The 142,658-nt window shown below is 41.3% G+C and overlaps 8 protein-coding genes and 1 long non-coding RNA gene across 19 annotated transcripts; 5 read left to right on the forward strand and 4 right to left on the reverse strand.

Annotated features, from left to right (window-relative positions):
- The first annotated feature begins 260 nt into the window (after positions 1-260).
- Positions 261-57,347, forward strand: LOC139539607 (AT-rich interactive domain-containing protein 3A-like). 3 transcript variants are annotated; one of them, XM_071342697.1, is made up of 11 exons: positions 261-476; positions 22,326-22,434; positions 27,115-27,836; positions 28,697-28,979; positions 31,051-31,308; positions 44,153-44,225; positions 46,161-46,344; positions 46,571-46,821; positions 47,209-47,475; positions 49,585-49,674; positions 51,389-57,347. In XM_071342697.1, the coding sequence occupies exons 3-11, from the start codon at positions 27,496-27,498 to the stop codon at positions 51,481-51,483; spliced, it is 1,842 nt and encodes a 613-aa protein (XP_071198798.1). In that variant the 5' UTR covers positions 261-476; positions 22,326-22,434; positions 27,115-27,495; the 3' UTR covers positions 51,484-57,347. The 3 variants fall into 3 exon arrangements, with proteins under 3 accessions (XP_071198798.1, XP_071198797.1, XP_071198799.1); XM_071342696.1 differs by lacking the exon at positions 22,326-22,434; XM_071342698.1 differs by lacking the exons at positions 22,326-22,434; positions 31,051-31,308 and having other exon boundaries at positions 266-476.
- A 254-nt stretch (positions 57,348-57,601) lies between these two features.
- ctdspl3 (CTD (carboxy-terminal domain, RNA polymerase II, polypeptide A) small phosphatase like 3) lies at positions 57,602-62,764 on the forward strand. Of its 3 annotated transcripts, none has more exons than XM_071342701.1 (11): positions 57,602-57,953; positions 59,128-59,260; positions 59,354-59,488; positions 59,948-60,059; positions 60,423-60,534; positions 60,770-60,856; positions 61,036-61,098; positions 61,239-61,318; positions 61,569-61,695; positions 61,797-61,892; positions 62,309-62,764. In XM_071342701.1, exons 1-11 carry the CDS (start codon positions 57,855-57,857, stop codon positions 62,372-62,374), a joined length of 1,110 nt encoding a protein of 369 aa, XP_071198802.1. In that variant the 5' UTR covers positions 57,602-57,854; the 3' UTR covers positions 62,375-62,764. The 3 variants fall into 3 exon arrangements, with proteins under 3 accessions (XP_071198802.1, XP_071198803.1, XP_071198804.1); XM_071342702.1 differs by having other exon boundaries at positions 57,641-57,953; positions 61,569-61,656; XM_071342703.1 differs by lacking the exon at positions 57,602-57,953 and adding an exon at positions 58,804-58,939.
- A 1,266-nt stretch (positions 62,765-64,030) lies between these two features.
- Positions 64,031-68,208, forward strand: LOC139539609 (transmembrane protein 79-like). Its single transcript, XM_071342700.1, has 5 exons — positions 64,031-64,285; positions 64,981-65,268; positions 65,403-65,948; positions 66,881-67,094; positions 67,483-68,208. Exons 2-5 carry the CDS (start codon positions 65,004-65,006, stop codon positions 67,739-67,741), a joined length of 1,284 nt encoding a protein of 427 aa, XP_071198801.1. The 5' UTR covers positions 64,031-64,285; positions 64,981-65,003; the 3' UTR covers positions 67,742-68,208.
- On the reverse strand, positions 68,124-70,846 carry LOC139539612 (proprotein convertase subtilisin/kexin type 4-like). Of its 2 annotated transcripts, none has more exons than XM_071342705.1 (3): positions 70,596-70,846; positions 70,319-70,438; positions 68,124-68,802 (listed from the first exon to the last, which is right to left on the reverse strand). In XM_071342705.1, the coding sequence occupies exons 1-3, from the start codon at positions 70,732-70,734 to the stop codon at positions 68,285-68,287; spliced, it is 777 nt and encodes a 258-aa protein (XP_071198806.1). In that variant the 5' UTR covers positions 70,735-70,846; the 3' UTR covers positions 68,124-68,284. The 2 variants fall into 2 exon arrangements, with proteins under 2 accessions (XP_071198806.1, XP_071198805.1); XM_071342704.1 differs by having other exon boundaries at positions 70,587-70,825.
- A 3,066-nt stretch (positions 70,847-73,912) lies between these two features.
- LOC139539608 (furin-like) lies at positions 73,913-78,784 on the reverse strand. Its single transcript, XM_071342699.1, has 13 exons — positions 78,365-78,784; positions 78,149-78,253; positions 77,950-78,045; positions 77,663-77,785; positions 77,208-77,284; positions 77,002-77,090; positions 76,718-76,890; positions 76,354-76,566; positions 75,978-76,078; positions 75,766-75,869; positions 75,378-75,495; positions 74,848-75,027; positions 73,913-74,021 (listed from the first exon to the last, which is right to left on the reverse strand). The coding sequence occupies exons 1-13, from the start codon at positions 78,515-78,517 to the stop codon at positions 73,952-73,954; spliced, it is 1,602 nt and encodes a 533-aa protein (XP_071198800.1). The 5' UTR covers positions 78,518-78,784; the 3' UTR covers positions 73,913-73,951.
- A 19,415-nt stretch (positions 78,785-98,199) lies between these two features.
- Positions 98,200-99,625, reverse strand: LOC139539615 (uncharacterized). Its single transcript, XR_011667969.1, has 2 exons — positions 99,284-99,625; positions 98,200-98,607 (listed from the first exon to the last, which is right to left on the reverse strand). It is a non-coding gene; the product is annotated as an uncharacterized lncRNA (long non-coding RNA).
- Positions 99,626-99,893: 268 nt separating this feature from the next.
- Positions 99,894-108,321, forward strand: ndufs7 (NADH:ubiquinone oxidoreductase core subunit S7). Of its 2 annotated transcripts, none has more exons than XM_071342709.1 (8): positions 99,894-100,192; positions 100,930-100,969; positions 101,337-101,405; positions 101,491-101,611; positions 104,032-104,211; positions 104,313-104,359; positions 104,620-104,708; positions 108,083-108,321. In XM_071342709.1, the coding sequence occupies exons 1-8, from the start codon at positions 100,177-100,179 to the stop codon at positions 108,178-108,180; spliced, it is 660 nt and encodes a 219-aa protein (XP_071198810.1). In that variant the 5' UTR covers positions 99,894-100,176; the 3' UTR covers positions 108,181-108,321. The 2 variants fall into 2 exon arrangements, with proteins under 2 accessions (XP_071198810.1, XP_071198811.1); XM_071342710.1 differs by having other exon boundaries at positions 100,933-100,969.
- Positions 108,322-110,568: 2,247 nt separating this feature from the next.
- On the reverse strand, positions 110,569-114,934 carry LOC139539613 (guanidinoacetate N-methyltransferase). Its single transcript, XM_071342708.1, has 6 exons — positions 114,578-114,934; positions 113,063-113,208; positions 112,907-112,970; positions 112,725-112,792; positions 112,070-112,180; positions 110,569-110,844 (listed from the first exon to the last, which is right to left on the reverse strand). Exons 1-6 carry the CDS (start codon positions 114,750-114,752, stop codon positions 110,704-110,706), a joined length of 705 nt encoding a protein of 234 aa, XP_071198809.1. The 5' UTR covers positions 114,753-114,934; the 3' UTR covers positions 110,569-110,703.
- A 6,225-nt stretch (positions 114,935-121,159) lies between these two features.
- On the forward strand, positions 121,160-138,912 carry LOC139539616 (DAZ-associated protein 1-like). Of its 5 annotated transcripts, none has more exons than XR_011667970.1 (14): positions 121,160-121,314; positions 122,589-122,629; positions 123,224-123,390; positions 123,902-123,967; positions 124,425-124,532; positions 124,836-124,884; positions 128,201-128,283; positions 132,347-132,494; positions 132,763-132,792; positions 133,368-133,520; positions 134,108-134,275; positions 136,554-136,646; positions 137,621-137,726; positions 138,067-138,148. XR_011667970.1 is itself a non-coding variant. In XM_071342711.1 (14 exons), exons 1-14 carry the CDS (start codon positions 121,283-121,285, stop codon positions 138,269-138,271), a joined length of 1,410 nt encoding a protein of 469 aa, XP_071198812.1. In that variant the 5' UTR covers positions 121,160-121,282; the 3' UTR covers positions 138,272-138,912. The 5 variants fall into 5 exon arrangements, 4 of the variants coding, with proteins under 4 accessions (XP_071198812.1, XP_071198813.1, XP_071198814.1 ...); XM_071342711.1 differs by having other exon boundaries at positions 137,660-137,726; positions 138,067-138,912; XM_071342712.1 differs by having other exon boundaries at positions 124,428-124,532; positions 137,660-137,726; positions 138,067-138,912.
- Positions 138,913-142,658: the final 3,746 nt, after the last annotated feature.

Consider the following 142,658-nt stretch of genomic DNA (forward strand, 5'->3'; position numbering starts at 1 on the left):
GGAGGAAATAGTTTCCCTCTTCCTCGAGGTATAGAACACACACGTTTCAACATCTCATACATATTTCACCAACATGAAGCTTAGAAGCTATTATAATACAATGCCATTATTTTCCCCCACATTGACTGCACATATATTTACATTTGCCGACATTCCCTTTGCATGTATAGGTTGGCCCCCAATGATTCAGAGGTAATTTGCATCTGATTGCTGTTTGTCAACCAATGATTTGACTCTACGACCGTGAGCACGCCTTAAATTAGTCAAGATACAATGTAACCTGTGAATCAAGCCATACATTGAAATCGGATTAGATGTGTGTAACGGAATAGAAATACCACAATCAATTGATATCAGTTTACTACTATATATGAAATATACAATCGTTAACCACCAGAACGCCTTAGATTCAGGAGGAAATCAGGAATATTTCTTCCGGTTCCCAAGAATGCAAAAATAAAACGGAAGCTGATTTGGTAAGTATTTTTTTTCTCTTATTGCGACTCGCACGCTCGGTCTGGAATTCATTATACAAGCAGGAGTCTTATCCTGCCTAATAATGTTGTATATGTTCCTGGGATAATTAAGATACGATATCATGTCTGATTCAACTTGACTAATCGGATACAGCCCAATGTGTACATGCCCCTTTTGATATTTAAGAATATGTTTATTTATATATCGCTTTTCATTACATGTTGAATCTCAAAGTCGCTTTAAAAACAAAACAAGCAGAAAACAATTTAACAAAACAAAAGTAGGAGGATCTGGCAGTTCTTGGTCGATGGTCTTCCACAGTTTTAGATGATGGGCAGTGCGTAAAGGTAGAATCTTGAGCGGATGGAGCATTGATAGTACAGTACGCAGGGAGTTAGAGACATCTGACAGACAGGCCACGGAGTTCTCCATCCGGCACCTCGTTTTCGATGTTCACAGCTCCTCCTCTGTAGGTAGGCTGGATCGTCCACCTGGGTGATGCTTTGGCGGCTGTAAAAGCGCCAGTAAGAACACCACTCCCAGTAGCAGTCCTAAAAAGCCCACTACCAGGGGAGCCTCTGCAACACCTCACACCGCATATGTGGCGATGTTCCAAGTAATGAAATGATCGTTTAGAATTTGGGTTGATTTTGCATTTGCAAATAGTAAAGTACATCACTCATATACTTTGTAATATATAAAAAGCTATTATATGTTGTATCGTAGCTTAGTGTGCTATGTTAGGCTACTTGTTGCTCACATTGGCTGTAGGAATTGGGAAGTTGCCAAAAGATTCTGGAAACGGTATTTACATTTCCTAAAGTCAAATTAAATAGAACTGTCAAGCGTTCAATTGACCTGCTTTTTGTGTTGATGTTTTCCACCACATTTAAGACAATATAGCCTGTTTGTTTAGTGAGTCATTTAAGTAGGCTACAAAGTAGCCACAACTCGACTGATAAATACATAATTTTAGTTGCTCATTTCTTGAAACGCATATGATGATCATTCTATATGTGGGCATATATTCGTTTCATGAAGTCATCAAGTTATCAAGTTATAAACATAAAAAACGATATACCTATTATATTTATCATGTGAATTACATTAGATGGATTGAATAGAATTAATTGGTCCTTTTCAGAATAGTCTTTGAATTGACTTTTTGTATATATATAAAAGTTGCAAGGGGATAGGAGGAGCGTCACGTAAAAGGCTTTGCATGGTCAATTTGATATCTGCAGTTGCCATACAGCGTTTACTGCGATAGTGGCTCTGCAGAAGTCAGGGCATTTATACTTCTTGGGCTTTGCTGAACAGAGGTGTTGTGTATAAGTTTTCAAGAAGGGGAGTTTGTGTTTATACTGGACCTCCCGCCCCCAACCTGTCGTCAACCAATCATGTCAATGCGGAGCTATATGGAGCCCATTTTACAACATTTGGGCGGCACACGTCGATGCGGTACGTAGCTGATTTGAATAACTGGTTATTAATATGTCTTAATTTCATATTAACCAGACAAATATCAACCCAAAACATGCTTTTCTCTCCCTATCATACCCAGCCTCCAAGGCAGTATCTCTACTTGAAAGTTTTGGACAGCATGGAAAATTATTTTATATTTTAGTGCAATTTTATGACACATTTCATGCAACTACTTATTTTGCCATGGGGCAGAGAGAGAGAAAAAAGTTTTACAGCTTATTTCCTGCAATTCTACCCATTTTGCCATGTTAATGATATCTGCCTGGGGCCATAAGAGACTGATGAAACCATAGTGGATCACTTTGTGCCTGTCCATATTGCAGTGGAGGCTCCTCAGAGGAACAAGGGCAGGACCATCCTCCTCAGTGAATTTAATTTAAAATATACATTTTTAAACATTTAGAAAGTTCTCCTTTTTAGATAAAACTATACTAAATATAATCACATCACCAAATAATTGATTAAAACACTGTTTTGCAATGAAGGTCTACCGTAGCCTCAACCACACTCTGTAGGGTAGCACCATGGTGTAGCCGGAGGACAGCTAGCTTCCGTCCTCCTCTGGGTACATTGACGTCAGTCCAAAACCTAGGAGGCTCATGCCTTCCATAGACTTTCACAGTAATTATGACAACTTCCGGAGGAAGTTGCAGCATGAACTGACATGTTGTCCACCCAATTAAAGGAGTAGAGAACGATCATGTGTACTGAATGCATAAGCTATAGTTAGCTAGCACTGCAGTGCATAAAATGTGGTGAGTAGTTGACTCAAAGAGAAAGACAATAGTTGAACAGTTTTGAACAAATTCATTTCTTCAAAAATGAAGAAGAAGCAATATAAACTGCTTACTGACTATACACTGTAAAGTTACTGCATGATTGTAGTGGGTTTACTAACACGTTAGTTCTGTTGACTATGATGTTACTTTAGCTAATATAGTGACAACAATGTAGGCTGTGTGTAGCGGTTATGATATTGTTCGGCTTGGAAAGGTTTTTTCGCCTGGTCACATTCAGATTCAGAGAATTTTAATGTGCTCAGAGAGGCAATTCATTTTGCAGCAGCTGATGTGTTGTGCATTGCAGTCCACAAACGAAGGGACAAGGTGAGAGGAGGAGAGCGCATAGAAGGAATACAACGTAGCTGCTATGAATGTGAACTGTTTTTACGCCTGATTAGAGGTGTAAGTCATTCTGCCGATTATGTTGAAAAACGTTTATGTTGGACTAATGATCACACCCTTGATCAGCTAGATGCAGGCAAGAGTGTGCAAGGCGGTATTGAATGTGTCACTCTCTGTCCATGTGTCACTGTCTGTCACCTACATTTCTCCTCTTGACCTGTGTGTACCTACATTGGAAAATTGAATTCGTAGACTAGGTTGTAGAAATCACATGATGGGAAAATTCTACTATCATGTAGTAGCCTAAACCTATTTATGTTACATTGAACTGGGTGAATAGAATGGCAGTCATTTAATATGCTGTAATAGAAATAAGGCCATGCTCATGAAAAACACAAAATCGTTCTCCCTCATCTTAAACGGCTCTGACCTCCACTGATTTATAGCCTACTGTAACTCAGCATCCCATACACATCCCTTTTCCAATGGAGGGCCATTTTCCTTATTTGCCTGCAATGAGGCCTCTTTAAGAAAAGGGGGATTTGCTCAGTGATTGGACCTCTGTGGATTATAAAAGTATGGTAGGCGATCAAGTTCAGGTCTTAAAACCCCGATGTCTTTGCATAATGAATGCAGTCTAATGAATAACATGCCTTGTTAAGGCAGAGTTTACGTTACTGCTGGCCACTGTTGTTGTATACAGGAAATGATGTTTGGAATGTGCTCAGAGTCCAAGCTGGGCTCACCAAGGGAGCGCTTTTGTAGTGTAACTGAAATTGTGAGTATGAAACAAGCAGGTACTGATGGTTTTACATGTGCCATTTATTATAAACTCAGCAAAAAAAGAAACGTCCTCACTGTCAACTGCGTTTATTTTCAGCAAACTTAACATGTGTAAATATTTGTATGACCATAACAAGATTCAACAACTGAGACATAAACTGAACAAATTCCACATACATGTGACTAACAGAAATTTAATAATGTGTCCCTGAACGAAGAAGGGGTCAAAATCAAAAGTAACAGTCAGTATCTGGTGTGGCCACCAGCTGCATTAAGTACTGCAGTGCATCTCCTCCTCATGGACTGCACCAGATTTGCCAATTCTTGTTGTGAGATGTTACCCCACTTTTCCACCAAGGCACCTGCAAGTTCCCGGACATTTCTGGGGGGAATGACCCTAGCCCTCACCCTCCGATCCAACAGGTCCCAGATGTGCTCAATGGGATTGAGATCCGGGCTCTTCACTGGCCATGGCAGAACACTGACATTCCTGTCTTGCAGGAAATCACGCACAGAACGAGCAGTATGGCTGGTGGCATTGTCATGCTGTAGGGTCATGTCAGGATGAGCCTGCAGGAAGGGTACCACATGAGGGAGGAGGATGTCTTCCCTGTAACGCACAGCGTTGAGATTGCCTGCAATGACCACAAGCTCAGTCCGATGATGCCGCCCCAGACCATGACGGACCCTCCACCTCCAAAATCGATCCCGCTCCAGAGTACAGGCCTCTGTACGGACATTGCAATTTATTGCCCTGGCCACATCTGCAGTCCCCATGCCTCCTTTCAGCATGCCTAAGGCACATTCACGCAGATGAGCAGGGACCCTGGGCATCTTTCTTTTGGCGTTTTTCAGAGTCCGTTGTAAGGACTCCATTTTCATACCCGTGACCTTAATTGCCTACCGTCTGTAAGCTGTTAGTGTCTTAACGACCGTTCCACAGGTGCATGTTCATTAATTGTTTATGGTTCATTGAACAAGCATGGGAAACCGTGTTTAAACCTTTTACAATGAGGATCTGTGAAGTTATTTGGATTTTTACGAATTATCTTTGAAAGACAGGGTCCTGAAAAAGGGATGTTTCTTTTTTTTCCTGAGTTTATGATTTGTACATAGTGTAGTTTAGAGATAATGGCTTTGTCTAGAAAGCCGAGAAGTCAGCTGATCTTTCCATTGTGGAAAATATTCCTAGCTCCTCCCTTTATTTCTGCACATTGTGTCTTGAATGCTCAATATACAGTTGAAGTCGGAAGTTTACATGCACCTTAGCCAAATACATTTAAACTCAGTTTTTCACAATTCCTTACATTTAATCCAATAAAAAATTCCCAGTCTTAGGTAAGTTAGGATCACCACTTTATTTTAAGAATGTGAAATGTCAGAATAATAGTAGAGAAAATGTATTTATTTCAGCTTGTATTTCACAATCCCAGTGGGTCAGAAGTTTACATACACTCAATTAGTATTTGGTAGCATTGCCTTTAAATTGTTTAACTTGGGTCAAACATTTTGGGTAGCCTTCCACAAGCTTCCCACAATAAGTTGGGTGAATTTTGGCCCATTCCTCCTGACAGAGTTGGTGTAACTGAGTCAGGTTTGCAGGCCTCCTTGCTCGCACACACTTTTTCAGTTCTGCCCACAAATTTTCTATAGGATTGAGGTCAGGGCTTTGTGATGGCCACTCCAATACCTTGACTGTGTTGTCCTTAAGCCATTTTGCCACAACTTTGGAAGTATGCTTGGGGTCATTGTCCATTTGGAAGACCCATTTGTGACCAAGCTTTAATTTCCTGATTGATGTCACGAGATATTTCTTAAATTATGTGGATACATTGTTCCTCCTCATGATGCCATCTATTTTGTGAAGTGCACCAGTCCCTCCCGCAGCAAAGCACCCCCACACATGATGCTGCCACCCCCGTGCTTCACGGTTGGCAAGGTGTTCTTCGCTTGCAAGCCTCCCCCTTTTTCCTCCAAACATAACGATGGTCATTATGGCCAAACAGTTCTATTTTTGTTTCATCAGACCAGAGGACATTTCTCCAAAAAGTACAATCTTTGTCCCCATGTGCAGTTGCAAACCGTAGTCTGTTTTTTTTATGGCGGTTTTTGAGCCGTGGCTTCTTTCTTGCTGAGCAGCCTTTCAGATTATGTCGATATAGGACTCGTTTTACTGTGGATATACAGTGGGGACGTGGTACCTTCAGGCATTTGGAAATTGCTCCCAAGGATGAACCAGATTTGTGGAGGTCTACAATTTTTTTTCTGAGGTCTTGGCTAATTTCTTTTGATTTTCCCATGATGTCAAGCAAAGATGCAGTGAGTTTGAAGGTAGGCCTTGAAAAAGTACTTGTCATGCACAAAGTAGATGTCCTAACCAACTTGCCAAAACTATAGTTTGTTAACAAGAAATTTGTGGAGTGGTTGAAAAACTAGTTTTAATGACTCCAACCTAAGTGTATGTAATCTTCCGACTTCAACTGTACATTTTGTGTTATAACATAATTATTCAGTATTTCCACTTAACACATGACACAAATTCTGGAATTATATATATTATATATTTTTGCTGACAACGTTCCCAGTGTCACGTTCTGACCATAGTTCTTTTGTGTTTTTGTTGTTTTAGTGTTGGTCAGGACGTGAGCTGAGTGGTTATTCTATGTTGTGTGTCTAGTTTTCCTGTTTCTGTGTTTGGCCTGATATGATTCCCAATCAGAGGCAGGTGTTAGTCGTTTGTCTCTGATTGGGAGCCATATTTAGGTAGCCTGTTTTGTGTTGGGTTTTGTGGGTGGTTGTCTTCTGTCTTTGTGTCTATGCACCAGATAGGACTGTTTCGGTTTTTCACATTTGTTGTTTTGTAATTTTGTAGTGTTCACGTTTATCATCTTTATTTAAACATGTTGAACACTAACCGCGCTGCGCTTTGGTCCTCTCCTTCGTCCACAGAAGAAAGCCGTAACACCCAGCATCAATCTGCAGACATTTTATGAAAAAGTTGTAAAACAAGGGCAATTTGTGGAACAGCGAGAACTTCTTCATCCTTGTCATTACATTACAGTATCTAAAACCAGTTTAAACTGGCAACTGATCTATGTCTTTAAGCTATGATTCATCCAATAGTTCTATTCAACGGTCTCTTTCCAGGCACAGTGAAAGTACACTCACCTAACAGCTTACTTGTTTATGAAAACACAGGCAAGATATGGGAAAAAATCAGGGTCTTATATTTGCTGTTGAAATGTTGTGTTTTTATAGACACGTAAATATCTCAATGTGGTTGAGTTTATATCCGTTTTAGCTATTGTGACAACTCTAGAAATGACATGCGTAAAAATATTGTTACTGTCCAATCTCACATTTACATTTGAGTAATTTAGCAGACACTCTTATCCAGGGCAATTTACAGGAATTAGGGTTAAGTACCTTGCTCAAGGGCACATGGACAGATTTGTTTACCTAGTCGGGTTGGGGATTTGAATCCGCGACCTTTCGGTTACTGGCCCACTGCTCTTAAGTGCTAGGCTATCTACCTCTATCTCTACAGTGAAATTACAGTTCTACTTGTGTGAAATAGGACAAATTATAAACACCCACCCCAAAATTATTAAGTTAGGATAGCCTGAACATGTGAAAGTTGGTATGGTGTCTGTTGCTTGTTCAGTAGTTGTGGTCAGTATTTGTGGTATTTAGTGATCAATAGTTGGGGTCAGTAGTTGTGTGGTTATGGTCATAAGTTGTTGTGGTCACTCGATGTGGTCAGAAGTTGTGTGGTTGTGTTCAGAAGTTGTGTGGTTTTGATCATAAGTTGTTGTGGCCACTCTATGTAGTCAGAAGTTGTGTGGTTGTGGTCAGTAGATGTGTTGTTGTGTTCACTCAATGTGGTCAGCAGTTGTGTGGTTGTGGTCAGTAGTTGTGTGGTCAGAAGTTCTGTGGTTGTGGTCAGATGTTGTGGTCAGTTGTTGTGTGGTTGTGGTCACTAGATGTGGTAAGCAGTTGTTTGGTTGTTGTCAGAAGTTCTGTTGTGTTGTCAGTAGTTGTGTAGTTGTGGTCACTAGATCTGGTCAGAGGTTGTGGTCAGAAGTTGTGTGGTTGAAAGTTATGTGGTTGTGGTCACTAGATGTGGTAAGCAGCTGTGTGGTTGTGTACAGAAGCTGTGTGGTTGTGGTCAGAAGTTGTGTGGTTGTGGTCACTAGATGTGGTAAGCAGTTGTGTGGTTGTGGTCAGAAGTTGTGGTTGGTAATTGTGGTCTGTAGTTGTGTGTTTGTGGTCAGCAGGTGTGTGGTTGTGGTCACTAGATGTGGTCTGTAGTTGTGTGGTTGTGGTCAGCAGTTGTGTGGTTGTGGTCAGAAGTAGGGCTGTGGTGGTCACGACATTTCATCAGCCGGTGATTGTCAAGCAAATAACTGTCGGTCTCACGGTAATTGACCGTTAATTAAGCATCTCCTGGCTTCCACACATAAATCCATGTCTAATAAATCCATGTAATATAGCCTACACCATCACAATAAATCCATTATTTATTTTCGACGGGTCTAAAGAACCATGATGTCACGTTCCTGTCCTGTTTTCCCTTGTTTTGTATTTATTTAGTATGGTCAGGGCGTGAGTTGGGTGGGTTGTCTATGTGTTGTTTTCTATGTTGGGGTTTTGTGTGTTCGGCCTGGTATGATTCTCAATCAGAGGCAGCTGTCATTCGTTGTCCCTGATTGAGAATCATACTTAGGCAGCCGGGGTTTCACGTGTGTTTTGTGGGTGTTTGTTCCTTGTTAGTGTTTCGCCACACGGGACTGTCACGGTAGTTTCATTTTGTTATTTTTGTATCGCATATTTGTTTTCGTGTTATTAAATTACCATGGAAACCAACCACTCTGCATATTGGTCCGATCCTTCTCGCCTCTCCTCGTCCGATGAGGAGGACGATATAGACTATCGTTACAGAAACACCCACCACCAAAGGACCAAGCAGAGTGGAAAAGGGCAGCGACAGCAGCAGCAGAAACAGACACAGGACTCCTGGACTTGGGAGGAGATCCTGGACGGCAAGGGACCCTGGGTTCAGCCAGGGGAATATCGCTGTCCCAAGGCGGAGTTGGAGGCAGCGAAGGCAGAGAGGCGCTGGTATGAGGAGGCAGCGCAGCGACGCGGTTGGGAGCCCGAGAGTCAGACCCAAAAATTTATTGGGGGGGGGTACACGCGGAGTGTGGCAAAGCCGGGTAGGAGACCTGAGCCAACTCCCCGTGCTTACCGTGGAGTGAGAGGGCGTCGTACTGGTCAGACACCGTGTTATGCGGTGGAGCGCACGGTGTTCCCAGTACGCGTGCTTAGCCCAGTGCGGGCTATTCCACCTCGCCGAACTGGTAGGGCTAGGTTGGGCATCGAGCCGGGTGTCATGAAGCCGGCCCAACGCATCTGGTCTCCAGTGCGTCTCCTCGGGCCGGCGTACATGGCACCAGCCTTACAAATGGTGTCCCCGGTTCGCCAGCATAGCCCAGTGCGGGCTATTCCACCTCGCCACACTGGCAGGGCTACGGGGACCATTCAACCAGGTAAGGTTGGGCAGGCTCGGTGCTCAAGAGCTCGTGTACTCCTCACGGTACGGTATATCCGGTGCCACCTCCACGTACCAGTCCTCCGGTGGCAGCCCCCCGCACCAGGCTGTCTCTCCGTCTCCTCCCTACAGGTGTGCCTGCCTGCCCAGCGCCGTCTGAGCTGCCTGCCTGCCCAGCGCTGTCTGAGCTGCCTGCCTGCCCAGCGCTGTCTGAGCTGCCTGCCTGCCCAGCGCTGTCTGAGCTGCCTGCCTGCCCAGCGCTGTCTGAGCCGCCTGCCTGCCCAGCGCTGTCTGAGCCGCCTGCCTGCCCAGCGTCATCTGAGCCGCCCGTCTGTCCCGAGCCGCCAGAGCTGCCCGTCTGTCCCGAGCCGTCAGAGCTGCCCGTATGTCCCGAGCCGCTAGAGCCGTCCGCCAGACAGGAGCAGCGAGAGCCGTCCGCCAGACAGGAGCAGCCAGAGCCGTCCGCCAGACAGGACCAGCCAGTGCCGTCCGCCAGCCATGACCAGCCAGAGCCGTCAGCCAGCCATGACCAGCCAGAGTCTGTCAGCCAGGACCTGCCAGAGTCTGTCAGCCAGGACCTGCCAGAGCCAGCCAGCCAGGACCTGCCAGAGCCAGCCAGCCAGGACCTGCCAGAGCCAGCCAGCCAGGAGCTGCCAGAGCCAGCCAGGAGCTGCCAGAGCCAGCCAGCCAGGAGCTGCCAGAGCCAGCCAGCCAGGAGCTGCCAGAGCCCGCCAGCCAGGATCTGCCCCTCAGTCCGGTGCTGCCCCTCAGTCCGGTGCTGCCCCTTGGTCCAGTGGGGTTGATATGGAGGGTGGTTGTTAGGACGCCACGGGGGCGATTAAGGAGGCGGACAAAAATATTGTTAAAGTGGGGTCCACGTCCCGCGCCAGAGCCGCCACCGCGGACAGACGCCCACCCAGACCCTCCCCTAGAGTTTTAGGTGGTGCGCCCGGAGTTCGCACCTTGAGGGGGGGGGGGGTTCTGTCACGTTCCTGACCTGTTTTCCCTTGTTTTGTATTTATTTAGTATGGTCAGGGCGTGAGTTGGGTGGGTTGTCTATGTGTTGTTTTCTATGTTGGGGTTTTGTGTGTTCGGCCTGGTATGATTCTCAATCAGAGGCAGCTGTCATTCGTTGTCCCTGATTGAGAATCATACTTTGGCAGCCAGGGTTTCACGTGTGTTTTGTGGGTGTTTGTTCCTTGTTAGTGTTTCGCCACACGGGACTGTCACGGTAGTTTCATTTTGTTATTTTTGTATCGCATATTTGTTTTCGTGTTATTAAATTACCATGGAAACCAACCACTCTGCATATTGGTCCGATCCTCCTCGCCTCTCCTCGTCCGATGAGGAGGACGATATAGACTATCGTTACACATGATATGAAGAAAATGTAGTCTATTTCAGAAGAAATGAATAGCATACTCTGCGTTGTCCTTATGTTAGGTCCTGATGTGGCTATGCCAAATGGCTGTGGGATACAGTAGTTCATTAAGCAAGTAAGATTTGCTTATAATTCAGTGCCATTATTTTATAGTATAAAGAATACAATTGAACAAAGCTATTCTGTGTTGAGCGATTAACAAAGAAATAGGTACTCGTATATGCTTAATTTCGAGTTCCTAATGAAAAATGCTGATCACAATGGGCGCCTCAGCGAGCGTTTGCGTGGCCAGGCACTAAAATAGAAATAGGTTCTATTTGTGACGCTAAACACTCTGCAAGTCCGGCCTCTCCCATCTCCTCGTTGGTCTTTAGGAGCATATACCCACATGGGTGATTGAAAGGTGAACTGACATCCACACTCCAGTCCTTTGTAGTAATGCACCGTAAATTTGGTTGCCAACCACCATATAAAGGGTTCAAAGAAGTAAAAAAGAAGCCTGAGGAAGGAGGAGAGATGACAAAACGGTAAACCGAATTCCTTTCTCATCTGTGGATTAATTGTCGGAGTAGAGGACCTTGTGCATTTCAGGTAAAATAACAACTCAATGTCTATATCCCAGTACAAATTAGCTAGCAACAGCAAGCTAGCTAGCTAAATTGCCATAATTGTTTAATGCTTTTCAACCTGTCTCCAAATTAACATAATTGGTTCAGAGTTTGTTTTGATATTTCAACCTGCGTGTCCTAATCGTGTCTGGTTTTGGGGTACAAAATCAACATGCCCGCGATGGCGCACACAGGCGCACGCACGTGTCCGGTTTAGTCAGCATGTAACTTTAGTTGTTCTACAAACGTTGGGCTATATGTTTTGATTTTTAATACATTGTAAGGCTGAATGATGAGACTCGAATGATGATTTGAAAAAGGTCGCTTGAAAGGCATGAGCTCTGCTTTGTTTTTTTGCGCAGGCTGTACACACTTCAATAGTCTCTCATTCATAATTTGACAAGCACTTAATATGCCTTGAATTTCACGGCGGTATCGCCTTTCTGGACGTAATGCACCCTAAAAAATGCCATGCCTTTTGCGGGCCTGAGTGCCGCGCATTCCGAAGCGACTCTCACTCACATGGCTCTCTGTCACGTGATTGGGTCTTTCTTGCAGGCTACAAGTGAAGACAGACACATCAGGGACGCAACTGCACGTGTCCTTATCCAATTCTGAGGTGCATATTGAAGGTATTGGAAGAACTGTCCACATTTACTTTTTGTCAGCCAACAAGATGAGTAGGCCTAATGAACAGCAACACCACTAGCCTATGTCAATCTACTATCCCCCAAAGTACAAAAGTCGACCTATTCTGTCCTAGAAATAAATATTCCAAACATAGTCTGTGACAGTTGTGGGATGCGATAGATCCCAAGTGAATACAACCACTAGCATCCCAAAAACGTTTTTATGCAATGTAGCTGATGCAACAGATCAGAACGTTTAGCTTAAAATGTTGATAAACTATTAGGCTATTTCTTCACATTATAAGTGCAGCAATGCACACATGGTAGTAGGCTATAAGCACAAATGTTCCATTAGCGGAAAACACCATTATCAAAAGTGACCGCAAATGCAATTATGCATGTAATGCTTTTATTATAAGGGTGCATTTTTATGGTGAAAATGATCTTCACCAAACTTGAAATTCACACGCTGCTTATATATGCCAGTTAGGCTCTATACCCCTTGTAAAGCGGTTTAATGTGCTTAATTCTAAGAAGTTATTTGGCCACTTTAGTTGTGATACAAACTAATTAAAACATATAGGCATATGGGCAAGGCTACATGAGGTGTGCGATTATGATTAGAAAAAGTCGCTAAAAAAGGCATTGTTTCTTACGCTGGACATAATTCACAAGTGATAATATATAATTCACAAGCACTTAAATAGTGAATGGAAGACGCTTTTCACCATGGTTTATTTTCATGCCAGCCAGGTAGGCTATACTCCTGTTGTAAAGAGAAGCAATGTGCTTAATATTAGGAAAGTTGAGAAATAAATATGGTAGGCCTAGCCTATAGAAAGCTGATGGGATCCTCGTCTTTTTGTCAGCGGCCATCACTCTGTTTTCTCCAGCAGTTGCATAGCCTATAGAAATGTTGCTCAACATGAGCTCATGGGCCCTCATGAAGTGTTTGATTAGATTTTCAAATACATTTGCATTGATGTCAGAGTGGTTAGAGGGACAATAGAGTGCTGCGTAGCAACAGTTATCAAGTTTGGTAGGCTACTAATGACCAGCAGCAGCATCAGAGCTTGGAGAAGCCTAATTAGCGTGACTAAACGGTCATGTGGAATTTGACTGCCTTCATGATTCGTGACCGCCGGTGTGGCTGTAATACGGTCACCGCAACAGCCCTAGTCAGAAGTTGTGTGGTTGTGGTCTGTAGTTGTGTGATTTAGTTGTTGTGTGGTCAATATTTGTGTGGTTGTGGTCAGTAACTGTGGTCACTCTCTTCACCTTCGTCATTTTTATTTATTGGATTTATTTCACCTTTATTTAACCAGGTAGGCCAGTTGAGAACAAGTTCTCATTTACAACTGCGACCTGACCAAGATAAAGCAAAGCAGTGCCACACAACACAGAGTTACACATGGAATAAACAAACATACAGTCAATAACACAATAGAGAAAAAAAGTCTATATACAGTGTGTGCAAATGAGGTAAGATAAGGGAGGTAAAGTCAATAAATAGGCCATAGTGGCGAAATAATTACAATTGAGCAATTAAACACTGGAGTGATAGATGTGCAGAAGATGAATGTGCAAGTAGAGATACTGGGGTGCAAAGGAGCAAAAAAATAAATAACAGTATGGGGATGAGGTAGTTGGATGGGCTATTTACAGATGGGCTATGTACATGTGCAGGTATCTGTGAGCTGCTCTGACAGCTGGAGCTTAAAGTTAGTGAGGGAGGTATGGGTCTCGAGCTTCAGTGATTTTTGCAATTCGTTCCAGTCATTGGCAGCAGAGAACTGGAAGGAATCATTTTTGCCCTCTGTGTCTGAGTATCCATAGCAACGGCTCCGTTTAGGCTGCTCAGTGATGACACAGAGACCGGTTAGTAGACGTCAGCTAGCAACTTTTTGTCACTCTAAACTCCGACAAACAGCTGTAACTTTTTATTGGTTGGAGCTATTCCTAATCTGCTTTATCCAATCGGAGGGGTACAGCCCATTCTTCTCTTTAGAGACAAGCAAACTGTTTTACAGGAGTTTTATTGAATCTGTATTGATGTTCTCGATGGTGGCGTTGTTTGGCAATCTTAATGTTTGCAACAAAATAGTTTGGACAGGGTGGTTAAGGTGGCCAGCAAGATCATCGTTGTGCAACAGGCACAGCACTCAGTGACATTCAGAACGCAGGTGGTGAGGAGAGCTGACAGTATCCTAGACTGTCCTGATCACCCCCTCCTTGACCATTTTGAGCTTCTCCCCTGAGGTCATCGTTTTAGACTTCCCAAACTCAATTGCAACAGATACAATTACTCTTTTATCCCACAGACCATAAACTTTCTGAATCTGCACACGAAATGAAATGTCTATTTATTGCTGCACTTTTGCACGATGATTGCTCCTTTTTATCCATCTCTTTGTTTCATGTTATGTGTATATCAGTTGTATGGTCGTCACTGTTTTTAATGTTTTTTTTTTTTTTTTTACCCTGACTGCAGAACAAATTTCCCAATTGGAACAATAAAGCTAACTTGAACTAGCCAGTTGAGTTATTTAGAGCATGGAGCATGATCCTGGAAAAGGAGGATGAAGCAAGTAAGCATTAGAAATGTTCTCTTTATCGTTCCAGGTTGTCCAGACTGGGAAAGTATTCTTAATCTTAACGCTAGCTTGTTTGTTCTGAAACAGATTGACAAATCATGGGAATTTGAAGAGCTATGAAAGACATTCATTCCAGCAGTCAAGCATTGCTAGGCAACAGTAGCCTTGACAACACTGCTCTCTTTTGGCTTAAGCAAGTGTGAGGAAACATGCTAACATACAGTAAATTTGTGCTTTTATATGAACTAAATACTGCACTCTGACCCACAAAACTAATTTGCTAGATTCATGATAGTGTTGTTAGACAAAGCAAGGAAAGTGAACTTCAAAACGTGATGTACACTACTGTTCAAAAGTTTGAGGTCACTTACAAATTTCCATTATTTATTTTTTTGTCCATTAAAATAACATAAAATTGATCAGAAATACAGTGTAGACATTGTTAATGTTGTAAATGACTATTGTAGCTGGAAACTGGAGATTTTTAAGGGAATATCTACATAGGCGTACAGAGGCCCATTGTCAGCAACCATCACTCCTGTGTTCCAATGGCACGTTGTTAGCTAGTCCAAGTTTGTCATTTTAAAAGGCTAATTGATGATTAGACAAACCTTTTGCAATTATGTTAGCACAGCTGAAAACTGTTGTTCTGATTTAAGAAGCAATTAAACTGGCCTTCTTTAGACTAGTTGTGTATCTGGCGCATCAGCATTTGTGGGTTCGATTACAGCTGTACCGTAAGATCTGTAGTGAATGTTTTGGTTCCGCAAACAGATATGAATAGCAGAGAAGTAGAGGAAGATTTCATACCCTCTAACTTTTTGTCTAAATTGTTGGGGTAGTGGTCAAAACGGCAGTTGTTTGCAAAAAAGTTACAGAAAATGTTGATGCGGTTACTAAAACAGCTGTAACTTTTATCAGAATATAATTTTTGGTATTTTTGGTCTGAAATTCTCCATGTTATTCAGGACAACACAGGTATTATTATTCAACTATTCAACTATTTATGGTACATGTTCAGTATGTGCTCTTGAAAAACATTTATGAAAACAAATATATTTCTTTTGGTTCAAACGGCAGATTTGAGTAGCAGAGAAGTAGACGATGATGTAAACGCTCAAACTTTTTTCCAAGTTGTTGCAAAGTGGTCAAAGTAGCTGATTTGTGTCAAAAGTTGTATTATTGCATTTACAGAGAATGTCAGTTGGAAGTGATGATGTCACAATAGGGAGCTTTAGAATTTTGAGGAAATGCCATAACAAGCGGATGGAGGACAACAACAAAAAATAATAACATAAAAAGTATAAAAGATATCAAAGGTTGTATACAAGCAACTCGAGTGAGACCATTCCGCACATTATAATGTTTGAACGGCGTTTCTAGCTTAAACGGTGTAGGCCGAGTAGCGTGCTAAAAAAGAAGAAGAAGAAGTACCGTATGTCGAAGATTGAAGCTGGGGCTTTTGCTGAGCAAAAGTGTAATTGGTTTCTCATATCACAAAGGTTGACAGTCCTATCTAAATCCACTTAACTTTGCTGAATTACATCCCATGATATTTGCAAAACATTCATAGCAGATAAGTATTTTTTAAATTTAACAGTTAAGAACAAATTCTTATTTACAATGGCGGCCTACCAGGGAACAGTGGGTTAACTGCCTTGTTCAGGGGCAGAACAACAGATTTTTACCTTGTCAGCTCAGGGGATTCGATCCAACAACCTTTCGGTTACTGGCCTAATGCTTTAACCCCCCCCCCGAAGTAACCAATTTGAATAAGCCTGCTCAGAGTTATGTCAAGAGGTAACGGTAACCACAAGGCCAATTAAATAAGTATTTGTTTTAAAAGAAGATTCTGTCAAATACTCTAGGCTTGAACTGAGAGCTTTATTTGTAGTGATCATACTGTCATAATCTTGTTGCTCAGATTTGCTACTATGAACTTTAAATGGACATGCGGGCTCCTGTTGTCTTCTATACGTTTTAATATCGTATGTCATCTTCTATTACTATTGTGTGTGTCTGGTTCCCACCTGCCTGCCTCTAAACTTCACTCCTGTAGTTTCCTTGACATTTTAAGGGGGAAGTGTTGTGAGTTTGCTCGTTTTCAGCTGTTGCTTTGCCAAAACACACATTCCTAAGTGTCTTCCTGGCACGGAAGCATTTTCTGTTTCTCCTGCCAAAAAAATAAGAAAATCACTACATCACTCTTTTAGTCTGAGACATGAGGGAATCCCGGCCGGCTGATAGTGACATACTGTAGGTGGAATGGAGCCTTGGTCAGGATCTTACTGTGGGTCGTCACTAGTTACCACAGCCACAAAGTAATAAACCCCGCCTATTTTTACAATTTCTCTTCTTAATATGATTTTAAACCTAACCTTAACCACACTGCTAACCTTATGACTAATCTTAAATAAAGACTAAAAAGCTCATTTTTGTTTTTATGAATTAGTACAATATAGCCAATTTTAACTGTGGCTGTGGTAACTAGTGGAAACCCTTACTGTGGGAAGAGCCATGTCATTTGTCCACCAATAACATCAAATAAAATAAAATGTATTTATACAGCCCTTCTTAGATCAGCTGATATCTCAAAGTGCTGTACAGGAACCCAGCCTAAAACCCCAAACAGAAAGCAATGCAGGTGTAGAAGCACGGTGGCTAGGAAAAACTCCCTAGAAAGACCAAAACCTAGGAAGAAACCTAGAGAGGAACCAGGCTATGAGGGGTGGCCAGTCCTCTTCTGGCTGTGCCGGGTGGAGATTATAACAGAACATGGTCAAGATGTTCAAATGTTCATAAATGACCAGCATGGTCAAATAATAATAATCACAGTAGTTGTCGAGGGTGCAACAGGTCAGCACCTCAGGAGTAAATGTCAGTTGGCTATTCATAGCCATCATTGAGAGTATCTCTACCGCTCCTGCTGTCTCTAGAGAGTTGAAAACAGCAGGTCTGGGACAGGTAGCACGTCCGGTGAACAGGTCAGGGTTCCATAGCCGCAGGCAGAACAGTTGAAACTGGAGCAGCAGCACGGCCAGGTGGACTGGGGACCGCAAGGAGTCATCATGCCAGGTAGTCCTGAGGCATGGTCCTAGGGCTCAGGTCCTCCGAGTGAGAGAGAGAAAGAAAGAGAAAATTAGAGAGAGTGTACTTAAATTCACACAGGACACCGGATAAGACAGGAGAAATACTCCAGATATAACAGACTGACCCTAGCCCCCAACACATAAACTACTGCAGCATAAATACTGGAGGCTGAGACAGGAAGGGTCAGGAGACACTGTGGCCCCATCCAATGATACCCCCGGACAGGGCCAAACAGGCAGGATATAACCCCACCCACTTTGCCAAAGCACAGCCCCCACACTACGAGAGGGATATCTTCAACCACCAACTTACCATCCTGAGACAAGGCAGAGTATAGCCCACAAAGATCTCCGCCATGGCACAACCCAAGAAGGGGGGCGCCAACCCAGACAGGAAGACCACGTCAGTGACTCAACCCACTCAAGTGATGCCGTCCCTAGGAGGGGTGCATGGAAGAGCACCAGTAAGCCAGTGACTCAGACCCTGTAATAGGGTTAGAGGCAGAGAATCCCAGTGGAAAGAGGGGAACCGGCCAGGCAGAGACAGCAAGGGCGGTTCGTTGCTCCAGTGCCTTTCCGTTCACCTTCACACTCCTGGGCCAGACTACACTCAATCATAGGACCTACTGAAGAGATTAGTCTTCAATATAGACCTAAAGGTTGAGACCGAGTCACATGGGTAGGCAGACCATTCCATAAAAATGGAGCTCTTTAGGAGAAAGCCATGCCTTCAGCTGTTTGCTTAGAAATTCTAGGGACAATTAGGAGGCCTGTGTCTTGTGACCATAATGTACGTGTAGACCAAATCGGAAAGATGGGTAGGAGCAAGCCCATGTAATGCTTTGTAGGTTAGCAGTAAAACCTTGAAATCAGCCCTTGCCTTAACAGGAAGCCAGTGTAGGGAGGCTAGAACTGGAGTAATATGATCACATTTTTTGGTTCTAGTCAGGATTCTAGCAGCCGTATTTAGCACTAACTGAAGTTTATTTTGTGCTTTATTCGGGTAGCCGGAAAGTATAGCATTGCAGTAGTCTAACCTAGAAGTAGCAAAAGCATGGATACATTTTTCAGCATCATTTTTGGACAGAAAATTTCAGATTTTTGCAATGTTACGTAGATGGAAAAAAGCTGTCCTTGAAACAGTCTTGATATGTTCGTCAAAAGAGAGATCAGGGTCCAGAGTAACGCCGAGGTCCTTCACAGTTTTATTTGAGACGACTGTACAACCATCAAGATTAATTGTCAGATTCAACAGAAGATCTCTTTGTTTCTTGGGACCTAAAACAAGCATCTCTGTTTTGTCTGAGTTTAAAAGTAGAAAGTTTGCAGCCATCCACTTCCTTATGTCTGTAACACAGGCTTCCAGCGAGGGCAATTTTGGGGCTTCACCATGTTTCATTGAAATGTACAGCTGTGTGTCATCCGCATTGCAGTGAAAGTTAACATTATGTTTTCGAATGACATCCCCAAGAGGTAAAATATATAGTGAAAACAATAGTGGTCCTAAAACGGATCCTTGAGGAACACCGACATTTACAGTTGATTTGTCAGAGGACAAACCATCCACAGAGATAAACTGATATCTTTCCGACAGATAAGATCTAAACCAGGCCAGAACTTGTCCGTGTAGACCAATTTGGGTTTCCAATCTCTCCAAAAGAATGTGGTGATCGATGATATCAAAAGCAGCACTAAGGTCTAGGAGCACGAGGACAGATGCAGAGCCTCGGTCTGACGCCATTAAAAGGTAATTTAGCACCTTCACAAGTGCAGTCTCAGTGCTATGATGGGGTCAAAAACTAGACTGAAGCATTTCGTATACATTGCTTGTCTTCAGGAAGGCAGTGAGTTGCTGCGCAACAGCTTTTTCTACAAATTATGAGAACATTGACATATATTTTGTGTGGACAACTGCCATTTCAGTTGAATTGCAAGTCAGAGTGCCAGTCATCCAGGCTATCCTTGCATGTCTCTGCCTGGATAACAACACAGCTTCACATGTGTAGGTTTCCATCAAGGAGTTTATTCGCGCTTGTCATAGAGCCCCACAGTGGAGATGTCATAATACCCATAAAATCTAGCAGTCAATGCTAATTGATGAAGACATCATGCAAAACTCAAAACCGTGCCAGTCATCTCCAGTTGCCACCATTGCTAACAGGTATTGCATACATTTAAACTTGCACAAGACAGTTCACAGAATTGTCAATTTAAACAAATGTAGCCAATTTATTCATTACTACATTTATCTAACATTAGATTGTTAATCCAGAGATTCTTACCTTTGCCTCGATTTGGCAGTCTCGTCCAGATCATCGTGTCATTTGTAGTTCTTTATGATAGCCACATTAGCACCTCATTTGCATTTAATTTTTTTGGGGGGGGGTGAATATATTTATAAAAGTCACCTTGTCCTAGAAAGATTTACATGGTTATCAGAACATAACACCACGAAACAGAGCCATTATTTTTAAAATATAACTTGGCGAGTCAGTTAAGAACAAATTCTTATTTACAATGACGTCCTACCCCAGTAGGCCCCAATGAAGGCCTAGGAAGAGTGGGTTAACTGCCTTGTTCGGGGGTAGAATGACAGATTTTTACCTTGTCAGCTCGGGGATTCGATCTAACAACCTTCAGTTACTGGCCCAACGCTCTAACCACTAGGCTACCTGCCACCCCTAAGTATTTCTAAAATCCCTTATGGGGAAAATTAAATGTGGAGAAGTTTAATTTATTTGCCAAATAAACAACAATACAGATAAAAACAAATGCATTTTTTTTAAACAGTGTGGTTGGAAGCGCAATATACAATACATAAATACAAAAGCTTTGTTAAAACAGATAATAAAACCTACTAATTATAAATGTATGATCAGTAATCACGAGGGGAAAAAAGTATTTGTTTTGTTTAAATGTGTGTGTGTGTGAGTGTGTAAGAGTTAAGCTATTTGGAGGAAACACTTAACACAATATATTTACAATATTTCTTACTAGTGAATACAATAAAGTAGGATTTTTTTACATTTAAAGATTATTTGTTTATCTGGAACCATTCAGAAAATGTGGCCATGCCTGAGTTGGCTTCATTAATTAGTGAATCAAAATTCTTGTGTGATAAAATCAAATTGGTATCCTCAGCAAAGAGAATGGGAAGTACGGTAGAAGGCACAGCAGCAAGGTCATTGAAATAGATTAGGAATAACAAAGGTCCAATTATCAAACCCTGTGGCACGCCGCAGGATATCTTGGCCCTGGTAGATGCACACCCGTTTGCATAAACAAATTGTTCTCTATAATAAATTATATGTATAATCATGAAACACGTAATAATGCAATTTAGAAAGTCATATTTCATGATCAACCGTTTCAAACGCTTTGGATACATGTAAAGAGATGCCAAGAGCGTATTGATTGTTAAGGGCTGTAAATATTTTATCCACAAGTTGCAAAAGACCCATATCTGTGGAGTAGTTTTTACGAAAACCATATTGGTGCTCATATAGAATGAAGTGTTGATTTAAATGTTTCAACATTCTCTTATACACCAATTTTTCTTGGATTTTAGAAAAACATGGTAGTACAGATATTGGCCGATAATTTGTAAAAGATCTTGGATCCCCAGTTTTATAGATGGGGATAACTTTGGCAATTTTCAAATCTTTAGGAACAATACCATAGATTTGGTGAAGATATACATTAGAGGCTCAGTAGTCAAGGAAGACACTGATTTCACCAAAGAGGCACCACTCTCATCATGACCTGCTGCTGATATCTTTAAATTACCAATTACCTCCATCACCTCAGGAGGGTCAAACTGAGCATACAAGGGAAATGTCCCTTAATATAATCCAAGGGATTTCCATGAGTATTTTATTTTTGTTTTTATTTTTGTATTTTTTCTCCCCTTTTTCTCCCCAATTTCGTGGTATCCAATTGGTAGTTACAGTCTTGTCTCATCGCTGCAACTCCCGTACGGATTCGAGAGTGGCGAAGGTCAAGAGCTGTGCGTCCTCCGAAACACAACCCAACCAAGCTGCACTGCTTCTTGACACAATGTCCACTTAACCCGGAAGCCAGCCACAGCAATGTGTCGGAGGAAACACAGTACACCTGGTGACCGTGTCAGTGTGCACTGCGCCCGGCCCGCAACAGGAGTCGCTAGTGCGCGATGGGACAAGGACATCTCTGCCGGCCAAACCAATGCTGTGCCGTGCTGTGCCAATTGTGCGACAGAGCCTGGACTCTAACCCAGAACCTCTAGTGGCACAGCTAGCATTGCAATGCAGTGCCTTAGACCACTGCGCCACTCGGGAGGCCCCATTTCCATCAGTTTTGCTAATTTTCTTTGACAGCGAGGATCCCACATTCACAAAAAAGTTATTAAATTCACATGAAATAACATCAGGATCACTATAGGTCTTATTTCCAAAAATAAATTGAGATGGGATAGTAGTAGATGCCTTTTTTTCTTATTCAACTGTTGATTGAGGATTTTCCAAGTACTTTATATTATTTAAGGTTTCTTGGAATTTGTTAGTCAAATATATTTTTGGGGATATCCAAAGTAGGTGAGTAAATTTGTTCTTATACTTTGTTTTCAGATGTAAGTGTGAGGTCCTCTCTTACAAAGAATTGAAAACGTTTATGAACAAAAATAGACACTCATCCTCCCACTCTTGATGTTCTACACTGGTGAACAGCATTATAAAGGTAGGAAATAAGCATTTATTGGAATTAAATCATCTGATATAAAGGTTGTTAAATTTCTTAACATTATATTAATCGCAAGTGATAGACTTATTTCTGGTCAATTTCAGGAAGTTTGAATCAATCATTATATCTATTGTTGGCTTCATTAATATCTAATGGGTTAAAGACCATGTTATCAGGGTTGATATCCTGCCCAACTAAGAGAGATACACAGTCGGAATCATCCAGAGAGTGAAACGGAAACATAGAAGTGCATGCCTCACATGTCCAATACAACCATACATTTGTGTTAGTTTTATCAATAGGGGTGCACTTCCCATGGAATGCACATTGACACAGTCCACATAACACCACTGAAGACTTCAGAGGGTTATGACGTTTTGAGCAATGTGTGTTTTTGGTCATGAGGTTAGGTGAAACACATGAACAAATTATAGTAAATATACAGTGCATTCGGAAAGTATTCAGACCCTCTAAAACAACGATATGCCACACCTGCCAGGTGGATGGATTAGCGTGGCAAATAATATCCTGCCCAACTAAGCAAATAAGAAATGCTCACTAACAATTATGTAAACAAATTTGTGTACAAAATTTGAGAGAAAGAAGCTTTTTGTGCATATGGAACATTTCTGGGATTTTTTATTTCAGCTCATGAAACATGAGACCAACACTTTACATGTTGCGTTTATATTTTTGTTCAGTTTAGATAACCACCGTAATAGCCCTCTTATAGAAAGCTGGTCAATGTCGTTGGCCTTGACTATATGGCATTGACTATATGTGTCACGTTCCTGACCTGTTTTCCTTTGTCTTGTATTTATTTAGTTGGTCAGGGCGTGAGTTGGGTGGGTTTGTCTATGTGTGATTTTCTAGGTTGGGATTTTGTGTTCGGCCTGGTATGATTCTCAATCAGAGGCAGCTGTCAATCGTTGTCCCTGATTGAGAATCATACTAAGGCAGCCGGGGTTTCACGTGTGTTTTGTGGGTGTTTGTCTTCCGTGTTAGTTTTGTACCACACGGGACTCTATCGTTTGTCTAGTCTGTTCCTGTTCGTGCGTTCTTCGTTTATATGTAGTTCTCATGTTCAGGTCGGTCTACGTCGTTTATTGTTTTGTTTTGTAATTTCTCAAGTGTACTTCGTTTTCGTCTGGTCTAAATAAATTCATCATGTCTTCACAACACGCTGCGTTTTGGTCCGATCCCTACTCCTCCTCTTCAGACGAAGAGGAGGAAATCAGCCGTTACAATATGGACTGATTTCTTATATGAACTGTAACAGTAAAACATTTGAAATTGTTATATGTTGCGTTTATATTTTGGTTCAGTACAGTCTGAAAAAGGCCTCCCAAATTTCCAACTGTATTCTGAGCAAAAATGGAAATGATGTCAAGAAGTGGTCCGTAGTCGCAGATATGTTGGAGAGATCGCTACACACTTCCGAACTCAACTAGCTCTTTTCTGTCCATTACCGGCATGCCGGTTAAATATACACTGCACATTTCAAACGTTACCAAAGCACAATTTCAATGCTCTGTACTGGTCTTGTTTATTCTTTAGGAGACTATAGTTGAATATTGGAGCACCCATTATGTGAGGTGGCAGAGACCCTTTATCACTTTGGAATTAGACCCTTAGCGCTTTCCTTATCTCTTTGTCCTGTTTGTTCAGACCTCACTATCTTCCACCCTCACCCCTCCCTCTGTCTCTGTGCCAGTAGGTAAGTAAAGGATTAACCCAATAACATATCATTCGTCCCTTATCCTTCATTTAAACCCTCTGTCCACTAGATTGGCTTCGTGACAGCTCCCCCTCAGCCAGTTTCATCTAGCCTACACCAATAACCCTAAGGTCAGATCACTTATGGGTGTCCATTGCTTTGGTTTGAAGCCAAAAGACATTTGAGAGGAAAGTCATATGAAATGTAAACGGGTTGCAATGATCAAGTGATTGACTTAAGGTTGTGGTTCACATTGTGTGTAGTGTAGTGAAGTTACTCAATTCGCCCTGGCCGTTCACCACCAGTGGGTTGCGTCTACCTGTGATGCAAAGTAGCTTGTTTGCTCTACAATGCTTACCACACTGCACATCAGTATTGCATAACACAGAGAAAATATAGTTCCTATGTGATCAGGCTTGTTTTTTCTGTCCATGGCTAGAAACCTATTTTTCAGCCCGTTAGTCTTGGCGTTAGAAACTGAATTAGTCACGACATCATCAGCAATTATACCATCACATGAATCATAGACATAAACAACATAGTCCCAAAGTTGTTGATATAATGGTGATTCATATGATGCAACGCTTCAATGTTCCCTATTAACATTCAGAATGATGAATGGATGACCTAACACATACAGTCCCAATCAGAATGATGAATCGATGACCTAACACATAGTCCTCATTCCTTGCTGTATCTTGCCATTTCTGTGGGAAATCACAGGTGTTGGACACCAAAAAAGGCATTTGAAGCAGAGGAACCACAAACACCTCCCCCAACTAAATGTATTTTGTTCAGGAACAGGAAACCAGTTTGCTGTTCTGCCATGGTCTGTCTGTCATGGAATATTTCCAAATATAGGGAAGCACATTTTGTGCACCATTGTTGAAAACCACTGTCGTGAAGCTTAATCACTGGCTTATGAAATTTTATTGTGAAACATTGGGTGCAGCAAATTGGCATAAGATAAATAATTATGGTGCAATGCATCCGACTGTTGGATGATTCAACATGTCTGTTTAACTTGATATTATTTTAAATGTAAATCAACATAGCATTTTTGGTCCATAGCCTGTAATCTTACAGACCAGAATATGCTGAAATGTAAATGTCTTGTTTTATGGTTGCAATGAACAGACAATAGTCTTGTTACCATAGTGCAATAAAAGCTGATACAATATGATATGATGTCATATTGCTACTATTTTGGATCCAACAACTGGAGTGACATAGTTGCTCTCTGTGCCAGAAAATCATATTGAGTGAGTCGATATTGAATGACTCACTTCTACTAATAAAACTGCTCATCTTGTGGTTATTTCTTGCACGTCTTCTGAAACACAAGCCCATGGAAGTGACAAGTTTTTCCAGTGCCGTTTTTCTTTTGCCAGTGCCGTTTTTGCCAGTGAGTAGAGAAGCATCATGAACACTATCATGGCTGGAGTCATAGGCCTAGGGTCAAAAGTAGTGCATTATAGTTATAGGCTAGCTAGGGTGTCATTTCAGAGGCAACCTAGTCTGTTCAACACCTGCTTGGAGAAGGTGTCTTCATATCCCTGTCAGTGTGTGCTATTTATTCGAGAACACTGTGTTAAGCTTATCTTTTTTCTGACCTAGATGTGACCCAGGTCTTATTCAATCGAAATGTAGACCTTTCCCCTTATAGCATGTGCTAGGTCTTTCTAGCTTACAGTCATGCCAAGCTTGACATGCCTTCTTATGAATTGCTGTGGTGTGAGTCACTTGAGAATAGTACAAAAAGTCATCCTAGAACATGCTCTGAGCAACATTTTCTACAAATTGCATAGTAGTCATGTAAACCAGGGCTGTTCAGTCATGAGTGCCATAGATTTCCCCCTTATATTTGCATTTCTGACTGAAAAAAAAAGATGTCTGACTTATGGGTCGTTCCACGAATAGGGTGCGTTTTACATTCTTTAGACACGGGTGGCAGCGTAGCCTAGTGGTTAGAGCGTTGGACTACTAAACGAAAGGTTGCAATATCAAATCCCCAAGCTGACAATGTACAAATCTGTCGTTCTGCCCCTGAACAAGGCAGTTCTGTTCCTAGGCCTTCATTGAAAATAAGAATTTGTTCTTACCTTTATTTAACTAGGCAAGTCAGTAAAAAAAATGGATCATATACATCTATGCTCTAACTCAGCCATACTCATTTGGATCCGGAACCAGAACAGGGCCAAGACAGACCCCCCCCCCCCCCCCAATAAAAAACAAAACAAAAACAGAAAACGTTCAGGATTGAACAAACATAAGACATGGAAAATGTGTAGAATTGCAGGAAATTAGCTTAAAAACTTCAACATTTTCCCTTCACTCAATGGAATAATGTATAGAATTGCAGGAAATAAGGTTTGAGTAAAAAAAAAAAGTTAAGGGGTATGAATGCCCTTGTATATATTTTTTTAATGTGATTTAATGATTATTCCCATTTGTCCCTCAAGTTTAAGGTCAACCCTGTAACATTTTAATATGGTAAAACTATTCCTTAAAAAATGTATCTAAATCAGAACAAACATTGAACATCTAATTGTCAAATCATAGTGTGAAAGCAGTTCGCTGGTTCTACTCTTTTTGGCTATTTTCTGGTGTTTTGTTGGGAAAACTGAGTGTGTTGAGCATAATACTTAGTGGGCACACACTTAGCTAATGGGGATCCATAATAAATACAAATAACTTGTCAACCCTGCTACCCATAGATAGATTGGCTAGAAGCCAGGGAAGGGAAATATATAGTGAGGGAAATATAGAAAATAGTTTATCTATGTAACACACTTGTTACTATTTTTACTTTCTCTTTGAATACTTTTTGAATTTGACACATCAACTGAAACCAGCATGTAGACTGTCTGCAACCAACCAACCATATTGGCTAACCAACATGAGAAACAATGTTGAAGCAGTGGCTAGATCTTTTTCTCACGTTCGTCTCTTTCCCACAGGCCCTGGTAAAGCCATTACGGTGTGGTCCACATAGAGATCTCCACCACTTCAGCCGCTAGTGCCTAAGTACGGCGCTCACAGGGACTCTCCACTGGCCTTCCCTTCCCTGCACAGAGAAACAGTACTAGAGACTTCTGGCTGTGGACAGTGTCCGAGTGAATGTTTCATTGCTCTAAGAACCCCTCCCGCTCTTCGAGGACCTAACTAACCTACCCGTCAAGAGAACGCTCCTGCCGCTGAGTTAGCTGGTCAGGCATTTCATCCAGGCCCTCAGCATCAGGACTTAGCGAGGCGGCAGCCCCCACCAGCCCCTGTGACTGGAGCTATTCAGGGGGAGGAGGGGAAGGAGACCCCCGGCCGGTGCAACACTTTCCCTTGAGATGAAGCTTCAAGCCGTGATGGAGAACCTGCACAGGCAGCAGAGGGCCAAGTTGCTGATGGAACTGGAGCAACAGCAGCTGCAGCAGGACGGCGCTCGCGGCCGGACCACCGCTGGCGTTGGGGACCAGCTGATGGGAAGCCCCGCCCCGGAGTCAGAGCACGCCCAGATGGCGGCCCTGGCAGCCATGAGGGCGGTGGCGGCCGGGTTGCAGAGGGCCTCAGACAGCCCCATGTCAGAGCGCAGCAGCGGGGGAGAGGACGAGGAAGAAGAGGATGATGACGAGGAGGAGGAAGGGGAACAGTACAAAGATATGATGGGCTCTGAGGAAGAGGAGATGATGTGAGTAGGACTGCCTCATGCTTATACATGCTTATACCGGGCCAGTATCCGATAGGTCACTAGTTTGAATCCCCAAGCCTTGAGCAAGGCACTTAACCCTAATAAATCACTCTGGATAAGAGTGTCTGCTAAATGACTAACCTTGAATGTCTGACTGGGTGCTTTGCTCTGGTCTAGGGTTTTGTTTGACCTTTGTAAGTTTATTAAAATGTTCCCAATCTTTACCATTTAGCCTAGCCTATATACTGTCACGCAACACCTTTTTAAAGTTTCAATCGTGTGTTAGCTGGCTTTCGATCAAAATAATTATTGCCCTCGTGATTACACGAGTGCTTACACAAGTTTTATTTAAATGTTTTACCTTTTATTTATACAGGTCAGTCAATTAAGAACAAATTCCTATTTACAATGACGACCATGTCCAACACATCAATAAACAACAATTACACAATACATATCTATATACTCATCATTTACACAATACATATCTATATACTCATCAATTACACAATATATATCTATATACTCATCAATTACACAATACATATCTATATACTCATCAATTACACAATACATATCTATATACTCATCAATTACACAATACATATCAATATACTCATCAATTACACACTATATGAAAGCAAACGCAAAACATGAAAATCAAAACACAATAATATGAAACAAACACATTCTTTCGTAAAAAGGCCCTCTAACATATGCCTGAATTGCCCTAGAGGCACCAAATCCTTCAAGGACTTTTGGAGATCATTCCAAGTCACCCAAACACCAGTACATTGGTATATACCAGTATGTGTACGGTGTTGTAACGTGGCTGGCATGGCTCTTTCTCTCGGCTGCAGAAAGCAGAAGTGGGATGAGGAGGACTTTGAGGGGGAGATGGAGGAGGACTATGAGGACGAGCTGGTGGACGAGGGGCTTCCCACGGGCCGGGAGGCGCTGGCCATGCTGCTGCCCCACCGCCAGCTGCACGCCCACTCCCAGCTGCTGAAGCAGGCCCGGCCCCGCACCGGGACCCACCCGGACCAGGAGCCCAGAATGGCCATCCTCCCCCCACACGGATCCCACAGCCAGCTGGGAGGCCAGGACCACGGAGACTGGACTTACGAAGAGCAGTTTAGACAGGTAGGACCCTGGGGGGGTTATAGTGGGTAGGTACATGTAGGTAGGTATACCCACAGCGGGGTTGACTTCCTGCTTCCAGACATCAACGGAAGACAATATTTGCCAAGAATGCCACTATTAGCTCTTCAGTTCGGCTCTCCAATTTGAAACCTCCCTCCCTTGAGGCATGCTCACATTGGAAAGGGTCTTAGGAAATTTGAATGCTGTTGATGTAAGCAGGATGTCGCCTAGCTGTGTATGATGTCATATTGCTGAGTCTACTTTTAACCGTCCTTAGCAGGCTCATATTTACTGTAAACACTGCATTGGTTTTGATATGGTTTGGAGACCCTGTTGAAATTGTTGTATAGATACAGTGGGATTGTTTTTATGTGAAGTATTTCCGTTGTGAGAAGCTGTGTTCGAGCATAGCGATAGGGCTATGTCGAGGTGGACCAGAAAGAAGAGAACATAATACACTGCATACATGTATGTTTCCATTGTAGCTAATGCTAAAGGTTAGGTTAGCTATTGATAAAGGGTAGAAGTGGAAAAAGTATAGGTTAAACATGTGAATTGCATTATTTAAACATAAATTATAATATCTCTTGTGTGAAAACAAAGTAAAATATACCTAGCTGCTATATGCACATTTTACATAAGCCAGCCTCTGTAAAATGCTGCCGCAGGGTATTTTTGAAACATAGGGAAATGCAAGTTAAATGTTTGCTACACATATTGTCATTTTTACACAGACTTCGGAAGTTATGTAATAATGACAATATAATTTCGGTACTTGCGTATTTGGTGAAATAATTTAATACATGAGTCTCTGTGTTAAGAGATCCAAGGCAAAATGTATGGAATTGGGCATGTTCTTGTCACGCCCTGACCTTAGAGATCCTTTTTATGTCTCTATTTTGGTTTGGTCGGGGCGTGAGTTGGGGTGGGTATTCTATGTTCTATGTTTTCTATTTCTTTGTGTTTGGCCGGGTGTGGTTCTCAATCAGAGGCAGCTGTCTGTCGTTGTCTCTGAGAACCATACTTAGGCTCCCCTTTTTCCCACCTGTGTTTGTGGGAAGTTAACTTTGGTTAATGGCACATAGCCTTAAGCTTCACGGTTTGTTTTTGTAGTGTTTATTGTTTTGTTCGGCGTCATTTTTATAAATAAAAGGAAAAATGTACGCTCACCACGCTGCACCTTGGTTCTCTTCTTCTCTTAACGGCCGTGACAGAACTTCCCACCAACAACGGACCAAGCAGCGTGGTAAGGAGGAGCAGCGTGTCCAGGATTCATGGACTTGGGAGGAGATCCTGGACGGTAAGGGACCCTGGAGGCAGGCTGGGGAGTATCGCCGTCCACGGGAGGAACTGGAGGCAGCAAGAGCAGAGCGGCAGCGTTACGAAGGAACACGGCTAGCAAGGAAGCCCGAGAGGCAGCTCCAAAAAAAATTGGGGGGGGGGGGGGCACAATTTTGATCCATGGCACGATCCATGGCACGAAGCCTCCAGTGATGATCCATGGCAAGAAGCCTCCAGTGATGATCCATGGCACGAAGACTCCAGTGATGATCCATGGCAAGAAGCCTCCAGTGGCTGAGTCAGGTTGGAGACCTGAGCCAACTCCCCATGCTTACCGTGGCGAGCGTCGTACTGGTCAGGCACCGTGTTATGCGGTGGAGCGCACGGTGTCTCCAGTGCGCGTGCACAGCCCGGTGCGCTACCTTCCAGCTCCCCGAATCGGCAGGGCTAGAGTGGGCATCCAGCCAGGTCGGAGAGTGCCGGCTCAGCACATCTGGCCGCCAGTACGTCTCTACGGCCCAGGATATCATGCGCCGGCTCTGCGCACTGTGTCTCCGGTGCGTCTGCACAGCCCAGTGCGTCCTGTGCCAGCACCTCGCATCTGCATGGCGAAAATAACCATCCAGCCAGGTCGGGTTGTGCAGGCTCTACGCTCAAGACCTCCAGTGCGCCTCCACGGCCCAGTGTATCCTGTGCCTGTCCCCAGAAGGACAGGGCCTCCTGTATGTCTCTCCAGCCTGGTGAGTCCTGTGCCTGCGCCTAGAACTAATCCTCCTGTATGTCTCCCCAGCCTGGTGAGCTCTGTGACAGCTCAACGTACCAGACTGCCCATACGTCTCCTCCCTCCAGTGATGATCCATGGCAAGAAGCCTCCAGTGAAGAGTCATGGCCTCCATGGCCTCCATGGCCTTCAGGCCTCAAGTCCGGAGCCTCCAGCGACGGCCTCCAGTCCGGAGCCTCCAGCGATGGTCTCCAGTCCGGAGCCCGCTACGAGGGTCCCCAGTCCGGGGTCGACGACGAGGGTCCCCGCACCAGAGGTGCCACCAAGGTGGGGTGAGCCAGTGATGGAGTGGGGTCTGCGTCCCGCATCTGAGCTGCCACCGCGGATAGATGCCCACCCAGACCCTCCCCTATAGGTTTAGGTTTTGTGGTCGGAGTCCACACCTTTGGGGGGGGGGGGGGGGGGTACTGTCCCGCCCTGACCTTAGAGATCCTTTTTATGTCTCTATTTTGGTTTGGTCAGGGCATGAGTTGGGGTGGGTATTCTATGTTCTATGTTTTCTATTTCTTTGTGTTTGGCCGGGTGTGGTTCTGTCTGTCGTTGTCTCTGATTGAGAACCATACTTAGGCTGCCCTTTTTCTCACCTGTGTTTGTGGGAAGGTAACTTTGTTTGATGGCACATAGCCTTAAGCTTCACGGTTTGTTTTTGTAGTGTTTATTTTTTTGTCCGGCGTCATTTTTATAAATAAAAGGAAAAATGTACGTACACCACGCTGCACCTTGGTCCTCTTCTTCTGTTAACGGCCGTGACAGTTCTAGAATGTTCTACCACATGTTATCATGACATGTCAGCGTTGCCGTAACAATCTGAGTTATATCATGGTTACCCCAGAATCTATATTATATTGTTGACAGTTATATAATTAATAACTGGGCAGCAGGTAGCCTAGTGGTTAGAGTGTTGGACTAGTAACTGAAATGTTGCAAGATCAAATCCCTGAGCTGTCAAGGTAAAATTCTGTAATTCTGGCCCTGAACAAGGCAGAACCCACTGTTCCTAGGCTGTCATTGAAAATAAGAATTTGTTCTCAACTGACTTGCCTAGTTAAATAAAGGAAAAATAAATAAAAAATAGTTCCTGTACTAGTACCTTGTCCATTCAGATAATGTTACGCAATCCAATGTTAATGACTCACTGCGGAATTCAGTTTATTTCTCTGCATAATTCCCCCCCACACGGAACTCTGTAAGGAACATGAACTCAAACTTTATGTATTTTCCACCTTCATTTTTATGTTATACAAACACATGTTAAATGTATTTTCTTGTTGATAGTAGCTGAGTAGAAGTGCTGTGATGGTCTGGCGTGTGCTTCTCCATGGGGAGGAAGGGGTTAAGACCGTACCATTTATTTTGGGCAGGTGGGTGGAGGCAGTTGGAATGTGCCTGAGGGAGAGTGCTAATCTGGCCATTCAGGACCCAGACCCTCTCAGACTAGTTGCACGTCTCTATCAGTCTGTCAGTTGGAACCATTCCAAACAGAAATGTTAGCCCTGCATTAAAAACTAGACATTCAGGTAAGTGCTAGATGACAGCCAGTGTATAGTTGCCTTTAGCCAAACCTGGCCATGCAGCCTAGGAGTGTATCATCTTGGCTGTGGAAAGGTCAGACTAAATTAGCCCCCATGTGGTCGGGACGGAGGTCTGATTAAAAATGTGGTCATCAATTAATCAAAATTTTGAGGCGAGGCAGGTTGCCAGTAGCCTCTGATAGAAGATATCTGCCGCCGGCATAAGGAGGCAGCTGAATTACAAAAAGGATTCGTTGGGTGGATATCAAATTATACCAGCAGTGGATACTTTTTTGCCAACGAAACTGATTTGCCCCTGGTAGAGTGCCATTTGAGCTGTGTTATTTTAGTGACACCCATCCCTACCCCCTGGCGCCTGTACATACACCTGCCCCCTGATATTTTGTTATGGCAGCACTTCTTTTATTACTACCCGGACCTCTTTCCATTCACTGTTGTTTACTCCATCAAACACATGAGGGAGGATCTTTTTCTTTTTTCTCTCCCAACCTGTAGGCCTACATGTATCTGTTACAGTTCAACATCTGATAAGGCAGAGGTCATCATACCTGTTCGTTATCACAATAACATGGCACGAGAATCTGGTGCTTTCTGGGCTAGCCTACTTCCACTGTCCAAAATGTCACCCTATTTCCTATTTGTGATGTTTTATTTGTGTGTGTGTGTGTGTGTGTGTGTCTGTGTCTGTGTCTGTGTGTGTGTGTGTGTGTGTGTGTGTGTGTGTGTGTGTGTGTGTGTGTGTGTGTGTGTGTGTGTGTGTGTGTGTGTGTGTGTGTGTGTGTGTGTGTGTGTGTGTGTGTGTGTGTGTGTGTGTGTGTGTATACAGTACATTCGGAAAGTAATTAGACCCCTTGACTTTTTCCACATTTTGTTACGTTAAAGCCTTATTCTAAAATGGATTAAATAGTTTTTTTCCTCAGTAATCTAAACACAATAATATACCCCATAATGTCAAAGCAAAAACAGGTTTTTATACCTTTTTGCAAATGTATGAAAAGGACATTCAGAGACTTGTCCTGAAGCCACTTCTGCGTTATCCTGTTGGAAGGTATATGTTCGCCCCAGTCTGAGGTCCTAAGCGCTCATGAGCAGGTTTTCATCAAGGATCTCTCTGTACTTCGCTCCGTTCATCTTTCCCTCGATCCTGACTAGTCTCCCAGTCCCTGCCACTGAAAAGCATCCCCACAGCATGATGCTGCCACCACCATTCTTCACCGTAGGGATGGTGCCAGGTTTCCTCCAGACGTGACTCTTGGCATTCAGGCCAAAGAGTTCAATCTTGGTTTCATCAAATCAGAGAATCTTGTTTCTTATGGTCTGAGAGTCTTTAGGTGCCTTATGGCAAACTCCAAGTGGGCTGTCATGTGCCTTTTACTGAGGAGTGGCTTCCGTCTGGCCCCTCTACCATAAAGGCCTGATTGGTGGAGTGTTGCAGAGATGGAAGGTTCTCCCATCTCCACAGAGGAAATCTGGAGGTCTGTCAGAGTGACCATCAGGTTCTTGCCTGCAACGTAACAAAATGTGGAAAAAGTCAAGGGGTCTGAATACTTTCTGAATGCACCTTGTTGGTATATTTTTTTTGGGGGGGGTGTTAGTTTAATGTGTATTTTATATTTTGTTATACAGGGCGCATTTGGAAAAGAGACCTAGGTCTCAATATGTCTTCCCTGTCAAAATAAAGGTTAAATAAAAAATATAGTGTACTACTTTTGGCCAGAAAGTAGTGCACTGTGTAGGGAATACGGTGCCATTTCAGAAGCAGCTTGGTGCTCAATCACCAGAGGGTAAACTCTATGTTTTACCTCCCATGTTTAACTTACAGTCTTGTTTGTTGTGTTCAGAACTGGCTTTACCCCCTGCAGCTCATTAACCCTGCAGCTCATTAACCATGCAGCTAGCGTGTAGACTTACATATTCACCTCTTGTATTTTGTTTTAACACCTTGAAACATGTACTAATTATTATCACAGCATGCCGTGCATTCAGACCTCTGTAACAAACATGCCCAACTCCAAAAATGTGAGAAAATAAATTGCAAGCTGTTTTTAAATACAGAGAAATACTCCAGTAAAAAAATTGCATCTTAATTGACAATCCACCAGGCCCCTACTTTTATAGCACAATTCCAGACAAAACCTCAAATTTTGGGCCTTTTAGGATGACAATTACCATGTTCCTCTTTCCTGAAGTTGACTAACCACAACAGTCATTTTGTTGAAGGGGAATCTGTTGCTCATCCACAAATGAGGCAGAGAGTGTTGACCTCCCCACTGTCCATTGCCTACCCCTTCTCCTTTCATTACACATTCATCCTCCGGCTATAAAACTCCAAAAGCAGAAAAGACTTTGATGTACCCTGTCCTGTTTTTTAAATACAAACAGCAGGGCAGATGTAACACAGATGGACAGTAAATAGAGTATATGTTTAAAATGTATTGCACTCATTATTATCAGGGAGTTGGCATTAAATATTGGTTTGCACGCACCAACACACGGAATGGGGGAAGGGCGGTGACTCCAGGAAATGAAGGATGAATTGGAGCCAATGCCACAAAGTGACACTTATTGGGATTGCTCGCCAGCGTGATTCTGCTGATACTACTCCTATATCGATGGCATTCCTTGATGTTCACTCCTGAAATTTGTAACCTATACAGTGGATTCTGAAAGTTTTCAGACCCCTTGACTTTTTCCACATTTTGTTACGTTACAGCCTAATTCTAAAATTGATTAAATCGTTTTTTCCCTCATCAATCTACACATAATAACCTATAATGACAAAGCAAAAACTGTTTTTTTGAGTAAAAGTTCTGAATGCTTTTTTGATTTTTGTTCGATTTAAAATCCCAACTTTTGAAGTATAGAGCCAAAATAATAAAAAATGCTTCACTGTCACAATAATTACGGAGGACACTGTAAATGAATAAAATCCAGACTTAAGCAAAGTCAGTGATGTATTACATCCAGTTCTCACAGCATTTATTTGTGTGACCCAATCATTTGTGTGCAGTGCACGGCAGACCATTAGAGGATATGCTGAAGGCCTGTTGAAAAATTCTGTCGTCAAACTATCGTCCATGAAGTGCCCTGGGGAACCTTTGGGTGTGTGACAGACTTTGTTTTAACACAAAGAAAGAACAGGGTTAATGGAACTAGGCATTCCATAAAAACAACGGCTTAAACAAAACAAACAATGGCATTGGAAGACCTATTAAAGTCTTCCTGTTGAGTCAAGGAGAAACAGAGGGATGTAACTAAAGGGTGTGGGGGGGGGAGCGAGGGAGAGAGCAGTTTGAACAGCAGCCAAGCAGTACAAGTGTAGTGAATACTGGCTTTTGGCTGTGAAGTGGAGTGTTTAAAAGTGTCCAGTATCTAGTTGCTTTGCAGCTGATGTAAGAACTGTGCAGCCAAGGGGATTCTGGAAATTGGCAGGCACTCAATATGGTTTTGAAAGGGGGTAGCTAGTAGCAGGAATGTAAACAATGATTGCATAAAGGTCAGCAGTTCCCATTTCGGCATTTGGCCTTTTTTGTATAGTTTCAAGGCATCTACACAGTGTCTTTAGTTATCTGGGAAAACCTAGCTTTGTATTTATTCAGAAAGTGATTTGATTTAACCGTGACTTGTCAACTAATACATTGTCAGGGAGTGGATTGAGATTATACTACATGCATTTGCTTTATGAGTCCAGCCTCTCAAACCATATATCTTTCTTTGTGGATGACCTGCGTCGTTTGTCGTGTCTAATCTGTACATTTCTATACAAGGCTCAAGCTTCTTACGGTATGAAAGACTAGAATGTAACCTTGTGCCAAAATACTCTGGTAAAAATGCGATTACTATTGAATGGTTACGTTTGAAGTGTCAACAAACAAAGTTATGACGTCTTTGAAATAAGTAATCTATAGAAACATCCATATCCTTACAAAGACCATGTTTGTGCTCTGTCGCCTTGAAATACCTTGAAACAGTGCTCCATCAGCCTTGGGCATTAAAAGGTTGCATTCTTTAAGAAATCAATGGGAAATAGATCAGACACAGATATGTTTCACACTACCTGGTATTTCTGAATCCACCTTATTTGAAATAGATTGGGGAAAATGTCAGTTGGGGAAAATGTAAATGTACAATTCAATAGCCATTATAAGCTTGACCGTCATACAAAGAATGATGTGTGAGATTAACCAGCCACACCTTGTTTTGATCCCATCCACTTCTGAAAGATGGTTAGGATTCAAGTTACAACAGTGGGCATTGTCATGACTCCCCCTGGGGTGTATTCATTACGCTGATTCTGTTGCAAAACATTTACTGCCATTTACTGCAAACTGAAAATGTTTTGCAATGAAAAAATGTGTTTCTATTCGACAAATTCAGGTAGGTCCCACAACATGGCAGCTGACAAGGAGAGGACAGTTTTATTTTATTTAAAAAATATATATATTTAACCATTATTTAACTAGGCAAGTCAGTTAAGAACAAATTCTTATTTACAATGACGGCCTACACCGGCCAAACCCTTACGACGCTGGCTGGACCAATTGTTCGCTCCCTATGATCAAGTGTCAGCAGAGGTTAAACGTTTTACCCATCCAACCTATTGATCTGGATGGCCCGGCCAACACGACCAGGGCAGATGTCACTAGTTACCACAGCCACAAAATGATGGCTAAACCCCACCTATTTTGACAATTATCTTAATTAAAATCTGGTTTTAAACTTAACCTTAACCACACTGCTAACCTTATGCCTAACCATAACATTAAATGAAGACCATTTCATGAATTTATGCGATATAGCCAATTTTGACTTTGTGGCTCTGGTAACTAGTGACAACTGACCAGGACATCTCCTTCCCTAAAGAGCCACATGGAAAGTGCTGCTGAGGGTGGCGTGACCTGGGCTGTCGTTATCCATCACCCTCATAGCCAAGGTCATCAATCATTCTGATTGATACTCTGCTAACAACCAGAGCCTTTCTCGCCAGACATGTCTTCTGTTCCCTTCAGATTGTCTGCCGGTCCTGTTTGGTAACGCAGGCACTGGGACCAGTTTGTTTGGTTAGGTGATGTTGTCTTCTTAGAGTCTGTTCTTGTTCGTGCCAATCAAACATTTCCCCATCCACTCACATTGCTCACATGTGAAACTGCAGCTTGCTCAAAGTTCCGCCCTACCTTCTTTGGCATTTATAAACTTGATACTATTCATTAGACTGTGTAGTTAGGTTAGGCCCTTAATACATCGTCATACAGTTAGCAATCTAGACGCTCTCACAAGCTGCCAACTGTTCCACATTCTTCTTAAAGTCTATACAGGCTGTATGTACTGTAAGAACAGCTGAGGTTAGTGGGAACGGGATACATGTGTCATTGAATAGTGTTCATTCTATTTCCATGTCATGTATCGTCAAGTGGTGTTCACTCTATTTTCACATCAACTGTAAATATATCCAATGAAAGACATGATTATTACTTTGACGTTGGCCCTATGCAGGATTCCTTCATTGACTCCATTAATTGACAGAATTCAAACATATTACACTTGCTATGCTACCCTTTGCATTGTGTATCACCATATTACTCTTAATCCAAGCATAGCAGTTCGTTGTTATTTTTTTTACAATCCTCTCCAATCTCTCTTCAGTTCATAGAAAATGCTGCAATACTCACTGGGAGGAACAGCTTTGTTTTTGCTTCTCTGAGTATTTGCTTGCGTCTAAATCCTTTGATACTGTCCCAACCCACTATCCATTAGGTGAATCTTGGATTATGAAGTCAGGAATTCAGTCAGGATGTGTAACTTTGTGGGCGACCCAACCAAATTCACATAGAAATGTGAGTTATAGATCTGTCATTCTGAAAGCAAGTCTATGAAGCTTCCCATTCTTACGTTAAGTTTTTGATTCTTTTACTTTCGGTTTTGTACACCAGCTGAAAGTACAATATTTTTGGTTGTTGAAAAGATATTTCACAGCTGTTTAGATGGTACAATGATTCTCTACACTATACTTGTTTTGCTTGTTTGTCACATAAACTAAAATTACGTGAAATATTTGAATTTTAGCAACCAGGAAATGGGGGAGCGATTTCTACATAGTGCACCTTTTTTAAATGTGTTGTGCCATGTTCAACAGTGGTTTTGTCTCTAGGTATAGTGCTCAGGTAGCCTAGTGGTTAAGCTGTGTGCCCCTGAGCAAGGCACTTAACCCTAGTTGCTCTGGAAAAGTGTGTCTGCTAAAATGTAAATGTAGAAAGGCTGAATTTGTTTTCATGTTTGTAAACAAGACAAAATGTCTGTGAGGAGGTTTATGTATTCTCATTAAAATGAGGCGTGTTGTGGATTTAAGTGATTGGTGTGTAGAAACAGATAAATCTCAAATAAAAATTCAGAACATTTTCTCCGTTATTTTAAATGTCGAATAGCTAACTGGTTGTGGTGTGACGGTTGGTAATGTGTTACAACAGTATGATGTATGGGGTGAAGAAAGAGGGTAGAGACAGACAGGGAAGACAAAAATATAAAAAAAAATTGTCAGACTAGTTTCAGGCTCATTCAAACAGAGAGTGGAACTGCTCTTGCTATTCATTCATTGACCATCCACAGGTGTGAACCGTGTTCTTTCTTACTGTGCTAATGTCTTCACACTACAAAAGGGAAACAACCATTTACAAAAAAAAGTAGAGGTTGGGGTTTATTTTATTTACATACTACATACTTTAAACTTTACTTTTTTTTAAACTATAGTGTACTTTGCTGGTTCCCTCTTCTTGAGCTTGTTCAGTGTATTATGTAGTCTCCAGTTCCTGTTCCTACAGCTTATTGAAAGTTTAACATTATTTTCCTCTTGAGTGGAAATCTTCTCAAGAAGGCAAGCAGTGAAATTGCTTGCTGCGATAAATCTAGCCAATTCCGATAATGTGGACCTAATTAGCATTATGAGCAATTTCTTCTAATAAAGAAATGTAGGCTGTTGGTTGTGAAACATATATGGTAACCGCGTGGTATAATGCTCGACACAAATCATGGCTTATCTGTTTCTACACACTAATCACAAATGAAAAATTTAATTCAATACAATTTATTATTCAATTTAATTCAATTCAATACATATTTAGTAAGCTAGCAAAGTCAGCCAGCATAGCAGGAGCTAGATACCTCTCCTCACTGCGATGCTTTGCCATTACTGTGGTTTCTTAGGTGGAGCTGTGGTTTTATATCTCTTTGAGTTGGAAATCAAAGTATGAGTGTGATAATGAGTCAAAGGGAGCAGTCTGCGCCACATTTTGTTGTTGAATTGTCCTTGTTCACTTGATAAGCGTGTGAAAATGCAGCAAACTAGCATGGGAGAGACACAGCTAGGAACTATACACTATTTGAATAAGAGAGATCATGTGCCCAGGTTCACAATCCATATACAGCACCCCCTCACACCGGTGAAGTCAAGCTGCATGCTCGCTTCCTCCCATCCCCCTCCTGGCCTCTCTCTCCCCTCCCCCACTGCCCTCCTGTGTGTGTGTGTGTGTGTGTGTGTGTGTGTGTGTGTGTGTGTGTGTGTGTGTGTGTGTGTGTGTGTGTGTGTGTGTGTGTGTGTGTGTGTGTGTGTGTGTGTGTGTGTGTGTGTGTGTGTGTGTGTGTGTGTGTGTGTGTGTGTGTGTGTGTCAGTCAGCCCTGGCAGGTGTGAAAGGATGGGTGTGTTTCATAGGCAACAGCTCGTGTGACACACTAGCTCCATGCGATCCCCTCTCAATGTCCATGTGGGGACAGGGCTCAATAGCTAGGCCCAATTATGTGCTACGTGACACTTGTTGCGAGGTGCCTGGATGACTCGCATGGGACTCTGATAGCTGTTGTTTTTCGCAACCTCTGAGTAACCGTGACTACTTGTGCTGGAATTATTCATGATGTTTGACATAAAACAGATTTTTGTGTGTGTTTCACCCAACAGGAAAACAACAAGCTTGACCTGCATAGTTAAAGCATTCAGAAATGAATACGTTGCTGATCTTGTATCAATGATCCACGAGACACGAAAAAAAACCATGAAGTCATAAACAGCAGCCTGAACAAAGCTTGCTCAAACGTTTTATGCAGCTCACACAGGCAATGCATTGAAGTAGTCTCTTTGACTATCTGTTGGCCTTTTCACATTGTAACATTCTGGGTGGATCTAATGAAATCTGTGCTGGCAGGAAACCTGCTCACACTGAAACTCCCTGCTTCTTAAAGTTCACTCTAAAACGCCTGCCTGCTTTTCTATCACTCAGAACACGTAAAACTCCTCAGTAGTGGCATGTATGTAACGAGGTTTATGCTCACTGCCAACGTTTTGTTCATTGACACAGCTCTTTGTGAGACAGTCGCACACAAGGAGACGGTCGACGCCCTATCAGTGTGTGTACTATAGATTTAAGTTGATGTGAAAACCTGTAGCCCCAAACCCCACCCGTCCCAGATAAACAGATGTGTTCTGCCATAGTGATGTCGGGGGGGGGGGGGTAAAATGAGGGGGTTAGGGGGGGGGGGGGGGCAGGTAGGAGTTAGAATGAGGGGGTTAGAGGGGTGTGTGGGGGGTTAGTGGGGTGTGTAGGTGGGAGTTAGAATGAGGGGGTTAGAGGGGTGTGTGGCGGGGGTCTCTAAGAGGTTCACGTGAAAAGGATGCAGCTGTATCCAGTAATACAAGAGAGAAGGGGCCAACTAAAGGAACTGGTGGTTGATAGGAGAGCGAGGTGGGGAAGGGAACCTGATTGGTGGGTTCCTCTCCTACCTTGTGTCAGGAACGTCAACCATTTATAGCTCTCTGGCTTTACCTAAGTAGATTGATACTGCTTGTCAGGGAGGGTATCACTAATCTTGTTGACCCCTGGTTAAAGGTCTTCCCAAACTATATGTCGGATTCAGTATTTTACGAATATTAACTGACTTGCCTAGTTAAATAAAATATTGAAAAAATCTATTCGGCGAGATACCACAGTGTGCCATCACAGCAGTTAGATGTTTTCCATTTAGTGTTTTAAGTATTTGCACATCGTTACAACACTGTATATAGACATAATATGACATTTGAAATGTCTTTATTCTTTTAGAACTTCTATGAGTGAGAGAGAGTGAGAGAGAGCATTTTGACGATTTATGGCTCGGCACTCCTAGAAATGCATGCATCCTGTAATTAAGACTGGCCTTGCCTCCAGCCCTACATTTATTACCGCCCCTCCCCCGCCTCGTCATCCAGCCCCCCATCCTTCTGATAATAAGATCTAACTGCAGCTTGGCATCACTAATGGGCGCTAAACGCCACAAAGAGAATGGCCTGTTTGTGATTACACAGCAAGAGCCTGCAAAAAGTACTCCCAAGTCCAGAACAAGACTATAGTTCTGCATTGTGTGCTCTGGCTGAACTGTTGCATTGATGAAGCATCTTGTGCACTTAACAAAAATATATACGCATAATGCAACAATTTCAAAGTCTTTACTGAGTTACAATTCATGTAAGGAAATCAGTCAATTGAAATAAATAAATGATGCCCTAATCTATGGATTTCACATGACTGGGAATACAGATATGCATCTGTTGGTCACAGATACTGTACCTTACAAAAAGAAGTAGGGGCGTTGATCAGAAAACCAGTGAGTATCTGGTGTGACCACCATTTGCCTCATGCAGCGCAACAAATCTCCTTCACATAGAGACATAGAGTTGATCAGGCAGTTGATTGTTGCCTGTGGAATGTTGTCCCACTCCTATTCAATGGCTGTGCAAAGTTGCTGGATATTGTCGGGAACTGGAACATGCTGTCGTACACGTTGATCCAGAGCATCCCAAACGTGCTCAATGTGTGACATGTCTGGTGAGTATGCAGGCCATGGAAAAACTGGGACATTTTCAGCTTCCAGGAATTGTGTACAGATCCTTGCAATATCATGCATTATCATGCTGAAACATGAGGTGATGAATGGCACGACAATGGGCCTCAGGATCTCGTCACGGTATCTCTGTGCATTCAAATTGCCATCGATAAAATGCAATTGTGTTCGTTGTCCGTAGCTTATGCCTGCCCATACCATAACCCCACTGCCACCATGGGGCACTCTGTTCACAACGTTGACATCAGCAAACCGCTCGGCCACACAATGCCATACATGCTACGCTGTCTGCCATCTACCCGGGAAAATTGAAACCGGGATTCATCCGTGAAGAGCACACCATCGAATGCTGAGCATTTTCCCACTGAAGTCTGTTACGACGCCGAACTGCAGTCAGGTCAAGACCCTGGAGAGGACGACAAGCATGCAGAGGAGCTTCCCTGAGACGGTTTCTGACAGTTTGTGCAGAAATTATTCGGTTGCGCAAACCCACAGTTTCATCAGCTGTCCGGGTGGCTCGTCTCAGACGATCCCGCAGGTGAAGAAGCCGGATGTGGAGGTCCTTGGCTGGAGTAGGTTACACATGGTCTGTGGTTGTGAGGCCGGTTGGACGTACTGCCAAATTCTCTAAAACAGAGTTGGAGGCGGCTTATGGTAGAGAAATTAAGATTCAATTCTCTGGCAACAGCGCTGGGGGACATTCCTACAGTCAGCATGCCAGTTGCACACTCCCTCAAAACTTGAGACATCTGTGGCATTGTGTTGTGTGACGACAACTGCACTTTTTATTGTCCCCAGCACAAGGTGCACCTGTGTAATGATCATGCTGTTTAATCAGATTTATTAAAATAAAAAAATGATATATATATAATAATTTGAGCTTTATATAACTAGGCAAATCAGTTAAGAACAAATTCTTATTTACAATGACAGCCTACCGGAACTCCCAATCACAGCCAGTTATGATACAGCCTGGATTTGAACCAGGGTGTCCGTAGTGATGCCTCTAGCACTGAGATGCAGTGCCTTAAACCGCTGCGCCACTCGGGAGCCCACGCAGGAGCTTCTTGATATGCCACACCTGTCAGGTGGATGGATTATCCTGGCAAAGGAAAAATGCTCACTAACAGGGATGAAAACAAATTTGTGCACAAAATTTGAGAGAATTAAAGCATTTTGTGTGTATTTCTGGGATCTTTTATTTCAGCTCATGAAACATGGGACCAACACTTTACATGTTGCATTTATATTTTAGTTTGGTATGTGTCATTTCAGAGAGAATTAAAACCCAATGATGAAACAAAATGTATTATTCCGCCTCAGCTATACATTATTGTTTTGATTTGTAAACTACACTTTTGTTTGACACGCTAGTCAGTCAAAAGATACTCTCCACACCAGCGAGTGTGAATCAATCTTTGTTGTGAACAATCTTCATACCGCAATTTAAGTTACCACAATAGCCCACTGTATTCCCATGAGCCATGTGCTTCATTGTTACTGTTCATTTTCACTGAACTTTCCGGAGCTCTCGGCCATAGCAGCTGGGCCACATCAGGTTTTCATCATACTAGACGTCCTCTCTCGACTTAATGGCATTCTAAAGCTGAGGCTCCATCCTCCATTTTGGGGCAATAATAGTTCTCAACCCCCCTTGGTAATCTACTCCCAGCTGTAACCTGTTTTTATCTCTCCCCCTCTTCTCCTCTCCTCTCCAGCTCTACGAACTAGATGGAGACCCAAAGAGAAAAGAGTTTCTGGATGACCTATTCAGCTTCATGCAAAAGAGAGGTGAGCGAGTATTGTAAAAGGAGTGGCGTATATGCAAGACAGTACTGTACCTTTCTGTCCCAGTATCTCATGCAGCAGAGACACATTAATACAAATAAAATACATGACTCGATAGCGATTTCACTGTTTGCCTTGGTGGGTTAGTAGAGAGGCCCTGTTGTGTTCTCTAGCCACCTGCCCCCGCCCCTCCCCCTTCACTGACATAGGAAACACCACTCTCAGCTTTCACCTCCGTGGGTGGATCTTTATTCATTTGCAGATGATTGCTTTATGGTCGGCCAAGCCTTCACTGTTCCCAGCTCGTCTAAAACTAAAGCGTACATGAGACTGCATGTATCAACTTAGGAATGTATTTAGGTATATGTTTAGGCGCCGGAGGTTTTATGTAGCTCCGTTAAGTTATGGTGTTTGTTTGGTTCAGCATTTGCATCTTTTATTAATGATCGTCACTTCGTCAGACTCTATTTGTATTTATTCTGGTTGCCCATTAGAGCTACTCTTCCTGGGGTCATGCAAAATTAAGGCAGATATATACAATTAAAAACATTACATTACATTTCACAACATATTTCACAACACGTTAAGTGTGTGCCCTCAGGCAAACAGCACAGCACATTGTATAATTTTGATTCACAAACTAGTTCTACTTTGGAAATATAAGACCAACATGTTGAAGGTAATAGCAATAAATATTATTATGTTAAGATAGTCAGTGGGAAAATCCAGTATTGGGTGTTTAGGGTATGTTTACACTATACACTGTGCCCTCAAACAAATGTATGGGCTGGTCTGCGTGCCTAGTTGCTCAAAGAATTAGACACTGCCCTCTAGGTACAATATAGGGAACTGAAAAGAGACTGAGAGGAGAACATTTTCAATTTTTTTCCCCCCATAGCTTTCTTTCAGAATTATTTAAAAAATCATGTTTTTTAAAGCACAATAAGACCCAATACCATAACAAGAACAAAACAGACATGGCATTGACAATTGATTATGTATTGAAGTATTGTGTGCTAAGAAAAGGTGTGATACTCTCCGTAGGAAAACAATACCTAGAACCAGGGTTGGGTAGGTTACTTTCTAAATGTAATATGTTACAGTTACTACTTACCTGTCAAATTGTAATCAGTAATGTAACTTTTGGATTACACAAACTCAGTAACATAATTTGATTACTTTCAGTTACTTTATGATTACTTTCCCCTTACTTTATTATTACTCCCGAGTGGTGCAGTGGTCTAAGGCACTGTATCTCAGTGCTAGAGGCGTCACTACAGACCCTGGTTTGATTCCAGGCTGTATCACAACCAGTCGTGATTGGACCAGCATGGTCCGGGTTAGGGTTTGGCCGGGGGTAGGCTGTAATTGTAAATAAGAATTTGTTCTTAACTGGCTTGCCTAGTTAAATAAAGGTTAAATAAAAAAAATAAGAGGCATTAGAAGAAGACAAAAAGGATCCATCAAATGCATTTGGTGTGTCATCATAGTGATCGCTCAGGTGTAACAAGCATAAACTTGCGCCTTTTTGTCAGTGCTGAATTGAATGTCAATGAGAAAACAAGGTGTCATGTATTTTTTTGAGATCAAACATCCTTTCTGAATTTAAAAGTAATCCAAGAAGTAAGCATCTGGTTTTTCAAAAGTATTTTTAATATGATTTTTTTTTATTGCTTGTAATGTAGCTGATTACAGTTCGTTTTTTGGTAATCCGATTACATGTAACTGATTACATTTAATCAGTTACTGTCCAACCCAGAATATAGAACATGACATTTCTGAATATATTTTTGTACTCCTGAAGCATTAAAATGTTTCAGACCACTAGAAAGTTTTCTCAGTTCACAGTCAGTTCCATGGCAACTTATCAAAAGGGAAACCTAGCAAAAGAGTATGGTGTTAGCGACAGGCAGTGAGTTGTCTTTTCCTCGTCTCCAGGAACCCCTGTGAACAGGATCCCCATCATGGCCAAGCAGGTCCTAGACCTGTACATGCTGTACCAGCTGGTGACAGAGAAGGGAGGCCTGGTGGAGGTCATCAACAAGAAGCTGTGGAGAGAGATCACTAAAGGACTCAACCTGCCTACCTCAATTACCAGTGCAGCCTTTACTCTCAGGACACAGTGAGTACACACACACACAAGCGCGAGCACAAACTTACACACACACACACACACACATGCGCGAGCACACACTTATGCACACCGAACACACACACACACACACATTCCCCCATATCATTTGTAAACTTGTTTCAAGGTATACTTATCCATTGTAATACTGTGTTTTTCAAATAGTTTCATATTTCATAAAATTATCCCAATTCCAACTGAAATGTCTTTTTCACAGGTACATGAAGTACCTGTATCCATACGAATGTGACAAGAGGAGCCTCAGCAACCCCAACGAGCTCCAGGCAGCTATCGACTGTAACCGACGGGAGGGCCGCCGGCAGAGCTTCGGCAGCTCACTCTTCACCTACTCCCCCAATGGAACCCCCACCATGCTGTCCTCCCCCAAGCTTTCCATGCAGAACATGGGGATGAACGTGGCCACCAACGGAAGCCACTCTCTCACTCCCATCCAAAAAATCAAGAAAGGTACATAGAAGGAAGGGTTGGGGTTTTGAACTTGGTATGCATTCGTCTAGCCAATGATGAACATCATAGTGTTGATGGATAGAAAGGTGTTTTGCTATACTCAGATATCTTTAAAGGACAATTATTCTGCATTGAGATGAGGAAATGTATTTGTATTTTTTAATAATAAAAAAAAAGGTGGGTTCATTCATATCACAGACATGAATAAAGCCAACGATTGAAGTGAATGTGAACACGAGGGTTGGGAGGGTTCATACTTATCACAGAACGGTTGAAGTGAACAGTAACCCATAACATCAGACAACAGATACTTAATTTGAAAAGCTACCACATCCTGGACCAAAACTACCCTGCTCTAAACTTCTCCGTCTCCCCTCTCCCCTGTAGAAGAGGAGGGTGGCCAGCCTGTGTCCGGCTTGGGCTTCATGTCCAGGCACCCTCTGGTTGGTAATTCGGCGGCGGCGGTGCAGGCAGCAGCGGCCCAGTTAGCGGCTCTAGAGCAGCTGAGGGACAGACTGGAGGCAGGCGAGCCCCCGGAGAAGAAGATTGCCCTACCTGCTGAGAAGCACCAGCGGCTGCTGCAGAGAGCGCTGCAGCACAATCTGCTGGCCAGGACTGCCCAGATGCCCATGAACATCCGCATCAACAACCAAGGTAGAGCCTGTTGCCATTTTTAAATGCACTTTAAATAATGTTAAATTTGATTTGAAAGTACCAAGATTGGTCCACCATTGCTTCCCTGCAGTAAAATAAATGATTTCTTAGTATAGGTAATAAATAAAAAGGTGTGATGGGTTCGCACTCAAAAAGATGTTGCATACAGCTTAATTCATTTTTCTATTTTATTTTATTATTTTCACTTCATCAGGGATTAGCATACACAGACGTTTCAGCTTTTCAGCCTTCTTCAGTGTGTAGGTACAAAGCTTTTTCATTCAAAACAGCATTTGTAGGGAACACAGGTGAGCAACCGATGAGCAGAAGGTGCTTTTAATCAGGTTTGCCACCAATGTTCCCTCTAAACTGCACGCAAGCGTGGGTGCGCAGTAGCCCCGAGCACAGAAGAAATATCAGCCCACTGAGAGAAGCACAATATTGAACTTCATTGTGATCGAATCAACGCAATATTAGCCACATTCAATGCAACATACCGAAAAACAAAACGAATTATGCTAGAGATTTTGTTGTAGGCACAAGGCATCAGAGTATGATTATTTTGCGCACTGACTCTACATACTCTACACAGACCGGTGCATAACCAATCAGAGCTGCAGAAGGCCTATATGCAAATAGACCATTGCCATATATGGATCTGTGTCATTTCATTTTAACTCTACTGTGTTTACAGCTGTGGTAGTGAGTAGATGCGCTTGTTTTGAGATCAAAGCAAGAGGTGCATGTAGTCACATGTGCACATTTTGTTCCTATCCTTTGCTAGTTAGTGAGTTATTAGCCCAGTTATAGATAATTTGTAGTCACCAATAGTGGTGTGATTGCTTACTACAAGAGCACAAAACGTGTTCATTTCTAAACATTTTTGAAAGCGAGTCAGGTACAGAGCTTTTTTATTGTCTTAAAGGGGCAGTGTTGTATTTTGAGACAGGCTTGAATAAACTAAATAGCCAATAGGCAGAGGGTAGCTAGCATAATTTTTCTGATTCTCTGTAATAATGGTATGGGAATAATAATGCATTTTATTTTGTCAAGTGGTTTCTTGCATCAAACAACACAACATGTTCAGTCACGTCCTTGTCTGAAGGACAAGTGGATAAACAGGTTAATGTCAAGCCATGCATGTTTTTTCCCAAAAGTCTCATGGAATGTAGGCCTACATTGTACACCACACATTGGCTGCTACTGTAGGCTGAATGATAGAACAGCTATTTCCATGTTAAAATGTTATGGGATGCATTTTCTCTCATGGTAGTCCACTGGTAGGCCTACATTATGATCAAATAGCCACAGTAGCCGACTTGGCCCCTGTTAAAACTAACTGAAAGCGGTTACAGCCTCAGTGTTCACAGTAAACGTGTGCTGGAAGTTGCACAGAATTTTCACAACGTTTAAGTTAGTTGTCACTCATCTGCCAGTCAGGGATATGGCTTCTCTGGTCTACCTGTATACAAGTTACAGTCATAAAGAAATACAGAATGATAGGGTATGGGAGCGGGCACAAAGGGCAACTGAGGACATCAGGTGGGAACCATTCATGAACCAATTGCTTTAGGTGTCCACTCACTTGGATACGTTGGTAAACTATCTCATGAATTGATATAATGTATCCAAGTGAGCGGGGTGGGTTCCATTTGTTTGTTAGGTTATTCCAGAAGTTAGTTCGTTTATTCAGATATTCCTTATTACAGGTTATTAGATTGTTCAATTCATTTATTTATACGTTTGTTTGTGCAGTTAGTTTAAGATCCTTTAATTCGTCAATTGTACACAAGGTCCGACCGAAATGTGACCAACTCCTCTGAAAGACAAACATACATATACAGGTTGGAGAGGTTAGAGCAGGGGGCTGCCACACTGGTGCAGTTGTTGTGGGGGGTGTTAAGTGACTTGCTTAGACCCAGGATTTGAACTGGCAACCCTCCAGTTGCTGGCTCGCTTCTCGAAACTCTAGGCTACCTGCCGCCCCATATGTTTGTGTAGTGAGGTTGTTCATATTTACACATTTTCCTGAGATGTTGATGCTTATATCTGCTGTTAAACATCACCTATGAGTGTTGTGTACATTACATGCTGTGTATGTTTTCTCAGATAGCCGACAGGACTCAGCTCTCAATCTCACAACTAATGGCATGAGCAGCATCAGTATGTCAGTGGAACTCAATGGAGTCATGTACACCGGTGAGTCACCAGTCACAGAATCAACAACACGGTCTTGTGTTACCATACAGTACCTGTCAAAAGTTTGGACACACCTACTCATTCAAAGGTTTTTCTTTTCTACATTTTCTACATTGTAGAATAATAGTGAAGACATCAAAACGATGAAATAACGCATATGGAATCATGTAGTGACCATAAAAGTGTTAAACAAATGAAAATATATTTTATATTTGAGATTCTTCAAAGTAGCCACCCTTTGCCTTGATGACAGCTTTGCACACTCTTGGCATTCTCTCAACCCGGTAGTCACCTGGAATGCATTTCAATTAAAAGATTGCCTTGTTAAAAGTACATTTGTGGAATTTCTTTCCCTATTATAATGCGTTTGAGCCAATCAGTTGTGTTGTGACAAGGTAGGGGTGGTATACAGAAGATATCCTTATTTGGTAAAAGACCAAGTCCATATTATGGCTAGAACAGCTCAAATAAGCAAAGAGAATTGACAGCCCATCATTACTTTAAGACATGAAGGTCAGTCAATATGGAAAACATCAAGAACTTTGAACATTCCTTCAAATGCAGTCGCAAAAACCATCAAGAGCTATGATGAAACTGGCTCTCATGAGGACCGCCACAGGAAAGGAAGACCCAGAGTTACCTCTGCAGCAGAGGATAAGTTCATTAGAGTTAACTGCACCTCAGATTGCAGCCCAAATAAATGCTTCACAGAGTTCAAGTAACAGACACATCTCAACATCAACTGTTCAGAGGAGACTGCGTGAATCAGGCCTTCATGGTCGAATTGCAAAGAAACTACTACTAAAGGACACCAATAAGAAGAAGAGACTTTCTTGGGCCAAAAAACACAAGCAATGGACATTAGACCGGTGGAAATCTGTCCTTTGGTCTGATGAGTCCATATTTGAGATTTTTGGTTCCAACCACTGTGTCTTTGTGAGATGCAGAGTAGGTGAACGGATGATCTCTGCATGTGTGGTACCCACCGTGAAGCATGAAGGAGGAGGTGTGAGGAGCTTTGCTGGTGACAATGTCTGTGATTTATTTAGAATTCAAGGCACACTTAACCAGCATGGCTACCAAAGCATTCTGCAACAATACACCGTCCCATCTGGTCTGCACTTAGTGGGACTATCATTTGTTTTTCAACAGGACAATGACCGAAAACACACCTCCAGGCTGTGTAAGGGCTATTTGACCAAGGAGAGTGATGGTGCTGCATCAGATGACCTGGCCTCCACAATCACCCGACCTCAACCCAAATGAGATGGTTTGGGATGAGTTGGACCGCAGAGTGAAGGAAAACAGCCAACAAATACTCAGCAGATGTGGGAACTCCTTGGTTTTGAGAATGCCAAGAGTGTGCAAAGCTGTCATCAAGGGTGGCTACTTATATTTTGATTTGTTTAACACTTTTTTGGTTACTACATGATTCCATACTACATGATTCCACTATTTCATAGTTTTGAAGTCTTCACTATTATTCTACAATGTAGAAAATAGTAAAAATAACAAAAACCCCTTGAATGAGTAGGTGTGTCCAAACTTTTGACTGGTACTGTATGTGTTACTACAACTATCATTCCTGAATTCACAACATTGTTTGTCAACATTTGACTTATGTAGGTCAGGTTACTCGGACCAACTTGCTATCTTTTATTTTTGCAATGACAGAAGTCTCACACTGGTGTTTCTGTTTTCTGTTCCCTTGCAGGTGTGCTTTTTGCTCAGGCAGCAGGGTCAGCCTCGTCAGGCCCCTCTGGATCATCAAGTAACAGCAAAGCCCCTGGTGGGCACGGTGGATCCTAGTGGCTCCCCTACACACCTACCTCATCCACCTATCTTTGATGCTAACTAAAGCCAAAAATAAACCTCGTTTTCTACTTAGCCTATGCCAAAAAAATACATATATATGGCAAGACAAACTGAAACTCAGACCACTTGAAGTACACTCTCAGGTCCTCTCATATATTCTTCCCTCTTTTGTTCTTTAGCCTAAATAAGTTTGAATAACCCAACAAGGAGCCAGTATATGATAGATATTTGCACAGCCTATGAATAATTTATTTCTACATAAATGTACAGATTATCTGAGAACAAAAGAAAAAGAATACATTGGAAGGGTAATGCACTGTTTAAACATTTAACACAGCTACTGACTGACAATGAAGCTTCTTCTCAAGAGGAAAAATAAGTTGTTTGTAACATTATCATTCTCCTCATTGTTATTATTATTATCATCATCATCACTAACAATATACTCATTGCAAAAAATATATATTTAGGATTCTATAAAGCAGAACATTTTACATTTCTTGTATTTTAAGTAGAAAAGCTTTAAAGTATGTTATTTCTTCAGGGTATAACAAAGTACCATTGTGACCTCATGTTATAGAATTCCTCTTTTACGTTTGCATGATGCAGTCGGAAACAAATCAATCTTTGCTGAGATTTTCTATTAATTGCTCAGACACAGGTTTTGTCTTGCATTTTTTTCTAGTAGAAGTGAACAGGAATTCTTAATGCTCATTGGGCTTTAGAATATGTGCAGGTTTTTCTCAGGTGTCCGCCAGATTGCTGTGAAACAATAACATTGTATTTAACTGCTATATGTTTCTGTCATAGCCACACATTATACAAATGTATATCCTGGTTTGAGTGTTTGTTTCTCTCATGACACATTTCAACCATATTTTTTTTGATTTTCATGTAGAATTTCGTTTTCTATCAGGTTGTCTCATCAATTATGTAATTACCAACGTTTCGAAAGCTTGACTGTATTATACCCTGATGAAGACAGCTTGGCTGTCGAAACGTTGGTAATTACATTTTTGCATCTGAGCTCCTAGAGTGTGCGGCTCCTTTATTTTCAAGTTTTCTACTCCGCTAGCCAGCACCTCGCCTTAATAGGTGTACGTTTCTTTTTCTTCTAGATTGTCTCATCAATTACCCAGGGTACTCTGTACTTTTATAAGAAGTGGGATCATCTTCACTCTACTTAAAGCTTTTAGTTTAAAGGTTGATCACTCTGAGACGACACAGAGTAGGGGATTGATATGTGCAGGAATTCTTAGCTCTGCCATTGTGCGCATTAAAACTGAGGTTTGGTGCTGGAAGTGACTCTATTTAGAAGCTTGTCATCATAATGTCTCAAGAGTGCCTACACCTTGATATGTGAAATCTTCATAACGACAAAGCATTAATGAATTTAGCTACATGCTTGCATTATATAGTGCTGCTTATATCCAAGTGCTTCTTATATTCACAGCTATACCATTATCTTCAATCTGTTGAGGAGTCAGAGGAGGCCAGTTTAATGACAATAGAAGATGTTACAGAGAATACTGTGGGATTGACAGATATCTGTTTCATCTGCTTTACTTAATTTCAGTTATCAGAAGTACAGTTTTTGTATATAACACAGTTGCATAGTAATCATGCTCCTGTAGCAACACAACAATGGTTGTTCTATTAAACAATTTTCACTGAAACGTATGAAGGAGTCTGTCCTCGCCAGCTAGACCCTGGGGGGAAAAGCTCTCTCAGAGAATGATAAAAGTCATAGCCAATTATTATTCCAATAAATGGCTAAGGATAACATAGAGCTGTGTTATGGTTTAAAGGATGGGTGGAAACACCCAATCAATTCCTGACTGCTCTTCAATTTGATCTTTTTACCACTTTGTCCCCAAGGCAAGCATCCCCATCCGAGCATCTTCTCATTTTATTTTTTTTATCAGATATCCATTGATTTGCAGCTCTCAGAGATATTTGCATTTTAACTGCTAAGGTGCATTCATCTTAAGATAGCTAGGTGGGATAACCACATATCACAGTAAGTACATTTTTCCTAAATAAAGTAGCTATCAGCAAAGTCAGAGCTAGCAAGGGGTAAAAAAGTAAAGTGTTTCAGATGTTTTCAGAAGATGGGCAGGGACTCTGCTGTCCTAGCTTCAGAGAGAAGCTTGTTCCAACATTGGGGTGCCAGGACAGAGAAGAGCTTGGACTGGGCTGAGCGGGAGCTGCCCTTCCGTAGGGGTGGGAGGGCCAAGAGACCAAAGGTGGCAGAATGGCGTGCTCAGGTTGGGGTGTATGGTTTGAACGTAGCCTGAAGGTAGAGAGGGGTAGTTCCTGTTGCTGCTCTGTAGGCAAATACCATTATCTTGTAGTGAACTGCGACTGGAAGCCAATGGAGTGTGCTGAGGAGCGGAGTGACATGGGAGAACTGGCAAAGGTTGAACACCAGGCAGGCTGCAGCATTCTGGATAAGTTGCAGGGGTTTGATGGCACAAGCAGGGAGCCCAGCCAACAGCGAGTTGCAGTATTCCAGATGGGAGATGACAAGTGCCTGGATTAAGACCTGCGCCGCTTCCTGTGTGAGGTAGGGTCATACTCTGTTGTAGAGCATGAACCTGCAGGAACGAGTCACTGCTTTGATGTTTGCAGAGAACGACAGCATGTTGACCAGTGTTGTGCCAAGGTTCTTTGCACTCTGGGAGGGGGACACCATGGAGTTGTCAACTGGGATGGACAGGTCTTGGAGCGGGCAGACCTTCACCAGGAGGAAGAGCAGCTCCATCTTGTTGAGCTTGCGGTGGTGGGCCGAAATCCAAGCTTAGATATCTGCCAAGCAGGCAGAGATGTGTGTTGCCACCTAGGTGTCAGAAGGGGAGAAGGAAATAGTAGTTGAGTGTCATCTGCATAGCAGTGAGGGGAGAGACCATGTGAGGATATGACGGAGCTGAGTGAGAGAGAAGAGGAGAGGGCCTAGAACAGAGCCCTGGGTCATGCCAGTAGTGAGAGTACATGGTGCTGACACAGATCCTCTCCACGTCACCTGGTAAGAGCAGCCTGCCAGGTAGGAAGCAGTCCCAAGAGTTTGAGACGCACAGCCCTGAGAGGGTGGAGAGGAGAATCTGACGGAAGGCTGTTTCTGTATCTTCAAGAAACCGCATAGATTCACACTCAGTACTTTTTGATTTTGACTTTATTGTAGTAACAATAAGGAGATGTTACACACATTGTATACCTCATGGTCTTTTTTCCTGCAGATCCATTTGACCTCAATGTAGGACCTGCCTCAACCTCAAGGCTATGCTTTGCATAAATCTCTTGTAAGACCATTACACAGTACGATATTGAAGTAGTATATTGCTGTTAAACTTAACGTATTATATATTATTCTGAGCTTCATGACATGGGTTTATACTATGCATTGACAGATAAAACAGATGGTAGTCAGATAATTCAGATGTTGGTAAATAATCCAAAATGGTTGGAAGGATAGATTATTGCAGACAATCGTCTAACGCAAGGGGGGCGCAAAGTATACTTCAATCCGGCCCGCCATTTTTTCTCCCCAATTGGTAGTTACAGTCTTGTCCCATCGCTATAACTCTCGTACAGACTCAGGAGAGGCAAAGGTCGAAAGCCGTGCGTCCTCCAAAACACGACCCAGCCAAGCCGCACTGCTTCTTGACACAATGCCCGCTTAACCCGGAAGCCAGCCGCACCAATGTGTCGGAGGAAACACTGTACACCTGGCAACCGTGTCAGCGTACATGCACCCGGCCCACCACAGGAGTCGCTAGAGCGAGATGGTACAAGAAAATCCCGGCCTGACAAACCTTCTCCTAGCCCGGACGACACGTGGCCAATTATGCGCCGCCTCATGGTTCTCCCAGTGACGGCCAGCTGTGACACAGCCTGGGATCGAACCTGGGTCTGTAGTGACGCCTCAAACACTGCGATGCAGTGCCTTAGACCGTTGCGCCACTCGGGAGGCCCCACAAATTGATTTTAACAAACAATTGGTCCCCCCAAAAATGCAGCACGTTGAAATTCAAAATCCCGATGTGGCCCTCGAGCCAAAAAGTTTGCCCACTCCTGGTCTAACGCCTTTAATCATTTCTTTATCATAATTGATGACAATCCCTTTGGATTGTTTTGGCAACATGCAATGGAGACCAGGGAAGCCTCTGTCAGCAATACTGACTTTATGCCTTGGTGATGCTGCCCCCTAGTTGATTTATTTCTTACAGCACACAATCAGATACAGTTTGGGATGCATAGTGTGTTTATAGCTTCTGTGGTAGGCCTAATCTCTGCCTTTCCTCTGTTTTATATTTGATTGCAAGGCCCACAGTTTAGATTTCAACTTGATTTTGAGGAGAATTCTATCATTTCTTAATCTCAACAGAAGTTATGAGACTTACTTATCATGGAAGAGGCTTGCTTATAGATTTCTATTCTATATCCTTTAGATTTTAGAGAGATTCTCATCAGAATCTTTCCATGAATGTTCAGCCTTAAGACATTATAAGACATACCACTTGCTTTAGCTATCTGTTTGGTAGATTGTACATGGCTGGGACAACCAAAACATATGTGAAGATGAAATAAAATACAATGTTATCGTGAATGAAAATATATAGTTCTATTTACAGGTTAATTCATAGAAGAATTGTCACAGCATAAGAAATCTTGTAATTATAGCACCTCTGAAAAGTAATTATACACTTCTGAAAATTCTTTGGATGGCTCTAGATTATATTACTTTGTTTTTACATTGAAGTTTTCTTTAAAAAAATATGATATAGCAACCTAGCACAGACATTACATTTACAGCTGATGACATTTATTATCATGATATTAATAACAATAGTTATTATATTAATGATGATAATATTGTGATTTGGGGAACCGCTAGGTTGACACACTGGCCTTGGTTTTGTTAACTATTTTGTTGTCATGTGCAGTACTTGGAAATTTAGAATATAAATTAGGCTTTTTTCTTCTACTTCTCAGGAATATACTTCTACCTCCAATTTTTATGGATGTATCCCTGCTAGGGCTAAAGTTACAGGTTAGTGTGTGCACATGCTGTTGCGCTTTGTATTTCTCTCTTTCTCTTCATTGGTTTTACAGATTATTTTTCATGTAGCACTTTTGCATTTTGGTCGGTGTTACCACTAGGCAACAAACTGCTATATTGAAACACTATTGCTGCAGCCTACAACTACTTCTTATAGATACAGGCACAAAAGTATTTTCCAGTCCGTTTTGTGCATGTGTGATATTTTTTCTCATTATTTTCTATGATTAACCTTTTTTCCACTGAATGGGATGTTTCCCAAAATACAAGGAAACAAGTGAAGTTGAGGGTGACATTCTGTGCCTCTTCAGTGACCAGTTTTTAGCAAGGTGTAGTGCCCAAACAACAGATCCAACAACACGCTTTTTAGAACATGTGATCTCTTTTTAATGCTTTTTTTCTGAGGGGTGAAGAAACGATTCTTGCCTATTTAATCAATGTGTTCGTGTGAATACATTCATTTTGGATTTTAATAAATATAACATTTTCCTAGAATGTCAGCTGAGGTTTTACACCACAATTGCATTGATAAATACTTCAGCACAAAGAGACAATGAATGTTTCAGAGTTTCTTTAGAACAGATTACATTGAATGTTGGTATCAACTGAATGGCATGGTTAAACTTGGAAAGATTACATTCTATATCTTTAAACACAATTGTAAATTGTTATCCATCAGCCTTTACATTGGAAAAGTTTAAGACATAATGTATCTGATGTAGGCCTATCTGCCTGGATTTTAAATGGGGGGAAAAACATAAGTATACAATCTTAAATAAAATGGGGGTGTTTTATTGTATTTTGTATTGAACCTTGTCTTATTACTGATGTACATTATGTACATTCTTACTCAATTTTTACAAAACATTTTAGGTATACTAATGGTTCGCAAAAATACACCTCGAAAGTTTACACTTCGTTTACACTCCCATTCATCCACAAAACAATAAAACATCGGAAGTTAACTGTAAACAAAAAGCCATACAAATGGAATATGAATAGAATATGACTATTACCCTATCTAGAAATTGTCTGCCACCACTAGGCTACCATCTGCAACGTGACTTGGCTATCACGTTGACTGTTTTTTTTAAAAGCTCCGCCCCTTGATTACAGCTAGCTACAGCAGTAGACCTTCCCGGTAGATTTAAATGAACAGAAACAAAACAGCACAAGAACGAATGGAATAAAGGACGAAAAGCAACCACAAACAGGAACTGATCTCGACTTTTTTAGTAGGTACAAGGATTATTTTCACGGGCTGTATAACGATTATTGTCCGTGTACAACATTTCATTTTGTGAAGATGAGACTTCGGTCTCGAAGTATTGCTGACCCTTCATCAGCACAGTTTAACGGTCGGCGGTCCTCGAAGAGAGCGGCTCAGAGCGTAACTCCGGAAAAGGTAAATCGATGAGCTTGTTTTGACCAAATATCTTGGAATAAGCTGAACTTTGAATGCGTATTACGCATTATCGTTGGCTTAAACAAATTTGCTAGACGACCTCACAATCGCTTGCTAACTAGCTAGCCGATTTGACAACCGTAAACAATGATGTTGTAGTAGTTAGGAAAATGCTCTTAGTCGCTAGGACATTATTTTCACGCCACTTCGATACAGCTACGACCGGAAGTGATTTTCATGGCAGGTTATGCGAACATTTTCGCTAACCCTAACCTTTTTCCTAACCTGACACGTTAATTATCATAACCTGAATATGTTAATTCTCAACATGCTGCATAAATTCTGCTAACCTACTACGAAAAAGTTAATTCCGGTTGTAGATGTGGCGTGAAAAGAGTATCCTCACTCACTGGCAAAATTGGCAAACTACAACGGACAATGTTGCAATGGGTTCTTGTTCACAGTTCAACTGACCAGTTGGCCACCCTGAATGTATTTGTTGTTCTTACCCAAAACTATATATGCAATATTTTATCATCTCATTTATAATAATTGAACATAACCTGTCTGTAATATAAAATGGTGACCCATGTTTTTGTTTAATTTGACAAAGCATCACACTGACTTTATCATCAACTCCTGTTGATACAGGCAGGTAGTCATGTCTTACATTTCGCTTGAAATAGCTCCACGGATGTAGTGTCTGGCAGAGAGGATACAGATTACCCATCACAAGTAGGTCGAGGGGGAGGGACTTGAACTAGTATCTATGTCGCCCGTGCGCTCTGTTTTTACTATCACTGTAGCTAGATGTTGTTAAGTGTCAGTATACACACTGATTGATTGAATTGAATCCTCCATAGGACAAAGACTCATAATAATGTGGTCATTAGTAGGTCAGTTGGTAGATTATGGTGCTTGGAACTCCAGGATAGTGGGTTCTTTTCCCAGGACCGCCTGTACATACAATGTATGTATGCATGACTGTAAGTCGCTTTGGATAAAGCCTTTTTCATCAAGGTTTGGGTCAGCCTGTATGTGAGACAACTTGCACGTTTTTATACTAGTGCCCAATACTTTACTGACATACAGTTGGTGGGGGTAATTCTGATCCTTTTTATGTGAGCTTTTAGCTACTTTTTCAGACTGTCACAATTATATTTTATGTGTGTAGGATGAAGATGTACAACAGCCAGACAACCAGTCACTCTACCCTGATGATGATATCCCCACCGCTACAAAGCGCCCTCTTGTACAAGGGCGTGGGAGGAAAAGGGTGGCAGCCCCTGCCTATGAAGACAGAGAAGGTACCCATTTATTTTGGTGAATGGAATTGCTCTATTGTTGTTTATTTCAAGATGGCAACTAAATACTGACAATCATTCTGTATTAATTTCTAGATCTGGGCTTCAAGACCCCCGTTAATGTGCACCATCACCGGGTGCTGTCGGAGCTAAACCCCTCCTCTCCCCTCAATTCCACTGTGCGAAATATCTACTCCCCCATGGTCCGGTTCCTCACACCTACCAAGGAAAGTAAGTACATCAAAGGTGGATTGGTTGGGCTATGTTTGAAATTGCGTACTTGCACACTATTTAGTAAGCAATCCCGAGTGTGTGTGTTGGCTTTTGTATGTATTTTACAAGTAGGGTAGCCTGCCTGGAAGGCCAGGGGCTAATTCATGGGTGTGCAGTGTTTGTGTTCAGATAGAACTGTATTGTGTAGAACCGAACAGACATTCTTCTGTCTTGGAGAATAGGCCATCATGGTTTGTCACTTTCCTGAGTCCATTGGGTAGGCCTATTTGTTTACAGAGAAACTGTCACTTTCGGTTTCTAATAAACAAACTACTGTATAGGCTAGCAAGGACTTGCATGTGATTATTGAGGCAATAGTAGATGAGGTCAGCACAGTAATGGCTCAATTGGTCCAGGGTGAATGAGTCTTATTCATTTGAATCAAGGCTGTTTTTTGTGTGTTTTTTATCTATTCAGATGCGAGAACCCCCAGCAGTGGTGATGTGATGAGCCCAGAGCAGTGTGTGTTTGGCTATGGTTCCATCAGCCTTCTCGCTGGAGATGAGGACAACGATGACGTTTTCAGCCCGTGGGTTCTTCCGTTTTTTGTTCTTGGTTCTGTGGAATACGATTCTAAGGCTGCATGCCATGACATATTATGAAATACAATGTGTCTACTTGACGATTTAGATCACCTCAGGATCATCTTGGGGCTATGTCATAATGCAGGATCAAAGAGTTACCAGCAAACCGTTCATTGGTGTCAAATAACTCTGATAAGATAATCAACAGCTGGGCATCTAAAGAAGCTGGCCAGCCTGGCCAACATAATTGTTCCTGGTTTGTGATGCACTGAAATAATCCACTGCCCATACTTGCTTTCCTAATGTATGTGGTTCTCAAGGACTCCCTTTTCCTGAAAGTAATTAATCCATTGCATTGTTGTATTTAGCTTTACCTTCATCAAGAACATTCCATCCAAATCCCAGCAATCCAAACCGTGCATACGAGACATCCCACCTAAGACGAGGAGTACGCCCCAAGCCACTCTAGTTTTAGATCTGGTGAGTGTTGGGTTTACCTTTGAGATTAGTGACTAATCAAAGCATTTACTTGTGTAATTCCCATGCAAAGTATAATATATATTTTTAGGCGGGTCTGGTTTACAGTCTGATATTTACTTAGTATATTCATGTATCAGTAGGTTGTATTTCCATGATGATTACCAAGTTATATTATCATTCCATCAAAATTAAACACTATGGGGTACCAATCGCTTGGACATCTTTTGTGTTCTAGGATGAAACGCTCATGTACAGCTCTCTGAACCGGATTGAGGATGCAGAGTACACCTTTCGCACATGCTTCCAGGACAATCAGTACAAAGTTAGTGAATCAATCTGTTTATTTCAGACGTATAAGGCCGCAGGAAGGCAGTGATAAGGGCTTTTATTCTTTGCTTGAATGACCAGTGTTTATTTTTTTATTATTTTTAAACGGATGAATGTCTGTCTAATGATGGTAACATAAAATATTGTAATATTTTTATTCTCTTACCTCAATAGGTCTACATGATTCTACGACCACATGTGAAAGAATTTCTGGAAGCCATGACAAAACATTTTGAGGTATGTTTTCAAGTTGTTATTATGTGTGCAGTAGCCATGTGTTTTTATTTTTGCTACATGTTTAACTTCCCCCATTTATGTATAATATGTTTATTGTTAAGAAGCCAGGTAATTGAATGACTCAAATGTGTTTTTCGCAGATGTTTGTTTATACATCTGCAAAGAAAGAATATGCAGAGAAAATACTGGACATCTTGGACCCGAAAAGAAGGCTGTTTCGGTATGAGAAGTACTTTTTTAAAAACTTTGGTTGCTGTCCTTTTGCCATGCTTGTTTTGCTGTATTGTTTTAGTGATATTGCAGCTGCAGAGTTCTGTGTACCAGAGACAGGCTGACAATCTCATCTACTTTGAATAATTTGAGGAATAGATTTCAGTTGATATTAGGTTGTACTTTAAATGTGTATAACTGATATCTCCTTTTGTAGACACTGTTTATATCATGTATGTAACTGATATCTTCTTTTGTAGACACCGTTTGTATCAACAGGACTGTACCTGTGTTCTTGGGCACTATGTCAAGGATTTGGGCGTACTTGAGAGGGACCTTGCTAAAACGGTGGTTTTGGACAATGCTCCACACACATACCCCTACCATGTGTGTTTACTGTGATGATGTTCACTTAATTATACGATGCATATTTTTTTTCTTTGGAAGCAGAGTGGAGTTTTATTAAACTTCCTGCTTTATTTCTGCAGCTGATGAATATGCTTCCCATCAAGAGCTGGTCTGGGGATAAGGAGGACAAAGAACTTCAGAAGCTCATCCCGTATCTTGAGAGAGTGTCCGGAACAGTACGTTGACAGTGTTTTGGTATCCCACCTCCGGTGGCATACAAAGTATTATTTTTATTAAATTGTAGTGTTTCTTTTTGTTGTTGTTGCAATTTCCATAATTCACAACCTAGTTAGGTGTCTTCTAGGATTAAATCTCGTTTGACAAAACAAACATCACACATGCAACAGAGATCTCATTTGGGAAGTGGGTATACCCCTGGGGTGTGGAAAAAGCAGAAAAACTAACCTTGAGTCAATCTCAAATACTTGGCTAGTATTCTACAAATACCACAAGTTAAAACTGTTATTGTATGTTTGGAAATGTAATTCAGAAAGACTGTGCAACTACTTGTATTCCACAAGAAACAGCACCAGTGTTCTACAAAATAAATAGTGGATGTTTTTACTAACTTGAAGGCACCATTTTTCTGTAGGATGATTGCCGGGGGGTACTGAAGAGGAGGACAGACCACTTTCACAGACTGCTCTCTGAGGATTGAGAAAAGGCTTCTGATCATCCTTCCATAAACGTTTTAATTGCAAACATGAACTAGATCTACTATTCTAGTCCTTCTGTATAATCCCTGAATGACCAATGGGTTTCTGATAGTGTGTCAATTTAAAATGCAGAGATTCTATATCGTTCCCAAACATTTCTCACTCAGCCCAGCAATAAATTGCTAATAGTTGAAAAATTAACTATTTGAATATAATGATGCAACTTAAAATATGTTCTTCATACTTAATAATCCTAATTTATTGACAGAAAATAGCTTTTTAGAAGCTGTTATGTAAATATTCTTTGATTATTTTAGTGACATTATTGGATTTTTCACCCCAACAAAAGCCAGAACAAGTTTATCTGTACATAATAAAACAACTTAAACCATGCTGGTCTTTTTCAGAATCATTTGAGAAGTCTCCGATGAATTTAGTCTTATTTGTCTGGATGACCTCTTGCATTTTCGTGCATATCTCCCTTTACACTTTTCAAACTAGATTCTGACACTACTGCTTACATCTGCACTGGGGTCGGACAGGCTTCCTGTTTAGATTAAGACACTACGGAGCTGCATATCTCCCTTTACACTTGTCAAACTAGATTCTGACACTACTGCTTACATCTGCACTGGGGTCGGACAGGCTTCCTGTTCCAAAGCTATAGTGGAGCCGGAGTGAGATATGGCTCGGAAAACAACTCAATCCAGGGATGAGAAATGCGTTGTTCTCCGAATTGTCCCATTATCCAAACTGTTACACCGAGAATCATTGAACGGCTGCTAGTTTAAGTAAACTGCTATTTGTCCTCATTCTAGCTATCGGTACCCACCGCGGTCATTACGGAATGGCACGTAGCGTTGAACAAAGGAGCTGATTAGTTGACACTGCCATTCCAAAATGGCTGCTTTAGCTTCTGCTACTTAGCATGAGGATGGAAAGGGCCATTTTCTGGAAAAACTAGTGCTCAGTCAATCTCGATCTAACAGTTGGGATAATGGGACAATTCGGAGTACAACGTATTTCTTATCCCTGGACTGAGGTATGTTTTTTGAGCCATATCTCACTCCGGCTCCACGGTGTCTTTATCTAAACAGGAATCCTGTCCGACCCCAGTGCAACTGTAAGCAAGCATAGGGTCAATCTATTCTAGCTACCTTTACAGTGCCTTTAGCACACTAGAAATGTCATGTGTCCTATGACTTCCATGGTTAGCCTATTTGTTTTGTTTTTGTACATGGAATTTTGACAATATATTTTTACCCCAAGAATGAATATTCAGAAACTAAACTTACCCCTCCCATTAAACAGACCTTCCCACCAAAGCTATAGTGAAATCCTATTCTAATGCCAGTTTCCCCCACATGTGGCAGGAACACAAAGACTGCTATTGTCTTACCTTTCTAAAGTTTCAACATGCTTCACAAATCAGTCTCAGGGGTTGGCAACTGATCACCTTTCAGTCGACACTAAGGTCTGAGTGGGTTAATTTCATACTGCTTTTGGAAACCTGTCTAGAGTTTGCAAATCTGAGATGAAATAACTTTGCATGTGATTTGTTTTTAATTCTCTGTGTGTACTATAGCACTTTACGGGAGGCTGATTTATTTGATGATCAACTCCAGGTGACTTCCTGTTTAAGTTTTAAGTAATGTTTTATTTTCTAAATATCTGGACCCAACAGCAGAGCCCCAAACCCCCCGGTGTATCCGCTTTGGATTTATTTGCTCCATATGGTCTGTGTGACATGGTACCCAGAAAGTGTGTGGGCGGGGGCTAAAACGTAGTATTTTGTCCGTCTTGAAATTTGATTCAGAAGTTGAGACTGTATACCAGATTCTAGAAGACAAAAGTTGGGGGAAGGAAAAAAACGAAGAAATTGAAACAACAGTAATTCTGCATCCCTAGAAAAAGTAAGTGTATTAAGCATCTTTTAATCGAATAGAAGTGCGTAGGCTACTTTTTCTGTATGGATTTTGACTGTGTCCATATGACTATGTATAAACTAAGCTATTGAATAGTGGCTTCATCAGACCTAAATGATGAGGCTATCGTTTATATTGCTCCTCTTGTTATTATTAGTAATTTGATATGGGAATATTAGATGTATGTATTATTTATGATCAATAAACTACCACTTCAATCATCAAGTATCCTATTCAAAGAAAAATGGTAATATCCTAATCAATGAATGCAACTGGCAACAATTAATCTGCAACAGAACAGCAAATGAACATTTTCTCTTGCGTGCGCGTTCCGTTTGAGTCAATTGGTAATTTCAATTCGATGCCTCACTTTCCAAAAACTGCACAAAATGTTATGATAGTCTAGTAAATCCGTATTTTGTTTGGAGAATGAACCCCAGTCGTGACGTGTTTGGTTTAGTTGCGTGTCAGTCCTAAAATCAGACGACTAGCCGCCCTCCACGATTGGCGCTGCCCCAAGGGCCGATTCCAAATTCAATCCCCAGATGTTCATAATACAGCCTGGCGCGAATTGCGTGGACCCTTTGAACCTCGCGTGCGGAGATGCAAACAATATCAATACGACCGATATTGTCATGTTATTGTAGGGTTCACATAGTAAATGTGAAATTGTCTATCTGCAGTTAGTTCTGTAGGCTGTGCGACTATGACGGGGCGTCAAGCCACCAACCCAGAAGATGGCAAAGAGATTGACAGTGTGAAGGAGTCCATCAGTGACATCATCAATCAACTGCAGGATATTGACCCTGCCAGGCTGTCATTCTCTCCATTCCTCGACCTGGACACCCAAATCTCTTTAGCACCAGTGTCTGACAGTCCTGAATCTTCAGTGGAGGAGCTCCACTCCTCTTCTCACTCAGTCATTGGCTCTCATCACTCCCTGGAAGCCCTGCCAGCCGATCAACTTGTCCGTAAGTGATAATCGAACAAACACATTTTTTATTTGAGTGCCACTAATTAAACGTGCAGAATGGGTGACATTCATTATTCACAACATTGAACATATGGTGGCAGAAAGATGTTGATTATGCTTTGTTTTGTACAGAGCTTGATTCCTGCCACCAGCAACCCAGCGAGGGCTTCAAAGCAGAGCGAAGACCGCAAGAGGGAGTTCAGGATCGAACTATTTCAAGTCCGATTGCTCCTGTGCACAATTTGGAAGACCCGGTGGAAAACTGCATCAGCACTCCAAATCCAGCCTCTCGCAGAGACATTCCCAATGGCACAGACACACAGAGATGGAGTCCAGAATCCAACAATCTGGAGTCCACCATTGATGAAGGCCAACCGTTGCTCGGCTTGCCACCGGAGAGCATAGAGTTGACTATGTGGAGTTCCCAAGATCAAGAGACTTGTGAGGCTGTCCCAGAGGTGGCAGACAAGAGACTGTGGTGCTGCTGCTGTAGATGTTGCCAAAGTGGCCGCGTTCCTGCTGTGTGCTCAGTCCTGGCCTCCCTTCTGTTTACTGCAGGGCTTCTCTATGCACTTTATTTCTATGTTCCCATAGATTCCCCAGACTGCCCTGACATGGTCAGCCGCCTCACTTTCACACTTTGCTGCTGTGCCGTAGCTGCAGTCCCCATCTTGTTGGGTATGTCTGAATAATTGTTTTCATATGCGACAAACAACACAACTGTCACACTGGGCACAGACATTAGTTCAACATCTAGTTTAGATTTAAATTTGGTTGTCAACAAACGTGAAATCAAAAAAAATGTCACGTCATTAGATTTAGGTAAAAAGTTGGGTGAAAATATGTAATCCTCTTACGTTGATGACTTTTTGCAAATCCAATCATTTTCCCACATTGATTCAGTCATGACATTTTATTTTTTGTTGTTGAAATGACATGGAAACAATGTTGATTCAACCAGTTTTTGCTCAGTGGGGTGCCTTTTATATTGAGCTCTACAAACCTACTTATTTAGTTGGAGCAATCAATCTCCCAAAAAGCTCTTGAATGCAGTATTAAGTGATTTTAGGTTTTCTAGTAGTCCACGTCTCATAATTTGTCTCAGGCTTAGTCTTTGTCAACACATTCAACCTCAAGGCAATGCAAGTCTTACTGAAGCACTGGCAATTTCCTCCCCTTTCTTATAAATAGCTTAACATGGAAACTAGAATAGAAAAGATGAGGGTAACTAGTTCTCCAGTCTCCTGGGCAGTGTCCCAATAGTTTCTCATTACTTTCCTCATCTCCTTTTCTTTCTACTGAAATGACTTGACTGTAGAAAGCAACATGGCTAAAAACAAATCCTTTCACATATTTGGTTTTCGAGTTTTATTAGTCGAATGTTATATGTTCAAGCAGGAAACATCGGTTTTCAAGTATTAGTAGTCGTATGTTCAAGCAGAAAAGGAGGGTATTATCAAAGACTGGACTAAGCATCAGTTCAAAAGCAGTTTTTCTTCAAACTAGGATGCTGAAGACTCATAATGCCAGACAAAATCAAACAGACCATTAGGTGTTTTGTGTTGTGTTTCCAAATTCGAATACTAACATACCTATTACTCCCCCTCTAGCTATGCTGATTGGTGCTATGTGCCAGTTCTGCACTCGGTCTTTAAATCCAGCTGAGGCTCTCCACAGAAGACCGGCCATTCAGCAGCTGTTTGTCTCTGCGTCTATGGAGCAGTTGTTTCTCTACGTTCTCAATCTGTTGGTTCTGGCTACATTCCTGCCTCAAGACCAGCTGCGGGTGGTGCCCATTTTGACTGGAGTTTTCGTTGGTGGGAGGTGAGTGATTTCAAAGTCATTGATTGCTCAGTGAGAGAAAAGAGTGACGTGTCACTATGCTCTAGAATGGACAGCAGGTAGCTTAGCGGTTAGGAGCATTGGGCTAGTAACTGAAAGGTTATTGGTTCAAATCCCCGAGCCAACTAGGTGAAAAATCTGTCTGTGCCCTTTAGCAAGGCACGTAACCCTTATTGCTCCAGGGTGCCCATGAATAATGGCTGATCCCTGGCTCTGACCCCATTCTCCAAGGGTGTCGGGGGAGTGGGATATGCAAAAATCAAATATCTTGCACTTGTACATGTGTGAAATAGGACAAATGTAAGCACCTAATTATTAATTATTATAAAGCTGAACATGTTTTAAGTTTATCCTCATTTTATTCCTATAGGCTTATCTACTGGCTCTGCTTCCACATGTGTAGCCCCTGGAGAGGCTTTGGATCGGGGCTCACTGTTTTCCCACTTCTTGCCATGGTGGCTTTCAATCTGTACTGTCTGTACGACTTGAGCCTCAGACATCTGCTCTTTGGGTCGGAGGACACACTCTATTATCAGACCACCCCTTCATCCTGGCCTCTGGAGGTGTCACAGAGCTCCAGTGGCAAATCAGATAGTGTCATACCCACGGACATCTTGGAAACTCAGTAAGGAGGAGAGCACTGTCCCTTATAACTTAAAGAGAAAGCTTAGAACCCAGAAATAGCCCATTCCTGTGGTCTGAAGTTCAGCAGAGCTTCACAGAATGCCACTAACCTCTAAGTCTGTAAAGGCTTAAGTTGTATTTTGCTCCTCATATACAGGACCTTTTTATGTGGATTCATGCTTATTATCTGAAATGCAAGAGCCGTTCCTCCCTTTAGTTGTGGAGGAAGTCTTTGAACAATGTTCTACTTCTAAATGTGTGTCCTTTTAAGCTATTCCAGTGCCTATATTTAATGTTCTGTGAAGTACTTTGACTTAAAAGTTATAATTGCAAATGGATGGATATTCTACCAATTGATGTGTTCTTATAAAAACCACTGAATGCAACTTGGGTCCAAAATAGACATTTATTTTATCCATCCAAAAGTTTGTAAATGATACTGAAGTAACAATAAAAGCTATTTGGAAAATAATTTCTTCTGTTTCTGTTAGTCGACAGAATTTGATTATTGGCTAATTTAATGTTGACTGAAGCGAGTCAAATTCCTCTTAAAGTGAAGTATTGGGAATGTTGGTGAATGTAGATGTTCTCTCGCTGTTCTCTGCCTGGTCTTCTGTAATACGGAAGACCACCATCTCCACATCCCTAGCCTCCTCACTGCTGCTATGACTGGTGCTGCTGTCCACTTCGTTCCTGGCAGCGACACATGGTAGGAACGCCCTGCTCACCATCCATGTAATCGCCCACATGATGCACAAAATCACCAGCGGCCCTCCCATCAGGATACCAAGAACTGCTGCCGTCCGCTCCATGCCACTGGTCACTTTACCTCTGTGGTCCCAGGGGTAGACAGGGGGGCTACAGGTACCAAGACGAAAATCCAAGATTGAATACGGAGGGCAGTCCAGACAGTTTGTGTCCTGTTTCCCAAAACAAGTGTGGCAGTTGTGATGGCAGGGTAAGCACTTCCGATGGGAGCGGGTGCTGTTTCCATCTGACTCATAGTAGTGAGGTGGACAGGACATCAGGCAGATGCTCTCAAACACGTACAATGGGTAGACACACTCTAAAAAAAAAAAGGAGGATCCTTACTTGGTTAGTAACATTTTCAAACTGTCTTATAGAATGTGACATTACAGTGTGCAACTGTTTCATTGTAAAATATACTGAACAAAAATATAAAAACACAACATGTAAAGTGTTGGTCTGATGTTTCATGAGCTGAAATAAAAGATTCCAGATATTTTCCATATCCACAAAAAGTGTATTTCAAATCAAATTGTATTTGTCACATGCGCCGAATACAAGAGGGGTAGACCTTAGTGAAATGCTTACTTACAAGCCCTTAACTGACAATGCAGTTAAGAACAATAAGTGTTAAGTTTTAAAAAATGGATGAATAAAAAATAACATAATTAAAGAGCAGCAGCAAAATAACAGTAGCGAGGCTATATACAGGGACTACTGGTACAGAGTCAATGTGCAGGGGCACAGGTTAGTTCAGGTAATTGAGGTAATATGTACATGTAGGCAGATTTAAAGTGACTATACATAGATAACAGAGTTACAGAAGTGTAAAAGAGGGGGGGCAATGCAATAGTCTGGGTAACCATTTGATTAGCTGTTCAGGAGTCTTAAGGCTTGGGTGTAGAAGCTGTGAAGAAGGCCTTTGGGACCTAGACTTGGCACTCTGGTACCGCTTGCCGTGCGGTAGCAGAGAACAGTCTATGACTAGGGTGGCTGGAGTCTGATAATTTTTAGGGCCTTCCCAAAATCTAGACTTCCTTAAATTTCGTGCACCAGCTGTTGTTTACAAATATGCACAGACCTCCCCCCCTCGTTTTACCGGAGTGTGCTGTTCTATCCTGCCAGTGCAGCGTGTATCCCGCTAGCTGAATATCCATGTCATCATTCAGCCACGATTCCGTGAAGCATAGGATATTACAGTTTTTGATGTTCCGTTGGTAGGATATTCGTGATCTTACCTCGTCTAGTTTATTGTCTAATGATTGCACGTTGGCGAGTAATATTGACGGTAACGGCAGCTTTCCTAGTTGTCTTCTGCGGGTACGGACGAGGCATCCGGCTCTTCGTCCTCTGCGTCGCTTCCTTTTGCGAATAATTGGGATATCTGCCCTGTGGGGTGTTTGGAGAATATCGTGTGAGTCCTGCTTGCTGCTGTTGTTGTTGTTGAAAAAATCTTTGTCTAATCCGAGGTGAGTGATCGCTGTCCTGATATCCAGAAGCTCTTTTCTTCCGTAAGATACGGTTGCAGAAACATTATGTACAAAATAATTTACAAATATCGCGGGAAAAAAACACATAATAGCACAATTGGTTAGGAGACCGTAAAATAAATAAAGCCCGTTTGTGGGGGGAAACTATTTCTGATTGGCTGGGCCTGTCTCCCCAATGGGTGGGCCTATGCCCACCCATGGCTGCGCCCCTGCCAGTTCAAGTTAAAATCCATAGATTTTTTTGCCTGATTTCCTTAAATGAACTGTAAAATCATTAATTGTCGCACGTTGAGTTTATATTTTTGTTCAGTATAAATTCAGGGTATGGTTGATGTTGCTGCCTACCTTCACAGCTGCCATCAGAGTTCCCCACTGCACACTGCTGTATCATTGCCCTCTCCATGCGACGGCCTGCCATGCGTTCATCTGTCCCATGCAACTCCAGATGAAATTTCAACAGGACGCCTATGGACAAAGAAAAAAAACTAGTTTGTGCTTGAGTACATTGTAGAAAATGTCCATTGTACAATCTAAAGCATACACATCCTGTCCTAAATTGTAACTGTGTGAGAAATTATGGAACAAAAACAAATCATTTTCATGTCATGAGTACATTGTGTACTTTTGATGAGGTGTTCGCTTGAACGGGAAGGACTACAAAAGAAGAAAGCGAGAGCCAAACAGTGCCAGCCTCCGTCACATGAGCGGCTCTCGTTGGTGGTAGAAAGAGTAGACCAAGGCGCAGCGTGGAAAGTGTTCATGATTTTAATTTAAAAAAAACTCTAACAAAATAACAAAAACGTACAGTTCTGTCAAGCAACAGTAGTAACTAAACAGAAAACAAGATCCCACAACATAATGGTGAGAAAAAGGGCTGCCTAAGTATGATCCCCAATCAGAGACAACAATAGACAGCTGCCTCTGATTGGGAACCACACTCGGCCAAAAACAAAGAAACAGAAAACATAGAATGTCCACCCAAATCACACCCTGACCTAACCAAATAGAGAAATAAAAAGGCTCTCTAAGGTATGGGCGTGACAGCAGCACTGAGTGCATTTGATTTCTAATACTAGTTAAAGATGACAAATTTTCTGTTTCTAATTAATATTGTGTACTATTTCTTTCAGTAACTAATTGAATTGAAATACTAGAGATGGGTTTTAAGACATTCGCTGTGTTATTGAAGTTGACACCTCAAATAGAAACATCTTTGTTTTTGTCAGTGTACCTCTGTTGGTTGAATCTCCGTTGTTTTCTATCCGTAGAACCCAATATCCGCAGGGATCCTCATCCCAGCAGTGTGTACTCATGAAGGCCCAGTCTGAGAAACCTGTAGACATTTTATCGTAAGGCCTGTGAAGCAACATTGGATTAGAATATTTTAGTACACTGAAGACAAGATAAGTCACACTTGGACTTCTTGTTGCATATTGAAACCCTGATACTTCACCATTATGCCGTATATATATATATATATATATATATATATATATATATATATATATATATATGAACAGCAAAAAAATAAACATCCTCTCACTGTCAACAGCATTTATTTTCAGCAAACTTAACATGTGTAAATATTTGTATGAACAAAACAAGATTCAACAACTGAGACATACACTGAACAAGTTCCACAGACATGTGACTAACAGAAATGGAATAATGTGTCCCTGAACAAGGGGGGGGGGTCAAAATCAAAAACAGTCAGTATCTGGTGTGGCCACCAGCTGCATTAAGTACTGCAGTGCATCTCCTCCTCATGGACTGCACCAGATTTGCCAGTTCTTGCTGTGAGATGTTACCCTACTCTTCCACCAAGGCACCTGCAAGTTCCTGGACATTTCTGGGGGGAATGGCTCTAGCCCTCACCCTCCGATCCAACAGCTCCCAGACGTGCTCAATGGGATTGAGAACCAGGCTCTTCGCTGGCCATGGCAGAACACTGACATTCCTGTCTTGCAGGAAATCACGCACAGAACGAGCAGTATGGCTGGTGGCATTGTCATGCTGGAGGGTCATGTCAAGATGAGCCTGCAGGAAGGGTACCACATGAGGGAGGAGGATGTCTTCCCTGTAATGCACAGCGTTGAGATTGCCTGCAATGACAACAAGCTCAGTCCGATGATGCTGTAACACACCACCCCAGACCACGACGGACCCTCCACCTCCAAAATCGATCCCGCTCCAGAGTACAGGCCTCGGTGTAACGCTCATTCCTTAGACGATAAACGCAAATCCCGCCATCACTCCTGGTGAGACAAAACCGCGACTCGTCAGTGACGAGCATTTTGTGCCAGTTCTGTCTGGTCCAGCAACGGTTGGGTTTGTGCCCATAGGCGACGTTGTTGCCGGTGATGGCTGGTGAGGACCTGCCTTACAACAGGCATACAAGCCCTCAGTCCAGCCTCTCTCAGCCTATTGCGGACAGTCAGCACTGATGGAGGGATTGTGCGTTCCTGGTGTAAATCGGGCAGTTGTTGTTGCCATCCTGTACCTGTCCCGCAGGTGTGATGTTCGGATGTACTGATCCTGTGCAGGTGTTGTTACACGTGGTCTGCCACTGCGAGAACGATCAGCTGTCCGTCCTGTCTCCCTGTAGCGCTGTCTTAGGCGTCTCACAGTACAGACATTGCAATTTATTGTCCTGGCCACATCTGCAGTCCTCATGCCTCCTTGCAGCATTCCTAAGGCACGTTCACGCAGATGAGCAGGGACCCTGGGCATCTTTCTTTTGGTGTTTTTCAGAGTCAGTAGAAAGGCCTCTTTAGTGTCATAAGTTTTCATAACTGTGACCTTAATTGCCTACCGTCTGTAAGCTGTTAGTGTCTTAACAACCGTTCCATAGGTGCATGTTCATTAATTGTTTATGGTTCATTGAACAAGCATGGGAAACCGTGTTTAAACCCTTTACAATGAATATCTGTGAAGTTATTTGGATTTTTACGAATTATCTTTGAAAGACAGGGTCCTGAAAAGGGGACGTTTCTTTTTTTCTGAGTTTATGATTTGTACATAGTCTAGTTTAGAGATAATGGCTTTTTCTAGAAAGCCAGGGAGTCAGCTGATCTTTCCATTGTGGAAAATATTCCTAGCTCCCCCCTTTATTTCTGCACATTGTGTCTTGAATGCTCAATATACAGTTGAAGTCAGAAGTTTACATACACCTTAGCCAAATACATTTAAACTTAGTTTTTTACAATTCCTGACATTTAATCCTAGTAAAAATTCCCTGTCTTAGGTCAGTTAGGATCACCACTTTATTTTAAGAATGTGAAATGTCAAAATAATAGTAGAGAGAATGATTTATTTCAGCTTTTATTTCACATTCCCAGTGGGTCAGAAGTTTACATACACTCAATTAGTATTTGGTAGCATTGCCTTTAAATTGTTTAACTTGGGTCAAACGTTTCGGATAGCCTTCTACAAGCTTCCCACAATAAGTTGTGTGTGCATATACACACACAGTACTAGTCAAAAGTTTAGACACACCTACTCAATCTTTATTTTTACTCTTTTCTACATTGTAGAAATCAAAACTATGATATAGCACATATGGAATCATATAATAACCAAAAAAGTGTTAAAACAAATACATTTCATATTTGAGATTCTTCAAAGTAGCCACCCTTTGCCTTGATGACAGCTTTGCACACTCTTGGCATTCTCTCAACCAGCTTCATGAGGTAGTCACCTGGAATGCATTTCAATTAACAGGTGTGCCTATTTAAAAGTGAAATCGTGGAATTTATTTCCTTCTTTATGCATTTGAGCCAATCAGTTGTGTTGTGACAAGGTAGGGTTGGTATACAGAAAATAGCCCTATTTGGTAATAGACCAAGTCCATATTATGGCAAGAACAGCTTAAATAAGCAAAGAGAAACGACAGTCCATCATTACTTTAAGACATGAAGGTCAGTCAATGCGGAAAATTAAGAACTTTGAAAGTTTATTCAAGTGCAGTTGCAAAAACCATCAAGCGCTATGTTGAAACTGGCTCTCATAAGGACCGCCACAGGAAAGGATGATCCCAGAGTTACCTCTGCTGCAGAGGATAAGTTCATTAGAGTTACCAGCCTCAAATTGCAGTCCAAATAAATGCTTCACAGAGTTCAAGTAACAGACATATCAACATCAACTGTTCAGAGGAGACTGTGTGAATCAGTCCTTCATGGTCGAATTGCTGCAAAGAAACCACTAAAAAAGGACATCAATAAGAAGGGATTTGCTTGGGCCAAGAAACACAAGCAATGGACATTAGACCGGTGGAAATCTGTCCTTTGGTCTGATGAGTCCAAATTTGACATTTTTGATTCCAACCGCCATGTCTGAGACGCAGAGTAGGTGAACGGATGATCTCTGCATGTGTGGCTCCCACCGTGAAGCATGGAGGAGGAGGTGTTAATGTGTGGGGGTGCTTTGCTGGTGACACTGTCGGTGATTTATTTACAATTCAAGGCACACTTAACCCTACAATCCCTCACCTAATTAGAGTAAAGTAGTAGACGACAACACTTAAGCTGGAAGTAGAAGCCTATACATACTTTATACATTTTACAGACACAGTATGGTTTACAATAGTTATCTTTTGTTAGTTTTTAGTCCCATCCTTCAGCTCCACTAAACCCCTCCCATCTATCTCTGAACACCATCAAGTTTTGATTTCTATTTAACATATATTTTTCCACTGTGCTGTGATGTTTCACAAAAGTTCTGAACCTTTCTATTCTCATAGATTCTACATATTGTAAATTAAAGACCTTTTTTTGCTAAGAGTATTATAATATTATTAATCGATTGACTATGACTTTTTAAATCACTTCTATGTATTGCTTTCAATCATTCTGTCCATTGACTTGGCTGTGCCTTACCTGGTTGTGAGTAAATTGGAGATGGTCTTCTTTGGGCTAATGAGGGTGATGGAGAGATCTCCACGTCTGCTATAGGTCAGTGTAAGACGGGCCTGGATGTGCTCCAGAGACCGAATCCAGTTCCTGGTGCCGTGACAAGCTGTCACATTCCACCTCAATGTCAGTTTCCTGCGGAGTTCACTATCAGGCAGACAGAGCATCAGGTATAACAAATCTAACTGGCCAAGTTGGCATTATGAATTAGTGGAATTACTTTATCAGTGGTGGCTAGGTGGGAGGAGCTAATGGAATGGTATCACACACCACACAATTGGAAACCACATGTTTGACTCCGTTCCAAGCATTGCATCCCAGCCATTACAATGAGCCCGTCCTATAGCTCTTCCCACCAGCCTCCACTTCTGTTTATGCTCAATAAAATCTGAAGATCATGTTCATGTTTACTGTAAACAGCTATAGAACACACTAAGTGGCTGTTTTCCTACTAACTATCCATAAGTGAGATGAAAGGACAAGGGTGTTTTCCTTACATGGCTCTGGTAATGAGGTCAATGGTGCATTTCCTTTTAGGTTTGACTGCTTTCCATTTACTGGCCAACTCCACCAGTCTCCCTGCATCCAGTAGCCCATATCCATAGTAATGGCTGACTACAATAAAGCAAATCAGGTGTATGATGCTATAGCTGTGTTTACACAGGCAGCCCAATTCTTATATTTTTTTCACTAACTGGTCTTTTGACCAATCTGATTGGTCAAAAGACCAATTAGTGAAAAAAATATCAGAATTGGGCTGCCTGTCTAAAAGCAGCCCAGTTCATTCATTTCAACTCAATTTCTGGCCCTACAGTTTAGCAAATCACATCCCAGTTGGGTAATGGTCAACTACCTAACACTAGAAGGTAGTGCTTTATGTCTCACCAGGTCTTCCAACACCATTGGTCCGCCAATCATGCGTTCGAAGATCTACCGGTCTAGATGCTCGTACCACGAGGTGTTGCACATCACGCCAGTTGAGTGTCGGGCTGTGGGAGAAGTTGGGATATTATCATCTTTCTCGATGACTCAAAGCCTCAAACTTACAACAAATAGGTTATTGAGTTACAGGTGCACAGAGACAAGAGACTGGTTACTTTGCCTCCAGAGCCAGTGCAATGATTCCAGCAGCCAGAGGGGCAGAAGCAGAGGTCCCAGTATGGTCTGAGGTGCAGGATTGATGCAGGTCGGTGGTGACCTGGAAGGGAAACAACATCCAGGTATTTTGTTGAGGCTTTGCTTACTGTTGCTGTAGGTGGTAAATGTGAGATAAATATTGATCTTTTTCAGAGTTCCACACATCTTAAGCAAACCTTTGCATTCATGTGACTACTTTGTTAAGCACAATTAAACTAAAGCTAAACTAGTCAAAGATTTAACAGAATGCTTTGTCACTCTAAATGCATCTTTTTAAAGAAATATATGAATGTTAAAAACACTAGCGTGGGATGAGTTGGGGACAAAGAGACGTACAATACTGCGGTGATGAAAGCTGCCACCACTGTAGGTTGTTGTTAGAATGGCAGAGCAGGGTTCACTGTAGAAGGGCAGTGTTCCCCTCTCAGTGGTACTACCAACAGACAACGTGTAAATGCTGTTGGTGTAGCCATCGCAGTTGCAGTTGTCAAAGCTGGCGCCCCCATTGCCTGAAGCCCAGACGTAAATGGAACCCAAGCCACCTCGGCCCTGTAAGGTATTGAATATGTTTTTTAAGACTGATTGTATGATCTTACCGCTTTAGTTGCCATGCCGATTACATTGTTTTATCTTATCTAACAAAATGGACACTACTGATGAAACAGGTAATATAGGATAACCAGTACAAGTTGTATCATACATTGGTAATGCCTCTGATAAAGGCTTCTTGGGCCAATGTGTTTGGCCCCTCCAAATTCGTCCCCAAATCTTCAGGTCCCCAGCTGGAGCTGTAGATGTCAATGTGTTGCTGATTCAAATTTAAGGACATGGCTTCTATCAGGTCAGTCACTTGTCCATCCAACATTCGAACTCCTGGACAAAACAGAACAAGTAACAGGATGCAAATTAAAGCAGGATAATTGCAGTACAGTTCTATATGCTATTAAAAGAGACCGAATGAGTGAATGTATGGGTAATACTTGCCTCCGATCTTGGCCTGATATGCCACTCCAACCCCACACACCCCATTATTTGCCACCGCTGCCACCACCCCAGCACACCGTGTTCCATGCCTATAGAACAGAAGACAAAAGGGGTTCATCCATACAGAATGTTGTCACATAGTGCACTTCATACATGATACATGATGTAATATCTTGCATTAAAATCTTAACATCACAGCAAATTACCTCTTCGGTCTGGTCAGAGAGTATTGAGTGTCTGGGTTGGGGTCATTATCGTTCATGTCATAGCTAGCCTGTGGATCCTACAGGTACAATACATTAGGTCTTTATAAGGATCCTTTGCCACTTGTATTTTATTTTTTAAATAATATTTGTCTTTTTCCATTTTTGTTCCAGCACTGTATTGCTGGAACAAAATTCTAAATACATTTCATATTGATGTTCTAGTGCCATTCGGGTAATTTAAAGTATTGATTGGGGACATTTTTGTGGAGGAATGTAACTTTTTCTGGGTGATTTGTGCTTCCCATTAATGTGTTTTTGTATTTTAATATATATATAGGGTATAATCTGTATATTTATGTTGTATTATACAAGGCACATTTGTAAAAGAGACCTAGGTCTCAATGTGTTCCCTGTTAAAATAAAGGTTAAATAAAAAATGTATAATAACAACTCACATAATTTTCAGCAATGTCTGGGTGGCTTGTCTCTAGGCCATCGTCTAAGATGGACACCACCACCCCTTTTCCTGTGTAGCCTCGAGCCCATGCAGCCACCACATTCTGATCAAAGGCCTCACTCTGGAAAAGCAGTTTGAATAAATTATTTTTTCTGTTTTAAAACGGGGATAACCATTTGTTTTCACTCAAGGCAGAAAAAACTAAAACAGGCTGAATAAAAATGTAAAGAGCTTCTATTATGGAAATATACTTCAAACAAAAATGGAAGCTTAATGTTGACATACCAGGTACCACTGCTGATTGAAAAATGGATCAGTTGGTACTGTGAAAGAGTGTCTTCTCTTTCTACTCCTTCCAGATTGCTGTGCAAACCAAAGCACCTAAGAAACAGAAAGTACATCATCACACTCATTACAATAAGAGAAATGCTGGGACTGGTTATTCCAGCCAATTTTGAATAGTATTGACCTATTGGCTATTCACCTTAGGGTCCATTTTGAGTCGAAGATTATGCAAATATTGTGCCTGCAATGATTGTTTTGCCACCTGTCTTTGCTCCATATGGTAATAGTTGCCATCTGGAAATATCTACAAATATAATATGCCAGAAGAAATTAGCTAGTCATAATATGTCAAAAGATCTATACATAAAAATACAAATCATTATATGACATAAACAGTGAACTAACATTGTTTTACCTTTCCCAGGTTATGGAAACCATGCTTCTTTGCAATCTTGTTGATTTGTTCAGGAGTGCAATTCAAATGTAAAGCCCAAATGTTAGTGTAGATCACCTCGGCATACATTGTGCACACATAAAACATACACAAGAAGCAACTGATATACCTCATTCTGTCTGCTGTTTGAACTGTTCAGCTGATACATTGTTGGTCATAGAGAAGCAACCCTTTCATTTCGCTAACTCTCATGTCTACAACTTGATTTTAACTGATGTTGACAGTTTCATCACTAACGGTTGTAGCTTTACATTCGAATATGCCTACTACACGAGCGTGAACAATAACTAATATTCCCGCCACGGATAATCAAGACTGGCGCGCAAATATCTGTGCATTGTTTGGTCACTTTTGCGTTGGGTAACGGCATTGACAAGACTATGATTTGGGACCGATGTAAAGACAGTTCAAGTTAGATATTCGACGGATATTCGCCTGTAGTTTTCCTTACGTCCACCAACAGCAGTTAGGGACCGTCAACATAGTGACAAATCAAAAATTTCAAATTTAAAACATCTTGGCCATGTTTTGTTATAATCTCCACCCTGCACAGCCAGAAGAGGACTGGCCACCCCTCATAGCCTGGATCCTCTCTAGGTTTCTTCCTATGTTTTGACTTTCTAGGAAGTTTTTCCTAGCCACCGTGCTTCTACACCTGCATTGAATGCTCTTTGGGGTTTTAGGCTGGGTTTCTGTACAGCACTTTGATATATCAGCTGATGTAAGAAGGGCTATATAAATACATTTGATTTGATTTGAAATTTCAATAGCTATTTAACCATTTCTCCTAACACTTTCATAAGTTGTAGCTAACCCAATGGCATAGACACACATTGCACACCCTTTAGTTTGTCAATTTTCATCTCACATGGTTTTACATGCATTTTTCAAAATGTAAAATTTCAATAGCTTCTTGGTCATATGACCTGGTGACTAAAAACAAGGTTCAGAATGTCCACTCAGTGGGCGTACACATTGCACACCCTTTAGTTTGTCCATTTTTATCTCACATGGTTTTACATGAATTTTTCAAAATGTAGAATTTCAATAGCTCCTTGGTCGTGTGACCTGGTGACTTCAAACAAGGTTCAGAATGTCCACTCAGTGGGCCTACACATTGCACACCCTTTAGTTTGTCCATTTTTATCTCACATGGTTTTACATGAATTTTTCAAAATGTAGAATTTTAATAGCTCCTTGGTCATGTGACCTGGTGACTTCAAACAAGGTTCAGAATGTCCACTCAGTGGGCTTACACATTGCACACCCTTTAGTTTGTCCATTTTCATCTCACATGGTTTTACATGAATTTCTCTAAATGTAGAATTTCAATAGCTCCTTGGTCATGTGACCTGGTGACTTCAAACAAGGTTCAGAATGTCCACTCAGTGGTCCTACACATTACTCACCCTTTAGTTTGTCCATTTTTTATCTCACATGGTTTTACATGAATTTTTCAAAATGTAGAATTTCGAACGTTCCTTGGTCGTGTGACCTGGTGACTTCAAACAAGGTTCAGAATGTCCACTCAGTGGGCCTACACATTGCACACCCTTTAGTTTGTCCATTTTTATCTCACATGGTTTTACATGACTTTTTCAAAATGTAGAATTTTAATAGCTCCTTGGTCATGTGACCTGGTGACTTCAAACAAGGTTCAGAATGTCCACTCAGTGGGCCTACACATTGCACACCCTTTAGTTTGTCCATTTTCATCTCACATGGTTTTACATGAATTTTTCAAAATTTAGAATTTCAATAGCTCCTTGGTCATGTGACCTGGTGACTTCAAACAAGGTTCAGAATGTCCACTCAGTGGGCTTACACATTGCACACCCTTTAGTTTGTCCATTTTCATCTCACATGGTTTTACATGAATTTCTCAAAATTTTGAATTTCAATATATCCTTGGTCATGTGACCTGGTGACTTCAAACAAGGTTCAGAATGTCCACTCAGTGGTCCTACACATTACTCACCCTTTAGTTTGTCCATTTTTTATCTCACATGGTTTTACATGAATTTTTCAAAATGTAGAATTTCGAACGTTCCTTGGTCGTGTGACCTGGTGACTTCAAACAAGGTTCAGAATGTCCACTCAGTGGGCCTACACATTGCACACCCTTTAGTTTGTCCATTTTTATCTCACATGGTTTTACATGACTTTTTCAAAATGTAGAATTTTAATAGCTCCTTGGTCATGTGACCTGGTGACTTCAAACAAGGTTCAGAATGTCCACTCAGTGGGCCTACACATTGCACACCCTTTAGTTTGTCCATTTTCATCTCACATGGTTTTACATGAATTTTTCAAAATTTTGAATTTCAATAGCTCCTTGGTCATGTGACCTGATGACTTCAAACAAGGTTCAGAATGTCCACTCAGTGGGCCTACACATTGCACACCCTTTAGTTTGTCCATTTTTATCTCACATGGTTTTACATGAATTTTTCAAAATGTAGAATTTTAATAGCTCCTTGGTCATGTGACCTGGTGACTTCAAACAAGGTTCAGAATGTCCACTCAGTGGGCCTACACATTGCACACCCTTTAGTTTGTCCATTTTCATCTCACATGGTTTTACATGAATTTTTCTAAATGTAGAATTTCAATAGCTCCTTGGTCATGTGACCTGGTGACTTCAAACAAGGTTCAGAATGTCCACTCAGTGGTCCTACACATTGCACACCCTTTAGTTTGTCCATTTTTATCTCACACGTTTTTTACATGAATTTTTCAAATTGTAAGATTTCAATAGCTCCTTGGTCATGTAACCTAGTGACTTCAAATATGTTTCAGAATGTCCACTCAGTGGGCCTACACATTGCACACCCTTTAGTTTGTCCATTTTCATCGCACATGGTTTTACATGCATTTTTCAAAATTTAGAATTTCAATAGCTCCTTGGTCATGTGACCTAGTGACTTCAAACAAGGTTCAGAATGTCCACTCTGTGGGGCTACACAGTGCACACCCTTTAGTTTGTCCATTTTGTATCTCACACGTTTTTTACATGACTTTTTCAAAATGTAAGATTTCAATAGATCCTTGGTCATGTGACCTAGTGACTTCAAACAAGGTTCAGAATGTCCACTCAGTGGGCCTACACATTACTCACCCTTTAGTTTGTCCTTTTTTTATCTCACATGGTTTTACATGAATTTTTCAAAATGTAGAATTTCGATAGCTCGTTGGTCATGTGACCTGGTGACTTCAAACAAGGTTCAGAATGTCCACTCAGTGGGCCTACACATTGCACACCCTTTAGTTTGTCCATTTTCATCTCACATGGTTTTACATGAATTTTTCAAAATTTTGAATTTCAATAGCTCCTTGGTCATGTGACCTGGTGACTTCAAACAAGGTTCAGAATGTCCACTCAGTGGGCCTACACATTGCACACCCTTTAGTTTGTCCATTTTTATCTCACATGGTTTTACATGAATTTTTCTAAATGTAGAATTTCAATAGCTCCTTGGTCATGTGACCTGGTGACTTCAAACAAGGTTCAGGAATGTCCACTCAATGGGCCTATACATTGCACACCCTTTAGTTTGTCCATTTTCATCTCACATGGTTTTACATGAATTTTTCAAAATGTAGAATTTCAATAGATCCTTGGTCATGTGACCTGGTGACTTCAAACAAGGTTCAGAATGTCCACTCAGTGGTCCTACACATTGCACACCCTTTAGTTTGTCCATTTTTATCTCACACGTTTTTTACATGAATTTTTCAAATTGTAAGATTTCAATAGCTCCTTGGTCATGTAACCTAGTGACTTCAAATATGTTTCAGAATGTCCACTCAGTGGGCCTACACATTGCACACCCTTTAGTTTGTCCATTTTCATCGCACATGGTTTTACATGCATTTTTCAAAATTTAGAATTTCAATAGCTCCTTGGTCATGTGACCTAGTGACTTCAAACAAGGTTCAGAATGTCCACTCTGTGGGGCTACACAGTGCACACCCTTTAGTTTGTCCATTTTGTATCTCACACGTTTTTTACATGACTTTTTCAAAATGTAAGATTTCAATAGATCCTTGGTCATGTGACCTAGTGACTTCAAACAAGGTTCAGAATGTCCACTCAGTGGGCCTACACATTACTCACCCTTTAGTTTGTCCTTTTTTTATCTCACATGGTTTTACATGAATTTTTCAAAATGTAGAATTTCGATAGCTCGTTGGTCATGTGACCTGGTGACTTCAAACAAGGTTCAGAATGTCCACTCAGTGGGCCTACACATTGCACACCCTTTAGTTTGTCCATTTTCATCTCACATGGTTTTACATGAATTTTTCAAAATTTTGAATTTCAATAGCTCCTTGGTCATGTGACCTGGTGACTTCAAACAAGGTTCAGAATGTCCACTCAGTGGGCCTACACATTGCACACCCTTTAGTTTGTCCATTTTTATCTCACATGGTTTTACATGAATTTTTCTAAATGTAGAATTTCAATAGCTCCTTGGTCATGTGACCTGGTGACTTCAAACAAGGTTCAGGAATGTCCACTCAATGGGCCTATACATTGCACACCCTTTAGTTTGTCCATTTTCATCTCACATGGTTTTACATGAATTTTTCAAAATGTAGAATTTCAATAGATCCTTGGTCATGTGACCTGGTGACTTCAAACAAGGTTCAGAATGTCCACTCAGTGGTCCTACACATTACTCACCCTTTAGTTTGTCCATTTTTTATCTCACATGGTTTTACATGAATTTTTCAAAATGTAGAATTTCGATAGCTCCTTGGTCGTGTGACCTGGTGACTTCAAACAAGGTTCAGAATGTCCACTCAGTGGGCCTACACATTGCACCCTTTAGTTTGTCCATTTTTATCTCACACGTTTTTTACATGAATTTTTCAAATTGTAAGATTTCAATAGCTCCTTGGTCATGTAACCTAGTGACTTCAAATACGTTTCAGAATGTCCACTCAGTGGGCCTACACATTGCACACCCATTAGTTTGTCCATTTTCATCGCACATGGTTTTACATGCATTTTTCAAAATTCAGAATTTCAATAGCTCCTTGGTCATGTGACCTAGTGACTTCAAACAAGGTTCAGAATGTCCACTCTGTGGGGCTACACAGTGCACACCCTTTAGTTTGTCCATTTTGTATCTCACACGTTTTTTACATGACTTTTTCAAAATGTAAGATTTCAATAGATCCTTGGTCATGTGACCTAGTGACTTCAAACAAGGTTCAGAATGTCCACTCAGTGGTCCTACACATTACTCACCCTTTAGTTTGTCAATTTTTTATCTCACATGGTTTTACATGAATTTTTCAAAATGTAGAATTTCGAACGTTCCTTGGTCGTGTGACCTGGTGACTTCAAACAAGGTTCAGAATGTCCACTCAGTGGGCCTACACATTGCACACCCTTTAGTTTGTCCATTTTTATCTCACATGGTTTTACATGACTTTTTCAAAATGTAGAATTTTAATAGCTCCTTGGTCATGTGACCTGGTGACTTCAAACAAGGTTCAGAATGTCCACTCAGTGGGCCTACACATTGCACACCCTTTAGTTTGTCCATTTTCATCTCACATGGTTTTACATGAATTTTTCAAAATTTAGAATTTCAATAGCTCCTTGGTCATGTGACCTGGTGACTTCAAACAAGGTTCAGAATGTCCACTCAGTGGGCCTACACATTGCACACCCTTTAGTTTGTCCATTTTTATCTCACATGGTTTTACATGAATTTTTCAAAATGTAGAATTTTAATAGCTCCTTGGTCATGTGACCTGGTGACTTCAAACAAGGTTCAGAATGTCCACTCAGTGGGCCTACACATTGCACACCCTTTAGTTTGTCCATTTTCATCTCACATGGTTTTACATGAATTTTTCTAAATGTAGAATTTCAATAGCTCCTTGGTCATGTTACCTGGTGACTTCAAACAAGGTTCAGAATGTCCACTCAATGGGCCTACACATTGCACACCCTTTAGTTTGTCAATTTTCATCTCACATGGTTTTACATGAATTTTTCAAAATGTAGAATTTCAATAGATCCTTGGTCATGTGACCTGGTGACTTCAAACAAGGTTCAGAATGTCCACTCAGTGGTCCTACACATTGCACACCCTTTAGTTTGTCCATTTTTATCTCACACGTTTTTTACATGAATTTTTCAAATTGTAAGATTTCAATAGCTCCTTGGTCATGTAACCTAGTGACTTCAAATACGTTTCAGAATGTCCACTCAGTGGGCCTACACATTGCACACCCTTTAGTTTGTCCATTTTCATCGCACATGGTTTTACATGCATTTTTCAAAATTTAGAATTTCAATAGCTCCTTGGTCATGTGACCTAGTGACTTCAAACAAGGTTCAGAATGTCCACTCTGTGGGGCTACACAGTGCACACCCTTTAGTTTGTCCATTTTGTATCTCACACGTTTTTTACATGACTTTTTCAAAATGTAAGATTTCAATAGATCCTTGGTCATGTGACCTAGTGACTTCAAACAAGGTTCAGAATGTCCACTCAGTGGGCCTACACATTACTCACCCTTTAGTTTGTCCTTTTTTTATCTCACATGGTTTTACATGAATTTTTCAAAATGTAGAATTTCGATAGCTCGTTGGTCATGTGACCTGGTGACTTCAAACAAGGTTCAGAATGTCCACTCAGTGGGCCTACACATTGCACACCCTTTAGTTTGTCCATTTTCATCTCACATGGTTTTACATGAATTTTTCAAAATTTTGAATTTCAATAGCTCCTTGGTCATGTGACCTGGTGACTTCAAACAAGGTTCAGAATGTCCACTCAGTGGGCCTACACATTGCACACCCTTTAGTTTGTCCATTTTTATCTCACATGGTTTTACATGAATTTTTCTAAATGTAGAATTTCAATAGCTCCTTGGTCATGTGACCTGGTGACTTCAAACAAGGTTCAGGAATGTCCACTCAATGGGCCTATACATTGCACACCCTTTAGTTTGTCCATTTTCATCTCACATGGTTTTACATGAATTTTTCAAAATGTAGAATTTCAATAGATCCTTGGTCATGTGACCTGGTGACTTCAAACAAGGTTCAGAATGTCCACTCAGTGGTCCTACACATTGCACACCCTTTAGTTTGTCCATTTTTATCTCACACGTTTTTTACATGAATTTTTCAAATTGTAAGATTTCAATAGCTCCTTGGTCATGTAACCTAGTGACTTCAAATATGTTTCAGAATGTCCACTCAGTGGGCCTACACATTGCACACCCTTTAGTTTGTCCATTTTCATCGCACATGGTTTTACATGCATTTTTCAAAATTTAGAATTTCAATAGCTCCTTGGTCATGTGACCTAGTGACTTCAAACAAGGTTCAGAATGTCCACTCTGTGGGGCTACACAGTGCACACCCTTTAGTTTGTCCATTTTGTATCTCACACGTTTTTTACATGACTTTTTCAAAATGTAAGATTTCAATAGATCCTTGGTCATGTGACCTAGTGACTTCAAACAAGGTTCAGAATGTCCACTCAGTGGGCCTACACATTACTCACCCTTTAGTTTGTCCTTTTTTTATCTCACATGGTTTTACATGAATTTTTCAAAATGTAGAATTTCGATAGCTCGTTGGTCATGTGACCTGGTGACTTCAAACAAGGTTCAGAATGTCCACTCAGTGGGCCTACACATTGCACACCCTTTAGTTTGTCCATTTTCATCTCACATGGTTTTACATGAATTTTTCAAAATTTTGAATTTCAATAGCTCCTTGGTCATGTGACCTGGTGACTTCAAACAAGGTTCAGAATGTCCACTCAGTGGGCCTACACATTGCACACCCTTTAGTTTGTCCATTTTTATCTCACATGGTTTTACATGAATTTTTCTAAATGTAGAATTTCAATAGCTCCTTGGTCATGTGACCTGGTGACTTCAAACAAGGTTCAGGAATGTCCACTCAATGGGCCTATACATTGCACACCCTTTAGTTTGTCCATTTTCATCTCACATGGTTTTACATGAATTTTTCAAAATGTAGAATTTCAATAGATCCTTGGTCATGTGACCTGGTGACTTCAAACAAGGTTCAGAATGTCCACTCAGTGGTCCTACACATTACTCACCCTTTAGTTTGTCCATTTTTTATCTCACATGGTTTTACATGAATTTTTCAAAATGTAGAATTTCGATAGCTCCTTGGTCGTGTGACCTGGTGACTTCAAACAAGGTTCAGAATGTCCACTCAGTGGGCCTACACATTGCACCCTTTAGTTTGTCCATTTTTATCTCACACGTTTTTTACATGAATTTTTCAAATTGTAAGATTTCAATAGCTCCTTGGTCATGTAACCTAGTGACTTCAAATACGTTTCAGAATGTCCACTCAGTGGGCCTACACATTGCACACCCATTAGTTTGTCCATTTTCATCGCACATGGTTTTACATGCATTTTTCAAAATTCAGAATTTCAATAGCTCCTTGGTCATGTGACCTAGTGACTTCAAACAAGGTTCAGAATGTCCACTCTGTGGGGCTACACAGTGCACACCCTTTAGTTTGTCCATTTTGTATCTCACACGTTTTTTACATGACTTTTTCAAAATGTAAGATTTCAATAGATCCTTGGTCATGTGACCTAGTGACTTCAAACAAGGTTCAGAATGTCCACTCAGTGGTCCTACACATTACTCACCCTTTAGTTTGTCAATTTTTTATCTCACATGGTTTTACATGAATTTTTCAAAATGTAGAATTTCGAACGTTCCTTGGTCGTGTGACCTGGTGACTTCAAACAAGGTTCAGAATGTCCACTCAGTGGGCCTACACATTGCACACCCTTTAGTTTGTCCATTTTTATCTCACATGGTTTTACATGACTTTTTCAAAATGTAGAATTTTAATAGCTCCTTGGTCATGTGACCTGGTGACTTCAAACAAGGTTCAGAATGTCCACTCAGTGGGCCTACACATTGCACACCCTTTAGTTTGTCCATTTTCATCTCACATGGTTTTACATGAATTTTTCAAAATTTAGAATTTCAATAGCTCCTTGGTCATGTGACCTGGTGACTTCAAACAAGGTTCAGAATGTCCACTCAGTGGGCCTACACATTGCACACCCTTTAGTTTGTCCATTTTTATCTCACATGGTTTTACATGAATTTTTCAAAATGTAGAATTTTAATAGCTCCTTGGTCATGTGACCTGGTGACTTCAAACAAGGTTCAGAATGTCCACTCAGTGGGCCTACACATTGCACACCCTTTAGTTTGTCCATTTTCATCTCACATGGTTTTACATGAATTTTTCTAAATGTAGAATTTCAATAGCTCCTTGGTCATGTTACCTGGTGACTTCAAACAAGGTTCAGAATGTCCACTCAATGGGCCTACACATTGCACACCCTTTAGTTTGTCAATTTTCATCTCACATGGTTTTACATGAATTTTTCAAAATGTAGAATTTCAATAGATCCTTGGTCATGTGACCTGGTGACTTCAAACAAGGTTCAGAATGTCCACTCAGTGGTCCTACACATTGCACACCCTTTAGTTTGTCCATTTTTATCTCACACGTTTTTTACATGAATTTTTCAAATTGTAAGATTTCAATAGCTCCTTGGTCATGTAACCTAGTGACTTCAAATACGTTTCAGAATGTCCACTCAGTGGGCCTACACATTGCACACCCATTAGTTTGTCCATTTTCATCGCACATGGTTTTACATGCAATTTTCAAAATTCAGAATTTCAATAGCTCCTTGGTCATGTGACCTAGTGACTTCAAACAAGGTTCAGAATGTCCACTCTGTGGGGCTACACAGTGCACACCCTTTAGTTTGTCCATTTTGTATCTCACACGTTTTTTACATGACTTTTTCAAAATGTAAGATTTCAATAGATCCTTGGTCATGTGACCTAGTGACTTCAAACAAGGTTCAGAATGTCCACTCAGTGGACCTACACATTGTACACCCTTTAGTTTGTCCATTTTCATCGCACATGGTTTTACATGCATTTTTCAAAATGTAGAATTTCGATAGCTCCTTGGTCATGTGACCTGGTGACTTCAAACAAGGTTCAGAATGTCCACTCAGTGGGCCTACACATTGCACACCCTTTAGTTTGTCCATTTTCATCGCACATGGTTTTACATGCATTTTTCAAAATGTAGAATTTCAATAGCTCCTTGGTCATGTGACCTGGTGACTTCAAACAAGGTTCAGAATGTCCACTCAGTGGGCCTACACATTGCACACCCTTTAGTTTGTCCATTTTTATCTCACATGGTTTTACATAAATTTTTCTAAATGTAGAATTTTAATAGCTCCTTGGTCATGTGACCTGGTGACTTCAAATACGTTTCAGAATGTCCACTCTGTGGGCCTACACATTGCACACCCTTTAGTTTGTCCATTTTCATCTCACATGGTTTTACATGAATTTTTCAAAATGTCGAATTTCAATAGCTCCTTGGTCATGTGACCTAATGTCCACTGACGACCCTTCTATATTGCACACTCGTGTTTGTGAACTCTAAAATCACGCGGTGTAACGTACATTTTCAAATTTGCAGTAGCTCCTTGGTCATGTCAATTACACACCTAAGAAGCGTGCAGTGGATATACACCCATATTGCATAACCTCTAGTCATGTATCTTATATATTGTTGTACATTATTATTAGTTTGACAATTGGGGGTTCAGTCTAGTGTTGTGTTTACCCTTTTCTTTCATGTTTATCTACAATAATTGGTCGTTTTAAGTGCTTATTTTCCCTGTTTTTTATTTTTCCACAGTATTTAACAGTGGTACTCAATAGGAGAGAGACAGATAATATCTCCTTTTGTTGTTAATATCAACCATAAAGGAAAAGGGCAAAGTACGAGAGTCATGCTATTAATTGTCCAACGGGGATGGAGAGTGAGCTAGTGAGGTAGGCTGCAGTGGGTTTGCTGGTTAATACATATACTGAACATATAACCACAGTAATGGTGGCCAGTAAATCAATGAATAAAAATGTAATATTGACAAATTAAACAGAAATTGTAGACCTTTAATCTTTTCCAACATGTCAATAGACACTTAACTTCAATTAAGTATGAAACATTTCACAGTGTTAACTTTCTCTTTATCCCTGGTTGATGTACATTTCAGAGCCTCTTCAGTGTGGATGGGGTATAGCATACATTTTCAACAACAAAGACTGCACTTCCGGTTTGTGTTCTTTACTCTGTTGAACTCCTTTGTCTTCATTCCTAGGCACAGCACATGGAACCACCGTTGGCATGCAAAACATTCAATCAAAACAAAACACCACGTTATAAATAATATCAAATATCAATGCAGTATGACGAATGACGAATTAGCCATCCATTGTGTTATATCATAAATTGTCTTACATGCCGTCACTGTTGTCAAAAGATTATAAACATGTTAAATAAAGTTACTAACCCAGTCAGTTGTTGGCTTTGTTGAACTCTGAAATCATAGGCATTAACTGAACATATGGCTGTCCCACACAACTACATAAAAATAAAGACTTTACATTTACTTTGAATTAAATGTCATTACATACCAGACATTTTTAGTATATCCTCAGCCATTTATTTTCGCAGTTACTCCATGTGTTTTTGAAGGTTCCATATCAATTTGGGAGGGGATATTGGGGAAGTTATGTGGCAACTTCCTTGGCCATCTACACCAAATAATAAAATAGAGTTTTTGACCTAATTGTCACATAACAGCTAACCATTCATTATTGAACATATAACTATCAAACCTGCATTACAAAGACTCCGCAGCTGAAGGTGTCCTGCTGCATGGTGTGAGTTATTTCCCCTCCTTTCCACTTTATATCCGCCCAGTCGTCTTTTCCATGGCAGGATCTTCTATTTTATGTATAAATAATGGAATTATGATTAGTTATAGGCAAATGAATACACAAGCCACATTTGTATGCTGTTTTCCTTATCACTATAATCTAGTAGTAATTTATTAGTAGAGGTAATTTCCTTTATGCCCCATTCTACACACAGCCTAAATTATAGGCACTGAACCATTTACAGGACAATAATAAAAGTAGCATATAGGATCCAACCCTATCACAGAGTGAATAAATGTAGAGCGTTTGAAGACTTTAAGAAAAAAATATTAAGTGACAGTTACATCAGTACGTGCTTAAAGAAGGTAATATCACAAAGATCACAGATGACAGTGCCCACCAAATCTATGACAATAGAGAATGAATTGTAAGCACCAAAGTGTGTTTGTCAAAATAATATCTGCAAAATGTCAGTTGTTCAACATAATACTTCAAGTTGCAATAGCAATTTATGATATATGCAGTTGAGGAATATTCCAGGTACCAACACTACATGTAGGACGGACATAAGACATTCCCACCTACAGTATTTTTTATATTTTTTATTTCACCTTTATTCAACCAGGTAAGCCAGTTGAGAACAAGTTCTCATTTACAACTGCGACCTGGCCAAGATAAAGCAAAGCAGTGTGACACAAACAACAAAACAGAGTTATACATGGAATAAACAAACGTACTGTCACGCCCTGACCGTAGATTGCTTTGTATGTTTCTATTTTTAGTTTGGTCAGGTTGTGATGTGGGTGGGTATTCTATGTCTGGGTATTCTATGTTGTAGGTCTAGGTTTTCTGTTTCTGTGTGTTTGGCCTGGTGTGGCTCCCAATCAGAGGCAGCTGTCTATCGTTGTCTCTGATTGGGAGCCATATTTAGGTAGCCTGTTTTCCCACTTTTGTTTGTGGGTGGTTGTTTCCTGTTTAGTGTTTTGTTTCACCTTTCAGGACTGTTCGTTTGTCGTTTTTGTTGTTTGTCAAGTGTTTTTGTATTTTATAAAACAAATATGTTTTATATATCTCTCTCAGAATGACCTTCTTGATCCAAATCAGTCAGGTTTCAAGACTAGTCATTCAACTGAGACTGCTCTTCTCTGTGTCACGGAGGCGCTCCGCACTGCTAAAGCTAACTCTCTCTCCTCTGCTCTCATCCTTCTAGACCTATCGGCTGCCTTTGATACTGTGAACCATCAGATCCTCCTCTCCACCCTCTCCGAGCTGGGCATCTCCGGCGCGGCCCACGCTTGGATTGCGTCCTACCTGACAGGTCGCTCCTACCAGGTGGCGTGGCGAGAATCTGTCTCCGCACCACGTGCTCTCACCACTGGTGTCCCCCAGGGCTCTGTTCTAGGCCCTCTCCTATTCTCGCTATACACCAAGTCACTTGGCTCTGTCATATCCTCACATGGTCTCTCCTATCATTGCTATGCAGACGACACACAATTAATCTTCTCCTTTCCCCCCTCTGATAACCAGGTGGTGAATCGCATCTCTGCATGTCTGGCAGACATATCAGTGTGGATGACGGATCACCACCTCAAGCTGAACCTCGGCAAGACGGAGCTGCTCTTCCTCCCGGGGAAGGACTGCCCGTTCCATGATCTCGCCATCACGGTTGACAACTCCATTGTGTCCTCCTCCCAGAGTGCTAAGAACCTTGGCGTGATCCTGGACAACACCCTGTCGTTCTCAACTAACATCAAGGCGGTGACCCGTTCCTGTAGGTTCATGCTCTACAACATTCGCAGAGTACGACCCTGCCTCACGCAGGAAGCGGCGCAGGTCCTAATCCAGGCACTTGTCATCTCCCGTCTGGATTACTGCAACTCGCTGTTGGCTGGGCTCCCTGCCTGTGCCATTAAACCCCTACAACTCATCCAGAACGCCGCAGCCCGTCTGGTGTTCAACTTTCCCAAGTTCTCTCACGTCACCCCGCTCCTCCGCTCTCTCCACTGGCTTCCAGTTGAAGCTCGCATCCGCTACAAGACCATGGTGCTTGCCTACGGAGCTGTGAGGGGAACGGCACCTCCGTACCTTCAGGCTCTGATCAGGCCCTACACCCAAACAAGGGCACTGCGTTCATCCACCTCTGGCCTGCTCGCCTCCCTACCTCTGAGGAAGTACAGTTCCCGCTCAGCCCAGTCAAAACTGTTCGCTGCTCTGGCACCCCAATGGTGGAACAAACTCCCTCACGACGCCAGGTCAGCGGAGTCAATCACCACCTTCCGGAGACACCTGAAACCCCACCTCTTTAAGTAATACCTAGGATAGGATAAAGTAATCCTTCTAACCCCCCCCCCCTTAAAAGAGTTAGATGCACTATTGTAAAGTGGTTGTTCCACTGGATATCATAAGGTGAATGCACCAATTTGTAAGTCGCTCTGGATAAGAGCGTCTGCTAAATGACTTAAATGTAAATGTAAATATGACCACTTACCACTTACCTTGGTCCTCCTCTCCTTCTCCAGACGACAATCGTTACACGTACAGTCAATAACACAATACAAAAGTCTATATACAGTGTGTGCAAATGAAGTAAGATGAGAGAGATAAGGCAATAAATTGGCCGTAGTGGCGAAATAATTACAATTTCGCATATAAACACTGGAGTAAGATGTGCAGAAGATGAATGTGCAAGTAGAGATACTGTGGTGAAAAGGAGCAAAAATAAATATAAAATAAAATAGATAACAATATGGGGATGAGGTAGTTGGATGGGCTATTTACAGATGGGCTACATACAGGTGCAATGATCTGTAAGCTGCTCTGATAGGGAGATATGAGTCTCCAGCTTCAGTGATTTTTGCAATTCGTTTCAGTCATTAGCAGCAGAGAACTGGAAGGAAAGGCGGCCAAAGGAGGAATTGGCTTTCGGGGTGTCCAGTGAAATATACCTGCTGGAGCGCGTGCTACGGTGGGTGCTGCTATGGTGACCAGTGAGCTGAGATAAGGCGGGGCTTTACCTAGCAACGACTTATAGATGACCTCGAGCCAGTGGGTTTGGCAACGAATATGAAGCGAGGGCCAGCCAACGAGAGCATACAGGTCGCAGTGTTGGGTAGTATATGGGGCTCTGGTGATGAAACGGACGGCACTGTGATAGACTGCATCCAATTTGCTGAGTAGAGTGTTGGAGGCTATTTTGTAAATGACATCGCCGAAGTTAAGGATCGGCAGGATAGTCAGTTTTACGAGGGTATGTTTGGCAGCATGAGTGAAGGATGCTTTGTTGCGAAATAGGAAGCCAATTCTAGATTTCATTTTGGATTGGAGATGCTTAATATGAGTCTGGAAGGAGAGTTTACCGTCTAACCAGACACCTAGGTATTTGTAGTTGTCCACATATTCTAAGTCAGAACCGTCCCGAGTAGTGATGCTAGGCGGGTGGGCAGATGCGGGCAGCGATCGGTTGAAGAGCATGCATTTAGTTTTACTTGCATTTAAGAGCAGTTGGAGGCCATGGAAGGAGAGTTGTATGGCATTGAAGCTAGTCTGGAGGTTAGTTAACACAGTGTCCAAAGACGGGCCAGAAGTATACAGAATGGTGTCGTCTGCGTAGAGGTGGATCAGAGAATCATCAGCCCCAAGAGCAACATCATTGATGTATACAGAGAAAAGAGTCGGCCCGAGACTCTGAACCCTGTGGTACCCCCATAGAGACTGGCAGTGGTCCGGACAACAGGCCCTCCCATATGACACACTGAACTCTTTCTGATAAGTATTTGGTGAACCAGGCGAGGCAGTCATTTGAGAAACCAAGTCTGTTGAGTCTGCCGATAAGAATGCAGTGATTGACAGAGTCGAAAGCCTTGGCCAGGTCGATGGGTACGGCTGCACAGTATTATCTTTTGTCGATGGTGATTATGATATCGTTTAGGACCTTGAGCGTAGCTGAGTTGCACCCATGACCAGCTCGGAAACCAGATTGCATAGCGGAGAAGGTACGGTGGGATTCGAAATGGTTGGTGTTCTGTTTGTTAACTTGGCTTTCGAAGACCTTAGAAAGGCAGGGTAGGATAGATATAGGTCTGTAACAGTTTGGGTCGAGAGTGTCTCCCCCTTTGAAGAGGGGGATGACCGCAGCAGCTTTCCAATCTTTGGGGATCTCAGACGATACGAAAGAGAGGTTGAACAGGCTAGTAATAGGGGTTGCAACAATTGCGGTCGATAATTTTAGAAAGAGAGGGTCCAGATTGTCTAGCCCAGCTGATTTGTAGGGGCCCAGATGTTGCAGCTCATTCAGAACATCAGCTATCTGGATTTGGGTGAAGGAGAAATGGGAGGCTTGGGCAAGTTGCTGTGGGGGGTGCAGAGCTGTTGACCGGGGTAGGGGTAGCCAGGTGGAAAGCAAGGCCAGCCGTAGAAAAATGCTTCTTGAAATTCTCGATAATCGTAGATTTATCGGTGGTGGCAGTGTTTCCTAGCAGTGGGCAGCTGGGAGGAGGTGCTCTTATTCTCCATGGACTTTACAGTGTACCAGAACTTTTTGGAGTTTGTGCTACAGGATGCACTTTTCTGTTTGAGAAAGCTAGCCTTTGCTTTCCTAACTCCCTGTGTATATTGGTTCCTTACTTCCCTGAAAAGTTGCATATCACGGGGGCTATTCGATGTTATGGCAGTTAATTTTTTTATTTTATTTTTATTTTTATTTAACCGTTATTTTACCAGGTAAGTTGACTGAGAACACGTTCTCATTTGCAGCAACGACCTGGGGAATAGTTACAGGGGAGAGGAGGGGGATGAATGAGCCAATTGTAAACTGGGGATTATTAGGTGACCGTGCAGTACAGTAGGATGTTTTGTGCTGGTCAAGGGCAGTCAGGTTTGGAGTGAACCAAGGGCTATATCTGTTCCTGGTTCTAAATTTTTTGAATGGGGCATGCTTATTTAAGATGGTGAGGAAAGCACTTTTAAAGAATAGCCAGGCATCCTCTACTGACGGAACGAGGTCAATATCTTTCCAGGATACCCAGGCCAGGTCGATTAGAAAGGCCTGCTCGCTGAAGTGTTTTAGGGAGCGTTTGACTTTGATGAGGGGTGGTTGTTTGACCGCGGACCCATTACAGACGCAGGCAATGAGGCACTGATCGCTAAGTTCCTGGTTGAAGACAGCAGAGGTGTATTTAGAGGACAGGTTGGTCAGGATGATATCTATGAGGGTGCCCGAGTTTACGGATTTGGGGTTGTACCTGGTAGGTTCCATGATAATTTGGGTGAGATTGAGGGCATCTAGATTGTAGGACGGCCGGGGTGTTAAGCATATCCCAGTTTAGGTCACCTAACAGTACAAACTCTGAAGATAAATGGGGGGAAATTAATTCACATATGGTGTCCAGGGCGCAGCTGGGGGCTGAAGGGGGTCTGTAACAAGCGGCAACTGTGAGAGACTTACAGGAAAGGTGGATTTTTAAAAGTAGAAGCTCGAACTGTTTGGGTACAGACCTGGATAGCATGACAGATCTCTGCAGGCTGTCTCTGCAGTAGATTGCAACTCCACTCCCTTTGGCAGTTCTGTCTTGGCGGAAAATGTATACACATACTGTACATTGAGGCATTTTTCAGCTATGATTTTACCACTCAGAATCCAGAATGGATGTGACAATGGGGCCAGCACAGGATGTAATACACCCTTACAACAATCTACTTTTTGATCTTCTTGACTTCTTATCTGGTAAAGTGCTACTATGTGTCAAGAAAAGAGCCCCAATTAGGGGTTAGTGTACTCCAGTAAAAAAGAGCTGGTTTAGATTCAAAACTATTGCTCTGTGTCTCCGTTCTAAGGGGCATGAGAGACTAGTCACTGGTAGAATTGAGTTGGCACTTTATTGGCCCAAACACCCATAGACCCACAAGGTTGATGTTACTGATGGACAGTCATTAGTAATATATCTTTTTTTGCATTGATGCATTGTGTCTTCTAATTGTCCAAGAATAGGATCCAAAGTGTTGGGAAATATTTGTTCCCATAAACACAAAGGAGGATGTCTCTCCTCATACCTCTTGCACTTTAGTCAGACTGCCAGACTGTGCACCACAGAGCCAATCAGGAGAGAATACATACAGGTCAACGGTGCCAATTGAAAGTCAAGGGGTGTGTCTGTGCCTTTTGGATTACTCTCTCTTTACAGAGAACCCCTGTGGTTCAAGTCTGCTCTGCGCATGTCTGAAAGTGACAGAGCCAGCAGCCAAGAGTTTTTCACAGGATGTCATAAAAAGGTATTACACTTATGAATGTATGTAAAATGCTAATGTTTATTAGATCCAGTACAATGAAATAACTAAGACCTGAATTTGAATGCAGCGTGTTCCGATTCCTCCTTCTCTTTCTGTCCAGCAGGGTCAACCAAAAACACTTGGCCTGATGGTTCATGTAGATACTGGGGAAGCAATATAGAAATGTATTGATCCCTTAAATGATTTGACTATGAAATGACCCATATCACAACCCTCATACCTCCTCATAAAAATGTACCTAAATCAATTTTGGAAAAAGGATTTTACTCACAAAAGACGTAGGAATTTATTTTCCCAGTTAGAAATAGTAGGCCATGCATCAAATAACTATTTTCATCAGAAAAACGAACCCTCAAATGCAATATTGCATTTTGTAAGTTGTCTGCAGGTGGCTTGTTGTGAATGCACTCAAATATCAAGTCATTATCAGGTTATGTAAACTGCGTTCTAATACTCAACGTAGAAGGATTTGTCTTAATGTACAGTATATGAAAGTGATGCTATGAAAAGGATTATTTCACGTTATCAAGCTCACTGTGACTGACAAATCATTGCCTATTACTGTAATTAAAAAGAGCATATGAAACATTGTTTTTCATGAGGCCTACCTGTGCACCTTCCTTTAAGCACCTCTGTTTGAACACCTCTCCTGTCCTTGATCCATACCACATACAGCCATTTGCGGATCTTTTCAGTGTCCATGTGAAAGATAGTTATTGTGAGGATGGAACATTTGGTGACTTCAATTTTTTTTTTTAACACCCATGTAAAATGAAGGCATGCAAAGCTTACAGATTTACGTCTAATAGCATGAGATGAAAGTAGACACACATCAGAGTGTGCGATATGAAGATATAGTCAGTGGACATTCTGAACCTTGTTTGAGGTCAGTAGGTCACATGACCAAGGAGCTATTGAAATTCGACATTTTGAAAAATTAATGTAAAACCATGTGACATAAAAATTGACAAACTAAAGGGTGTGCAATGTGTAAGGCCACTGAGTGGACATTCTGAACCTTGTTTGAAGTCACTAGGTCACATGACCAAGGAGCTATTGAAATTCTACATGTTGAAAAAATCATGTAAAACCATGTGAGATACAAATGGACAAACTAAAGGATGTGCAATGTGTAGGCCCACAGAGTGGACATTCTGAACCTTGTTTGAAGTCACTAGGTCACATGACCAAGGAGCTATTGAAATTTGAATGTAAAAAAGGTTTGTACTTTGTTTACGCTCCCTAACTAATTCAACTTGGAATACAAAATGTTGCTCACATTTGCACATGTTTATTAGCTTTGGAAAGCCAATTAATGTCCAAATCGTGAAAATAAGACCTGTGCAATGTTGTGCGCAATTTTTTACAACATAATGACACTTATTTGGAGTCTGTGGCTCAAGTGGTTTGAAAGCTATTGAGGTTTGAAAGCGCGAATATCCCACTTGAAACTGGCTCGGTTGATTGGGTTGTAAAAAGTGATCCTGGATCTGCTCTGAGCTACGTCATACCCCATGGAACCACTTGCAAATGTGAAATTATTTCCCACATCTTTGGTATTTAAGTTCAGACCAATCAATACGTTTAACTCTTACTTTAGACATTTTTCTCCCTGTCAACAAAAAAATATATACCGGTAGGCCCTGTTGATAATTGGATATGGAGAAGGGCGAGCCGGTCAAGGATCGATTCGGACAAGGTGGTAAATTGTATGACAAGCGACAGCTTTATTTAAGAGTAAAGATATCTGGTACAAGCGTATACGGTCTCGTTCCTTCGGCTCATAGAGAACCTCCAGAAAAAGCCCAGATAACAGAGTGCATAGACATTTTATACAAAGATAGAAAGTAGGTTGAGTCTGGAAGTTCTTGTCCTCTGGTTGGTTCTGCACAGGTTGTTGTCTTCTCAGATTGGTCCTGATGAGCTGGGCGTCATCCTTCTGAGTCTTATAGCAAAAGTTCTTTGTTATCAAATGTTCAGCTAAACAGGAGATTTTGTGTGTGCGTAGTCAGCCCTCCGTCCTTGGGTATGTGTGTGTGTCTGCACCCTTTTCTTATCAGTGTTTATGAATGTTCTGTGTCAGCCATCTGTCTCTGGGTGTGTGAGAAACCCTGCTTAGAAAGAAGTTAGTTATAACAATGTAATAGCAATATGCTTGTGTTATTTTAAATGGTATTTATTACAAATCCCTCTCTTCACGTCTCCAAAGAGACGTGACATAAACTAGGTAAAAGTAAGAAAAGCAAAAGTAAACAACCAGGGAAACTTTCTCAGAGAGAAAGTTTTGATTCCCTCTCTTCACGTCTCCAAAGAGACGTGACATAAACTAGGTAAAAGTAAGAAAAGCAAAAGTAAACAACCAGGGAAACTTTCTCAGAGAGAAAGTTTTGATTCCCTCTCTTCACGTCTCCTAAGAGACGTGACATAAACATAGTAAAAGTAAGAAAAGCAAAAGTAAACAACCAGGGAAACTTTCTCAGAGAGAAAGTTTTGATTCCCTCTCTTCACGTCTCCAAAGAGACGTGACATAAACTTGGGATCAAGCAGGAGTATTATATGCAGAAACTTTCTTGAAGAGAAAGTTTCATATGCCCTCTCTTCACGTCTCCTAAGAGACGTGACATAAACTAGAAGAAGGTAAAAGCAGCAGGCATGTTGTTGTCCTCAAAAGATGGAGGGCCTTCATCCCCTAAAAGAGGAAACATCTGGGAAGGGCTTGTTGGGTCAATGGCTTTAGATATGACCCTAGTGGTATATGCAAAGTTTGATTTAACAGGTCTTGCTTACCTTATTTATGGTCGACCAGGAGATCAGTTTCTCGAGCTGAGCAGAACTGCTGTCCTCCCCCCCAAAAGATTTCACCTGTCCTCCGTGAACCGTCCTTTCACCAACTCGCCCCCTCACATCCACATCAACCACTCTGGACCGGGTATCTAGATAACCATCCTCTGCTACCATGTTTCTGTTGATAATTGGATATGGAGAAGGGCGAGCCGGTCAAGGATCGATTCGGACAAGGTGGTAAATTGTATGACAAGCGACAGCTTTATTTAAGAGTAAAGATATCTGGTACAAGCGTATACGGTCTCGTTCCTTCGGCTCATAGAGAACCTCCAGAAAAAGCCCAGATAACAGAGTGCATAGACATTTTATACAAAGATAGAAAGTAGGTTGAGTCTGGAAGTTCTTGTCCTCTGGTTGGTTCTGCACAGGTTGTTGTCTTCTCAGATTGGTCCTGATGAGCTGGGCGTCATCCTTCTGAGTCTTATAGCAAAAGTTCTTTGTTATCAAATGTTCAGCTAAACAGGAGATTTTGTGTGTGCGTAGTCAGCCCTCCGTCCTTGGGTATGTGTGTGTGTCTGCACCCTTTTCTTATCAGTGTTTATGAATGTTCTGTGTCAGCCATCTGTCTCTGGGTGTGTGAGAAACCCTGCTTAGAAAGAAGTTAGTTATAACAATGTAATAGCAATATGCTTGTGTTATTTTAAATGGTATTTATTACAGCCCCTATAATTAACTGCTATATTTTTTTAATGAATCCTTGGGACGTCCCAACCCTGAACCTAACCATTTTAATTGTCAACTTCAAAGAAGTAGGGACGTCCCAAGGATCACAGATAGGACGGACCGTTCTATCACGTAACCACAGTCAGTGGAAGTCTTCTCATTTTTAGCGAAAGATGGCGGCGTTGGTGGGTGAGTGATGTTATGGCTAATATGCAATGTTCCCAAGTTACTGCGACATATCATTCTGCTAAATATCCGACTTATTTATCCCACTAAAATTACAGTATTTCCTATGCCACCTGATTAATGTATTATCTAGGTTTTGTCATTGTATGCTTCCACCATCGGTTGTAATCACTGACCTTGCTATCTAGCTATAACTAGCTAGATGCTATATCTGGCATAAATCTGAACAGAAACGGCTCTGGTTAGGCTAACTAGCTAACGTTAGCTAGCCAGGGAGAAAATGTTTGTTTGTAAATAGCTAACTAGCACGCGTGGAACGTTAAGTTCCTCAGTCAGACATGCGGTGTGATCAACCTCTTAGCTAATGGTCATCTAATGGCAAATACATGTTAATATTTATATAAGCAAATACTTGATACAAGTCAGTTTGACTAAGTTACAACTAGCCATATCACAAACGTCTGTTTGTTATGCCACTCAAGAAATGCGCATTGACTGCCAGTCAGTGGGTTTCCACTAGTTACTACAGCCACACATGTCAATATTGTCTATCGTAATGATTCATTCAAACAAAAATACGCTTTTTGGTCGTGATTTTGGATTAGGCTGTGGTAACAAATGACAACCTGTGCAGTAACGTTATCCCCCCAGTAAATTGTGTTAGCTAGAGAGTTTGGTGTGGCGTAATGATTTAATTGCATTTGTTGAAATCTAGTTATGCTTTTTTTGTATTTTCTTAGCAGTCCCTCGCCTCGCCGCGTTTGGTAACGTTTCATCAAGGTAAGGATGCTTTTTAAAGTTTAATCTGATATTATTTATGAACACTTATCTGCTGTCTCTGGCAGTCTGGTTTTAATTAATCACCTTATCAAGTGCGTAATTTGTCCAAGACAGGTCTGGCATTTACTATAGTTAGCAACATAGAGGTTCTTTCTGTTTTGGAAGCACCAGTAGTCTACATTAAATATGTTTGCTCCATTTGTTATAGTTTAGAGTATTGTGTTATTTCTGTGCAGTGCCATTGTGCTTGTGTTGATGGCCAGTAAGTCAGTCAATCAATCAACTTTATTTTATAAACCTCTTTTACATCAGCAGTTATCACAAAGTTGTCAGTGCCAATCCAATCTTGGTCTTTTTTACCATACAGACCCATTTCAGTATTTGCGATACAACAGAGGTCGCTACACCACATTGCTAAAAGCGACAATGCTACAAGGTAATGGAAATCCAGTGAACATCTGAATTTGTCAAGAACTATAAAGAAGATTTGCTCAAGTACTTAATATTCCCTTTCCCTCCAGTGTGGTTCCAGTCAGAGAGAAAAGCACAGCGGTAGCTGCTGCCAAGCCCGCTGCAGTAGCAAGCAGCAAGGGAGAATATGTCATCACTAAACTGGATGATCTGGTGAACTGGGCACGCAGAGTAAGTTAGGGCTCAGATTCAATGCCACACAATATCTCTGTTTTGCAGTGGCATATGGTACCTTTTGTATGTTTTGAGTGTCAATTTGGCTTTTATAAAACTGTTATCAAACTCCAAAAGAGTTTTTGTAAATGTTTTTGTCCCCAATTTCGTGGTATCCAATTGGTAGTTAGTCTTGTCTCATCGCTGCAACTCCCGTACGGACTCGGGAGAGGTGAAGGTCGAGAGCCGTGCGTCCTCCGAAACCCAGCCAGGCCGCACTGCTTCTTGACACAATGCCCACTTAACCCGGAAGTCAGCCACAGCAATGTATCGGAGGAAACACCGTACACCTGGCGACCATGTCAGCGTGCACTGTGCCCGGCCCGCCACAGGAATCACTAGTGCGCGATGGGACAAGGACCTCCCTGCTGCCAAACCCTTCCCTAACCCGGACGACGCTGGGCTAATTGTGCGCTGCCCCATGGGTCTCCCGGTTGCGGCCGGCTGCGACAGAGCCTGGACTCGAACCCAGAATATCTAGTGGCACAGCTAGCACTGCGATGTAGTGCCTTAGACCACCCTTAGACCACTGCCCCACTCGTGAGGCCCATCCCCATCCTTCTTTACTTCTCTTTGTAATCTACTAAACATACAGTATGTGGTCAGCTGGCTGTCAGTCAAGGAACTGTCAAAATGATTAAACTAACTACAGAGGGAAGCATAGTCTGGTTTCACTTTTTCCATATTGAGTCTCCTTTGCTGGGGGAAAATTAAGAAGTTGTCTCTGACTCCTGTAATTCCATTTAATTTGAAGTAAAATTCCAGCCAATGCCTTCACAAATAATACTTTTTTTTGGGGGGGGGGTCATTCCTCTAAACCAGGTATTCCCAAACTGGTGCAATAATAAATAAAAAATCATAGTAATAATTATTCACATTTTCAAACAGTACATTTTATATTTTCAAACGGTGCTATATTTGGATGAGTTTCTTTTCTTTCTTGCCTGAGTAGATTTGTTTCACTGCCAAAAATAAAATTAAACCAGTGAACTAATGTTCTGCGAAATAACAACACAATGTCAAATACAGGTAGCCTAGTCAAATAATTAAAATCCAATCACATTAACCGTTACTCTCTCGCAGACATTTATAAACAAAACATGACAATTTGAAAAATAAGCCACATGAGTGTTTTGGGCGAGAATAAAGACTAACTCGTGTATTTTCTGCATTATGCAATGATATGGGCAGTAACCATGTAACGCTTTTACAACATATGTGTAGAAGTGTACTGGTTATCAGGGGGCTTGCATGATGATGAGTTTCTCACACGACTGGCCTAGCTGGGTGATGTTTATTCTCGCCTGAATGATCTGAATCTAGGATTACAGTGACTTCGCAACTATATTCAATCTGCCGGACAACATTGAGGCTATGATTAAGAAGTTGGAGCTATTTTCTGTCTGCATTAACAAGGACAACACACAGGTCTTCCCATCATTGTATGATTTTTTTTTTTGTGTGTGCAAATTAATTCAAGTCTACGGACAATGTCAAATGTGATATAGCGACGCACCTGACTGAGTGAGCTGGGTGCGCAATTACACAGGTGCTTTCCCGAAACGGACGACACAAACGACTGGATTCGTTATCCCTTTTGTGCCCTGCCTCCAATCCACTTACCGATATCTGAACAAGAGAGCCTCACTGAAATTGCAACATGCGATTCTGTGAAAATTTAATCAGAAGCCACTGCCAGATTTCTGGATTGGGCTGCGCTCAGTTTCTTGACTTGGAAGTTCGCGCTAAGACACTGATGCCCTTTGCAACCACGTATCTATGTGTGAGTGGGTTCTCGGCCCTCACTAGCATGATAACTAAATACAGGCACAGACTGTGTGTGGGAAATTAGTTAAGACTGAGACTCTCCAATACAAGCCATGTGCATCCTTTCAAGCACACCCTTCTCATTAACCTGTGGAGAGTTATTCACAATAAGGTTTAATACATAAGATGGCTAAATAAAGAACAATTATAGATTTATTATTATTTGTGCCCTGGTCCTATAAAAGCTCTTTGTCACTTCCCACGAGCCGGGTTGTGACGACAACTCGCACTCATTCTTATGTTTAAATGTATCATATAGTGTGTGTGTGGCAGGCTTACAATGATGGCAAAAAACAACATTTGAGTGTGCTGACCCTGGTGCTAGAGATACGCAGCTGGAGTTTGAATGTTTGAAGGGGTACGGGACTATAGAAAGTTTGAGAACCATTGGTCTAAATGTTATTCCTTGACCTTTCCTTTTCACCTTTCTCAAGATGAGTTGAGGATTGTTAGGAAGAGTTAGGGAAAAAGATTGACTGACTGAATGATCTTTGTTCAGTTAGGTTAACAAAACAATTGATCTAATCTGTTTTTGTGGATTTCTACATTAGAGCTCCCTGTGGCCCATGACCTTTGGCCTGGCATGCTGTGCGGTTGAGATGATGCACATGGCGGCTCCTCGATACGACATGGACCGGTTCGGAGTGGTGTTCAGAGCCAGCCCCAGACAGGCCGACGTCATGATTGTGGCAGGCACCTTGACCAACAAGATGGCCCCCGCTCTGCGCAAGGTATTTGACTGAAGTTTCTTTGGAGAAAGGAGTTCTGCATTTGCTTGAAATCAAGTTAGTCTTTTATTGACTATGAATTCAACATGCTTATTTTCCCATAGGTTTATGACCAGATGCCTGAGCCAAGATATGTAATTTCCATGGGCAGGTAAAATTTAGTCCTAATATTAGGTTCAAGCAGAAAGATTTTAGTGGTTGTCTAGTTTGAAATGGATCACATGATGTCCTTAACTTTTTAATTTAAGAATGCCTGATTGTTTAATATAAAGATTACTGCCAACCGATTGGGATTTAATTCCCCAAACTGTTTTAGCATTACACACAGTGCTTTTACAGTGTCTGTTGACGTTTTTCATATTCAGCTGTTAGTTGAGCCACACTGTATCTTATTACTCTGTCCTTATTAAGCTGTGCCAATGGGGGTGGCTACTACCACTACTCTTACGCCGTGGTCCGAGGGTGTGACCGCATCGTACCAGTGGACATATACGTTCCAGGTATGTATCATTCTGTAATTTGTATTTTTTTTTTTTTACTCTTATAAAACAAATTTGTTCTGGCCCTGATATACAGTGCCTTCAGAAAGTATTCACACCGCTTGTCCTGAATACAAAAGTGTATTCGTTGGGCAAATCTAGCACAACGCATCACTGAGTACCACTCTTCAAATTTTCAAGCATGATGGTGGCTGTATCATGTTATGGGTATGCTTGTCATCTGCAAGGACTAGGGAGTTTTAGGAGGAAAAATGAACAGAATAGAGCTAAGCACAGGCAAAATCCTAAACCTGGTTCAGTCTGCTTTCCAACAGACACTGGGAGATAAATGCAGGCAAACCTAAATCCGTTTTACCTCATTTCTACCAGCATGTCACGTGCAACCAGAGGAAAAATTACTCTAGACTAACTTTACTCCATACAGACGCATACAAAGCTCTCCCAAGCCCTCCGTTTGGCAAATCTGACCATTATTCTATCCTCCTGATTCCTGCTTACGAGCAAAAACTAAAGCAGGAAATACCAGTGAGTCGCTCAATAAGGAAGTGGTCAGATGAAGCGGATGCAACGCTACATGACTGTTTTGCTAGCACAGACTGGAATATGTTCTGGGATTCGTGCAATGACATTGAGGAGTATACCATCTCAGTCACCGGCTTCATCAATATGTGCATCGACGACGTCGTCCCCACAGTGATCGCACGTACATATCCCAACCAGGAGACATGGATTACAGGCAACATCCGCACTGATCTAAAGGCTAGAGCTGCCTATTTCAAGGAACTGGACACTAATCCAGACGCTTATAAGAAATCCCGCTATGCCCTCATATCGAACCATCAAACAGGCAAAGCATCAATACAGGACTGAGATTGAATCCTACTACCCCGGCTTTGATGCTCGTCGGATGTGGCAGGGCTTGCACTACTATTATGGACTACAAAGGGAAGCACAGCCGCGAGCTGCCCAGTGACGCGAGCTTACCAGACGGGCTAAATGCCTCTTATGCTCGCTTCGAGGCAAGCAACACTGAAGCATGCATGAAAGGATCAGCTGTTCCGTACGACTGTGATCATGCTCTCCGTAGCCAATGTGAGCAAGACCTTTTTAAACAGGTCAACATTCACAAGGTGCGGGGCCAGATGGATTACCAGGATGTGTACTCGGCGCATGAGCGGTCCAACTGGCAAGTGTCTTCACTGACGTTTTCAACCTCTCCCTGACTGAGTCTGTAATGCATAGGTTTCAAGCAGACCACCATAGTCCCTGTGCCCAAGGAAGCGAAGGTAACCTGCCTAAATGACTACCGCCCCGTAGCACTCACGTCGGTAGCCATGAAGTGCTTTGAAAGGCTGGTCATGGCTCACATCAACACCGTTATCCCAGAAACCCTAGACCCACTCAAATTTGCATACCGCACCAACAGATCTACCGATGATGCAATCGCACAAAAGGAACACCTATGTGAGAATGCTATTCATTGACTACAGCTCAGCGTTCAACACCATAGTGCCCACAAAGCTCATCATTTAGCTAAGGACACTGGGACTAAACACCTCCCTCGGCAACTGGATCAGGACTTCCTGACAGGCTACCCCCAGGTGGTAAGGGTGGGTAACAACACATCTGCCACACTGATCCTCAACACCGGGGCTCCTCAGGGGTGCGTGCTTAGTCCCATCCTGTACTCCCTGTTCACCCACAACTGTGTGCCCAAGCATGACTCCAACACCACCATTTTTAAGTTTGCTAATGACACAACGGCGTATGCCTGATCACCGACAACGATGAGGCAGCCTATAGGGAGGAGGTCCGATACCTGGCAGTGTGGTCCCAGGACAACAACCTCTCCCTCAACGTGAGCAAGAAAGGGAAAAAAAGGAGCTGATCGTGGACTACAGGAAAAGATGGGCCGAACACACCCCAATTCACATCTATATGACTGTAGTGGAGCCAGTCGAGAGTTTCATGTTCCTTCGTGTCCCCATCACCAACAAACTATCATGGTCCAAACACACCAAGACAGCCGTGAAGAGGGCACGACAAAGCCTATTCTCCCTCAGGAGACTGAAAAGATTTGGCTTGGGTCCCCAGATTGTCAAAGTTATACAGCTGCACCATCGGGAGCATCCTGACCGGTTGCTTCACCGCCTGGTATGGCAACTGCTCTACAGAAGGTAGTGCGTACGGCCCAGTACATAACTGGGGCCAAGCTTCCTGCCATCCAGGACCTATATACTGGGCAGTGTCAGAGGAAGGCCCAAAAAATTGTCAGACTCCAGTCACCCAAGTCATAGACTGTTCTCTCTGCTACCGCACGGCAAGCGGTACCGGAGCGCCAAGTCGAGGTCCAAAAGGCTTCTTAACAGCTTCTACCCCCCCCCCCCCCCCCAAGCCATAAGATTGAACAATTAATCAAATGGCCATCCGGATAATTTACATTGATCCCCACCCCACTTTGTTTTTACACTCCTGCTACTCGCTGTTTATTATCTATGCATAGTCACTTTACCCCTACCTACATGTACAAATGACCTTGACGAACCTGTACCCCCGCACATTGACTCGGTACTTGTACCACCGGTATATAGCCTTGTTATTTTATTGTTTGTTTTTATTCTTCTTTTTTTTTACTTTAATTTGTTTAAACTCTTTAACTGCATTGTTGGTTAAGGGCTTGTAAGTAAGCATTTCATGGTAAGGTCTACACCTGTTGTAAATAAAATGTTCATTTGATTTGAAATTCAACTTTCAGCAGGGCAATTGCCTAAAACACAAGGCCATATATACACTGGAGTTTCTTACCAAGATGACATTGAATGTTCCTGAGTGGCCTAGTTACATTTTTTTACTTCAATCTGCTTGAAAATCTATGTCAGGACATGAAAATGGCTGTCTAGCAATGATCAGCAACCAGCTTGAAGAGTTTAAAAAAGAATAATGGGGAAAAATTGTACAATCCAGGTGTGCAAAGTTCTTAGAATTACCCAGAAAGACTCAGAGCTGTAATTGCTGCCGCAAGTGATTCTAACATGTATTGACACAGGGGGTTGAATACTTATCTAATCAAGATATAGTGTTTTATTTTCCATTTATTTATTTTTTTGAATTTTACTTCCACTTTGGCATTGGTGAAGATCGTTGACAAAGATTTACAATTAAATCAATTTTAAATCCAATTTTGTAACACAACTAAATGTGGGAAAAGTCCAGGGGTGTGAATAGTTTCTGAAGGCACTGTATGATCAGCAATGTGGAAAAGAAACAAATCACAATAATAGCTCTGAAGATCATCTTATTTACCTTTTTTTTTTTTAATTATTTTTATAGAAAACATTTCACTCTAAGTGACTGTTTTACTTGTCCTCCCATAGGCTGCCCACCCACAGCAGAGGCCCTTCTCTACGGGACGCTACAGTTGCAAAAGAAAATAAAGAGAGAGAAGAAAATGAGGATTTGGTATCGCAAGTGAAATGATGTACGTCTGGCTTTTTGTAAATGTTATTTATTGGTGGTCTGATCAGCCAGTAAACCGGTTGGCAATATCCTCAGGAATCACTCTGGGTTGAGCACTGGCACCTCTCTGCAGAAACAATAAAGGAATTTCTTGTCATTTGTATCACTGTTCTTGGCCTTGCACAGATTATGATACTGGCAGGGATTTAAATACATTTATCAATAATCATTTTAACTGAGAATTTTAAACATTTATGGTCATTACTATGTAGATGGAAGTCACCTCAGTTTTCTTTAGTAGTCCATTAGTTTTTGTTATGTATGTTGGTGTACTCCTTTGTTTGAAGACTTTCTATGTGTGTATATTCTGAACCAGTAGATGGTGCACTTGGCACCTCAAAAAATTCTGAGTTTAGACATTTACTTGTATTACCTCTGGGTCTACCAAAGAGAGAGTAGAGTACCTTTTTGAAATACTCCTAAATGTTTCCTTTCTTCCTTGAAGTAATCACTGACCTGACATTGAATTGGTGTAAGCATGCTTTCTTTTTGCAGTGCTTTGACCAATTATGTCATCACTGTTTACTTAAGAGTAAATGTGGATGGATACAATTTAAGAGTATTGTCTCAGGGCCAGTCTTTGGTTCTACTCACCAAAATTCAATCCCAAATTGACCCCGGCCCTGTATGCACTTGTGTACATCTTAGACAATTGGAAGGTAGCAATAGGGGTGCTATTCCACCTAGCCGATCAGGAAGCAGGGTGTAGCTGTTCATATTTTATAGGAAAGTTGAAAGGTGTAAACCGTTTTAACATTATATTTGCACAAAGACGCACCTTTTGGATGTAACTTATAGTGACAAATCACACAATCTACATTAAAAAAAATATATATATATAAATCACCCTCTAAATCTGCAAGAAATGTAGCATGCATCATAAATACAATTTATGTATTTTCTCAGTGTTTTCAGTAACTCATCTCACTAGGCTTAAGGATTTGTGACCCAATAGTAAATGTGTATAGATTGAGTTAAATTCTTGTGAGAGATCTGCTATGACGGTTGGCCAATATTCAAAGGTCCTACTGTTCTCAATTTTCTATGAAAAAAAACATCAGTTTGGGGAAGATATGACTAACACTTATCTACCAGCTGCAATGAGATCGGCAATGTGCCATGACAACTTATCAATTAATGATTAACAAGTTCTAACCAGATAGGGACTTTTTCCATCTCTTTTCTTAAAGCTCCCATGCAGTCTGTTTAAAGCATCACTGTATGTCTAATAAATGACTTTATTTAATGAAAATAATAGATTTTGCTGAGACTCCTTTTGCCATTGAAATGCTAAGTCTAATCATGTGGGCGTACATGCACAGCCCTGATTGTCGGATAGGACTGTCTAAACTCTAGAGCCCTCAAACTCAACTCTGGACCTCGAAGCCAGTTCCACTGCATTTTTTACATTGTTCACCTCTAATCAGACTGATTTAAACCTTGGACACCAGGTGGGTGCAATTATTTTTTTATTTAAGTAGGCAAGTCAGTTAAGAACAAATTCTTATTTACAATGACGGCCTAGGAAGAGTGGGTTAACTGCCTTGTTCAGGGGCAGAACGACAGACTTTTACCTTGTCAGCTCGGGGATTTGATCTAGCAACCTTTCAGTTACTGGCCCAACACTAACCACTAGGCACCTGCCACCCCAATTAACAGGTAGAACAGAAAACCAGCAGGTTTTGGTCCTCATAGGGTAAGGGTTGAATACCCCTGCTCTAGAGCCTACCCACTTACTTCCCAAAGTAGGATATGTATAATAAAAGATGACTGGTTATTGGTCAAAATAATCTGATCTCATTGTGATATGCTGTGGGCCAAAACTCCATCCCAGGTGAACAGGCTGAAATTCCAGGCATGTTTTTCAAAAAGCTGCAAATGCCAAGGGCATTGGCATTTTCACAATTTGAGTGTTATTTCCTGCTCCTAGTGTGGAAATATCATTGAAAACAGGAAAATCATGTTTTTGACTTATTTTGCAGCCCCTCAGGAAATAATTGTTATTTCAGAAGTGAAATATGTTAATGAAATTTTGATTCACATTTAGTTAAGTGGCCAATCGAAAGTGTTTCCACAGGCAGCCCAATTGTGATATGTTGCCCAATTATTGGCAAAAGATAGGATCTGATTGGTCTAAAGACCAATAATTAAATTGGATATAAGATCAGAATTGGGCTGCCTGTGTAAACGCAGACTTAGTATTATGTAAAATATAGTGCTCATTAACATTGCAATGAAGTTCAAATGTAATGCATTCTGTAACGAATTGCAAGAGGTTCCATAGCAAGAGGTGCAAAATTGTTTGTGGTGATACCCAAACAAATTCATTTTCAGAGTGGACATGTTATTTCAATTGGTTTATTGTAAGATGGACATCACTGAGTGCTTATGGATTTTTGACAGTAAACCAATGTGGCTTTTAAAATGCAGGCACTTGAGAATTAAAGGAATAAAAACATTACGGTGGCATCAAGCCACTTCACTCTTTCAGAATGGTGGGTGTAATCATCTTGCGGAAGGCATAGTATTTGCATTCGCTTGGAGGAACAATATCCATGGTTGTGGTGCTAATCTTCTCCCTCTTGAAGCCAGCCTCGAGCAGGTGAGGCATCTGGGTCTCCTGAAAAATCATCATAGGAGAAACTTGCATTTTATAACCAAATCTCTATTTTTGATGTATATGGCATGTTATAGAAGGGTCCAGATACTTTTTGTTGTTGCTGCGATTTCACTTGTTTTTGAGAAACTTACCCCAACCAGCGGGTCACTTACTCGTTGTGCAGTACGGGGCTCTGAAAAAACATGAACAACGGCTCCAAAAACATCCAAATGCGTCATTTTTAGAAACGGAAAAGCTCTCAGTATAATGATGCAGGTATTCAGATGTACACATGAACTTGTGTCATTCCAAACTTTATCCGCAACGTTATACTCCATTTTGTGAGACAAACGGTTTCCCCTATCCAGCTATTCTCTGTGTAGCCTGCTGCTAGAATGGACGTAGAGCTATTGCTCGAGTAGCAACAAAATGGAATGACACAATTTCATGTGTACAACATCTGAAGACCTGCATCGTTATACTGAAAGCTTTTCCGTTTCTAAAATGAAGTTTTTGCATGTTTTTGGAGCCTTTGTTAATGTTTTTTTCAGAGCCCCGTACTGCACAACGAGGATGAAAGTGTCTGGACCTGTCAATAACATCCCATTTACCTATTCTTGGGGGATTTGGTTGTAAAAAATATGATATATATATATACAAAAAAATAAAGTTTAATTCTCAGATCTTGTAGTTCAGGTCAAATTATTACCTTTGTTTAGTCAAGAAAGGTAATTGAGGACACATTCTAACAGTGCCACAACCAAGTGCAATACAAATGGTAATAGTAAATGGCAGACGCCGGTGATAGATAAACTAAACCAATTACTGTTGTACTGCAGTTAGTAAACCAAATCAAATGTACTATAAAGAAATGGTGGAAGCAGGTAGCAGGCAAATTAGTTAGTACTGAAGCTACAGACAGACCAAATAAGCAAAATACAACAGACAAATAGTCACTGCACGTGAATGAAACAAATGGGTTAATGATTTAATGAACATCAAACCAAACAAAATGGAGGGCCACACTTTAAATGACATGTTATACCACAGTAACGATTAGCGGTATAACATCACATATGCAATTACACTGTACCAGACTTGTACTGTAAGTGCAGTACTATCTGAGACAAGGACAGAATACGTGCAAAGAAATGAAATGTGTCATGCCCGAGAGGACACGTGTACACAAGCACCTCACAGAGAGATTAGGTGTTGTTGATCATTGATTGGCTGAGAGCCGGCTCACCTGGAACATGTTGTCGATGTTGTCATATTTGGACTTGAGAAGTTCACCCCAAGAGGTTAGGTTGCAGTAGGTGAGGACACCACCGGGCTTCAGCAGCCTATGGGCATGACCCTATAGAGACACAATTCAAAATTCTTATTATAATGGAAACGTCATTGTGACACGATAGGCAATGTTTGTAATGAGTGATAGGAATCAGATTCCATTAAGAAATATCTCATTCCATTTGGATTAATTTGTTTATTAATTTATTAATTTCGTGGGTGCTTATATTTGTCCTATTTCAGATGTACAAATGTGTATTAATACGTAAAAGTGCTTTTTGCATATCCCAACTCTCCCCGAGACACCCTCGAAAAGTGGGCAATGGCAACTCTGGAGCAATTAGTATTAAGTGCCTTTCTCAAGGGCACATCAACAGTTTATTTTCTCCTTGATGGCTCTGGGATTCGAACTAGCAACCTTTTGGTTGCCACCCTAAACATCTGCCATATGTTTGCGTTGGATTCAGCTACAATATCATATGTAATACCAAACATGTTTGTGTTTTATACAGTCTTTAATACAGGAGAAATCCCCATTCCGCTGTTGGTTCTGGTGCTTTTGCTAATATATTTGTAATGTGCAGTCTTTGTCATAGAAGTGTTGTACTTACCTTGATGAAGTCAAACTGGTGAGTGTGCCATGTGTCTTCAGACAGAGGGTATGTGTCGTACAGAATGCCTTTGATAGAAGAGGCATTATTAAAATTACTTAGTTATGTGTCTGAAGCAATTTACCCGCTTAAGAATACAAAGATACAATGGATACGCCAATAGAATGCCTTTTGAAACGTACCATCAAAGTGGTTGTCAGGCAGGCCGCACACTACCTGTTCCCACAGTCCTTTGAGGGGCACAATCTATGAGTGGAGAATAATTTAGATACATTTTATTCACATTAAATGGGGGAAAAGTCTAAATAGATCCTAATGTGAAGTTGAAGATGTCTCACTCTATGTGGCTGAGCCTTGGCCCACTCCTGCAATCTCGCGAACACTCCATCATTGCACTCAATGATCCAGTGCTCCTCAATGGGGAAGGACTCGACTTTAGTTGCGGCGATGGCCATGCCAAATCCAATCTCCAGAACCCGTCCACCTGTGGGGGAAAGCAGAACAAGGATCTCAATTGGTGTTTAAGTATCTACCTGTATCAAGACTTGGTTTCAAATACGTGTATTTGTTATTAAATATTTGTTCTTGGTATTTGAGTATTTTCAAATACATAGCCCAAAACAAATACTTTTATTTGAGTATTTTAATGGTTATTTGTAAAAAACAAATAGTCAACCAAATTTGTCATTTCAAATTCCGAGGTTAAATGCATAGCGCATTTGATTCAGTGTATTTGAACATTTCCAAATACATTCCAATATTCAACTACTTACTTATTCCAAATAAAGGTTATCTGAGTACTTGCTTTGAAATGTATTGAAAAGTAATTGAAATACGTGAAATGGTATTTGAACCCAGGTCTGACCTGTATTGAAGTATTTCCAATGCTGTGGCACCCTTCATGAAAAGCAAAACAAAAATAATGGACTGTTTTTGTTTATTTGAGAGACCTCTCTGAGAACCACAGTATAGAAATGTATGGGGGAAAGAACGAGGTGGTGGCACGTGATAGAAAGGCCACTTCAAGGATTTCCACAGAATAGAATAGTCTTTCAGTGATGTGTAAAAATAGATTAGAGAAAAATACGATTTGGTTTTGCATCGACCTATACTATTATCAGGCTTATACTCAAATTTCCACCATATATGAGTATTTTACAATATAAAGCAATATAAAGAAAGTATAATACCCTATTTAATAAACTCAATGGACTGCATTCCTACTACATGCAGCAACGTGTGTGCTATGGTGACATGAGCGCGCAAACAACTCCAAAACAACTTTTACGTGCAAAACGTTGAATTCTAGTCTGTGCTCGTATTGTGTGCAATTAAAAGTCAAATCAGTGATCAACAGTTGTAGTTATAAAACGTATCGAATGGCATGTCGTCATAAATGATTGGCACTCCCAAGTCCTCACTTGGCACGATTCCATGGGTAGAGTAACACCTGCTGCAACCACAAGCATTATGTCCAACATATGTCTAACTCCACCATGCTTTTAAACTCCACTAGCATGTACATTGGGTGAAACAACTCAGAAGTAATACAGAAAGTCAATGCATTTGTTTCATAAACTTTTCCCAATAGCCTAATTGCTGATTTATTGATAATCTGATTTGACTATATTGCAGCTCTGAATTAAGTGTAAACCTAGCCAATGATTACGCTATAGGCAAATAGGCTGTCCTTTACGGCTTATTTATTTCACACATTTGTAAGAAAAAAGTATTACAATAATGTAAAAGGTTATTATAGAACTATAAATGATCATAGAATACTGGAATTAATTACTATCTAGTGGTCCCAGTGCGTTCACAGGGACCACCAGCTTGCACATTGTGCGTTGTACCTTTTGAGGAGGCTACAGTTGCCAGCGAGTGCATGTACGGAGTTTCCCAACGTTCCATTACAGGCTTGCCCAAAATCTCGAGATGAGTGTCGGTCTCATTGTAACCAGCACTAGCGTCGTGCCAACCAGCTTTGCAGTCTTCTCCCTTGGAAAATATGGGTTGTCCCGTGGTCATTTTGGTGATTGTTTTTCTCTAATCGCTGGGGAATAGACGGTTGCTGTTTCCACGTCGTGCCAGAGGAAAGTGAGATTTTGCGGCGGTGTGGATTTATATGGGTCAGAATTGCTGACTCTGCAAGACGTGTTTGCAATGTCAACGAGGCGTACTACTGCTGGTCAATAGGTGGCATTCCAAGGAGTGTCGTCGGGGTCACTGACGTCCTTAGTGTGGAAAACTGAGAGAAAAAAAACATGATGTATTGTATTTTCATAATCGTGGCATATTACAGTCTGTTTTACAGCATTGTATTGCACCCTAGTTTAGTCTAGATTATTTGATAATCTTTATTATCACACAGGGGGAAATTTATTTGGTAAAAGACAGCTACATAAAACATAAAATCACAGAATAATAAAAAATACAATTAATTTGAAAGTATGATGGGCTACATATTTACAACTATAACTATTTCATTAACAACATTATACTGACCAGAACTAATTTAGCCTTTTAGTGGAGCAGGCAGAGAGAGGTCTGCAATTATCAAACTATCTACCAGCAGTTTCCACAGCGATCCCCATTGCCATCACTTTTTTCTTCTAACTTTCACATACGTTTCAAGTTTTATTAGACTTATGTACAGGACACACATGGAATACGCCGTCCAACAAAATGCTTACTTGCAGGTTCCTTCTTGACAATGCAACAACAATAAGAAATAATATAAGATAAGAATACAAACTGTCAAATCAAATTGTATTGGTCACATACACATGGTTAGCAGATGTTATTGCAAGTGTAGAGAAATGGCACAGTAGAATAGAATATAATACATATTTTAGCATAAGTATAATACAGGAAGGCACAATTTATAGTCCAATATTTACACGTATTTTGGGGAAGAGGAGATTGGTGGCCATGTTTAAATTGTTCAGTATTTAGCTATTATAATAAGAGTGGTAGCAGCAGTTATGACGTGTGTGTGTGTGTGTGTATGGATGGATGTGTGTACTGAATGTCTGTGTGGATGTGTGCGTGAGTGAGTGTGTGCTAAGGTGCGGAGAATCAGAGCAGGTGGTCAGTCCAGTTCCTGTGTTCAGCAGTAGAGTTGCAAAGGGTCGGAAACTTTACGGGAAATTTCAGGAAACTTTCCCATGGTAAATTAAGCCCGGGAATTTGGGGAATTTTGCTTAAATTCATGAAAAAAGTTAGCTTATAACAGTGAACCTGTTTTTGTGGGATTCACAAGGCAATTCTAGGTATTGTGGCATATTTTGGTTGAACTATCCCCAATTCAATGGAATTGCAACCCTCTGCATGCACAAGTGCATTCTTCCATCACGTGTGCATTGCACTCTTCTATCACATGTACAGCTGATTCTCAAAATCTTGCACACTAATGAGATGCTATTGAGCCCACACTACTACACTGTCTGAGCCAAGAACTACATGCTTTCTTTTAAGTTTTTGATTACAATACTGGGTGGGGTGAATATATTTTATATGACATACATGATTTTTTGTTAACTAGTAAATAGTAGCCTACAGCAAAGTGTGTTTAAATAATGTCTAACTTGTTAACAATTTCTGCTAGTTAGTTTTTCTACCATGTGGGTTTTAGCTTGCTTGAGCCAGCTAACTGCGGGGTGTTAATTCACCGGTTTCCATACATTTCATTTTAAAACATTTATTTTACAAAGGAGTTGTTTAATCTAAATGCTTAACTATTTATCTGTACATGGAATTGTATTAGGGTTTTCCTAATTGTTTTCAAATCTTTACAGGAAAATGCCACGGGCACTTTCAGATGTGTGGATACATTTCACTGCAGCTAATGTAGAAGGAAAAGCGGTGTACATTTGCAAATACTGTGCCAAATCATATGTGGAGAATGCAACAAAGATGCAGAATCATCTGGCCAAGTGCATAAAGTTCCCTCAGCGCTCACAACAAGCAACCTCTGACAAAAGTCCCGCTACTTCTATTCGAGGTGAAAATGGTGAATCAGACACCTTATCGATAGCAACAGCTCATGGTCCTCCTGGAATCAGAAGTGTTTTTGACTCAATGGAGGAACGTAGTCAGAAATGCTGATGAATGTCTTGCTCAAGCTGTGTATGCAACTGGTTCACCTCTGATGCTCACAGGCAATGTGTATTGGAAGAGATTTCTGAATGTTCTTTGCCCAGCATACACCCCTCCAACCAGACATGCTTTATCTACTCATTTGCTGGATGCAGAGTTCAACAGAGTTCAAGTGAAGGTCAAGCAAATCATAGAGAAAGCAGACTGTATTGCAATCATCTCTGATGGGTGGTCGATAGTTTGTGGGCAAGGAATAATGAACTACATCATCTCCACCCCTCAACCAGTATTCTACAAGAGCACAGACACAAGGGACAACAGACACACCGGTCTCTACATTGCAGATTAGCTGAAAGCAGTCATCAATGACCTTGGACCACAGAAGGTATTTGCACTGGTGACAGACAATGCTGCAAACATGAAGGCTGCTTGGTCTAAAGTGGAGGAGTCCTACCTTCACATCACACCCATTGGCTGTGCTTCTCATGCATTGAATCTGCTCCTCAATGACATCATGGCACTGAAAACAATGGATACACTCTACAAGAGAGCCAAGGAAATGGTTAGGTATGTGAAGGGTCATCAAGTTATAGCAGCAATCTACCTCACCAAGCAAAGTGAGAAGAATAAGAGCACCACATTGAAGCTGCCCACCAACACCCGTTGGGGTGGTGTTGTTATCATGTTTGACAGTCTCCTGGAGGGGAAGGAGTCTCTCCAAGAAATGGCCATATCACAGTCTGCCGACATGGACAGCCCCGTCAAGGGAATCCGCCTGGATTATGTATTTTGGGAGAGAGTGGTAAGCAGCCTGAAATTCCTGAAACCTATAGCAGTAGCCATTGCACAGATTGAGGGAGACAATGCCATCCTGTCTGATATCCAGACTCTGCTTGCAGATGTAAGAGAAGAAATCTGTACTACCCTGCCCACTCCACTGTTGCTCCAAGCAGAGGAAACTGCAGTTCTAAAATACATCAAAGAGCGTGAAGACTTCTGCCTGAAGCCCATATACTGCAGCGTACATGTTGGACCCCAAGTATGCTGGCAAGAGCATCCTGTCTGGTGCAGAGATCAAAAACGCCTATGGTGTCATCACTACCGTGCCTCGCCACCTTGGCCTGGATGAGGGCAAGGGTCTTGGCAGTCTGGCAAAGTACACTTCCAAGCAAGGGCTTTGGGATGGAGATGCAATATGACAGTTGTGCCAACATATCTCATCAGCCACCTGGTGGAAGGGACTTTGTGGATCTGAGGCTCTTTCCCCTGTTGCCTCCATCATCCTCCAAATCCCACCAACATCAGCCAACTCAGAGCGCAACTGGTCCTTGTTTGGGAACACACACACCAAAGCACGCAATAGGCTGACCAATACAAGGGTTGAAAAATTGGTGGCCATCCGGGCAAATTTGAGGCTTTTTGAGCCTGACAATGAGCCATCATCAACAAGGATGGAAAGTGACAGTGAAGATGAGGCCTCAGAGTCTGATGTTCAAGAGGAGGACATTGAGGAGGTCCAGGGAGAAGACATGAAAGTCTGAGAGGAATACAACCAAGGCTTTAGTTCCTAGACTATTATTTTACAGATGTATGTTGAAAATGTTATTGGGAGATGCGATGGATCATTGGGGATCATTCAATATTCCCTTTCTTTTGTTGTTCAGTGAAATCATCCCATGTGAAGAGTCAACTCATTTAATTACATTTCAATTTGTAACTAAATAGTTTTTATTTCTATTGGAAGGATTTAATAATTTGCAATTATGTCTACTTATGATAAGGTAAAAGGTTTATGTTTCTGTCTCCATATGATATGGTAAATATATCCAATGCAAAAAAAATCTACATTTAAATGGTATTAATATAAATTTGCATATATTTCCGTTAATTACCACATATTCCTGTTAATTCCCATATATTCCCGTTAATTCCCACAGAAAGTTTCCACCTCTGAATATTCCCCAAAATGTGCAACCCTATTCAGCAGTCTTATGGCTTGTAGATAGAAACTGTCTCTGAGCCTGTTGGTATCAGACCTCATGCTCCTATACCGTCTGTCCGACTGTAAGGGAGTAAAAAAATCATAGGAAGTGAATAAATCATCGGTGGGAGTCTTTAGGCTGCCATTGACTAACACTGAGAAAAACGTATTGTTAACACCTAATCATAAACCAGTCCCCTGAAGTTCACACCAGATATATTCTATTTATTTTAAATACAGTAATTAGGCCTACATAGACTTGTAGGCAGGTAATTACAGTGAAGGTTTACATTATTATTATTATTGTTAGACTACCTAATCCTTAAAGGCCTGTTTGCGGTGTGTTTGAGTGTGTCAATTACTACTAAACTGATTCAAAACACTGATCACTGTCTGAAATGGAACACAAGTAATGTGAAAATCATTGAGTGGCGCAGCGGTCTAAGGCACTGCATCGCAGTGCTTGAGGCTTCACTACAGACCCGGGTTCGATCCCAGGCTGTATCACAGCCAGCCGTAGCCGGGGAGACCCATGAGGTGGCACACAATTGGCCCAGCATCGTCTGGGTTAGGGGAGGGTTTGGCCGGCCGGGATGTCCTTGTTCCATCGCACTCTAGTGACTCCTTGTGCGGGGACATGCTTCCATTCAGCCACAAGAGCATTAGTGAGGTCAGGCACTGACGTTGTGCGATTCGGCCTGGCTCACAGTCTATGTCCCAATTCATCCCAAAGGTGTTCAATGGGGTTGAGGTCAGGGCTCTGTGCAGGCCAGTCAATTTCTTCCACACCGATCTCAACAAACCATTTCTGTATGGACCTCATGCTGAAACATGAAGGGCCTTCCCCAAACTGTTGCCACATAGTTGGAAGCTTAGAATCGTCTGGAATGTCATTGTATGCTTTACCGTTAAGATTTCCCTTCACTGGAACTAAGGAACCTAGCCCGAACTATGAAAAACAGCCCAAGACCATTATTCCTCCTCCACCAAACTTTACAGTTGGCACTATGCATTTGGGCAAGTAGCGTTCTCCTGGCATCCGCCAAACCCTGATTTGTCTGTCGGACTACCGGATGGTGAAGCCTGATTCCTCACTCCAGAGAACATGTTTCCACTGCTCCAGAGTCCAATTACGGCGATTTTTATGCGCTACGCACTTCAGCACTCGGTGGTCACGTTCTGTGAGCTTGTGTTGCCTACTACTTCAGCGGCTGAGCCGTTGTTGCTCCTAGTTTTATTCTATTCTAGACATTTCCACTTCGCAATAACAGCAGGGCAGAAATTTGACGAACTAATTTGTTGGAAAGGTGGCATCCTATGACGGTGCCACGCTTAGTTAAATAATGGTTCAATAAAAATACAAAATAAAAATGACGATGCCATGCTTAAAGCCACTGTAGTACGGGCCATTCTACTGACAATGTTTGTCTATAGAGATTGCATGGCTGTGTGCTCGATTTTATACACTTGTCAGCAATGAGTGTGGCTGAAATAGCCGAATCCACTAATTGTGTCTATATACTTTTGACCATGTAGTGTATCTTTGACCAACAAATATTTGTATTCCCAGTCATGTGAAATCCATAGATTAGGGCCGAATAAATTTATTTCAATTGACTTATTTCCTTATATGAACTGTAACTCAGTCAAATCTTAGAAATTGTTGTATGTTGCGTTTATATTTTTGTTCAATGTATATCATTATGTCAACCCTTCAGAGCCAAGTCACTGCATGGCCTCCACTGCTGTCCTCTCAGGTAAATCCATGAATGCGCGTCAAAGTGCAAGACCACGTTGACCACTGTAATAGGTCAGAGGTATAATCAGTCACCTGTGTAGCAATGGTTGTGGCAGTGAACTCTTTGATGATAATGCTGTCATTGTCAATCAGATCAAAGAACAATGAAAGGATACTGAGTGTGATACAAGATTGTCATCTTGGAGAGTCAAGACTTGATCAACTAAATCTGCACCCCTGATTGATGTAGATCTAGGCCTACTACACAATAATCTGCACTCATAGAAAACATAAGCTATAAACTATTGTTAAAGGGATCCTTGTGAAAAATGTAGCTCCTGACCTACTGGAACAAAATCAACCAGGCTGCTTATTTTGTGCAGGCTAGTAGGCTTACAAAGTCACCCATTCTATCTCCTTGGTCCATGGTCAAGGGCATGCACTCAGTCTATGTGCCTGTGCAGGTCAGTATTATTTTATTTTCTGATCTAATTTGTAAATGAAGAGACTACATCTTGAATTTCAACTACATATCCCAGAACTGTTCGTTTCTTTTTTTTACCCCTTGCAGGTGGCCCCGTGGCAAACATGTCGTCATTGCGCAGATTCAGTTTGAACCAAAAGCAGAGTGACCTTCCTCTGGTATCAGTACAGTAGCTACAGTAGAGGGGCGGTAGTAGCTACTGAAGCAATACACCGAACAGGTGACAGCACACCAGTTCCCTGCACACTAGCCTAGAAATGAACAGCAACTTAGCCGGAGATGAAGTTGGGTAAGATGTGATCTCCATATAATTAATGACAATTAGTTATATACATTTGAACTTGATTCAATTATTACTGTGGTAGATCTCACCCGCATCACCACTTTTACTCAGCTAGCATTTTGTTAAGTATATGTACTGGTAGCTAGCTAGATAGTAAGCGAACGTTAGTTGACTTTAGCCTAGCTACTACTAGCTAATCATTTGGAAACGCATGACATTGGTTTAGATACCATTTAAACATTACTTTTCAAGTTGTCATTGAATAATTCATTGAACAACTCAACTATTTAGCTAACAAGCCACCTAGCTAAATAGAAACTGAAACGAGTCAGCAGCTACAATGTTAGCGGCTAACTAGCAAGCTACTATATTTAGCGAACGTTAGCTATTGTGTGGTAAAAATGTGGGCACCGCACCATCAGGGGTCGAAGCTTTGCTATCTTCATGTTTACGTTAGTTGTTGCCAATTTATTTTGAGTGTGATGTTAGAAGTTTGATTGAAGTTGACAGATTAACAGATTTTCCCCAAAAAATATTAGAGACAACTAGCTAACGTTAGCTAGCTAACGTCTTCAATTGTAGCTGGTTGCTGGCGCGAGTTTTATTGCGCTGTTACTCACTTGATGAACTTGATAGAGGACTCTTTCAGGGCATTGGATTGAGAGGATTTGGATAATGTTGGTTTGATCTATCTAAATTATCCATACGAAATTATAGTTGAGGCTATGGTAACTTGCCTAGTTTTGAATGTCGGCATACAGCTGATAAGAGTATAATGTCAAATATGTAGCTAACATTAGCTAGCCTAGATCGATGTGCAGTTAACGCTAGTTTCAAGATCCAGCAGGGATCATGTATTTTAGCTAGCTAGCTAACGTCTCTCTTGCCTGGTTTATTTTAGCCTGCCCTGGATACGTCGCAGGAGGAATAAAACAAAAAAAGACCTGAAGTATTGTCGGGGCTAAACAAGTCACCCTCTATATTCCAGCCTTTTAATAGAAAGTACCTAGGGTTCATAGCTATGCATAATGAGCCACGTGTAGGACTAACGTTAGGACGTTTTGTGTTGATACGAATCATCAGCTACCTACAGAAACACCCGCTCAAATACAACTCAAGCTATTGTAAGGTTGCATAAAAAGTATAGCTTTGTGGCACAGTCACTTAACTAATAGTCACACATTAACGCCACAAACCATTTGAGAATGGTTTATTGTGTCCAAGGACTGATGGACCATCTCAAGTGTCCTCAAAGGACGGCTTTTTTCTTAATTTTATAGGAAACTGTTTGTGGGTGGCTTGGACTGGAGTACAACACAGGGTGAGTCAGCTGTCTACTTACCAACCTGTCATATTAGGTGTATTGCAATGCAGATAGTGTTGTGCTTGAACATGAAAGTGTCTGCATGGAAATGTTGTTCTGGAGTACCCAAAGGGTTGCATGTTATCATGTATTGCAGTTAAACCACACATGCAGGCTTTTCTCATAATTGCTCAGACCTAGTAGCTTTACATGAGTTTGTCTTCAGCCACAGGCATTCAGAGCCCTTCTCTGTATCATGCTTGATTAGACAGTGTGTGTCTTTGCGCAACACTCTTCACTCTGACAGTGTTTTCTGAAGTTATGAGCAGTAGCCACAGTACTATGTATTTCTGTGTGTCCTTCCTTGGGATTACCTTGTGGGGGGGGGGGGGGGGGCTTTCAATGTGAATGATATGACTCTTATTTGTTGAAATCTCTATGCCCTGCCTCCAAAGATACATGCCTGTAATGTAAATGTATTATTCATGCTTTGCATCCAGTGAACTTTTAAACACATTACCCATAATGTCAGGACACTAGGCTATGTATATATCCCTGAAGGATTCTGTAACGGCATCGTCCGACTCATGTCAATGTCCTCTTTTCTATCAGAAACTTTGAGAAACTATTTCTCGCAGTATGGGGAAGTAGTTGATTGTGTCATCATGAAGGACAAAACCACAAATCAGTCGCGGGGCTTTGGTTTTGTCAAATTCAAAGACCCCAACTGTGTCCGGACTGTACTGGAGACCAAACCCCATAATCTCGATGGCAGAAATGTGAGTATGAAATTCGTGTCTTTCCGATGATGCCTTTTGTAAAGTGTGAGATAAGGATTAAGCACTGAATGGGAATGGGGACTTTTTTCAGTAAAGTATTACACAGAGCTAATGAAGTAATAGTGAACCCATAGCGCACACTGGGATCTTCAGAAAACAAAAGGCTGGCTCTCTGAAGGACATCCCTGGACTGTTCTGATGAGCTATATGTAAAGCAGGCTGAATGTTGCCTGTTCAGATGCTTAACAACATGTAACAGATAATTAACTGCAGACAGTGCGTTTTATATGCAGCAATATGAACATGGCCATTTTTCTATAATGAAGGTTATTTTCTTGCAATTAAATTGATTTATTTTAAATTGTGATTTACAAGTTAATTGTATTGCACATATTTAATTTATTCCATTTGTATGTGGCCTTATTGAGTAGGATAATTCACCTGATAAATTGTAGGGAACATTTGAAGGTGCTTTTTCATTGAAGGCTGAGATTTCATCCTTTGCCTTTAGATTGACCCCAAGCCATGTACTCCCAGAGGAATGCAACCTGAAAAAGTACGAACCAAGGACGGCTGGGTAAGGAGCGTATTTCATTTCGTGGAGGCTAGGTACTGTATGTCCTCTATAGAAATAGGGCACCACGCCTGGGTAGAATGGATTGAATTGGATCCTTTTTGTCCTTTGATAAGCTGGGTCCTATCTGCCTCTAGAAATCGCGTCTGTCACACTGAGGCTTATTGCTGTTAACATGACTTCTGCTAAAGAGCTTAAAATGTAATTGTTAGACTAAGTGATTCTGTAAAAATGAATTACGCTGCAATCCTGAAATAGCTTGTCTCAGTAATGCTGAAGCGAAGGCACTAGTGCACCCTGATCTGTGTGGACTAGTGTTTGCATCGACGTGACATTTATACCTCAGGGCAAAAGGAGAGAGAAGCTAATTTCTTCTCGACTGTCTAGCTAGATGATGGTGAATTGCCTCGTCTTCAGTGTGATTCTCGATCTGGCTTTGAGACCCCATTCTTTGTTTCAGAAGGGCAGCAAAGCTGACAGCAATAAATCAAAGAAGATATTTGTCGGTGGAATCCCCCATAACTGTGGTGAACCAGAACTCCGGGAATATTTCAATAGATTTGGAGTGGTGAGTCTTGTTAAGATGCTGTATACTGTATTGTATAGCTTTATATATTTGTTTTATACCTAAAACAGTTACCAGGATCCAATACAGGAACTGCTTCTTGGAAGACCACAGGAAAAATATATTTTTCTGTTAAAATGCCATCAATTTGAGGATGTAGAACGTGTCAGTGTTCAAACCATAGAGATCCTATTAAATTAGTATTCTAATTCCTAATTCTATGGTTCCAACTGAGAGATGCATGCTATGGCAATACTAGTGGTCTGAATCCTAATGCAGCCCATGTTCTCCTTTGTGTAATCCAAGGTCACAGAGGTGGTAATGATCTATGACGCGGAGAAACAGAGGCCCCGAGGTAAAAGCTGATCTCGTTTTTCTCTTCCATACCTCCCATCTCTAAATCTCATGACAAACTATTCTGACCCAAATAGGATAAGCACATTCATTCCCCCTCCACCCACCCTCAATTATAACTATATCCCCTGTGTCTTGTGGTGGAACATCTTTTTCATCCTTAACCATTGAACTTTCCCCATGCAGACCTGTTTACATGGTGAGAAAGTTGAATGACGTTGGCATTCATTTAAGACATCTTCCCTTGACTTTGTGTGACAGAATCAGCTTCTGATGCGTATAGACTACATTTACACAGGTAGCCTAATTCTGATCTTTTGCCCTATTATTGGCTAAAGAGCCCATCTGATTGGTCAAAAGACCAATTTGGTGGAAAGAATATCAGAATTGGGCTGCCTGTGTACTACATTTACACAGGTAGCCTAATTCTGATCTTTTGCCCTATTATTGGCTAAAGAGCCCATCTGATTGGTGGAAAGAATATCAGAATTGGGCTGCCTGTGTAGACGTAGCCCCTAGACGTTTTAGTTCAATTAGGAACATGTTAACATGCTATAGTAATACATGTAGTTTGAAATAAGCTTATTGAGATGAAGGTTATTGTTTTTTGTTATTCAGGATGTGTGAATAGATTTTGGGTCTCATTTCAAACTTTCATATTCTTTGACGTAAGTGCTAACATTCCTCGTTTAGTTTGACTTAAATGTTGAAATAACAGAGCTTCACCTGTGTATTGATAGAAAACAAGGACAATTATGCAGATGATTCTGCAAAACTACCTCTAACTTTCTTCATACCGGACACAGAGACATACAAATAGTATCCACAAGTTAATCTGACTCTGGGAAGTAGATAAAAGGGTGCATTGCCAAAATCCCAAAGTATCCCTTTAAGTCAGGGGTGTTCAACTCATTCCACGGCGGGCCGAGTATCTGCAGGTTTTTGGTTTTTCCTGTCAATTAAGACAGACAACCAGGTGAGGGGAGTTCTTTACTAATTAGTAACCTTGATTGATGAATTAAGTACAAGTGTGTTGCGAAAACCCACAGCCACTCGGTCGTCCGTGGAATGAGTTTGACACGTGCTTTAAGTGGAAGTCCTTACTCAGTTCCATCTGTTTAAATTAGTTGACAGTTAGAATGACAAGACAAGCATGGGTTGATGTAGTTTAGGCTGGTCAGTTCTCTCAGAACAGTTTAAATATACATTAGTTTGGTCTGTTTGCTCAGAGCTGTTTCTTTTGCACTTGTCCTACATAGCAATGATGCAGTGGTCATGAATGACTTCCATAATTTATTCCCCCCTCTTCTCCTTCAGAATCCATTGATCTCTTTGGGGAGACAAACAGAATAGTTTGTCATCTGAATTTACACGATGATACACAGCAATAACCCTAAGATAATCAAGGATAATATCCAGACTTTTCTTTTAATAAAATACTCTTAAAGTCCGGCATTGAACTAAGTTTTCTTTTTGTTTAATTTAGACATGTCTGATATATCTAAAAAATATATATATTATGTGTTTTCCCGTATGTAGAAAGTTAAGTATTTTTGTAAGTAAGCCCTTTCTATTTTTCTTTCTCTCTTCTCCTTCTTGTGAATGGTTTGAATGTGATTAATGGTGTCTCTTAAGATTTGTCTTTTCTCCTTTAGGTTATTGTGTACTGAGTGGTATCACAGAGGTACAGGCCAGATGTAAAATCCCCAAATGGAATGTGCAGGCTGTCAATTTGGGGTGTATACAAAGTTTAGATTCATCATATGAACTGAGTTTTGTTGCGCTGAGCAGGACCTAGGATGTTTTGACACTTGTATTATTTTCTAGGAATGTTTGCGGCTTTCTGTTTGCAGCAAATGTTCGACTTGAATGTTACCAATATGTCTCTAAATGCTTGAACTAAGTTTTGAATCTAGAATAAGGACAGGTCATCGATGGATGGTATTTTTAGTTGTAGATCAGGCGGCTTGGGAAGGCTTGACATGATATTAGAGGTTTCAAAATCTATTTTGTCTCAAAGGACATTGAATTGGAATCAGGTTAGGCCCCTCAGTGGAGATGTTCTCACAACCCAATTCTGCCACTGGTATACATTTATCAAAATGAAACTGGTTCAGTGTTGTGTGCTTTTGCAACTGCAAACTCTGAAAAGTTTTTTAGAGCCTTGGATGTGAAATCCCCATAGACCTTATCAGAACCAGGACATTTTGCCAATGTTTGCCTTCTAAATGTACAGTTGAATCAAAGATGGTATGGCTATGCTAAATTACAGTGCTGTATATCCATAAGTTCAGCTAGAGCTCTTTTTCATATCATGAAGAGACTAGTCATTGTGTTTAAAGGGTGTGAGAATAACCTAGGGTCTATGTTAGACTTTGTCTATTTCAATGTAAAGCTACCAGAGGATTCACCATCAATCCTTTATCAAGCCTTTGTTGATTTGCTACTTAATTTCACTGTTTTTGTTTTATATAGTAAGTGTTAAATCCTCACAGAGTGGGGTTTTTCTCCTTGTTTTGAAGGGAACTTTGTTTATCCCCCATGTAAACTCTTGACAGCATCAATAGTTGTTACTTACACATTCGGAAGACAAAATGGCCTATATCTTTGTGTTGCTGTTGTAAGTAATATTGTAATTTTCCATTTAGGCTTATCCTGGCTGACTCAAAACATAAAACCAAATTTGGGAAAGCTTGGAGAAATCTTTAGACATTGTACAGTTTCTGTTTCTCCATTTTTTGTTATGCATTAACATTGGATGCTGCCAGTTTGTGCTGCACAGAAATATACCAAGGGGCAGATCAAGGTGGGGTTTGGATGAAACGGCATGAAGTCACATCAATAGCACAGGTCAAATTGGAATCCAATATAGAAATGAATGCTTTGAGACCACTCAAATGTGTCTCGAAATCTATAGTTTTTATATTCCTCAGTAGTTCCACTGACTGCACTGCATGTAAATATATTACAGTTGTATATAAATTACATTTTCAATCCCCTATATAATACATGAATGCAGTACAAGCAAATGTTACTTAAATTTACTTTGCTATGTTAGAAGTATTTACAAATATTTTAAAATACTGAAACCCGAGAGTTAGCATGGAGAGGATTGGTGCACAGTTTATTGGATGATAAAAGTGCCTCCGCCCCCAAACTTCAACTTGTGTATTGCTGCAAGTCAGCGACAGCATCCAAGCCCCAGGAGCCTCCAGCTCAATCTTGATGGATCCCTGTCTTGCTGACCCCAATACTGTTCTTCATCTTGTGTTGTCACAACACCCTGCTACCTTGATTCACTCTTGGTCGTTGGCTAGGTTTTGGATTTATTACTTTCGAGGCCGAACAATCAGTGGACCAGGCTGTCAACATGCATTTTCACGACATCATGGGCAAAAAAGTGTGTAGTTGTAGTTTTATTTTACCCTCAAGATCAAACAGAGGCTTGGGCGACGGGAAGCATTGTTTGGCGCTGTTACCTTTTGGAGTTACAGCTCTTATTTCCAGGGGCCACCAATGAGGTTGGTTCCTCTTTCATGAATGCCTAAAACTCCTGTAAACCTCATATGATAATGACACGGCTGAAGATTACTGAAATTTGGTACTCCAAATATTTTCCTAAAGATCAGGGCACAATTTTTTTTCTTGGCTGCAACCTTTCAATGGCCTGGTTGGCCTTGTACTTGTTGCAAATAAGACTTGGTCTCCCCTCTGAAATATTATGTACAACTCCTGTAGTCGCCCAAGGCTTTGTTTATTTTGACCTCTCCTTTAGGGTGTTAAAGGTATTCCATATCTTATTTCAAATACAATATTTACTCTGGCATTGGAGATTCAAGTTGCCAGTTTTGGAGCATATAATGGTAGATAAGCAGGGGTGAAAGTAGATTTTATTTCTTCCCGGTACGGGATCTCATATGTTTGCACGCGATTACGAGGGCCTGATCATAGAATTATAAATAGAATCCCTATTAATTTAATAGGATCTCTAATTTTACTAAATTTATGCTACCTTTTCATGTAGCATAAACACAACCAGTCATGATGTTTTCAATCTGATTGTCAAACATATGCTAGCTGTTCCTGTAGACTTCCAGTCATTGTGCTAATGCTAGTTAGTGTTGGCTCGCGAAACTATCTCTACCTTCATACTGGACGCAGATACAGTGGAGTCTGAAATTATTGACACCCTTGATAAAGATTCGCAAAAATGACTGTATAAAATAAATAATTAAAATACTGAGTTATTGTATACAACATTTTTTTATTTTATGCTAATTGTTGCTCAGAGAAAGATTTTGTTTGACAATCATAAAAAAATAATTTTGTGTAACAATTGACACCCCTGTTTTCAATACCTTTCAATAATTCACCTTACGAGGATAATTTTACTTCCGCTGGTCCTGGGGCCCTTGTTAAGGTCAACGGCATCATGAACTTTACCCAGTACCAGGACATTTTATCCAAAAACTTGGTTGCCTCTTCCAGGAGGCTGAAACTTGTCCGCAAGTGGATCTTCTGGCAAGACATTAAGCGCAAGCACACATGAAGAAATTGTTAATTGACTCTGTGTTGTTATTCTCCCATGGTGAGCTATTGAAAAAAGGGGTGTCATATATTTTGACCGTAACCTTTTTGTGAGGAAAAAAAGTGTGACTTGTTCAACTAAATCTATTTCTCTGTGCAATTGTATTAGTATAAAATAATGTTTTTGTTTTTTTAATACAATATAGCTCAGTATAATAATTGCTAATCTGTATCAAGGGTGTCAATCATATTGAACTCCACCGTACATAAACATTTATATCCACAAGTTCATCAGACTCGGGAAGAAGATGATAAAGGGCCACATTGCCAAAAGGAAGATGATGATGATAAAGGGCCACATTGCCAAAAGGAAGATGATGATGATAAAGGGCCACATAGCCAAAAGGAAGATGATGATGATAAAGGGCCACATAGCCAAAAGGAAGATGATGATGATAAAGGGCCACATAGCCAAAAGGAAGATGATGATGATAAAGGGCCACATTGCCAAAAGGAAGATGATGATGATAAAGGGCCACATTGCCAAAAGGAAGATGATGATGATAAAGGGCCACATTGCCAAAAGGAAGATGATGATGATGATAATATGGGACACATTGCCAAAAGGAAGATGATGATGATAATATGGGACACATTGCCAAAAAGATGATGATAAAGGGCCACATTGCCAAACTATCCCTTTAAAACACCAAAAATGTAATGACATTCAGCTATCATTATGCCTACACTTGTAGCCTGAATTGATGTCTGCGCGTGTCAGTCTCAGCCAGTCATCTGCCTTTATAGAAATGTCAGTGTTCTCGTTGAACCACCGCATTTGCATCGTAGGCCTGTATACCACCCATTTTCAAGTCCGTTCGCTAATTTTTCATCCGGCTGACATGCTGTCATGATAAATGTTGTAAAAGCCTACAGTTTTCTTGACATTTTGTTTTAATTATTGTGATAGGCTCATGTTTTACCGGTACGGTGTAAGTCCACTTTCTTTTGCCGGGAAGACGTACCGGCTTACTTTCACCCCTGGAGATAAGTGTGTTTTTTACCACAAAAAAATCACCTAAAGGATTGGTCTTGTTCAGTTATATATTTTTTCTTATTTTGTTGGCAGGTCACTTACTTTTTGAGCTATTTGATATATTTCCTATTCAACTTGTTAAAAAGTGAAACAACCTCAATTAAGTGACCTCAGTTTAAGAATCTCCATACTGTGTCGATCAATTCTGACAACCAAAATGGGTGGGTCTTTTTCAAGGGCTAGTTGAAGCCCCTATTCATTCACTACTTTCTCCCAATGGAGATTTCTTAGCTAATTGGGTGCCTAAAGCCACAGTTTTGTGATACCAGCAGAGTTTATTTATTCATAATTTATAGTTTTAACAAAACACTTTAGCTTAGCTACTTCTGAGACATCCTCTCTTATAGCAGTAATTATCTTGACAAAATCAATTTTAAACATTTGGGAAAAATTGCGTTCAATACTCCGACCCCCCCCCAAACGAGGATACGTAACGTCTTTTATTGGAAGAGAACATTAAATGTCCACGTGGACATTTTTGACTTATTTACAAATGTTTCATAGTTTAACCCTTTCTGACCTCGTTAAATGTACAAACTAAAGCCATGTCTGTTCAGAATTGATGTATGAGACCCTACCTACATTCTGCTGTACTCATACCGACTCTCCTTGACTTTGTCCTGATTTCCAGCAGGAATTGGGGCTCGACTTGAGATATTTTTCTTGAGTTGACATTACCTTAGGCTGGGCCTTTGGGGAATAAAAGTTATAAAATTAGAAAGTGGAGCACATCAAACTGTGGCACAAATCCCAGGTCTGCTGTTGGGGAGTGTACCGAAGTCGTTGTATCCATCACTCCAGCCGCGATGCCCGAGGGAGAGGACCCAGGTATCTGCGCTATAGGCGGGGGGGCCACTCATGGAAACGTGCCTGTAATTAGGTCGACAGAGAAGAAAGAGGGGAGCCAAAGAAAGTAGCACCACCTTAAAGCAGGGGAAGAATTGCGATTTGTTTTCCTCATGCAAGGTGACCCCAATAACTCAACCTCTATAGAGCCTAGTCTATTTCTATCTAGTCTCCCCCCTAGTTTTAAACACATTTTTCGCTCTGGTAAACTGCTGGTATCTCTGTTGCTGGCTAGCTACAGCAAGTGACACTACCATTTTTTTTTTAGGGCAGATAATGGCTGGTAGCCTCACAAACCATCTGGCATGTTAAAAGAACAGGCTTTTCAACCTCATTGAACGTTAGACCAGTCCAATACCAGGTGCTTCTATTCTGTGTGAGATGAGCAAATCAGATGGGTATTAGTCAATTAAGCACCATTGCAATTTTCTCCATTATCTGACACGGTATGAAGATTCATTTCTATATTTGACTTATGACTATCCATTTCTATTCTCTGCATGTTTTACCTCTTATTCTGATAGATATGATACACATTTCTTTCTACATCCATTTCCCTCTGAAATTCTACTCCAAGTTAAACATAATTGAGATTATTTAAGCGTTAGCCCGGGAAAGGTAAGTCTTGACCTTCCATTAGATGTTTTTATAAAAATTAAAGGGCATAAAAAAACAGGAAATAGGAATTCTATGTTTCTCAGGTAGACCAGTTGTACTGTAGTTTTCATTACATTTTTAGCACCATTTTACATAATTTTTATGCAATTGATTTATCTAAACCTTATTGTGACTGAAATACCTGAGAAACATATTGTTAAGCAACTTTTTATCTGTATTAGGCAGCAGTGTTGGCTCAGGTAAGATGTAAAACAGAAACCCTCTCAAGCTGATATGTTAAAGATAAATATTAGTAATGGGTGAGTTTAGATAAGGAAGGGATTTTGGAGATAAATTACTGGTCTTGCAATGTGTGTCCTCCTTGTCCTTTGTCCAGGTGGAAGTGAAAAAGGCTGAACCTCGGGACAGCAACGCTCCTGGCCAGCTTGGACCTAACCAATGGGGACCCAGAGGCATCCTGAGTGCAGCCAATGGTTGGTCGGCACAGCCTGCCCAGGGCTGGCAGCAGAGTTATGGCCCTCCGGGTGAGTGAGAGACCAGCCAGGCACGGCTCGATCTCTCAGACCAGGAACATGACATTATTTTATAACTAGAAGAAAGGTAGCATTGGAAACTGTTACAATGTCTGATGCCTTATGTTATAACATTAACATTGTATTTCTGGGTCAGCACTGAAATGTAACTTTGAGGAATGGTCAACTTACTGACAACAGTACCGTAGTTACCAATTACATATGGCAAGATTGGTTTTGTGCCAGCATAAATAAACTGTCAACTATTTTCTCTTTGAAGGAGTTTGGGTGTCTACAGGCCAGCCCTTGGGTATGTTTTGTCCTTGAATCACTTGACCATTTCAGACATCTCACTAACTTGCTGTTTTAAATAGTAAATTGTCTTGTGACAGTTAGCTTATCAAGAAAGTATTGTGACAGACATTGCCTTGCACTTTGTATTTTCCATATTGACCAATTAGGTATTGTCCGTTAAGCACCAGTGTTATCACGGTGTCAGCTGTAATGGCTGAGGTCACTGCTCATTTCCCTCTCAAGACAGATAATGGGCTTAATGATTCTTACCTCCCTTCACCCTCGCTTGTCATGTATCATACAACCAACCCCCAAACAATCCTAGCGGTGTTCCTGTATCTTAGGTCAAGCAAGTGCTATTGTAGCTTTAATGCTGGAGTTCTAGAATGCACCACATTCATATACAAGTTGCATTTTTGTTATTTTTGACACTGTTCTCCCCATGTTGAAAATATTGTCTAATATGCAGTGTCTACTGACTACTGACGGTCGGTTTCATCTAGGGTATATCTGAGACTGAACATGTAGCAATAGACACCTGTCATCGTGTGTGTATGTATATACGTAACTATACGTTGTGTTCTGTCTCAGGTGGGTACGGGCCCCCTTTATCTGCGGGTCGTGGAGCTCCCACACAGCCCCCCTCGCCATTCAACGCGTTCCTCGTCACAGCGGCCCCGGCGGGGGGGTTTGGGGCACCTCAGGCCTACGCTCAACAGGGATACAGTACACCACCTCAGTTTGGTCAGTAGCTGTGCTGTATTGTCATAAAAAAAAAAAAAAAAAAGTGTTTACATTTATGTACATTATTTTGTTTTCATATCGTAAATATTGTGATTAACAATATTATGGGCCAAAATATGATTGCAGTGTTTTGCTTTGTTAAAAACGTCTACACACATTTACAAATACCTCTTAAGTAACTCTGAAAGGTCCGTGCGAGTTTCATATGCAGGCATTGATGAAAGTCAGCTAAAACAGAAAATGAAGGAGGAAAATCATTGTACTTTCACCGCCAGCTTTGTCTTGAAGAAATTGATAGCAGGTCTGCAGCACTAGCAGTGCTGCAACACCAACAGTAACACACACGTTTATGGTTCTGAAATATATTTTAATGTTGTCTTCACAAGAACGTTAATATAGTCTTCACAATATATTACTTTATATTACTAATATCGCCCAATCCTACTGCCTAGGGTTGCATCTCCTACAACAATAATCATGTTATGTTTCTTTTGATTATTATAACCTGTATGAGACATTAACATTTTATCATTGATAGTTCAGAATGTACAACATTATAATGATTCTTCCATCTGGCACTGGTTTAGGGTACAGTTTTGGCACGCCTCATGGTGACCAGTATGCACCACAAGGAGTGCCGCCCCCGCCCACGACTCCAGGAACAGGGCCGCTAGGGTTTGCTCCAGCCACCACACCTACTCAGGACATGAGCAAAGCACCCACGGGACAGCCGGACTTCCCTTACAGCCAGTATGGTAAGTAGAGCCTCCATGCAGTCCTCAGCCCCGCCCTCAACCCTACTGTTATTATGGCCTATACTGGATGGATCCATTATGTTGGATGCTTTATTGGGTCAACCGCTCCCTTGCCAAAGCTCATTACTACAACCCTCAAACAAGCAGGAGCTTGCCTTTTGGTACAATTTAGCTTTAATGGCATCACATGCATACACACGCTTGCATACATACCCTCCAGGCCATGGAGATGCTATAGAAGTCCCACCATACCCAGGAATCTTCAGTGCCACCTTTTTCAGCATTTTTCCAGGTGGGGCTGTGGAATAATGGGGATGGGTAACCCATGGTAGGTTTGAATTTGATCATCCTGCCTCAATGTTTTTGAGAGGAGTTTGAATGCCCATCAAACTGCAGATAAACCAGGTAGATATTTTACTAGCAAAAGTGACAGGCAGTTTAGCCAACTGTTCCCTTTTTGTCACTGACTTGGTTGGCTTTTCTCTCCTGGCAGATGGTGTCGATGGATCCTGCATGTTATTTTTCTCTTGAGCATAATTGTCCTGAAACCAATATTTTCCTACAAACCGATTATAGCTGTTATGAGAAGACTCAATGCAATACATCAGTATGAAATGTATCAGGATTTTTCCAATTACTCTCCAATTATACTTATTGTACCAATAAATCCAGCATTGTCATCAATTGCGGGGCTTTTGCACAAGGTCTCTCCCTCTTTAAACAAAATGCATTGGTAAATCCTTGCTTTTTGGAAGGTTAATTTATGTAGCCTAGTTAGTTCATTCTGTGTTCCCCCTCATTTCCTACTGGCATTTATCCTTCGTAAACTAAATACAATGGGGAGACACAGACTTGGATATATTGCTTTGTTAGTGTATAGCTCTTCAAGACAGTATACACTCAGTGGCCAGTTTATTAGGTGCATCCATCTAGTACTGGGTCTGTCCCCTCTTTGCCTCCAGAACAGCCATATTATTTGGGGCATGGATCCTACAAGGTGTGGCGTTCAAATGTTGCTCAATTGGTAACAAGGGACCTAACGTGTGTCAGGAAACATTCCCCACAAAATTACACCACCACCGCCACCAGCCTGTACCGTTGACACCAGGCATTATGGGGCCATGGCCTCATGCTGCTTACGCCAAATCCTGACCGCCATCAACATGGCGCAACAGGAACCGGGATTCGTCGGACCAGGAGATGTTTTTTCCACTCCTCAATTGTCCGATGTTGGTGATCAGGTGCCCACTGGAGCCGCTTCTTCTTGTTTTTAGCTGATATGAGTGGAACTCGTCGTCTGCTGCAACAGCCCATCTGTGACAAGGACTGACAAGTTGTGTGTTCCGAGATGCCCTTCTGCACACAACTGTTGTACTGTTCCATTATTTGTCTGTTTGTGGCCCACCTGTTAGCTTGCACGATTCTTGCCATTCTCCTTCGACCTCTCATCAAGGAGCTGTTTTCGTCCACAGGACTGACGCTCACTGGATGTGTTCTTGTTTGTCGCACTATTCTTGGTATACCTTAGATACTGTGGTGCGTGAAAAGCCATAGGGGGCGGCCGCTTCTGAGATACTGGCACCAATGATCATGCCACGCCCAAAGTCGCTTAGGTCACTCATTTTGCTCATTCTAACGTTCAATCGAACAGTAACTGAATGCCTCGATGCCTGTCTGCCTGCTTTATATAGCAAGCCACTGCCACATGACTCACTGTCTGTAGGAGCTAACCATTTTCGTGAACGGGGTGGTGTACCTAATAAACTGGTCACTGTGTGTATATCTATATTCTACCATAATTTATATTTGACTATATAAATTGTATATTTCCCTGTAACTGTCAGGTGTGAGATTCCCATCTTGTTCGGTGTTTCATGCTTGTGCTTTGCATACCCATCCTGCTCTTAACCATTAGCGTCAGCCGACTGATTTTAGAATAATTTAGTACAGTAACCATAGCCACAGGCAGCAAAGGGCATTAGCAAGTAGCCCATCTACCCTATGTGTTTCTAATTCCAGATGTATGTGATTTAGCAGGAGTCTAACAGCAGATAGAGAGAGTGTAAGGATGTGTGCACTGATTTAGCAGGAGTCTCACGGCAGTCAGAGAGTGTGTAATAAGGATGGGTGCACTGATTTTAGCAGGAGTCTCACAGCAGTCAGAGATAGTGTTAATTTAAGCCAAGCCCCAGGTGGCAGGTCTAAGAAGGGGACAATTTTAAAGTAAAGTAGACTCTCTCTGGGTTCAGTCAACCTAGTCTCCTCGTCTCCCTGATAGGCTTGGGTAACTACCCTCAGGAGCCCTCTTCCTACGGACCAACGCGTCCTTCTCACAGTAATGGTCAGGATGTGCAGGGAGAAAATAGTGCAGGTAGGTGTGAGCATCGTCTTTTCCAACCACCAAAAGTACAGTTCAGTACATAGACATATAACTGCAACTTTAATGTTCCCTTGCATACTTTTGCCCTGCATGTACTTTGGTATGTTTGTGCATACAAAGTACATACTCCTAGATCAGTGGTAGTCACACTTTTTCAGCGGGCACCCCATTTTTTTTTTCCCCTCCAGAATTTCTAGGGACCCCACCCCAAATCTAATGACACAGCCTTAAAATTGTTAACTTTAAAATTTTACATCAACAAATAATCTTACATTAATTTTCATCTCTTATCAAAATTAAAATAAACCAATAAATACATTTTCTAATTCATTCTCAAAAACATTTGTATATTGTCCCATACAATAATCTCTACACATGACCTTTTGTTCCCCCACGACCCCGACTTCGAATACCACTGTTCTAGAGTATACTAAAATACAGCTACAGTATTCATTGACTTGAGGTTGAGTTCTTTTTGTCCATATCTCAAGGTATGAATATTCAATCTAACTGTTACACATCTCATTTCCTATAGTAGCTGTAGTTTGTTATACTAACAACACCTGCATCCTCACTTTGTCCACTCTCTCTCTGCATAGCTTTGCTGTTATAAAGGGGATGATCTAATTGGCAAAATGCGTTCGTGGTGTACTATGTTAAACATTGTTTATTTTTTATCTTGCTCTCTGTTATTTTGCGCTGTTATTCAATGTGATGGCAGTCAATTCACTTGTTGTTTTTCATATGCCATCTCCTTATGACAGCTAAAAGAATGATAATCTAAGCGTATGAAGAAAAAATAACTTTTGGCTGGTGAACGAATACCCAATTATATTTGATTTCTCTGGTCATATTAGCCCCTCTGCTATTAGCTCTTCTTAATTCTTTCTTCCAGCCTTGTATTCTACCATTTCTATTGTTTCATTTCATTAATTTTTTCGTTACTCTGTACTGTCCGACATGAGTTGGAACTGTTCAGACCTGTCTTCACTGAATGTATGCAGTTCCCTGCTTCTCCGACTACAGTGGATTGCAGGGAGATGGTGCCATCCAGTGTCTGGGGGAAAAAACGTGTGTGCTTGTGTGACTGAACTGATTTAAGTATTTGTTATACTGTTTTCCTTTTGTTTATGCCTTTCACAAGAGTTTAGATTACATCTTTGAATCCTCAATTATAAGTCAATTGATTTACACTGGAAGCGCTCATTCCTAATTGGCTAACCAAACTCTGAATGTAGGTTCATGGAGGCTCACGAAGGAAGGAATACAATATTTAACATGAACATTAGAAGGCTCTGAAACTATGATTAATGTATTTATTATAGGTCAAATAAGGGACTTTCACTTAGCACCATTTACGATCCTGATAATGAACCTCTCTTCCCTGTTCTCCACCTACCCACCCTCACAGGTTATGGTCAGGACCTGAGTGGGTTTGGGCATACTTTCGCAGACCCCAGCCAGCAGACTGCCTCTTACGGGGCACCAACAGCACAACCGGCAGTGGGACCCCAGGCTACCGCAGCCGTTTTTGCTCGAGTACAGAATCACAACGTAACGGGCTTCCATCCATACCGGCGCTGAGCGTCTTCAACCGCCACAGCGCTCAGTTCTAAAGTCAGGGAAATGTGTTCTGGTGATAAGCAAAACTGGATTTCTGGATTGATGTTTTTTGGAACACAAATACACACAATTTGAGAAAAAGTGAACTCATAAAACCAGGGATTCCAATTACTTCTGTTACAATGTCACTTGATGTAAATGTTGATGTAAGACTTTTGCATAACCTGTTGAAATGAAAGAACCTTTGTTTCTCCCCCCATGTTTTATAGTAGGACTTAACTACTTTGCAATAGGTTTTGATTTTCTGGTCAAACAATAGCACAGAGAATGGAAAATATATATATATATATATATATATATATAAGGATATGTATATTTATGCTGGATACAGAAATGAAAACAGGGTCTCAAGTTTCCTCAGCTTTAAATTCTAGGGAAAATGTTTTTATTTTTCATTTGGTGGATTTTGTTTACTTTCTGAGCCTTTATTTTAAAGTTTGTTTAAAATGGAAAATATGAATATATATTATACACAATCTGTGCAATTTTTTAAGACAATTTTGTACTAAAAATGTACACTTTGCTTGTTTTTTATTTAAAGATGTAGACTTCCCTCAGGTGGCTGTTTGAGTGCATTTTGCACTTATGCAAAAAGAAAAGGAACTTATTTCAAATAAAAGATATCCTGCCTCTTGTTGCTGTCCTGCATCTTGGCCATCAATGCTTCAACTTAAATGTCACAAAATACGTTGGAGTATAACTACTAGGTATTGGTTAAGACTACCGGATTCTTCTACCCCCAGTGGCCTTGGGGTTAGTGTTGCTACCCTGAGATTGGAAGTTTGTGAATTTGTTCCCCGGCCAAGTCATACCGAAGACTGTAAAAATGGGACCTGATGCGTCTCTGCTTGGCACTTAGGCTCTTGCCCTATGAGCTGTTCCGACTTGGACAAGCCAAGGCTCGTGCAAGGCTACTTACTCATGCACTACCGTACCTGTACTACACTAAAATGACTAAAACCATTCAAATAAATTAGATAAAAGACCACATAGTGTGGTGTTAAAGTTGTACAAATGACTTACTAGGCCAGATAATAGCCTCATTTTCCTAAAACCTGACAATATGATGCATTTAAACTGCTGAGTCCTCCGTGGAAGTGAATGATTTGGACAATCATCAGTAGATGGCGTACTAGTGCTAAAAATTATTATCTAGTATCACAATGTACTGTATGTTTGGTTTCAGCTTGGATTGAATACCATGTTGCTTACACCTATCAAATTATTTTGTATTTACATGAATCATGAAGGGGTAGGAGCTGTGTTTCTGGACAGGGCCACAGTCTGGGCAAAAAACATCCATGGAAATTTTCAAGGGTTAAATACAGTGGAATTATAATAATGGACCACGTTTCACTTACTATATCAACAAAAACCTGAATGTTCTGTCACACCCAATCAGGTAGGCCCCCCTAGATGATCAAAAATATATATTTGCATACATATAAACACTGAACATGTCAATGGTTTTCTCTCCCAAGGTAATGCCAATAGGCTTTAGCTCAGCGGGCTAACAATTCTGCGTTGTGCAGACGACACATTTTCAAACCCAGTTGGTCTCATGCTTATACCGTGGAATAGCCATCATGAAAGATTATTTTACCTATCATTAGCCTAACTACATTATCATGGCACAGCACTTTTGGGTGACTTTTTATCTAGAAATTCAAAGGGCAGTTTTCCCAAGGGTGCTCTAGTTCCAGCTTTGGAATTTTTGGTTTAGTTGTAAAATCTATACTGAAAAATATACATGCAACAATTTCAAAGATTTTACTGAGTTACTGTTCATACAAGGAAATCAGTCAATTTTAATAAATTCATTAGGCCCTAATCTATGGATTTCACATGGGGATACAAATATGCATCTGTTGGTCACAGCTTCCTTTAAAAAAAAGTAGGGGCGTGGATCAGAAAACCAGTGAGTATCTGGTGTGACCACCATTTGCCTCATGCAGCGCTACATCTTCACATATAGTTAATCAGGGTGTTGATTGTGGAATGTTGTCGCACTCTTCAATGGCTGTGTGAAGTTGCTGGATATTGGCGGGAACTGGAACATGCTGTTGTACACATCGATCCAGAGCATACCAAACATGCTCAATCGATGGCATGTCTTGTGAGTATGCAGGCCATGGAAGAACTGGGCCATTTTTAGCTTCCAGGAATTGTGTACAGATCCTTGCGACATGGTGACGTGAATTATCATGCTGAAACACGAGGTGATGGCAGCGGATGTATGGCACAACAATAGGTCTCAGGATCTTGTCACGGTATCTCTGCATTCAAATTGCCATTGTTTATTGTCTGTAGCTTATGCCTGCCCATACCATAACCCCACCACTACTATGGGGCACTCTGTTCACAACGCAAACCGCTCGCCCACACGACGCCTTTCATGTCTGCGGTTGTGAGGACAGTTGTACGTACTGACAATTTCTCTAAAATGACTTTGGAGGCGGCTTATGGTTGAGAAATTAACATTCAATTCTCTGGCAACAACTCTGGTGGACATTCCTGCAGTCACCATGCCAATTGCAGTCCCTCAAAACTTGAGACATCTGTGGCATTGTGTGACAAAACTGCACATTTTAGTGGCCTTTTATTATCTCCAGCACAAGGTGCACCTGTAATGATCATGCTGTTTAATCAGCTTCTCGATATGCCACAGCTGTCAGGTGGATGGATTATCTTGGCAAAGGAGAAATGCTCAGGGATGTAAACAAATTTGTGCACACAATTTGAGATAAGAATATGGAACATTTCTGGGATCTTTTATTTCATCTCATGAGACATGGGACCAACACTTTACGTGTTGTGTTTATATTTTTGTTCATTGACTATATTATCAAAGATGGTGGATAAATTTAGATGCGCACGCTTCAAGGGGTCAAAAGTCTGGGTCTTGTGATTCTGTGTGGCCAGATAGTTCGTAACAATAGCTAGGTTTCCATCCAATTGGCGAAAGATTTTCATGCGAATATTCAAAAATCTGCTGGTGGAAAATTTTCCCACCAGTGGTGTTCCCAACAAACTGTTTTGTTGCTATTAGAAATCATTGCTTGATGAATGACATAGTGTAACCAAAATGTACTTTTTCGTGTTCATGTGCTGAATAAATATCTAAAGTGAATTGTTTGCATCTGATTTTCACCTCTACGGATAGTTTTGCCACAAAAACGGTTGCGTTAAATAGCAAATGTGCATATTCTGGTTTTACGTGCGCTCTAGCCAACAGCTCGCAGATACGGTGCGGGTAGGCTAGTTTACATTATGATATTATTATGGATAAGAGCGAGAATATTTTTATTTGTCAAAAAGCAGTCAAGCATCCATCATCATGTCACCAGAATAAGAACCTCAATATTTATTGGAAATGAGCATCAAGCTCATCATCGTGCACGTTCACCACCCCAATGTACTGTATTTAATCTGCAGCCTAATAAACGGCATGGTTTCAAGAGTCGCAGTGGGAAGCCACACGCCATACCATCACGTGACTCCAAGTTTATTTCAATATGATGGTTATTATGTCAATATTTGCGCACAAAGGCAGATTTCTCATATAATTAATTACCGACACAAAAAGATCCCACCATGTCAAACGAACAAATTATGTGTCGGCATTTATAAAATTTGACCGAAACTTCCTATTCCCATCACAGCTGTCATGACAGTATTATTTTACCTTTAACTAGGCAAGTAAGTTAAGAACAAATTCTTATTTATAATGACGGCCTACCCAGGCCAAACCCTAACGCTGGTTAGGACTCCCAATCATGGCCGTTTGTGATACAGCCTGGAATCGAACTAGGGTCTGTAGTGACACATCTAGCACTGAGATGCAGTGCCTTAGACCGCTTCGCCATTCGGGAGCCCGGTATGACTTTTCTTGCATAAAAATTGAGTGGAAACGTGGTTAATGACAAGAAGATGCCATATAGGGAATCGTAGGTGGATCGTTTCAGCTAGTTAGGGGTTCAAGCAGCAAAGCTGGTGAAACCCTATTGTTTTTGTTCTGGTTCATTCTTCTGTTTAATCTTCTGTAAGGCCGAAATTCACATGCACATTTCGTGAGAAGGTAAGTCCCCGAAGGGTGCAACCTGGCATGATGGTAAAGGGCCAAAAGCCACACCCTCCCATGCAATGCCATGACAATTGGCAACATGGTGGGCCTATAACAAGCGATTGAAAATGCAAACTTTGAAAGGCCATGCCCCTCACCCTGTGTGACCTAGTCATGAAATGTGGTACATACTGTGGGTCCATCTCCTCATAAGGAACACATTTGCCTCAAGAACCCATAAGGTTCACCATGAAGGATTTTCCACCATTTAGAATTTTCAGAAAAACAGTTCCAATGCTACTCCTCTTCCACCAAAT

Source organism: Salvelinus alpinus, chromosome 15 (genome assembly GCF_045679555.1).
Source record: "Salvelinus alpinus chromosome 15, SLU_Salpinus.1, whole genome shotgun sequence".
Classification (NCBI taxonomy): Eukaryota; Metazoa; Chordata; class Actinopteri; order Salmoniformes; family Salmonidae; genus Salvelinus; species Salvelinus alpinus.

What these genes read in the sequence shown, in the direction of transcription:
- LOC139539607 (XM_071342697.1), top strand. Translation starts at nt 27,496, where the DNA reads ATGAAGCTTCAAGCCGTGATGGAGAACCTGCACAGGCAGCAGAGGGCC. An exon ending in CATCCAAAAAATCAAGAAAG is followed by an intron (nt 46,822 to 47,208) that starts GTACATAGAAGG and finishes TCTCCCCTGTAG; the next exon opens with AAGAGGAGGGTGGCCAGCCT. An exon ending in CAATGGAGTCATGTACACCG is followed by an intron (nt 49,675 to 51,388) that starts GTGAGTCACCAG and finishes GTTCCCTTGCAG; the next exon opens with GTGTGCTTTTTGCTCAGGCA.
- ctdspl3 (XM_071342701.1), top strand. Translation starts at nt 57,855, where the DNA reads ATGAGACTTCGGTCTCGAAGTATTGCTGACCCTTCATCAGCACAGTTT. An exon ending in TGCCTATGAAGACAGAGAAG is followed by an intron (nt 59,261 to 59,353) that starts GTACCCATTTAT and finishes ATTAATTTCTAG; the next exon opens with ATCTGGGCTTCAAGACCCCC. An exon ending in CCGAAAAGAAGGCTGTTTCG is followed by an intron (nt 61,319 to 61,568) that starts GTATGAGAAGTA and finishes CTTCTTTTGTAG; the next exon opens with ACACCGTTTGTATCAACAGG.
- LOC139539609 (XM_071342700.1), top strand. Translation starts at nt 65,004, where the DNA reads ATGACGGGGCGTCAAGCCACCAACCCAGAAGATGGCAAAGAGATTGAC. An exon ending in GCCAGCCGATCAACTTGTCC is followed by an intron (nt 65,269 to 65,402) that starts GTAAGTGATAAT and finishes TGTTTTGTACAG; the next exon opens with AGCTTGATTCCTGCCACCAG. An exon ending in TGCAGTCCCCATCTTGTTGG is followed by an intron (nt 65,949 to 66,880) that starts GTATGTCTGAAT and finishes CTCCCCCTCTAG; the next exon opens with CTATGCTGATTGGTGCTATG.
- LOC139539612 (XM_071342704.1), bottom strand. Translation starts at nt 70,734, where the DNA reads ATGAACACTTTCCACGCTGCGCCTTGGTCTACTCTTTCTACCACCAAC. An exon ending in CCTCATCAAAAGTACACAAT is followed by an intron (nt 70,439 to 70,586) that starts GTACTCATGACA and finishes CTTTGTCCATAG; the next exon opens with GCGTCCTGTTGAAATTTCAT. An exon ending in CTCTGATGGCAGCTGTGAAG is followed by an intron (nt 68,803 to 70,318) that starts GTAGGCAGCAAC and finishes TTTTTTTTTTAG; the next exon opens with AGTGTGTCTACCCATTGTAC.
- LOC139539608 (XM_071342699.1), bottom strand. Translation starts at nt 78,517, where the DNA reads ATGAGGTATATCAGTTGCTTCTTGTGTATGTTTTATGTGTGCACAATG. An exon ending in TCTCTGACCAGACCGAAGAG is followed by an intron (nt 77,091 to 77,207) that starts GTAATTTGCTGT and finishes TCTGTTCTATAG; the next exon opens with GCATGGAACACGGTGTGCTG. An exon ending in GCACTGGCTCTGGAGGCAAA is followed by an intron (nt 75,870 to 75,977) that starts GTAACCAGTCTC and finishes CTTCTCCCACAG; the next exon opens with CCCGACACTCAACTGGCGTG.
- ndufs7 (XM_071342709.1), top strand. An exon ending in TTTGGTAACGTTTCATCAAG is followed by an intron (nt 100,970 to 101,336) that starts GTAAGGATGCTT and finishes TTTACCATACAG; the next exon opens with ACCCATTTCAGTATTTGCGA. An exon ending in TGGCCCCCGCTCTGCGCAAG is followed by an intron (nt 104,212 to 104,312) that starts GTATTTGACTGA and finishes ATTTTCCCATAG; the next exon opens with GTTTATGACCAGATGCCTGA.
- LOC139539613 (XM_071342708.1), bottom strand. Translation starts at nt 114,752, where the DNA reads ATGACCACGGGACAACCCATATTTTCCAAGGGAGAAGACTGCAAAGCT. An exon ending in GCCTGACAACCACTTTGATG is followed by an intron (nt 112,793 to 112,906) that starts GTACGTTTCAAA and finishes CTTCTATCAAAG; the next exon opens with GCATTCTGTACGACACATAC. An exon ending in ACCAGTTTGACTTCATCAAG is followed by an intron (nt 112,181 to 112,724) that starts GTAAGTACAACA and finishes GTGTCTCTATAG; the next exon opens with GGTCATGCCCATAGGCTGCT.
- LOC139539616 (XM_071342711.1), top strand. Translation starts at nt 121,283, where the DNA reads ATGAACAGCAACTTAGCCGGAGATGAAGTTGG. An exon ending in GTCTACAGGCCAGCCCTTGG is followed by an intron (nt 132,793 to 133,367) that starts GTATGTTTTGTC and finishes GTTCTGTCTCAG; the next exon opens with GTGGGTACGGGCCCCCTTTA. An exon ending in CTTCCCTTACAGCCAGTATG is followed by an intron (nt 134,276 to 136,553) that starts GTAAGTAGAGCC and finishes TCTCCCTGATAG; the next exon opens with GCTTGGGTAACTACCCTCAG.